Here is a 117,523-nt window from a genome sequence, read left to right on the forward strand (position 1 = left end):
GTATTTGTTCGCCGACCTAACGCTCCAAGTCCGATATTATCTCCACCAGCCCTATCCTCCCGGTCTTCCCGTATCCGCTCCACCCTCTTTTCCGCGGTACGCTCCCGACGCTTTGCCGCGCCAATTCGTCGTAATCGGACACCGATTGCCGGGGCAGGACACGCGATCCAACGCCGTAATGGGTTACAATATTATATTTGCTCGGCAATACGGCGATGCTGTATTATACGTGTATGTGTGTGTATAATAATAATAAAATGTGTACACTCTTTGCTTCTCCCTCCGGACAAATCGCGTCCGTGGTTAAAGAGAGAGAGAGAGAGAGATAAATAAAACAACAACAGAAACAGTTGAGTGGCGAACCGTGTTCCGGATAAGTTGCTGTGGCCATAAACGATTCGCAGTTATACGTATTATTGTGTCGACGACGCCCCGGCCAAATTGAGAGTAGGATTTTGCGCACACAGAAGCCTTATGAAAACATCATTATATTGTGTAATATTATGTAGAGGATATTATTATATTTTATCCAATCGGTTCGATAATGACAACAATAATATCGCTACAATATACTACCGCGGTTCTAAATCTTCCTTATTTATTTATTTTTTTACAACGCTTAAAAGTTAAACGTATATAGATATCATTTTTAAAGTACAAAACGCGACGGCCGTCGTGATAATATTTTATTATTTTGAGAATTTTAAAATATCTATAAGAATTTACAACGACGTTGATAGTAATAGTAATACAGCTATCGAATGATGTGTGTATTGTAAACCAGAGTTAGGCGAGTTTCAAAAAATAAATAATAGATAATTCGACAAACCATAGAAAACATATTATTCGTCGGACAACTTTTTCCGTAGCCCTGCAGGTAAAAGATAATTTAAATATTTATTACTAATAGATAAACAGTTGTCCTATATAATTTCACTATATATTTCTCTGTCGTCCGCGTCCTCTACTACTGCTGTTTTATCAACTCTTTTTAGATCATTCTTTACACGGTCCATCCAGCGCTGTCGCGGTCTTCCTCGTGGTCTCTTTCCACATGGGTTATTGATTAAAACGTTATTGATCAGATCGTGTTTGGCCCTCCAGACATGTCCAGCCAATTCTATTCTTTTGGCTAGTAGGAAAATTTGAATGCTTGGTCTGTTGAATAGGCTTCTAATGTCCGCGTTTTTTCTCCGCTCATATTCCCCATTATCTGGGTTTCTTATAGGTCCGTAGATTTTTTTCTAGAATCTTTCTCTCGAACCTCAACAGCTTTCCTTCGTCACCCTTTGTTGTTGACCATGTTTCACAGCCATACATGGTGATAGGTCGAAGGTAAGTAGTATAGAGTTGTATTTTGGATTTTTTGATATTGATCTTGACTTGAACATCATGGCAAAATAACCTCGATTTGCTGCCGCTATTCTCAGATTTATTTCATTGTGCATATTATTATTAGCGTTTTTGTTCACACCCAGGTATTTAAAGTTATCCACCTGTTCAAAAGTGTATTGACCTATATTGAGATTTTGTTTATTGATTAAACGTCTGGTCATGATCGTATACTTTATTTTATCTTCATTAATTTTCAGTCCTATTCTTTGGCTAGCTTCTATTAACTTAAGTGTACTTGAGATTATCTGGTTTTGAGATTCTCCTAAGATAACAATATCGTCCGCATATGCCAGTAAGGTCCTGTTCCCAACTAGTTCCATGGACCTGTTATCTTTCGTATCTCTCTGTTTTTACTTCAAAACTTTTGGACGTTTCTTCTAAATAACGCACTTGGCACATGGTATTTTCATTACAGCTTTTGATTAATCTCACAAGTTTTGAGGGGATTCCAAAATTTTTAAGTATCGTCCAGAGTTGATCTCTGTTAATGCAGTCATATGATTGATGTATTGATTTCACTTGACTGTATTGATTATTCATCATGTTCGAAATCATTCAGTTTCGAAATTATTTAATCACATTTCATAAAAAATACTATTTTAAGTATTACATATATTTGTATTTCAAATAAAATTAATTATCTGTTACTTACTAAAATAATTGGTATATTTATCACAAAAGCGGGGACGGGCTGGACCACTGTGGTACTGTACTTAAGTACAGTTAGCCTTGGTTAGGAACTTCGTAAATGGTAACTAGCGTTACTTTAAAATTCGGATTTTGCTTAACTCCGTACCTTTCCTGTAGCCCAAGGTTTGAGACGCATGTTGACCTAAAATAGTGAGTTTAAGCGTAGAAGAATTTTTTCAAAAAAAAATTTTTCATCTTACAATATGTTTATTTATAAGACATTTTGCTCTGTATTTATTTATACATTTTTGGAAATTGGTATTGAAGAAAACTAATGAACACTGTTTATAATACACACTGAAAATTCAATTTTAATTTCGCTCCCCTCCAAAATGTTCTAAGGTTTATACTCGCTTTTCGATTCTCATCTCTTCATATGTATCGTTATACATAGAGACCGCCAATCACTATATTATTTACTATGAACAGCTATTAAAATTTAAATAAAAAAACCCATTGACCATTTCAATAGAATACTTGGTACACGCTCATACGCGATAACTAGATGTACCCATGGCTGTTGCCCGGTAGACCATAAAGACTATAATACAGAAGTTTAATTTGCAAAGAGATTGGGGGCATTGAAAATATTTTTACTACCGAAAGAATGTTTTTGACAGTGGTTTAAAGTTAATTATAGTTTGATACCAATCGATTGTGATGTTAATGAGGTTATATTGTTGTTATAGGGTGTCAGTGTCAGTATCCGGCACCCTTTACAATTCAGTATTGCCCCTTCCTGTTATAGCACTTTCACCGGCGCTATCATCATCATCTACACATCACCCCAACACATATTATTATTATTATTATTATTATTTAAGTACTATACTCCAAAGCCATTTTCAGCCTGTCACTTATATATTTTCAATACCGTTGATGATGCTTTACTATGCGTTTTTATTCTTAAATAAAAAATCAAAAATGTACAAAACATTTATTGTAGGTATATTATAAAAAAAATTAGCCCGTTGGTCGAGTTTTTTTCTATTTTTAATTTTACTACTATACTACAAAATTTAAAATCGTTAAAAACTAATTAAGCTTCAACAGTAAAAACGAAAACAAAATTATAACTGAATTGCAAATTTAAAGTATTTGGAGTCAGAATAATTATGACAAAATATACCAGTGTTGGTCATTATGCGAATAAAAATGTAAATTAAAAACTTGAGATATTGTTCAATTATTCATTACTTACAATGTACCTATGTCCTATTTCTAGTATAAAAATAACTATTAAAAGTCAAAAAGTAACTAACATATTTGATTTGCCTACTTATTAAATATATAATGTAAAATATTATAACAAAAAATAATTATTCTAGACCAATAAAATCATTATTTTACTTTTTAATAGTTATTAATATAATAATTGTCTTATTCGAATGAGGAATATAAATAAATACATTTATAGTTCAGCAAACAGTTTGATTGAATAAAAAAAATATTCGTTATTCATGAATAAATGATTGATTTATCCATTATTCAAAACGATTAATTATTTTCACCCGACATCAGAAAAACTCAATTTTAATGTTCTTGTAAGGAACCTGAGATGTCAAACTATACATTTGCGGTCTCATTTCATCGTACCCATTATAAAGGTGCAGCTTCTTTATGTACCGCTATGTACCATTATTTCTTTAATCGCCCACTGTAATTCTATCAAAAGTGTTATAATACAATATTTGCTAACTTGTAATTATTCCGTTAATTTATTCTTTGTTTTTATTAATTTTGTGTATCAAATTATGTAAATTATTGCTCTTGTAAATAGTTCTATAGGGCGTATATTATTTTAAATATGCATATATTTAGCATTTATTGCTAAATAGTAAATATTAAGAATAATTTAGAACAATATTAACGGTTGATTGAATAACACTGTTCGATGAACATTGTTCATTCATCTAGTGTCTAGGTGGATATTTTAATTAAAACTTGTCGATGGAACGTGGTCTAAAATGATTTAGGATAAATAACTGTACGGGGAACAAGTGATAAAAGCCTTAAGGCGGTTAAAGATTGCACGGATTTAGTTTCCTTTTGAATAGAACCCGGAATAACGTTACGCGACAAGCGCAAATCCTTAGCCTCGAGCGATAGGTACGTGAGAGGCTATGGAATAAAAATCCTGTTAGCTGTTTTTCTATTTTAAAAATTATTTTTTATTTTTTATTTATTGCGATTTCATTAATTTAATTGGTTCACTTACGCCTCGTAGTTTATCAACCCCCGTAGCCCGTGAAAATTATCTACCTACCTACCTACCTACGGCCAGTTTTACCTTCGATAATAATAATTGAAGGTGTTACCTACTCGTATTTATGCATTTATAGGCGTTTAAAACACAATGTCGTCCCCTCTCGAAACATCAAAGGCTATATGAAACAACGGTAAAATATATATTTATATACAATACCCTCGCGTTGGGTGGGATGTAGCAATTATTTTTGCGTTGTCGGCTCAAATCATAACGCACAAAGGAGATTGATCAGGCGAAATTTTCAACGGCCCGGAACGTGTCGACTGCGCCTCTGCCTCTGCCCGTATTACCGTCACCGTGTCCCGACCTGATCTCTTCCTTAATTGACGTACAAAAGCCAGAAGACCCTTTAACTTTTCGTCTTTGTCGTTATAATTATTATTGTTATTATTATTGCCGGCTGACGGAATACAATTTTAATAATACCCACCTACTCACGGCAAACGAGGCGTATTCGTTTATTATCTGTCAATAACATTATTTATCAACTTTATTATTATTATTTATTATGTTGCCGTTGCGCGCCTTTCATCTTTCGACAATACAACAACATACGGACACCTTGTAAACAGTAACAATTAGTATTTATGTAATTTTCCAGTTAGTAATAATGTTATAATTTTTTTTTTTCGCAGTCTTTTGTCTCTCCTTATTATTATTATTATATTTTTTTTTTATGCTTTTCGGGCGTTATTATTACGTAAACGTAACGTTACGAATTGTTTAATTAAAATACTATTCGTAAAATTAATGTAATACTATAATATAAATATAATACTATATATATAGAAAAATCTTGCTGTAAGGCGCTAAAGACACTTGGGTTCGTAAAGAGAGTTTCCACGGAATTTAACTTGTTAGCTCCGTTAAAATCTTTGTACTGTGCTCTTGTTCGATCTATTCTAGAGTATGCTGTAGTTATATGGGACCCTAATACCGTAATTGCTAAAAACCAGATAGAGAGGGTCCAACGGAAATTCTTGTATTTTGCTGCCAGGGTACTCCATATTGCTCACCGACCACACGACTAAGAGCCAGTATTAAATAAACCTGGGTTAGCAACACTAGCTGATGGGCGTATTTCTGCTAGTCAAGACTTTTTGAGAAAGCTTATGGATGGATCTATTGATTGTCCTGATTTATTAAGTGAACTCAACTTCAAAGTCCCTAACTTCCATTCTAGATCACCATATCCTTTCTTTGTACCGATTTGCACCACTAATTATTCATATAATAGACCTATTTTCAGGATAATGCGCATTGCAAATGAGAACATCTCCACCTTCACTTTTGTATAACTTGTTAGATTAAATAATTATATAATATGTATTTCTGTGTCTACAAAAATTGTACTTTGGGCCTCGGCCTGTTTTGTAATAAAAATAAATAATGTTGACAAAAGTTAATGTTCCATAAAAAAAAATTACACCTACCTACAAAGGTCGCGCATTGTTTATTACGGTTAATAATAACAATAGTAACGACTAACGGGTAATCCGTAATCATAATATTAACGGATTAATGTAATATCATTCGGCAGTAATCGACAGTGTAATACTGTTGTACGATTACAATAATCGTGTAATCGTGATGACAAATTAGTAATTATTATTTATGTACTTAATTTTCAACTAGCGATAGCTGTAACTATTATTGTGAATTACAGTATTTGCAGAATAAATACTGTAAAAGTTGTGATTGTACTAAACTCGTAAAATGTACAACTGTCTAGTATAATAATATAATCTGCGGATACTGGACTCTACTTTGATAATTTCTTACTGTGCTGGTTCGGGCTGTGCTTGGTTCAAACTGTGCTGGATTCTTACTATTTCCAGATTAGCATCAAAACCTTTGGCTGTGACAAAATAACATTCAGATTTAATAATTGCTTTGACCCAATTTTGCTAACTTCTTCTGTACTGATTTATACTGTACTTGGTTTGAACTGTGCTGAATTATTAATACTTATTTTGGACTGTCATTATTTATTAATTTTTTAATATTTGTATTATTTGCGTATAAGTTATTATATTATATACGGACCTTTTGTCCTACTTTTTATAAATTAGACCTTTTTTCCCCGGATTTTTTTTACCGTTTACCGGTCTATTATATGAACACACATATGAAAGTATATAAGTTCAAAAAAATCAGCACAATCTCAAGGGAGATTTGATAAATTGCGGTTGATGCTGAGCAATGACCAACAGAGAGTATATTTATAATAATATATATTTTAAAATAATTAATTTATGTATTGTCTATTTTTTCAATTTAACATTTTTATAATACAAGAAATGGAAACAATAATATTCAATCTCGATGTGTATGTACACATGACATTTACTATTTATCTATTAGCATTTAGCTATTTAGGAACATAAACTATGCGCATTCATTAGTCATGTCATGTGTTTGATTATAATGATCTCGGCGAACGCTATCGCCGTAGAATAATAATATTAAAGCCGTATTAAATAATTTCGGAATTAAAAAAAAAATGATTTTATTGTTTTCGTTGCAGGGCTTTCTTTGGGCTTTGATAAACACAATTAGGACAGGTATGTTTGACTGATTCACATTTTATTTGAAATCATATTAGGTATTGTATTTAAATCGAAACAGTACAAAATATGTAATAAATTCATCGTATAAAATAATAAAATGATAAAAAATAAAGAAACTTTAACGTTAATATAAATCATGGCAGATCGTTTATGTCGCTTAACCTAGATCGTCAGTAATGTTATGTAACAATATACAAGGGTACAAAAAAAAAAAAAAAACGATATAAAACGTGGTAACTAACTAAAGTGACTCTCTCGCTCTGACCCGAAGTCTGAGCATGTAATACGCCGCTACCCTTGTGACCACCAAACTTATGAGCAACGCTATAACGTCGTTGCCAAACTGGTCCACCGGCATGGCGACTTCGTACAAGAACTTAGCCGAATACTTGTAGTGACAGTAGAGGTCGTCGCACGGCAGAAGAGGACGGTCTTTGTAAATGGCGGCTACCAACGCTTCCAGGCCGTACCTCAGGAACGATATGTACGTGCCCCATTTTAGATAACACGGAATGTCCCGAAGGTTAACGCCGAAACCGCTGAACATCATCAACATGACGACGATAATCGGTCCAACAAAATTGCCGTTCTAACGGAAAAAAAAAATAATACAGTACAGTGGGGTCGGGCCATAGCGTGGAGACGGACCATATTGGGGACGAGTGAGATGGTAGATCTATATAAATTATTAAACAACCGAAAGTGATAAAATCGCTTTCGGATAAACGCTTCGATGCAAAATTGTAATGGTAGAATTACAAAATACATCGATAAAAACATTGTGCCCAATGACAATAATGTACTTAAAAATGTATTTTTGCTATTAGGTCGGATACGATTAGGGTTGATCGTCTAACTTTAAAAATATGTTGCCGTAGTTAACCATGTATGATCGTAATCGACAATATAATATAGTGAAAATATTTTCAAATACCTGTGACCGTTGATTCGCTCACACATAGCAACCTAAAAATGGACTATGATCAAAGTGTAATTTTCCCCGTTCGGGTTTTTTACTTAATAAAACAAAGTTTGTGTACAGATTTTTGAAAACATTGTGTATGTTATAAATCCATTCTAGATTAGACATTTGGTCTGATTTCCCGACCTTAAACCCTAAAACTTCACCTAAAAAAGCGAAATAAATAAAAATTGTCCACCATGTATAGAGGAAACTGATACTTTTTTAGTTTGTCAACGTTTATCGGTAGATAGTGCTACACAAAGAATATTCCTTATAAATTTGGAACTCAATCGACTATTTTCAAAAAAGCCATAGTGCGGCGTAATTTTAAGTGGAAAATTATATAAGTTTGTTTAGGGGTTTTTCTCAATTTTGAAAAGGTAGAGGTGAACTATTAAACTTTTGGTAATATTTAATTTTTTAGGTACAATTTCCTACCGTTAGAGTTTCTACACAAACATATTGGTTCAGCGATTTAAAAGATATCGTAGGTCCAAAAACAAAAAAAACAATTTAAAAAAAAACAAAACACATAATTGTAAAAAACACCTTCTCCGCCCCGCATCGAAGCAAAGAACGTTCATTAGGTTACAATTGTAATTCTTAAACTTATTTCATACCGGTGCCGAAGAAGGCCAAAAAAAAAAAATGTATAAAACTTACAATCACGTTAAACCAGATACCGATAATGAATCCCAAACTCTGAGCTATTAGCACCATGAGCCAGCTTATGAGTGTGAACATGCCGAATCGAGACCAATCCATCGGTTGACCGGTCATCAGATAAATGATTACCGAAAATATCAAGCATCCTATAGTCTTCAAAAAAAAATAATAATAGTAACAACATTTTTTAAACACCTCAAGTTATATTTTTACAACAAAATTACTTACCGAAATAGGAACGTCGAGAATATTCAAAGCGATATAGTACATTTTCAGTGAATACCATCTGTTGAAATGTTCCTTGGTCAGTATCGAAATTTCACTAGGAACTTAAAAAAATAAAAATGTTAAATTGGCGAAATATTTCATTGTAAACTAAAAAAAAAAAATTGGTTACTTACAATTAATAATATTTAACATCAATGTCGACCCGACATGGTGCATGAGAACAGAGAATAAAAGATTGTAGTTGTCAAATATTTTGTTGCCGTCGTCGCCGATTTGTAAAAACAGAGAGCCAAGTAACACACTAACCGCTATATTTACTCCTATTCGCAGGTAAGTCAAATCCTAAAAGCAATAAATTATGAATTATTGGTAATTGGTCGTTTGAAAACTATATTAATCAAGTATTAACTTTCGTCGGAGTGAATATAAAAATTAATAAACATTAAGAATATTATGCATAGGAAGGTTCGTAGAATGAATTATTAATATTAGTAAATAAAAAATCAAAGTGATTACAAAGTCTGTAAACAAATTATATTATGGTAAACAAGAAATGTTTACCTTACAACTAGGGAAGAGCGATAATACAATCTTATAAAATTATGTTAAAATTACCTTGGCTAGTAAAATTAGTATAATAATATTATTATTGATCGAATATTGATAATATTTGTATTAGTCAAAGTACCAAAGAAAAATAATTTTAAAAAAGTTTATCCTAACGATACATAATAATAATAAGCATTTATTTTAATTATTATACCAGTGTTAAACATATAAAACTATTTTCTCTGAAATAGTTAAATGCAAAATAAATTTCAATGTTAGTATTATAAAAATGACCGGCACACGAGTTTCTTTAATACGATGTAATATATAGTTTTAAACTCAATTATGTCTGAAATCACGGACCTGACTTTTAATTACTAATAATAATAGATAACAAAATTGTTAATTTTTGAGAAATTATTAAAAATAATTAATTGATAGTTTTATTAATGACAATAGAATAACAATTGATTGCTAAAGTTAATGTTTGGTGATTGACATTTTTTTTAATGACGACACAACGTTAATCAATTTACAATAAATCGATTATTCAATTATTATAAAACGTTTATTATTAGTACAATCGCCTATCATCTCTAACTGTATCAGTTCCTTAATAATAGATTAAAGTCCGGTAACAAAATATAAAATAATAATAATATGGCATAAATCAGATTTTTTCACTAGAAATTACCTACAGTGCACAATTCACACACAGAAATTCATTCCCGCTGTACAATAACGAAGGAATTTTTGTGTTGTATTTTTCAAACAACTATTTTGATATGGATCACTTCCCTGATCAACGCATCCATCCGAATTATGAAGGCCAGAGAAAAAAAGAAATTTTAGAAACCTCGTAAATGTTTCCCCAGCAAGGTATAACAATGTGTAAAACCACAAAATAAGAAATAGAACTATCTAAAAAACAATACACTATAAACTATATATATATAAACTATCTAATGTAGTTTGTAACACTTCAATTAACTTGACAACTAATTTAGGTACTTAAAATTTCAGCTAATTGTTAGTAAAGTGTTAGTAAACATGAATAAAAACCTTTTCATAATCTCACCGGATCTCTCGCACATTTTATAATTCCACGGTGCAACAAACATTTCAGTTGATTATATGATGAAGTTTCGTGGTAAACATGTTCTTTGTGTTTTTTCGGTTTCGCTCCAGTAGTAATTCTGTTTTGTGGAATTTCTAGTTACAAAAAAAAAAAATTTTAAATTGTTAATTACATTTTAAAACAGTTTTTGAGCTAGAATAATCAATAAATGAATTAGTTGTCATTTATCAGTATCATATAAAACACAGTCTAGTGGGAATGAATCAATATAGGATCGGGGCGGGCACAATTCCATAGGAATTATGAAGACTAAATTAATAATAGCCATTCTACAGACAATGTTAAACTACAATCCCCAGGAATTGCAATACTAAACATCAATGAAAAAACACTAGATCGCACTAGGTCGAGTTCTCAGACTTTATAAGTCCAAATCGCTACTATAGAAAGAAATAAAATAATATATTGTCATGCCTTTTAGATGAAAGGGTTCATGATATTTTTTCAGTATTTAACGTCAAACCGGTAATATTATACCTAAAGCATACTATAGAAAAATTCGGAACTATTTTGACCATGTTTCAATGTAATAAATAGTAATTATATATTTATCCCATTTTTCAACTTTAGCTGGAAAGGGAAGTGGGAAACGACGTTTCCGATTTTTGGTCTTCAATGAATTCCGTTTAGAAAATATCTTTGATGGCTGATTTCTGATCTGTAAACTGTACATACTAAGAAATCGGTTTAAAATTTCATTTTTTTATGTTAATAATACTTAGATTAGTATATCGGATTGATTAAGTAAATTATGATTGTAATAAGTAATTAGATTGATTTACATTTAATTTCTTTTTATTGTTATCTTTATGTATACTTAATCATTATGTATATTTTATGCACTATTTTCAGACTTGCTCTCTATTATTGAATAAAAAAACGTACCTATTTCTTCGTTAACGGGCACATTGGCCACTGGTAAATCATTTTGATCGGTCCAAGCCGAACATTTCCCATTTTGTATTTCATTAATCATCTTGTCAATTTTATCATTACCGTGGTCGCCACAAGCCAATTCAATTACTAAAAAAAGACGTATTGTTTTTAAAGTTAAACGTTATGTTTTTTTTTTTTAATTGGTTAATTTTCTTCGTACCGAAATCGGCCGGGTTATGATAAATTGGGCAAGGCAATTCTAATTTGGATAAATAAGGCACTACGTTGCCGGTAGAACCTTGGTACAAGCATTGGCCTCTGGACAGGATGTAGACTTGATCGAACATTTGAAATAACGTTGCGCTCGGTTGATGGATCGTGCAAATTATTGTTCTACCTTGATGAGCTAGAAGACGCAACAGCGATATGCATTGTGAGCAGGAAGAACTATCCAAACCACTGTGGAAACAAAAAAAAAATCAATAATATTATTACATAATATAGTATAGATATTTGTAATAAAAAAAATATCAAAAAATACACTGTGGGGTGTACAATAAATTAGACGAATTTAACGGTTTATTAACATTTAAATGGATTGATCAGAGATCATTAATTGTTATTGCTGTGTAAATAGGATGCGTTAAGGTATATGTCTTAACGATGCAATTGAACGTTTAAACTACATAAAGTAGCGGTAATATTTTATTTAATAAAGGCTAAATAAAAAAAAACTACATAATGTCATTGATTCGTACGTGGTTGGTTCGTCGAGGAACATAATCATGGGATTGTTAATTAGTTCTAGAGCTATTGACAGTCTTTTCTTTTGCCCTCCTGACAGTCTTGCAGTTCTGGTGAATTTGCACTGTTCAAGGCCCAGAGTCGATAGAATCTCATTTATCTGAATATAATATACAGCTCTGTATTAAATATTTTACACGTTATACGTATGCCTAACATCGATAGAACACGGACAAACAACTGCTTACCACTGCTTCTTTATATTTAGGAGTCTTGTCCGCGGTTAGTTTGAGATTTGCTGCGATTTGCATATTTTCGCCGACGGTCAGCAATGGTTGTAAACGATCATCTTGTTGGATATAACAAGACACCCTTCGAAATTGATCCAATTGTCTTTCAGCTTTGTTCACTGTTATTTTTCCTCGGACACCTTTTAAACTTCATAACATAATAACGCTACGTGTAGTCCATACACTTTTGTTTCATATTATAATATAACGGATTATTAAATTTTCATTTATTTACTTGTAGCCTGAAATTACATCTAGCAGAGACGATTTCCCTGCTCCGGAGGGCCCCATAATTGCCACCAGCTGACTTGGGGCGAAATGGCCGCTGATATTTTTGAGAACATCTTTGGTACCTTTTAGAAAAAAAACAATAATCAATACAACTCGCACAACTTTACTAAGCAAACAAATTATAATTAGCTGTTGGGTGATATTTTATTTAGTACAGTATGTCAATTTAATTTGAGCGTTTGAAGGATGTCATTTGAGGAAAAGAATCTAGAAAAATACCAGTGCGGTTTTCGGAAAGGGAGATCAACGATAGAGCAGTTATCAGTAAATGGCCAAATAATAGAGAAAAAGTACGAATACCGGCAAAATATTTGGCAGTTATCTATTTAATGACTTCAAGAAAGCTGATGACAGTGTGCAGCGAGAGAGTCTGTACAATATATTGAATGAATTTGGGATCCCAAAGAAGTTGATAGGTCTAACCAAAATGTGTATGGAGAATACCCAATATCAATGCCGGAAGCATTTAAAGTAAAGACAGGTCTGAAACAGGGAGATGCGCTGAAAAAGTTAATGAGTTCAGTATTTAGGAGCAATGCCGAGTGCCAAGAATGATTGGTCAAGAGAGATTGGAATAAGAATAACCAAGGCAGAAAGAGCAGCATTCGCACTAAGTAAGTTTCTGAAATCAAAATGCTTTTCAAAAAAAACAAAGGCAAGGTTGTATACGGCGATAATAAGACCCACGTTAACCTATGAACGGGAAACCTGGACGACCACTAGCAATACAAAAAGAAGACTAAGAACGTGTGAGAATAAAATATGGAGGACAAATTGCGGTCCTATTTATGATAACAGAACAGGTGCGTGGAGTAGAAAATCGGGAACTTCAAGAATAGTTGGAGCTGGCACTAATCAGTATCATTATAAGTGGCCAGCGAATACAATGACTTGGCCTAGTGGCGTATTTACGGGGGGAGGGGGGGGTTATACCCCCCGGGCCCGGGAGGTTATTTGAAACATAATTTTAAATATAACAGGCAGCCCTGATGAAGTACTCAATATGTATTCACTGGCCTCAAGAAAATTAGACTTTTTTCTGTAGTTAAGTATCCAAATTGTTGTTTACATGCAACATGTATGTAATAATATGTATATATGTTTATATCGAATAGGTATGGCTATTAAAATCTGTATATCCCCCCCCCCCCGTGGAAAAATCCTAGATACGCTACTGGCTTGGCCACGTAATGCGCAGAAATGAGGAAGAGACAGTTAGAGCGGTGCTGGAATGGAAACCTACGGGGAAGAGACCTCGCGGGTGGCCTAGAAAGAGATGGATCGATACAGTGGAAGGATGTCTCGAGAAAAAAGGAGTACGAGAGTGGAGAACGATAGATCATAACAGGGAAGAGTGGAGGCAGATCGTGATGGCGGTGAAAATTCTTCAAGAGTAATAACTGCAAGCAGAAGAAAGAAAAGATATCAGTTTAATAAAACAAGAACAGTAAATAATAGCTTTATTCTTAGCTGAGGAAGTATGATTTTTTACAATGATGTGTTTTATTATATTTTTTTCGACGTGTGTCTGCTCAAACGATATGTCTAGAATAATATTGGACCGAATACTAGATAAACACATTACAATCTATTAGGATTTTTTGCAACAAAGCGTTTTATATTCAGATTTAATATCCCCTTTGACCCCACTTTATTAAATTCTTACTGGCCTGGTTTAAACTGTGAACTGGTTGGTTTTGTGTTGGCTCGACAGCTTATTGTAGTCCATATTTTTATGTATTAAAATTATTTTTTATTGTTACATATTTTTTAGTATCGAAACATATTGCGTTATGAGAAATTGTCGATAATATATTTTACAGGTATACCTATATCAATATTACGAATTCTATTAAATATATTAGCATTGCTAATAAACTGGTGATCAATATATTTTATTTAAAAAACGTGATTTTTTAAAAATACATTTTTTTTTTAAATGTAGTTTTATTTATAAAATATTTAGCTTGACGATAATAACAGCAATAAACATACAAAACTGGAATAATTCTAAAAACAAAATTAAACCTCAAATAAAGCGTACTTATTTTCATAAATCATATTTCATAATAAATACTAACTTAATATTATACTAATTTTCATATGTTAACGAAACGTATGATTTTTTGCAAGGTAAATGAACTTCTAAATTTTTAATATAATTAAGTAAAATTTCTGTATTGAAAAATTGTACAACCCAAACAAGTTTTAAACTCGCAAAATATAGTGCGTCACACTTTAAACAGGTTTAAGAGTTTTTGAGTAGACAATTTATGCAAAAATAACTGTTATTTTATGCTTTCGTGTAAAAGCAACTAAATTGTATATGGTATTATTAAGTTAAAAAAATTAAGTGTTATTATATGTTGCGTATTGTCACCGAACATCTCACATAGAAATGCCTAGAACTAAAATTTGCAACTCATTTAAACTGTGAAACAATATGCTGTTTATTTGGAAACTATTAGTTATTCTCCCTTAACAAATGCCAAATCAGCCCTAGAAACATATATAATAATAAATGGACCGGTACCACCTGCATCAGCCGGGTTGAAATACTTGTACTTCGATCGAGTTGGGTAGATTTTTTTATCTCTTTTAAACACCCTAGGTCGGGTAGATCAATTTTTTTGATTTTTATATTTTCATTCAAATTGATGTAATGTTATTTATTTGACATTGTGCTTTGAAAATGTTACCAAATGCTAAATTGTAAACTTTTTACTGCTAGCCTTGTTAAATAATTTGTAAAAAAATTCATTTTTGATCATTTAAAATACAGTTTTGACTATGATAACATTTTTTTTATATCATAATATTGTAACTATCAAAATGGAAAGCTCGTCTTTACGTTACAACACATAAAATATAGAAGTTTCAAAATATATGATATTTTATTATAAAAAAAGTACTACTGATTATAATTGGTCATTTGTTTCCCTGTAATAATTATTCGCTTATGACTAGCTTAGATTAAATCTACTAACGCCTTAGAAAAACGTGATAAGGCAACTTGAAGGTTATTTTTATATTATTTTCACTATTGACTTTATACAATATAATTATATTTATACAATGAATTCACTTGTGCCTAATACACAGCTATGGTTTGCTGACACGTTTACATTGGACCATTCTATCCAAGAAATGAATACATATACCTTTATAACCTAACACGTACAATTATGATTCATGTAGAATTTGAAACTCAAATGAATTTTCCTGTTACTTAGCTAAATTTAAATGATAACATTTTATAATGAATTAGTACGTGGTGTATAATTCAATTTGTTATCGACGCTAATTAACAGATGACGTGCAACCTTTATTTTGTGATTAAAAAAATCCACGAAATTATAATATGCTAAATATAACCAGGAAACAACAAACGAGATTATTAAGAATTTTTTTTTTGTGTAACATATAACCAATTGAAGCATAGTGATGAATTTTCCATCCATTCGCGTATTGAGTTTTAACCCGAACATAGCAAAAAAAACAGAACCTTTTAACTTTACATAGTAGCTGCATAGACATAATAGAATATCTATTATGGCCACGAGTAGCTGCTATTAAATAAATAAAACCAAATATTATATAACTAATAAGGTAGCAATTAAATTGATTGTATGTAATGTTATTTTTTTAATAGCTATCATATTTATGATAATTTAATTGAAATGTAAAACGCAACAAATAAAAAATAAATAATAAGCATGATAATAATTGGTTTTTTTATTCGATTTAAGTATAATTTTTAACTTATTTTTTATTAATAAATATTAATAAATTAACTAACCTTTATTGAATCCAAGCGACACAGTATAGTAGAGGTTATCGAATTTTAATTCGACTTGATCTTGGTTTCGGTCTTTAATGAACAGCCCTTTTGGCTGGCCCACGCCGTTTGTATTGTCTTTTGGCTCCATAGACTCGAGGCTATAACACAAACATAACGTTCATCATTGCGCTACACCTATGATCGACTATAATATTTTCTACAAATCGTCTTATAGGATTTTCATTCGTTTTTCTTAAATTATTTATCATTTAAAATAAAAAAATATTTTATATTTTTAAAGTAAAAAATACGTTTATAACTGCATCCCGAAGGTCGTCAAGGTAGAAGCAACTACACACATGTGCAAAAGATATGGTTATAAAGTACACTGAAATTGAACTCCCCTCTTGGATAACAGCACTGACAATAGAGCCAGCTGTTTACATGGTAAAAGGGTGAACGTGAACGTGAGATTCCTTTACCTAATCTACCTAACAAAAAACATTAAGACGTCGTGATTGTACTGATCCGGATTTTAAAACATTAACCTGAACCGAATGAGGACAGATAATCGGTCGTCGGTGTACATCTTTTAAATAACACATACTAAATGGTTATGTTGTTAAGTCACTACTATAGTATAATAATAACATAAATCACTAATCGGTAATTAGTTAACAATAATTCTTTATAAATTTAATTTTCATATTATCTTCTAATGAAGGACGGAATTCCCATTAAAAAAACACAACACAATGATGACAACAATATAATTGTAAAAACTTAACTTGATTAATTAAAACATAATACAATAATAATTGTATTTAGTAAGTAGTACGAATTTTAATTCTAATTCAATATTTAAATACTTTAGTGTTTTGTATAAATATATTACCAAATACTACGAAACAAACATTGACTGAGCGAAATAATTAGTTTTGAGCAATTATTTTGCACTGTATTCAGTATTAGTATAATGAAGTATATGCTGAAAGTGCGGCTGTTTAGTGCTTGCAATAATAGTTTTGCGTCAAAAATAATTGCCAAAAATTGTTCGAAATCAACTAACCACTATATTTTAAACAGAGATTTTTTTTTTCATTAGTTTTTTCAAAATATGTAGTTTGAATTCCAGAAGTTGATAAGGATAGAAAAATACTTTAAAAAAAACAGCACAGTGGAGTTAAGGAATAGTGTGGACTGAGTACATTGGGAACGGGAGGCCACGTCTTCGAAAATTGTTATAACTAAAAGTGATAAAATCGTGATTCAAATTAACGCTTCCCTGGTTAACTGTAAATGATAAAGTATTAAGTATAATACTTTTGATATTATACTTATGGGGTGGTTTTCTCAATAAAAAAAAGTTTTAATTACAGATCTTTGAGAAAATTGTACATGTTATATACCAACTATAGATCCATTTTTGGTATTGTTAAGTGCCAGGAACACTTTCTGATCTATCGACTTACTAAATAAAGCAATCGGTTCAGTGGTTAAGTTATTGTGGGCCCCAACACAATAATATAAACATAAAAAGACAACATTGTTAATACATTACATATATTTGTAAACAATACTTGCTCAGCATCGAAGCTAAAATTAATCAATTTGGAAGTATGAAAAATGTTGTAAAAAATGTAACAAACATTTTAAAACATAAAAAAATATGAAATATTAATTATTTTTAAAGGGATTTAGCGTCTTATTCTTAATGAATCCCCTTGTATACCCGATTGGTCTAAATTGTAATAACGCTATTAATTGATATAAGGTTAGTGGTTACCTAAGTCGTTAAGTTGTTTTATTGTCAAATACATGGCACGAAGCTTTGTATTTTTTTTTATTTATTTAAAAATTCTTTGGGTTAAGTATTTAATTAAAACAATATATCGTTGGAAAAAAAATGAAGCTATTGTCATTAAATATTTTAATTTTTGTTGGCGGCTTTTATTTGAATTTCACACAATAGTTTTGATAAATACTATCACTGCATGAGTCTTATGAGTAGTAGAACGATAAAATATTGTACAATATATGTTATGCATTTTTGCGTACATGGGTCAAGGTCGTGAGAGCATCATGAGAATTTAAGTAATAATAATAATAATAATGGCTACATATTATGTTGATGACGTATAATACACATCATTGTAGACATAATTTGTGTTTACAATATCTGAGTAGTGTTTAACCACAGCTCGAGGCAATCGTCTTATAGACTATCCCACAGTTTGTTGTAAGCTAACAACCGATTGACAATGAAATGAACAAAAGAATTCTATATTTACAGTTAGTGATCTATATAATAAAATCTTATGCAATTTTTTTGTCTCATCGTGACTACGACCAAATTGCCTATTGTCTTATGATGTGATGTTTATCATTAGTTGGACGACCAAAATTTGTATATTTTGTCGAATTGTGCTGTAAGATGTTAAATCGTTATTATGTACACAGAAACCGTATAAAAATTAATCTGTCAGAAACCAATAACTGTATAAAGTCAATTAGGTACTTTTTTATTCTTCCGAATGGATAATGGTTTATGGCTATTGAAGTGTTGTCAAACTGTCAGTAAGTGTGACTCTATGATAATCTTGCTGACTTCATTTATACTTAAAACACATACCTACCCAATGTATTATTTACGTGACTTTTGGCTTCATGTGTCACCTTATGTTACCAGTTTTTTAGCACCCGTTTTTTCTTATCGCGACAAATACTTCGTTTTGTCTAAAGTATTTTTCACGTATCGATAATCAAGAATGATACATTTTACATTTTACATAGCTCAAACAACTCTGTATACTCCGTTGACTATAATATTGTTTACAAATTGATAGATGTATTTATCAATAATCATCATATTATTATACCTGTAGGACGTGGGTACAGCATTATGATTATTCCATTAGGTTATCTCGAAATATAAGATTTAAATTGATAAAAAAATGTTATATTGTACTTAATACTGGTAAAAATACTATATCAAGGATGTTAAAAAAAAAATACCCGAATGATGCATATTATTTTTTTGTTATAATTTATAATTGTAGTACTAGTTTTTTTATATGTATTTTAAGTGGAATCAATGACCATGAATGTTGAACTATACGAATCGCTTAAATTCACAATTAATTAAGTAGGTATATCTGTCTATTTTATATACTCTAATTTAGGTATACTTAATATACATATTATTAAGTAGGTATTCATTAGGTATTTGCAATATTTATCTATACTGTCTGAATAACTATTAGGTCGACTTGAATGCCACTTGTCTATTGGAAAATCGTTACTTATTTCTTAAGTTTATTTAAATTGACCAGAAGAGCTTTAGCAAGAACATTATTACAAAATAATCCCAGAATCCTCCTCCCCATCTTCTTAAGGGGTTCTTGTGCATCAAAGTCTTTTAAGCACCTCCACAAATTCAGTAACTAAATAATCTTACATTAGGTACACTTTGGACCACCCAAAAAATAAAAATTCTAAATTATGAAATAATCTTAGAACAGATTTTAAAAAAATATTAACAGATTATAATTATCGACCGTATTATCTAACCTAATTAGCTACGTAGGTAATGATAATATTATCATACATAAAAGAAACCGTATATAAGTGGTTAAATTATTGACATATTTTTTTTAGTTTTACAAAATCCTTTTTTACCTACCTTACCGGTGGTGTAAATAGAAAACCTTGGTCATTGGAAATAATAAGTTAAAATAAACGTAATTTAAAAAAAATATAAAAATATCCTGACAACTACAAAAAAAAAATAATAAAGGTGCTCCCGTTTGCAATTAAGCTGTTATCTCAAATTTTCATGGAATTAATATCTATTATCTATGCAACTTATGGCATTCGAACATTTGGTTATGCATTTGGTCATTAGAAAAATATAAAAAACGCGTTCCTTTTACTACTTTCCTAGAAATTCACCTTGAAGATTGGAGGTATATATATATATATTTGAATATTAATTAATGGGTAGCATGTTATACTATAGGTATTCTGTAATATTGAAAAATTAAAACCTTCAATTCACATAATAATTTAACCGTATTAATATTATGCTGAATCTGGTGTCAATACGAATTCAAAGAAAATTATATTATCATTTCGTTTTGTGCGCCTGCATTAAATTTTTACACAAAAAAGCTAAACACTAAACATCTTACCAAACGATAATATTAATCGGAAATGGCTTTCAGTTTTAAATTGAGTTTATATATAATGTGTTGCTCAATACAATTTTATAATACTTTTTGGATTGTCTAGTATTAGTTGTAAAGTACTATGTACTCGAATTGGTATGATAAACTGATACCAAAAGTCCATAAGATAGTATAGCGAATACGGAAAAAATAACATTAAAGTGTTGTTAGTATACTATCGTGTATTTTAATAACTATACAAAATTCACTGATGTGTACAAAACATTTTTAAAAAAACAGTCAACAATACCTATGTATAGTAGAAACGTCAATTACTTTATTATTCGAAAAATAATATACATTTAGATTGTTCGAGTAATGCACGCGTAAGCTAAATAAAAACAATTTATTACTTTATTTTTTCATTTTTATTTTTAATAATAATTATTTTTCTCAGTTTACGTAGTATGATAATTAAAAAAGAAAGGTTTGAAAAGTTTTTTTGTTTTTTTTAAACGGGTATTAAATAAGCAATTCACAACGCGCAACGAAAAAAAGGTCACTTGTAAATATGACGTCGTGCAATATCTTAACTTTATGTAGTTGCCAATTAATTATCGGTTATTATTTTTTTTTTTCCACCCTTTTTTAGGAAAAGTTTCGGTTAGTTTTTCGCGAAAAAAAATAATAACAAACTAAATTAAAGTTTTTTAAAACATTTTTTTTTTGTATTTAATGGACCGGTAATAAAAACTTATTTATGTTAATGAGTTTCGAAATATTGTCTACCGGAGCGGCTGGTATGTTACCGTATCGATAAAACGCAGGCTTGGATTCTAAAGGTTTTGATTTGTTTGTAAAATTCACTTTTTTCGTTCTTAATAGACTATGAATTTTACCGCGCTTTTTTCTGAGTAGATGTGTATCTACTAAAATATAATGAGATATTGTTTAAGATTTGAGTGTTTTTTATGAGGACTAAGGTCAATTTACACCAATCAATCATGTCAATGTACATTATTTTGTATGTTAGATTGAAATTAGTACAGTAGAAAAAGTTCTTTGTTGTCTAATATTTTTCTTTTGCAAAAAAGTTTTATCTCTAAAACTATTTGATTTCAAGTTTGATTTTATCAATATTATTTAATTGCCAAGTTCCTAATTTACTGTTGGGATATAACTTCCGATATAATTTTAAAATTGTTGACATATTTTACGTCCAAGTCGAATCAATATAAGCTGAAAAATATTCTAATGCACGTATGAATTAGCTCTCTTGAAAAATTACACCTAAAACTTTTTGGATCCAAGCCCGCGAAAATATAAATTGACAAAAAAAAAAATGAAAACACACTTGGAATAATCATTATAATAATTTGTTTTGGTTGATTTTTTCTTTTGGGAAACGTCAAATTCAAATTGTAAAATATTCGAAACGAGCGGATTTACCTGTTCAGATTTTTTTTTTTTAATATAGTTCCAACACCGACTGCGTCTCTTCAATCTCAGAATCCGAAGCTCACGGTAACGAACTGGCGGACACGACCGACCTAAGCGTACAGCACTCACACACAACTGACCGTATATTATAGTTTGTAAAATAGATTATTACTATTTAATATGGTAACAAAACATTTTAACGTCGAGACTGCGGTTTAATCTAAACGGTTGCATTTTGACCTCTGAGAATGTGTGTGTGTGTGTGTGTTTATTATCGCGCGGACACGTTTCCCACACGCAAACAGAACAAAGCCGCCGATACGAATGTGTATAGTACACTCTTAACAACACACACACACATATACAATACATTTAATAATAATAATAATGGTATGTTCTTTATGTCGAAACAATAAGTAAAACGGTAATTGAATAGCGTACAAGATGTATATTAATAGAAGAAGAAGAAGCAGAAGAAGGAAGAAAAAAAAATCTACAATTAAATGGCATATTTCGTTGGCGAACAATAATGATTTATTTGTCGACCATCATCCGCTGGTAAACCGACCGATACTAATTAGGCATTTTATTGTTATTACCACATTAAACGATAGTATAGAGCAACAGCTACCGAATTGGCACCGTGTTCGTCTGTCGTCACCGTTTAGACGCAATCGCATGTGACCAAGAAAACGCCGATATATATATTTCGTGTAAGGTCAAAAAAGAAGCTAATCGCTATTTAATTTATAAACAAAAAATATGTCATCTATTTTAGCTACTTATAGCTATTGTTAAAATATACCTATTACAGCTCTTGAGTTCTAACAAACACAATTTTCGGTTGTACGACCGTTACATAACAATACAGCCTACGCCGATACTATATGTTTACCTATAAAGACAACTGTTACGAATTTGTATTTTTCAAATTTAGCTTCGATGCGAAGGTGTTGTTTTAACAGGTTTTTTTTTTTAATGTATTGTGTCTGGGCCCATGGTATCTAATTTATTGCTTAACTGATGTAGCAAGTCTATGGATCAGAAATGGTATCCGTTTCCGTTAGGTACCTACTCTGTACGGCCTAGAATGAAAAACAAAATTAAACCCTTCTCTCTCGAAATCGCCCAAAAAAATGTACACATTATTAAATTAAAAGTACGGCACGCTATAACTGTTTTGATAACAGTCAAATTACTTCCAAATTTGTATGAAACATTTTTTAGACAAATTACTATTGACAAACCAAATAAATACCATACAACTTTTTCCTAGATGGGGTGATAAGTCTTCATTTAAGGGGAGCGGAAAGGGGTAAAAGATATTATTGAGCTTTATTTATATATATAGCTATTTATTAAGAGACAAAGGATAAGTAGTATTCGACAAAATTCGATCAAATAGCCATTTAAAATATGCCGACCTCTATTAAGGGGAAAAAAGATTATACATTTTCTAGTTATATAACTTTTAAAGTTTTTTATTCGAGTTACGACGAAAGTTTGATAAAAAATGACTTTCGTAGCAGTCATTATCCGGCGTATATATTGGACGGATTTTAATTTTTTTTTTTTATATGAAGCTTAATATTTCCTCTGTGGGGCTAAAGGCCGGTATTTTATTTAGCTACTAGAAAAAAAAAAATTTTTTTTAACTCTATTTTTGAAAACAAACAATCTGTAATTTAATTTACAATAAGCATGTGTGCAGAAGTAAGCTTTATTTGACATGAAACATGTGAGAGAAGTAGCCACCCAATGGCGACACTTTACATAGGGCTTTGGTTAATTATGATTAGCATTTATTTTGATTTAAGTCACGACACCATCTTCTCTTTAACCTACAAAAAAAAAATTAAAATATAAACACTTATAAAATGTTTAAAACAAAAATAAAAACCGGCTTTTTAGCCCCCACAAAGAGTTAATCTTTATAACAAAATATAAATTATTTTAAATCGGTTCGGTAAACATTTCAGAAAGTGACTTCTCGTTTTAGTCTTTATTTGTATACAATTTGACACTTTCCGTTCCCCTAATTCATTTTTTTAGCGTAATTTCGAAACTTGAGGTCTGAAAATTATACTAATGATAGTAGTTTATCTAGAGTGAGGTCATAACATTTACGATTTTCTCATATATCTGTAGTCAACTGTCAAACTGCTTTTTTATTAAGAAAAAATTCTTGAGTTTTTAAATTATTTACAATTTTTTTTTTTTTATTTGATCAAAGCAATCATGAATACAATATGTACAACAAGCTTATGTGATAAAAGTAAAATTATGGACATAAAATGCTTGAATAAAATCCTAAATACTAAAAGATTAGTTTTAAATCCAAAGCAAGAAACGTACATAGAAGCATGATAATGTAATCAGGCCTTGTTATAAATAAATAAATCGAGATTATTCATTATTGTATTGTTTATTTATATTATTTTTAACATAGTAACACTGTTGAGTATTTAGCGTGTCTTTCAAAAAATCTCACGAATTTTTATTAGTTGACCATCAACCTAAAAACATAATTATGTTGAAATATGTGAAGGAATCAACATCAAGTGTCTGAAAAATAATTTCATAAGTATTTTGAATAGTAACAAATTATTTGGAAAGACAGGCCTCAGACGATCAACCCTAATTGTATCTACCTTATTACCCTGAAAATACATTTTTTTTATGGTGTTAAGTAACTCTCATAAGTACTTCGAATTTCTTAGTATCCAAATGATCAGTAGATTATTCTCAACTCAAAAAATTTAAAAAGAAAAAAAAATGAAACATTTTCTGTATTCGTCCATTATTATCGCGAAACCCTAATAAATCAAATAACATGTTTACAAACACATTTATTGCCGATAAAATTTTTCTTAACAAATTTAACAGTCATGCTGTTCGCTAAAAAACAAACTTTTATACACCTATTATTTCTTTTATTTCAATTTATACGTTGCAATTATTAAAATTTGTTTTTTGTTATTTAATTAATTAAATTTTTCCCAACACTAATTATATTAACTGTATCCTGGTGTTGAATGTCCTTCAACGTTCAAATTTAATCACGTGAATATTGTAAATGTAATAACTGCAGTTCAGCTCTACTGATAAAGTTAGATGCCGGTTTTCTTGTGGTAATATAATATGCACCATACTCAGTTTCAATAATTTTGCAATGAAATAACATACGAGTTAATCATTAGTATAAAATATGTCCTCGGTTCTTAAAAGCGTTGATATTCATTATTATTAAAATATGTAAAATTGATAAAAATAATTATAAATATTATGTTGTAGAAATCGGCCTTCTGTAAACGTCTAAAAATGTATTTTATTTGCAAAATAAGATACCGTTATTGATTTTCCGCAACATCTTATCATTGTCTGATAAACAACAAGAAACTAATATGCAATGCACAGTGTTTACATTGTACAGTGTACATTTACCTTAACTATTTTACAATAGTGTTATTTGTTTTTCAACCTAATGTTAGCATTGAACTACGTTTTAACTTGAGGCCTTAGGATACAAAGTAACATAAAACATTGACTATTGAGTACTTACTAAAAACTGTTTGGTCGTATAATATCTCACCTGTTTGAAATTTGTATTTAAAAATAAAGGTAACATTTTTTAGTACTGATAGAAAAGCCGGTAGACACTGTATTAAAATAAATACATAATCAAAATATTAAGAAATAAAATATAGCGTGTTCCAGACTTAGTTTATCAAATGATGATACTATAGAAGTTGTGGATCAATATTTTGTTTGTTTCTAGTTTAGTTGAGATCCAACATTATTAATATATTCCGCTGGCCGCAGGTCATCTCTGATTTCGTAATGTTATTTTCACATTTGGCTTATCTAGTTAATTTAATTCGTTGAATAATCCAGCGATAGTGATTTTCCTATGATTTTCCACAAAAACATATGCACCGTAGGAAGAACATTTCCACAAAATTCACGGTTTTTCCATGGAGACATAGGGTTAATAATAACATTCACATGTACTCGAATGCGTAATGCTAACTCGTTACAAAACGGATTGCTTGTCGTACAATTTATAAGTTTATTACAACTTATCAGCGTATATCTAATTCTAATACCTTATTAATTATTATTATTCGACAGAGATAGTGAAAACTAAAACGTTAGTTTTACTAATAATATTATACACTTCATATAATTAGGTAGTGTTGAACGATGATTTTTCATAATATTTTATACAATTAAATATTCGTTGTACATTGGATTCCGGTGGATCTATTGATTTTGTTTTGGTGTAAGATTTAATTTAGGCATTTCGCTTTTTCAAAGCTTATTAAGTAACGTACGATACATGCAAGTGGAGTAATATAACTTGAGCCAAAGTGGTGTGCAACGCTGTGCTGTATCACCGTGGGAAACACATTTTGCGGCTAGCCCCACCACTCTGTTGCAATAACACATCATCATCCCCTTCTGTCCATCGTTTAAACGTTACAACAATATTATTGTAGTAATCGCTGTTTGAGAAATGCGCCGTAATGGATGAAACGCAGGTCTTAATGTTACTAAAATGTTTCTCGGGTTTAATCGCACGTGCATGCGGAATCTGATGAGTTATCACAGTACAGCCGCACAGTAGGTACATGCCATTTACAAGTTATTTGTTATTCCAAAGTTCTCTGAAGTCGCCCGCCTGAACGTAATCTAAAAACATTATAATATAAAATATAATATTCAATGTTGCATTGATTGAATATATCTGTCGACGGTGCAACAATAAAGGTCGAATGTCCAAGGCATCGTCTTGATTTTGAAAATGTCTCTAGGTAGTACCTATTCAATTTGATATTCCCACCTAAACATTATACACTATTGTAATGCAAATTGATATACAATATCCGCATTTAAACGCATATTATGACGCTTACGTACACTTAACGGTTAGTCACCGGTTACAAAACATAATTAATAATTATTAACGTCTATTTGTTCAGTGTACACACTTATGGGCTTTAGGCTTATTTCAAAAGGCCTTCGAAAATAGGGAAGATAAGAGAAATGCGTTCTCGACGGTTTAGCTTAAAAAATTAAGCATAGTTTAACAGTACTGCATTTGTAGGTTAAAATGTTTAACTATGTAAAGCCGAAATGTTGATAGATGAAGGTTACGCAGATGTAGCAATTTGAATATATACAGGCTGATTTATTGTGGATAAGACACTCGATATCTCCTAAGATAATTGCAATGTTGTAGTGTTCCTTTTTGAAAACATTTTTGTTTATGCTCTTGCACAGCTCTTTCAAGATTCATCTTAATATTAAGTCTATTACACATCATTTCTACCATCATCATGATACCTTCATTTCATAATCTTAATTGTAATTGTGTCATGATGAAACAAACAAATGTTATTATTTTGTATTATATTTTACAACATATAAAATTACTAAATATTTACTTTTTTTAATACTTTCCAAGGCTCTATCAACTTTTGAAACTTAAATAGTAACGTATATGTTAATAAGCTTTTAAATTAAGAATGTTTTGCTGAAAACGTTCACTGGTCAATAACCAGTTTTGTATAATTATTTTTAATGTTATTAAAGTTTAAAATTTAGGACGGAAGGGTGGATAAAAAGTATTATTATTTTTATCTCCTCTAATTTCTCTACTGCACTACACCTCCCATCCTAAATTTAAACATCAGTAACTTTAAAAGTAATTATCCAAAACTGGTTATCGACCAGTCAACATTTTCAGAAAAATATGCTTTAGTAAAAAAGTTTAATTAAGCTTGTACGGTACCGTTTTAATTTTGAAAGTTGATAGATCACTGGAAGAAAAAAAAGATACAAATTTGAATACTATCTAATACTTAAAGACGATATAAACTAAAGTGTGTCCAAAATAAAAACTACAAAATTGGATTTTTTTAAGAAAAAATGGGTGGTTTTTCCGTAATGAATCAACCTGTCTACCAAAATATACTATTAGTTAAACACCGTTAAGCATTAGTTGACACTTTAAAATTATAAAAATTAGACTCACGCAGAAACACTATATTTTAAAATAATTTTACTGAAAAATAATAAATTATTAACTTTATGATAATTGTTATAATATTTTTTATCATTGTAAACATATGTTTACATAATAATTTGGTAGCAAAAAAAATAATAACATGTATAAAAATAAAATATACATGTATCAATAATATGAGTTGTTGCCAAAATATAATCAACAAAATTAATCTCGAATATTATATTTACATGATGTTTTCTACAGAACATCAACAATACGTTTAGAAAATAATAAATATTTTTTAATTTCTACATTTTTGTGTATTATAATTTTTTTTTAAATCAAGTGTGTAGAATTCTAACAAACCCAGAATCTAAAATCTTTAAGACAGAATATTGGAAATATATATTTATATTTTTTTTTAACCTAAAATTTATATTTTAGCATTTGGGGTTTCAAAATTCAAAAAACATAGCTATTTACAATTTGTGAATTTGGGTGATAGGTAGCACATAAGCCCGGTAAGCTAATCCGTCTCTGCACATAGCAAGTCTAATTTAGAGTAAGTCACAATCATCAGCTGTTGTTGTTATGTTATGTTGTAACGTAAACACTGATAGGATTTAATAGTTAAAAAAATCTTTTAAGGTAGGTTAAGAAACAAAATAATTGTGATATAGAAATAAAATACAAAAACCACATCTCTCTATTTCGTTAGTGCACTTTTTTTACGGTCTGATTAATAAATGTAATCAATGGCTCAAAGATTATTAAATAACCATTGGGAAATTTTAATTTTTTATAATTAGTATTAATAATAATGAACTATAGCACTAAAAACAGCAAAATTTGTGGTTAATGTAGAAAAACACTGTTGAAATATAAGAGCAGATTTCGACATTGATATTACACTGAGACTACCTATATGGTTTAAGAATTAATTATATACATAAATCGAATTTAGTGATGCTATAAATTATCTGAGATCATAAATCAATAAAATATGTTTTTACCGTTAAGTTGTACCTAAAGTGTGATTAAGTTATATAAATAAACAGTATAAAAGTACAATACACAGTACTCTGTATGGATCACTCTGATCCATTTAACGTAAGACACTTATTTTCTCGGAAAATTATTACAATTTTGTAGTTTTTCTTTTGTAAAAAATATGTAATTATGTGATTTTACAATATTATAAAATTATCAATTATTTACCTTTTTGGTCAAGGTAAATGGTGCAGTGTTGTATTACTTTTATCTGGGCGCATTACTCAACCGCAATACACTTCCCCTCCTACATTTTAAACTTGAATAACTTTAAAAGTAATTTTTCAAAACTGTTTTTCGACCAGTCAAAATTTTCAGCAAATCATTCTTAATTTAAAGCTTATTAAGTATATACGTTACTATTTAAGTTTAAAAAGATAATAGAGCTCTGGAAAACACTATATAATAAAGGTAAATATTAAGTAAATTTTATATTATTGTAAAAGAACATAATCAAAAATGTTTATAAAAAAAACTACGAAGTTCAAATTATTTTTAGACATATTAGGTATCTTACGTTAAATGGATCACCCTGTATGTATAATCTTTTATTCCAAAAGTTTAGGTTTTAAGCAATTTATAGAACACACGAATTATACTTATAAAATACAATATACAAATATTTTTAAGTCATGTCTCCTCGTTTCAATAAGCATTTAAAGTATAATATAATATGAGTCACCGATCAAATTTTTGCGAAGTTAAAAAAATGTTATAAAAATAAAAGTTTAGCAATGTATACCGTAGGTAATATAAAGATGAATTATAAAAACAAAAGAATACGTCCTAAATGGAAAAACTCAAATTTATAATTATTTCCAGAGCAACGGATGACGTCTTAAATTTATCATTGTGTTTACTCTACGGGTTGATATAGATCCTTGAAATGTATTTTTTTTTTTTTTTAATACACCACCGGAAGTAAAATATTTTATCGCCCCTTTGCAGCTGACTTAGGTGTAGGTTTAAAACCGTGATTATTCTCACTACCTACCTTCTAATCCCCCGAGATTGGCTGTAGCATTATATAATATATGCTGTGTGCATATATATCGACAAAGCCTATGTTGTCACGAAGCTTTAAAGGGCTGGCCCGATGTAATCTTTAGATGACGTTTCCACCTGAATCTGTAGATACCATATTATAAGTTTGTACAGTGTTCGTCTCTTTAATCAGGCTCCTCTTATCCCATAATATAATATATTTGTACGCCCCGCGGTCACCGGATTATCCTTTGCTCCGGAGTTCACGTATAGCCCGCGGACATTTTCTTTTAATAAAATGACAAAAATAATATTAATAATAGTATAGTAATAATAACTGTTTCTACGGTGTGTACTCGGTATTGTTTCAAACTCGACAAGATTCAGAACGATAATTAAGTAATATTATAAGCAAAAAAAAAAATTCAAACGGTAGAGTGTAAACGTTTAATAACTCTAGGCGATAATAATGGGAGTTGCCCATTAAAATGTTTTGGCGTTTATCTGTAACAATGAGTTATGCGTTAAAAAGCTAATTGAAATAATTAATTATGTGCCTTGTAATAGTTTTTTTTTTTTTTTATTTGAAAATATTACAATCTGTATTAGTATATTCAATAAGAAAAATTTAGGGCTAATTTATTTACAACGCTGGACGACTTGATTGAAGGGGGCGTCCATTGACACTACTCCAGTTGTGTAAGTTAATGTTTTATTAAACTAGAGTGTGATGTGGTTTTTTTTTAATTTTTAAATTTATTTATATATTTACATTTGGGTTAAGAAGATCTCTGGGCCATTTATGCTTAACGCGGCGTGGTGGGTTGTCAGGAAGAGTGAGGGAAGATAATTTAGATTGAAGGTGTTGTTGTGGAAGTTTTTATAGAATTGGATAGCTAGATCAGGTATTGTTGGAATTTTTAAGTCGTTATGTAGGGTTCGGTTGCTAACATACACCATGGGGCATTAGTAATGAGGCGAAGAGATATTGATTGAAAGGACTGTAATAGTTTATAACAGTTTCATAATTATTGTTTTATTAAACAAAAATACTACAAAACGACGTTCGCTACTACACTGGAAGCAAACTGGAAAATAACTAGACAAGCTAGATAAAATCTTAGGTCATAATCGGATTAGACGAATAACATCGAAGTTGGTTGTACAGAATAACGACTACCTATTTAAATGTTTTTTATAATAGGCAACTGCTATAAAGTAGGTACCTACAAATCATAATATAATACAACCATTCGTAACGGTACAACATGTATAACGTCATTCGTGCTTTATTGTATTGGTAATTAAACGCATTACTTGTTGTTAATTTGTCTTGTATGTAATAGTGATAGGGAGATAATATTATATTACAATGGAACGATTAGACGTTTGATATTATACTACTTTCCGTGTATCCGGTCGACAGCGTACCTATTATACAGCTGCTACTACTATGAATGCACCCACGCCGAGTAGTTAAGAAAAAAATACTTATATCTATAATAATATAAACAGGGAGGATACTTACCAGCTAAAAAGTTCGACGAACCTCTTGTCCCGGGCTAGTGTGCCGATTACAGTAAACAAACGAATCGCATATTATATTTCTGTTGTAAAACAAAACGGGTACGCATATTTGTATTAGGTTTAATTCGCAAAATTAAAAATCGAGTATGTGTTTTAAATTATTAGCGATACAAGTTAACATCTCCAGCGCAATTGAATGTATGCATATTATCCGTTTGTTTTGATTTTATTGATGCGACCTACTCACCTACTATTATACCTGTACATACAGACCTGTTTGGCCGCTGGAGAGCGAATAGGACATAGGTGTTAGGTTTTTTTTTTTTTATTATTATTTTTAGTTTACTTTCAAACGCGCAGCATTGATCTTCTACGGCTGTGCAACCGTTTTCAAATACCTACGTAACGATAATAATAATAATTATCATTCTCATTATTGCATTATTGTTACATTCACCGTACACCCAAGTGTTGTGTAGTGACCGTGCAATGCCGTAAGTTATACCTATTCCGTGCGGTTACTACACGTATAACGGCGTGATTAGGTAAAATACCCGTTTAGATCACCGCAATATATAGCCGTTTTTTAACTGTTCATAGAATATGAAAAAATATATAAATTTGTTTACACGTTTCTGAATACAGACTTGTAACATGCATTTTAAAACATCATAATATATTACACCAATTATACAATTTTTGTTATGCCTTCAATGCCCAATTTTTTAAATTTTACGGTGTACAATTTTTTTATATAGATTAAATTATCAGGAATTTCTCTATTAACTGTAGGGCGTCTAAATGTATTTTTTTCCCCACAAAATAAAAATAATTAAATAAACATGTTACATTTCTACTACAATTGACACTGTTAAAACAGTTAAAATGTAAAAACTTAGTAATTTTTATAGCCGGCTAGTGGCATAATCGTATATTAAATAAAATTATTTGTGTATGGTATTTTTCGTGCGACTTGTGAGCATTACATTGAAGTACAATATTACTTTGCTGACGTTTTCAAATTTAAAAGACCTTCGACGATCCGACAACATGTTTTTGTACATTTAAAATGATACCGTTTATAGTTTCAATAATAATTCCCAGAGAATTGATTTTGCCATCTAATATTCTAGAAATTTCAGACAATATTTTATATTATACAGAATTTTTGTTATTTAATGTACACGGGTTTGCCTCGAGAAGCTCATGCTAAAGTTGTTAATTTTTCTATAACGACATTTATAAAAGCAACCGAATTTGATAAAGTTTTGCCCGTTTTTTTCGAGAGATTTTAGAACCGAAGATAAGAACGAAAAATTGAATTTAAACAAAGCATCGTCAGGATTAAATATTTCTATAATTTTTCATATTAGATTTATATGAGTAAAGTAGTATAGTTTGTATTATTATTTTAGGTAAATATGAAATATGCTACTAAATGTACAAATAACCAGTATGACGTGCAAACATATTATGTTCAAAAATAGTTAGTAGTATCTAAATTCGACGAATCGAAATCCTGTCCCATTTGGGAATATAGGTAGTAAAAGAACCAAAATATTTTAGTTTTTTTTTAACTGAATCCGAATCCGACTCAGGTTTTCTTTGGTACGCCAGTTTTAATTATTCTGTTTTCTCTGTTGAATTCGGAACTGACATCAGAATTTGTGTACTATTTTTTAACCTCCAATAAAAATAGTAAAAATTACGATTTTACTTATTTGGCGGGATTTGAAAAAAATATTGACGTACTGAGGAAAATCTGAGTCTAGATTCGGGTACAGCGAAACAAATCCAAAAAAATGTATTTTGGTTCATGTTAAAAAAAACGTTAAGTTTAGTTACGCAGTGTAATACCTATATCATCTCCATTAAAAAAATAATAGATTGTATTAAAATAATGAATTTTGATCGTTTAATTATGCTCAATCACAAATTGCAAGGCACAATAAAACAAAAGAAAAAGAAATTAGATTCTGAAAGGACAATAAAAGATATTGGTCATTGCGAAATCGGCCATTGTCAAAACATCATCGCAGCGAGCAGTAAGTATATTATTATAATGACAGAACAATAGGTAAAGACTAAAAAGTCATAACTTTGTGGATTCATTTTTAATAATCTTTTTTTGTTTTGTGTTTTAGATGTTTTAACTGTGTACCTACGTTGGAAATAACCCATAATCCACATACTTAATTGCAACTACTATTAAAGTTAGGTACTTATTACTTGGAACTCGGAAACCAAAACTCATTCAACCCCCTTCCCTTATAACAGCATGAAATTTTTTTAAATATATACAGTTAATCTATAAGTTATACACAGATTAATTAAATAAAAAAATTGTATAAAACTTAAATTTTAAAAGTAGGTAGGTAGGTACTTAAAACATTATTTTATCAATGCATTTGTTCATGGAACGTTTATTTTAAAACTTATTTAATACTGTTTTGAAATACAGGGTGAAGTATAATTAAAATTATAGTTAAAAACGAATGTAAAGTTAAAACTTAAAAGTATAACTTTTACTTATTTAAAACACAAGTAATCTATAATCAATTCAAGCCCTGGTGATGATAAATTACTTTTACCGAAAACGAATATTGTGATTGTTATTATGTTATTATTTTTTGTAGTTTTAAGATTTAAAATTTATTTAACCAACATTTTTACCCGATATAAAATACAAAAATATCTGAATCTTCTCTAAATAACGTCTGATTTAGTTATTTACTTTGTTTTTAAAAAAAAAAATATTTTTTCAGTAATCAAAAATTGTCTGTGACTTCACTATCAATCCTACTCAAATTTATGCTTTTAAACAATAACTATAGTTGTTCTAGATCTGGATCTGGAAAATGTTAATTACATAAGTGTATAAATTAAATTATACATCACCTCTCTCTGGGGCCAACTTGTTTGGTAGCGTTAGGCCGGCAGCCAGCTATAAGACCAAAAATGCCAAATCTAAACCCGATAGATCCATATTATGTACATTGTATTTATATATTCGTTTCCTGCATTAACTATAAATAAAAGAGTCAAGTTAAAATATATAATTTTATACTTTTATTAAATAAAATAAAAATAGGTGCATTTATATACATGAAGTTTGACTTATTTAAAATCGTTATAAAAACATTATACAAGTGGTAGCATTCACAGATTAGGTACGGATATAATGAGGTAGGTATGATTAATGTATAATTTAAAAAAAATTAAAGAGCGCAACGTATTTCTCTGTTTAAAAAAAAACTACGTTTTCAATTAAAAATAAGGTCAAACAAATATTTAATAGGCGATACATTTTGTTCAACACGAACATAAAATGTTTTCAGAATCTTTTTCAACATTTTGTATACAGCATTTGTAAAACAAATTTTGACCAAAAAATAACTATAAAATATTTTTTTAAAAATATGTAAACAAAACTTCTGTTGACATTTTTAAGATGTTTTATTTTTGTGTCGATAAAAGATACCTACGTCATATAACCTACCGGAGTACTTAGCCTTATGTTATAGCCCCATTTAAGATATATTTTCAGTCTAATTTTCAGATCCTAAGGGATTGAAAGAGGGTGGTTTTAACGAGCTTTATAAAGGCAATATTAAAAAAAAGGGATTTAATAAATATCGACCATGTCAATTTATTTACAGATTAATTTGTACTAGCTTTAAGGGACGAACTGTTTTAATTATTGTCCAGTAAAGTACATTATACTGCTTTAAGGTACGATTTCTGGTTTATAGACTTACTAGGTACTTAAAGGAATCGGATCAGTGGTTAAGGAGATTAAAAAGTTATATTTCTTCTCCTTCATGTAGTTAGGCCATTGAGGCCCATCGCTGCAAAACAAACATTCCTCCAATTCTCTCTGTCCTGTGCTACTTCGCTGAAATGGTCTTAATTCGTTATTACATGGTCTATCTGGTTTTTATGGCTCCGTTTGGCAACATCTATGTTTGTTCGTATATTTAAGATTATCTGCAACAATTATTATTTCTATACCTATACCGAATTCCTATCATTGCTAAACAGTGTACGACGTCATCCGCGTGGTGGTATGAAACATTGTCCTCTTTCCTGATATAGTATTACATTATTATTATTTTCTTATCGAACTAATATTATATTGTATTATAGTTTAGGTCAAAATATGATCTTGACCTTTGATCTTCCGGGTAACACGTTCTCAATATGATTTTCGTCAAACGTTTGTCACATCTGTGGTTACTTGTTGGGTAAAACCAAAAAAAACGAAATATCATCTAGCCCCCCCCCCAAAAAAAAAGTTTTTTTTTTTTATTAATTATTGACTCTTAAAGTACACAGCGAAGTATTTTTACGAGCGTCATATAAAATTTGATGCTTAATAAAATATATATACATAGTATATGACAACAACATTTTTTTTTTATTCATTTGACTCAGTCTAAAATTAAGTATATGACAAAGTTAATGTTTGAAATGTAATAAAATAACAAATCAACAAAATATGCATAGCTAAATAACATAAAAAGTAAGAGTAGGAAGTCATTTCAGAATGTTCAATACATCTTTTTGTTGCAGCTGTTTTGTTGATGTTATTGGATTTCCTAAATCGTCTATCCAGTGCCATATTTTACTAGTCCTACAACATTCCCTGAAAGCATGAGCAAATTTATTAAGTAAAAACGTGTACTAATATAATATTTTATAACAACTACTATGGTTATAATTTGTAATAACATTCAAAATTAAACAATAATTACATTATTGTCTTTTTAATTACAATGTAAATTTGTTTTTGACAAAAATAGATACTATATTTTAGTATCGACTGTTGTATTCCAATTGAAAACTAGTTAAGATACGATTGGTAAAAAAATTAAAATATTAATGAAAATGAAATAAATTTTTATACCTAAAAGAGGCGTATGCAGCAGTGGGATTTTGTTCTTCGTAAATGGGCTGTTGATTTGGATGCCAATAATATATTTTACTATAAGTACGAGAATAAGCTCTGATCCAAGGTTCTGAAAAAGATAGACAATATATACATATATATTACTAATCGTACTTATTAATTTGACAATTCAGTACTGGATGCACTAACTCGCCGTGCCGTTAATAAATAATATTCCGGTGGCAGAGCAATATTTGCGTTCGTCCAACGAATACATTTGTACATCTTTTCGGTGGCATTTTGACCATCTCAAATCTATTTTTTCAAACATCTCCGATATTTCTGTCAAGTAAACGGGTTCTTTTACTCTGATTTTAGTTTGATCAGGATCTTGTTTATTCATGGATTTTGCAAAGTTTCTACAATATTCGACTCTGCGATAACAAAAACAAATTTGCTTTAGCGGAATTCACTAGCTTTTGACTTAATTTTAACTTACCTGGTCAAATAACTATAATTACTGATATCTATGTTGCCGAGCCTGTACGCGTCAATAATATGTAATACTTTTACCCTGAGCTGACCGAGGCTTTCACCTTCGAACTCATATGCCAGTTCTCCGTAAACGAGTGTACCAGGGCTCATAGTGATATTTTTTAAAGAATCGTTACATATCCAACGATGATGATCGCTGAGTTCGTACACTCGACTACCACCTAAGCCTTAAGTGTAGAGTACATTATTAAATTTCGAAATAAAAAGCATAATCAATTTCAGTTACTTAAAAAAAATGTAGGCGCTTTAGTTCCATTAAGCAAAACACAATGCCAGTCGTACTTTGATTTAATATTTTTCGCTAGGTTTTCTTGATTAAGTTTTTCCGGAGAACATTCTAAAAAATCTACACAGAAAAAAAAAACAATGCATAGTAATTTTGCTCTAACTCACAAGACTAAAAAGAATACTTACCTCTTGACCCCGTAATGAACTTATTACAAGCAGCCGGGGCCTCGTCTCTTGGAGGAGCTTTTCTTACATCGTCCTTAACGTCCCAAAGATCTAAACACATTTTTCTAAGGTCTTTCTGTCTGTCGTCAGCTAAACGTTGATCTTTTGTAAATGCAACAATTTTTGATAGACTTAATGCTTGTATCTGCCCCAGTCTAAATAAAAAAAAACAAATCTTAAGTCCGATGATGTACATGACAATAATCTACCAAGTAAAAGGCAATTTTATGTTTTACGTTTAATTTCAAATTTAAACATAAAACTTACTCGTTATTTGATTTCCATAAATATTCAAAAAAAGATTTATCATTTAATATCTCTTCAAGTGGTACAATAGTCAAGATGTCTTCTTTTGAACTCAATTCGTTCCATGTTAAATTCACATTATACAAGTACTTCTTAATGACGTCAACATTCTCGTTTCTCCATTTGCAAATTACATATCTTACATATTTTATATTAATATCAATAATTTATCTAGAAAATTAAATGTACGTACTATCGTTTAGTAAATACCTTTCGGAGTTTGCTGGACGACTCGTCACTGGTTTATAAATACTTATTTGTTTAAAACACTTATACAAAAGAAATAAAAGTCCGGCGCTGAATTCTGTAAATATATCAAAAAGTTTACACATAAAATGACCGTTGTGCCGTAAAATGCTAATTGCAGTTAAAGCTTGACATAAATATAAACGTTTAGATAGTATTTCTTGAAAACTTTCTTGGCCTTCAACAGAAAATCCCTGAAAATACATAATAATAATGCTATGACGAAAGTACTGGATTGATATATTGTACATTTTTATACTCACACCATCAGCCATAACAAAATGTACACCTTCGTTGTCGGTTACTTCCATAACATACTTTTCTAGACTACTGATATTTTTTGGTTTGTAAATATCACCGTCTTCCGCAGAACCTGAATGAAGTTATATAAAAAATACTTTAATGTCTTATTATTATTTAGATATAATACCATTTTATATTAAGGTGGTTTTTGTTAAGTAAAACATAAATCACTTTATACCATTTTTCTCCTTAATAAGACCATACACTTATTGAATATTATTATTACTCGCCATTAGCAACCAGAAAATAACGAAGCTAATAGATGATAGACGATCAAAATATGTTGTATTGCTAAATTGTAACAATTTACTATAGGGACGTTTAACCACCTATTAATATACATCTAAATCATTTAATTTTAAATTTTCCAAGTAGTATATTGGAATCGTGCATCACTCCGGAAATGTTATGGTACAAAAATATGGCTTAATTTATTGAAATATGGATTAATTTATACACCAATTTGGATTACTCTTTGCTTTGTTAATATATATAGGGCCCTGGGCCATAGGGGTGTAAGTAAAATATTAGCTATAAGTGAACATTTTCTAAAATAAAATTAGGTGATGTGACCATCCCTGGAAAATATTTAAATAAATTTAATAATGGATTCAAACGTGTTGACAGATTTCTTATTCCATCAGTAGCGTGATCGATATTGATGTTCAAAAAATACATATAAATTCCAATGTTACACTTGAGACAAACAAAGAAGGAATAATCGGTGTCAAATCGCCCTAATGTTGGCGCATTTTAATAGTTATTTATCATGTTAAAAAAAGGTTTACCATAAAATGTCTGGAAAGACTCGGGAGAGCCAGCATAGAAATCGTTTAGCTTAAAATCATTGTCGTTGCGTAATGTAAATCCTACGCCTTTGGCCCTCCAACCTTTTCGCCAAAGGACATACTCTGAAAAGCCACCAGGTCCCGCACATATATCTGCAAAGTACACTAAATCGCTAGGCCCTGACAGCATACTTGTCTGAAACAAAGAAAATATAAGCAGATAATCGATGGCCAAGTATCATAGAAGACAACGAGCCAATGTCTACCAACTTAGAAATTATTTGGTTATATTCAACTGAAGTAACCAATATTTCAAAATTAATTTCATGTATGGATTTTTAATTGTCTTTCTAACTTTAAGGCTGACACATGATACATATTGTTTAATATTTTACATTTATTTACCTCGTCGCTGTATTTAGGATCGGTGAACATAAAATCACACGCCCAATCGATATTAGCCATTTTCATTGCAGCTCTATTTTGGAATATTCCATTTTTTATCGTTTCAAACGGATTTGCTTTAGTCCTAGCATTGCGAAAATCATGATCGTCAATATTATCCAACACATTCTAAACAAATAAATTTACTTTTACAGTTTTTAATTAAATTCTGTCTGTTATAAAATAAAACTCATTACCTTACTAGAATTAACGACTTTAAAGATTTCAGGATCTGCAAATTCAGTTGTCTGATCATAAGTCAACTTTTTTTCACCCGTTTTAATCCAATACACCATATTGTTGTACGAAAAAACCGAAGGAACATCATTTTCTAACCATTCTGTTACTTTTAATATTTCTGTGGACTATAAATTAAAATCAGTACGAAAAATAGTTACCTGTTACAACAGAAACATTTTCAGTCAGATAAATACTTCTTTCATTTCAGCATTCCAGTCTAAGACAAAAGCTTCTCTCGGCGCTTGCGAACTAAAACCTAAGCCTCTTCGCCCTTTTTGAGTTGGCAGCTGTACAGGATTGACCAAGCCTTGGGCATTTTTTCCTAAACCTTCTCCTTCTTTGTAACCAATTTTTTTCTAAAAATATCAACTAAATAGTAGATAAATTGATTAACAATAAAAATAAAATGAATTTACCATTAACGACATTCCTTTGTTACTACTTTTTTCCGTGTTATCAAAACTATTCGATACTGGATCATCAGAATCAGAGTCACTGCTTTTCTTCGACCACTTTGTAAAGGCATTATCTTCTTTAAATACATTTTTTAGTTTATTTGATTGTTCTCCAAAGAAAGATGGATTACTGGAATCACTGTCTGAACTGCTGTCAGAATCCTTCTCATGAAATTCTATTCAAACAATAAAGAATTAAAATGCACAATACAAACTTGAAACTTAAAAGACCTGGTACCTGGCTTGGCTGTATTTTTCATAAAATTACAAGGATTATCTAAATACGATTTTTCTTGATTGTTTAGATCATTTACACCACTAAAACTGATCTCTGTATCTCTATTTAAAATTCTCTGCAATATTTAAAAAATAAAATAAAGTATAGAATAATTATAATATGTTTATTATTTATTACGTTAGATGATGACTGGTAAGGCGTTTCGTTTTCGGAATGTGGTGATTTCTTAAAATTTCGACTTTTTTTTATTTTTTTATTTTTTTTAACATTATCAGCCATGTATGGAAGATCGCATTGATCATCATCTTGAGTGTAAAACCTGGATGTCACTCTTTCGTCATAAGTGCGTTTCTTGCTTTTCTTTTTTTTTGAATTCTCCATTTTGGGCGCCTCTTCTTCGGATTGTTCACTACTGTCTGACAAATTCGAAGACCTTAACAACATTACTAGAGTTAGTACAAAAAAGTATTGTATTATATCGATTATTAATAAGGTTTTAGCACTTACAACATGATGACCACAATTATATACCTAATACGGTTCACACGATTAAATAACAATATAGAAAAAATCAGATACAAAATGAATGTGTATAGTACAATTGTAAAGTGAAACTAGGTACATATATTTTTGTTATAATTAAACAAACGTTCAAAATAACAAGCAGTCACTATTTATACAATTATTATGACACATTGACACCGACAAAATATATAACAATCAGAACACTTATTGTTTACCGATTCGTGTTATCTAAAAACCAGATAAGAAGAAAACGTATACGGAATTTATATTGGGGTTACTACAACTTTTCCCAAATCGCATTACTCCCAAAGGCCAATATCCACTTCCTATAGAAAAAAAACTGGTTGTTTGCAGTTTGTTAAACAGTAAACTGCATAGCGATAGCGCGCCAAAATTGACCAAAATTTGGAACTAATTCAACTATTTTGCAAATAACTATAGCATGCAGTAAGTTTAAGGAGAAAACAACTTCTCCTTTTTTGACAAAATTTTCTTCGATTTTGAAGAAGAAGGTAGTAACATTTTTTTTTTAATTTTTGGTCATATTAATAATTTTTGAGTACGATTTGTGATCTATAGACTAACTATGTGAAAAAACTGGTTCACCGGATATCGCGGATTAAAATCTAACGACCGATCGGATTTTAGCTATGATCTACTTTAAATTTACTTTTGTGCCGCCAAATTTATCTCGCTTGTACATATTTTCACAGTAAGTCAATAGATTCAAATACCTTACACTTTATATTTTTATGAGTGGTACCCGATGACCAAAGGCCATTGGAGAAGTATAAATTTTTTTTGTTAGGTCAGGATAATTTTTCAAATTCACCTTCGATTATTCAGCAAACCTTTCGGTTTACTCATTTTGCGCCCGTAAGGGCGACTCGAAAATATAAAATATACTACTAGCTGATTGTAAACGTGACGTGATTGCTGTTTAAATTCACACCTTAAAACCATATAGGCGCAACTAGGGGAGTTCTATGGGATTTTAGCCCCCCCAAAAATTCAAACCCCAATCTTTGATTTGTTCATTTTAATAATGTACATCCTCTGTTCAAAATGTTTGTTTTTAAATATTCTTGTTTTCAAATATATTTATATCTAATGGTTTGAAAATAAAAATTATGTGTAGTCAGGTGTACATAATTTTAGCACACTATAAAATGTAGCCCGTTTAAATAAAAAAATAGACCTACTAGGGGTATTATCGTGGAAAAGCAGTCATCCAGCATTTAGAACGGGGCGCTCGTACGAGTTTTTTCACAAAAAAACAAACTTAAATAGTAACGCATACATTTCATTATTTTTTAAATTGAGAATAATGTACAAAAAGTATTGACTGGTCGATAACCAGTTGTGGACAGATTGAAGTTATTGAAGTTTCAATTTTAGGGCAGAAAGAAAGGTGGGGTGTAGTATTAGTTTTGTCTGTGCGCATTTCCCAGCCGCACTTCCACTCCCATCCTAACTTTTAAACTCTTATGATTTTATAAATAGTTATCCAAAATTGGTTATCGACAAGTCAACATTTTTAGTACATTATTCTCAATTTAAATGAAATGTATGCGTTACCAATTAAGTTTCAAAAGTTGCTATCAAAAAAACTAAGTTGGGAGGGGGTAAAACAAAAAAAAATTGTAGGTATATTTTACCGTTAAAAACATTTTATATAGTTAATTTATCATCAAAGAAATTAAAACAATAGAGAAGTAACCGTGCGATAATCGGTACTTTAAAAGGTTTTAGTAAACAATAAAGGCAAGTTCACTCGTATGAATTAATTTGGGTAAGTAGTTTACCTTTCAAACCTTATTTTTCTAATGCTTTATACAGTCAAGTCAATAAAGTTATAATATTATGAAAACTAGAGTCAATCACGGGGTCATTAAGTAATCTATTCATGATTTTCTAAAACAAAAGCCCAATATTAAATGTAAACATGGAAATACGGCGTATTGGATCTTGTTCATATATTTTATTATATTATCCAGATAATACGTTATCGAATGTAATTTTTAACTAATTTTTTTTTTAACTATAGGTAGTTAATTTGTTATCAGTGTTTTTTTCATTAGTGTGGTCCAAAGAAAGAATAACTCTGAAACTGCAACAGGTATATGGTAGTTTAATTTTATATTTTCTACCTGCCAGGTTAACATTAATAACTGGATAGAATTATTTTGCTAGTACCTATTAATTCACATAATCTCATGTGTATCACATGATGTACGTATTAAATTAATATGAAAATTTAATAGTAATCATATATATTTAATCTTTAAATAACAAAATTATACGAATAGGTCAGGTTAGATTAGATTAGGTTTATATACGAATAGGTACTTTTATCATTTTAGTATAATAAACATTAACGAGATATAATATACTCAATTTATTATTATGTTAAACGCTAAATAAATTAGTTTTACCTCGTCCACTTTAAAATACAAACAATTTCCAACTAATTTTCGTATTTTTTAACTTAAAAAATATGGTAAGCTATAACTTTTTTCGTCTTTTTAAATAAAGTTGTCTGTTATGTGTTCGTTTATATATTTCATAATAATAATTAAGGAGATCTTCGAAACGTCTATTACACGATTTTGAACATTCACGTGAAATTTTTAATTGTGGAATTTTGTGTACCTACGTTTTACGTTGTACATGACCAACTTAAAAAAAGTAAGATAAAACGCGAATAATTATTTAAAAAAACTACAAAGTAAATTATAAGAAATGTTAAAAATGTTTTATATATTTTATAGGTAACAAATTGTATGGGTATGATCTCCTTTTCCTCTGGTAGGCGGTCGTGACGGTTGACGTGATTGACTTGACCACAGTAAGCAGTTGATCCTCGTCATTCTCTTTTCCTTCTTTGAGAAAATCTTCTGAATGTTATTCACGTTAAAATCATTGCCACTGTTGTCACCAAATCCAGGGCCGTCCTTCGGGTTAGGTAGCTGTAAATTACATAAAGAGGAATTTAACACTCTCCAGGCCGTTTGTATCGATTACTATTTCATCCGGTAAATTCAGTGGTATCAAATAGGGCGGCGATGTCCTAAAAAACGATAATAAATAAAAACAAAATTTGATTTATAATTGTAATTAACCATCTACAAGCGAATAATATAGCACGGATTTTTAGCTCCGCTAATATACGGTGGTGGTGGTAATGGTGTAATGACAAACTGTAATTAGATATAAAAAAACAATTCTGTTGTTGAAGCCTTTTGTCATTAAAACAAATTAGACAAATTAGAAAAATAATAATGGTATTTTTTTAGATCGGCGTGCGATACAGTTGACATAAATGGGCTACACGACGTTATTGTTTCTCGTTTTGTTCTTGTGTACCGGTTCGATCGAAACTTCGAATATTTTAGTATTTACACCATCGCCATGGAAGAGTCATATCGTGTCGTTCCATCCGTTGTTCTTGGAGTTGGCAAACCGTGGTCACAACGTAACTGTTGTTACAAAATACCCGATGAAAAATCCGCCACCAAACTACAATCAAGTTGTTGTGACGTATGAATTTGATTTCAGTAAAAGTGAGACAAAAAAATGTTTTTTTTTTTTTATAAAAATGTTCAAGTAACATTGTCACGAAAAGAGGGTTATGACAAACCTTTTACCTGATAAAATTAAAAAAAAAAAACAATGTAAAAAACTAGCAAAATAAATATGAACTTAATGTCAACACACTCCTACTAGTAAAGCGTATAATTAATTAATACAATAAAAAAGGAAAGCTTTTCATTGACTTACAAAACTAAATATAAATATATTTACTAGATTTTGTCTACTCAATTTATCTACTCGATTAATTTATCTTTTTAAATTACTTGTTTATATTTATTTATTTCTATTTCTATTTGTTCGCTCATTTTTTCCACGTGTTTACTCGTTCAGTCAGTTGTTTTACTCGTTTACTCAGGTTTAAACTAGATTTGTGTACTTGTTGTTTCATTTTATTTTCTCGCTGTCTCGAATTTTTTGGGTAAAATTAAGATTAGGAGTGTGTGAATTCCATAAAAAGCATTATCCATGATTCATAATATTATATTTGTTCTTGTAGCAGAGGATATTTTTTTATAAATAAAAAATGGAAGTACATAATATTATTTCGAATCAAATACTTACTTTTATTAAAACATATCTCTGTTTAGCTTCGAATATTCTAATGCGTGAACTCCCCGTGACTTACATGTTTCTTAACGAACCATACATGCGTTCGACAATTGCTGTTGAAAACACACGAATGTACTTATCAGCGTCGGCCGTTCAAAAATTCATTAAAGAAGACCAGTCCAAGTTCGATTTGATCATAGTGGAATCGTTTTTCCAAGAGGCTACGGTAGCTATGGGCCATAAGTACGGCGCCCCAGTGGTAAGCATCGTTCCCGTGTCACCTTGGGTACCAACTTCCCGATGGGCTGCCAACCCCTCCGACTTATCCTACATCAAAGACTTTACACTGGACGCCGGCAAAGAGATGGACTTTTGGGCTCGTCTCGCCAACACGGCCATAGGCTTGTATGGTTTCCTGATCGAACCTATCACGTACTTGCCTCAAATGGAAAAAATAATGAACGATTGCTTTCAATACCCCGGATACGAGCACCGACCATCGATGGCAGATATGTTGAAGAACATATCGCTGCACCTGATCGATTCCGACGTGATGATCTTGAGTCCACGTCCTTATGTGCCCAGTTTTGTCGAAGTGCCAGGCATTCATCTCCGATCCTATGAAAAAATGGACAAAGTAATCTTTCTTGATAAATTCAAATCTATTTTAAAGCTTAATAATTAAAAAAAACGTAACCGCGCAAAGTACATACAAGTATACAACATGATTTATTTACATTGATATTTGTTTTTGGCCCGATAGGAATATTTACATTTTTCATTAGGATAATAGAAATCTACTTAAATACTGACATACATGGATTTCGTTTTATGTTTTTAAATTGAAAATATTTTAACATGGTGATGTTTTTGGGATGGTGGTCATTACATATTTTTATATTACTTTGTACAATTTTTTTTTGTCACGAATAGGCTGTGTTAATTTATTTTTACGATTTAGCGTTATAGGCTCTCGGTCATGATTTTGTTAATTAAAATGAATAAGGTGATGAAGATGGTCATAAGGATTGGGACGGGGAAGCAGAAACAGAGTTTTACAATTTCCGATGTTGAACGAGTGCCTGTAGAGATAACTGGGAGTATAAGTTTTAACATGGATATGTTATTAGGCTTACTACTACCAGAATTTTCATGTCACCATTTTCGCGCGACAATATTCAAAAATATTTTTAAACATTTGGATATTTGAGGTAAGTTAAGAGATTAGAGATTACTGATATGAAAAAAAGACAAAAGATAAGATTTAATAGATTAACGATAAGTAATAAGAGATCATATCTATGATTCAATGATTTTCCGTGGAGCAGAGAAAAAGTTACAGCGTATCCGCACTTCATGCAGATACATTAATACGTAGATATGTCCTGCAAGCTAGTATCTCTAATCTATTATCTCTAATTCACCTCCATACCCTTCCTCTATAAAACTCCATAATTCCTTCATAATCCATTATGACGTCAGCACTGTGACACAAAACATAACGGACAAATTTTCAGAATGACCCCCAGTCATAAGATATCTATATAAAAAACTAGGTTTTTTGTCCACCATCTGAATTTTCAGCTTTAACTCTAACGCCAACTCCATCTTTATCTTCACCTCCAACTCTATCTTCAGCTCCATCTTCATATGACGCTCCAACTCTAACTTTAGCTTCAGCTCAAACTCCAGCTCTAGCTCAAACTTCATCCCAGCTCCAACTCTATCTCCAGTTTCGATCAGAACACTATGTGTCTTACAGAGACTTCAAGACTTTATGGATGATGCGACGGCAGGCGTTGTGTATTTCAATTTCGGCACCATTCTAGACGTGTCTTGCATACCTAAAGACTCCTTAGCGACCATTGTGAACGTCTTGGGCCGTTTGGAACAGAAGATTGTTTTCAAATGGATCAGTAATGACAGCCGACAATTCCCGGATAACTTCTACGTCGACTCCTGGTTACCGCAGAGGGATATCCTGAGTAATATTCGAAAACAAAACATCAGGTGTTGAGCATCTTTGTTCAGGTATAAATTTGTTTTGTAGAACATCCAAATTGCAAGGTTTTTATTACTCACGGTGGAGTGCACGGGATAATGGAATCCATAGACGCCGGAGTGCCGTTAATTGGATTTCCCATTTTCGGTGATCAATTTACAAACTTAAAGGCAAGCCAGGACGACGGTTACGGAATTGTTAACAACCTTTTCAGGCTGACCGAGAAAAAGTTGGAAAAAGACATCAATCGTGTGTTGACCGACAAAAAGTGAGTAAAACTAATAACGACTGATTAATTTATTTAATACAGTTATATTGGAGACCTCATACCTCGAATGATTAAATCACAAAAGAAAAGAAAAATAAATAAACGTGTCAAGACTTGTAAAGTTAAACGATAACGTATATATTATGTTAACTAAATTAAGTAATAAACTTAATACATAGTTTAAGAGCCCAAATTCTCTATGAATTGTTTTAAGCCAGATATTAAACACTACAATATTAGCCAGAAACTTGATGTTTTAATATACTAGCTTTTTACTGCTTTTTAATATACTATATAATTCAGAATAATTTGCTGAACATTCCGATTGAGCGGTAACCGTTTTGAGTTATTAATTTTAAAGTTATCAAAGTTCAAAATTTATGACAGAAGGAATGGTGAAGTGAAGTATTTATTTGTATTATTATTCAACCGCACTCCACTCCGTCTTAAATTTTAAACAAATAACTCTAAAAGTAATTATACAAAAATGGTTATCGACCAGTTAAAACAGTTTCATTTTCATGTCAGGTCCCAACATTTTTCTAGGGCCTTGGGCTACACTCCCTTCCTCTCTCTTCTTAATCCGGTTTTGGCAAAGAGTGAACTTTTACCCGCATCGAAGCCAAATTCGATATCGGTTTTAACACTAGATTACGACTTAGAATTTTTTTGTACTTTTTTTTAGGTTTACAGACAACGCCAAAAGAGTGTCGGCTATATTTCTCGATCGGCCATTATCCGCCGTCGATACTGCAGTTTATTGGGTGGAATACGTGATCAGACACAAGGGAGCACATCACTTGAAAACAGCAGCAGTACACTTGACTTGGTACCAATACTATTTGATCGACGTTTTTGCTTTTATTGGTTTTGTGGTGATTTTCTTTACCTATTTTATTTACATTGCCATCAAGAGTATCCGGACGTCACTGTTATGGTTAACCAAGAGCGAAAAACTAAAAAATACCTAAAAGGTAACACTTCAATATGTACGCTTTTTTATATAAGCTACGTAGGTGTCGATGAAATTGTAAGGGTCGTTAAAAGTTATTTGTCGTAAAGGATTTATCACAATATGTGTTGTATTTTATTATTATAATTTGTACCCACTTAAAACCAACATAGTGTAGTAATGTAAGTAATATGTTTATAAACGCAGCTATAAGCATAATAAATGAAATAAAAATCAAATCGTACTCGTATTTAAAAATATACATTTAAAATAGGTTATGTATTATTGTTACAATAATAATTTGTACATTTATAAATAATTTTTATAAAATATATACTTATACATTGTTTTTAAATCTGACGTCCTAAGACGCGTTCAGTGGAGGTTTCCGTGGATTCATGTTCCCCGCCTTATCAGAGACGCCAGACGCCACATCCTCGCCACGGTAACGAGTCGTGGGCTACGTTTACATGGCCACCAAGATTCATGATGAATGGGACAGGTTGTGCGGCTGGTAATAGGTACAATATAATATTAATTGTAATCAAAATAATATACAATCAGATTCTATTTTTAGCAAAAAAAAATAAAAGACAAATCGGTCGGCCACCGGTCACATATTAGTCTGCGTTCACTCTAATACAGATTTTATTTGTAATATAAGATAAAATTAATTTATGAACAATAAAAAACAAAAGCTTTGCCCCAAAACTAAAATAAGCAAAATATACTATGATATAGCCAACGGGGGGGGGGGGGGGCTGAATCCGCGCCTGCCCTAAAGCGGCACTAATTTTGAGAAAATGGCAACTTTCAGATTTTTCCCTTTAGTCACACTATAAGACCTGCCTTTGTGCCAAATTTCACGTTTCTACCTAAACGGAAAGTGTTTTATAATTTTGATGATGAGTGAAGTGAGCGAGTCAGTAACAAAAATGAAAACTTTGAAATTTTCCCTTTTCGAAAAGAGTTATTATTAAGGGCTCAAATTTTTACAGTATCTTAAGCTACTTGAGCTGAATCTATTTTTCAAAATTCAAAAGCTTATCTTTAGAGGAAACAGAGATACGTGGGTTAGAAAAACTGGGTGAATAAGTGAACAGATAAATCATTCAATGCAGAATTGATTGGTATATTGATAGAACTGATGTCATAGGCAGTGGCGGCTCGTGGGTAAAATAGTTGGGTGGTGCATGTTTTAAAATACCTGTATATTAAAACTTTATAGCAGTCAATTATATTTAAAAAATGAATTAAAAATACACCTGTACTTTGAATTACGATGTAATAATATTTTTCACTCATATTTGTGTTGTTCTGTTGTTGTTATACTATGTGTTGTTAAAATAGTATGGGTTGCAATGGCCACGGAAGCGCGAACCGCTGTGAAACGACCACCACCTATACCACCTATACCACAAGGCACCGTTGCAGCCGTTTATAATATAATCTTGAGCACATCATGTCTGTGAACCAAGAGCGACATATATTTTTGGAAGTAGTGGGAACTGGAACTGGGAATGCAACTGTACTTGCATAACCTATTACCTAATCATAACTATGTCCTACTATAACCTAATCATACCTGGTCATAACCTTACTACCTAATTTAGGCAAGATGTTATTGGTCTCTTTCATTGTACCTATCACACTTTAATCACAGACTATACAAAAACAGATAGCTCACTCGGTCTAAAACAAAGGAAATTAAAAAAAAAACTGTTTAGGGACTCGCGAAGATATCGATGTAGCCGCATGAATTAGTATAAATTATTGTGCAGATACCTATTTTATAATATTACTGTACAAACTCCTTATCATTCATTCGATTGATAAGAGATTTAAATGATAACTGACAATATTATCACAGATTAGATCATTTCTTTTTATCTAATCTGTGATATTATTATGAAATTTTATGCTTGAATCTGCGGTTACACTAATTACATTTTGGGTCATGTTACGTCATGGTATTTTTTTATAAGCCGAGTGAACTATCTGTTTTCATAATATAGTCTGCGGTGCAGTCAGAACTCAGAAATAAAATGGCAGCGTAACGGGATATCAATTCATTACTATGAATAAAAAATGTATACTTTACTAATACAATAAGTTTCACTGTGTACTTTTATACTTAATTTTGATAGGCTGCAGTTACGCTGACATATTTGTAGATTATTTGATGAAGAAGGGGTCTATCTAATATGCGCAATATCCTTGTTTAGTTGTATATTTCAATCATGGGTGCAGTCGTCTTCGGTCGTCGCTACGTTAGACATGTAGTCGCGTTTCGAAAACTTGTTAAGTGCTCTTCTTTACTAAAAATCGTTTGTTTCAGCGGTTTTTATCCCGCTTGATATTGTTGTATACGAGCTACAGTGAGTTCATTTTTTTTTCCAACAGTCGTGCACCTACCCAAACCCAAAGATGATTTATGGAATTAACAACAATTAGTTTCGTCGGCGGTGTGAACGTTTGTACAACCTACAAATTAGTATTTAAAAAAGAATAATCGATAAAAGCATTGTTATGTGTCGGCTGGTCTAAAAAATGATTGAAATTTTTTTTTAATACATATTTTTTGTCTTAATTTTTTTTCACAATTTTTTTTTTTAAGTATTAGTATTCAATCCGTAGATTGGTCTACAATAAATGTTGTCTCCGCGATTCTCGGTCTTGCGCTTTATCCTTGAGTTGCTTGTACGAATCGACTCTTGCATCTTTGATTACTTGACACTTATACAACACGTTCTTGGGCTGCCTCTTCCTCGTTTCCCTTCTGTCATACCTTCCTGTATGATGCTATGGAGTTCTTCGTTGTGTCTTAGCGTATGACATATCATAAGCCTGAAGCCATCGCATTGATCTTAAATTACATAGCAAGTATCTTTTCTCGTTGACTAAGTCTAACACTTCTTCGTTTGTCTTCATTTCCGTCCATTTTTCGCCAACACCACATTTCTAAAGCTTCTAGAGTGGTTTCATCTTTTTTGTTCAACGTCCATGTTTCACTACCATATAATGTTGTACTCCATACATACGTTTTAATTAAACGTTTTCTTGTTCTTAGATCTACATTTTTCTATATTAGTAATTTACTCTTAGTAATTTACTCTTGTAATTATAAAAAAAACCTACAGAGTAAATTATAAAAAATGATAAACAATATTAACAAGTCAGGGACGGCGCCAAGGGGGGCGAGGGTGGGCGGTCGCCCCCTCATAACAAATTCTTGCCCTTCTCTCGCCCCCCCAGATATTTTGCTAAATAGTATAATTTTAAATATTTGATTATTATTCCTAAAACCCAGATTTTAAATAACTGTATTTTTATATATACAAATTTAGTTATTACGGAAATTGTGAAAACAATTGTTGTTTTGATTTAAACCTGTTTATCTATACAAATTTAGTTATTAGTTATGACATTGCCACCAAATGTGGCCTATTTTTATCAATATACTTTGAGTGTTTTTGCAATCGGTTATCAATAATCCGTCGCCCATATAATTATGTGTTTTGGTGTATATATATATATATATATATATAATTATAATATTTACGTTTGTGTGTGTGTTTTCCAAAAATTCAGTGTTTATTGACGGATTGTTTTGGTTTAATAGAATGTAGGTATAACACGATAACTATTATCTCCACTGACTGGTTGTTGGGCGTTTTATAAGCCTTCATTTTTACTTCGATTTTCATAGAGTACAATAAGAGCTATATGATGGCCGACAGGTAAAAATAACGCTTATTTAAAAAAGTTGCCTTACTTAAATTGTACACTAGTATATATTGGCCCTTAATCTGTAATAAATTCATATGTTATACTATTTCACTTATAAATATTAAAGTCATTCACTGATAAATCATTATAATTGTTTTTTATTGACAGAAGTAGATAAAATTATTGTGGTTGCCCCTCCAAAAAATTCACTTGACCTTTCCCGCCCACCTAAGAAAAAAATTCTGGCGCCGTGTCTGTAACAAGTAGATAAATATAATACTAAAAAGATAACTTAACAAAAATTACAAAAAAGAATAATACTGAAAAAAGTAATAATAAAATAATACAAAAAAAATGTACAAAAATACGAAGGAAGTGTTTATCGCTGTTTAGTCAACTGTATGTGTGATGTTGATCTCTGGTTGTGAAACTTTCTTGAAGTATGATTATTTAACATAGCTTCCGGCCAACTATTATTTAACAGACAAAGGTAGAACAGTGAACGTAGTAGCCATCAGCAGTGGCTTCATGACACCAGCTGGATTCACGTTGTCATCGCGGCTTATTACTTGTCGTCACGTCTTTGGTCTTGCTAGGATCTAAAAATAACCATGTATGTACTTAGATTAGATTAGAAAATTTTGGCCGAGGATTGATAAAAATGAATTATAGCAGCAGCATAGACGTGTAGACTCTTAGTCGCCGGCCGATCATTTTTTAGAACGTTGCCAAATGTGTAGCTGATCGACTTGGTTTTCAATGATTTGCTCGACACTATTGCTGTTTCTCCCATTGGGACTTATAACACACCCTTGAGTCCGTCTGTGTCGAATTCTACAATGATTTCCTACAAGCGGCTGATCCTCGTGGATCTCTTTTTCTTCTTTGAGAAAATTTTTTGAATCTTGTTCACATTATATTCATTGCTACTGTTGTCATCGAATCCAGGTCCGCCTTTCGCGTTAGGCAGATGTAGTTCCGTAAAATGGAAACACTCTCCAAGCCATCTGTATCATCTAATTACTGTTTCCTCCGATAAATTCACATTCAGTACTATTGAAAGGGGCTATGTAGCTATAGGCGGCAGTGTCTTTAAAAATTATATAATATATAAAAAAAAATATTTGATTTATAATTGTAATCAACCAACTACAAGCGAATCACAGCCCGGATTTTTGGCTCCACTAACTGTAATTATGTACAAAAAAACAATTTATAAAAAACTGTTAGATTTATAATATTTTGACCATCTGGACCAACAATTATATATTAATGACTAGCAACCACTCTGTTGTTGAACCTTTTGTCAAAAAAAACAAATTAGACGAAAATGGTAGAAAAATAATAATGATATTTTTATTTTGTTTTTGTGTTGTGTTTGGTGAATTTAAACATTTTTTTTTTAGATCGGCGTACGATTCAGTTAACATAATAAATGGGTTACACGACGTTATTGTTTCTCGTTTCATTCTTATGTACCGGTTCGATAGAATCTTCGAATATTTTAGTATTTACACCATCGCCATGGAAGAGTCATATCGCGGCGTTCCATCCGTTGTTCTTGGAGTTGGCAAACCGTGGTCACAACTTAACTATTGTTACAAAATACCCGACGAAAAATCCGCCACCAAACTACAATCAAGTTATTGTGACGTGTGAATTTGACTTCAGTAAAGGTGAGACAAAAGAGTGTTTTTTTTTTTTTATAAAAATGTTCAAGTAACATTGTCACGAAAAGAGGGTTATGACAAACCTTTTACCTGATAAAATTAAAAAAAAAAAACAATGTAAAAAACAAGCAAAATAAATATGAACTTAATGTCAACACACTCCTACTAGTAAAGCGTATAATTAATTAATACAATAAAAAAGGAAAGCTTTTCATTGACTTACAAAACTAAACATAAATATATTTACTAGATTTTTGTCTACTCAATTTATTTACTTGTTTACTCGAATCATTTACTTATTTTAGTTACTAGTTTACACAATTCATTTGCTCATTTATTCGACATGTTTACTCGTTTACTCGATTGTTTTATTCGTTGATTCGAATTTGTTGAGTAGGTAAAGTTTAGGTTAGGAGTGTGTGAATAATGAATTCCATAAAATATATTATTCATGATATGTTTGTCTGTGTAGCAGAGGATATTTTTTTATTAATAAAAAATAGAACTACATAACATTATTTTGAATCAAATACTTGTATTTATTAAAACAGAAATGTCTGTTTAGCTTCGCGTTTTCTTATGCGTGAACGCCCCGTGAGTTATACGTTTCTAAGCGAACCGTTCATGCGTTCTACAACTGCTGTCGAAAACACACGAAAGTACTTATCAGCGTCGGCCGTTCAAAAATTCATTAAAGAAGACCAGTCCAAGTTCGATTTGGTCATATTGGAATCGTTTTTCCAAGAGGCTACGGTAGCTATGGGCCATAAGTACGGCGCTCCAGTGGTAAGCATCGTTCCCGTGTCACCTTGGGCGTCGACTTCCCGATGGGCTGCCAACCCCTCTGACTTATCCTACATCAAAGACTTTGCACTGAACGCCGGCAAAGAGATGGACTTTTGGGCTCGTCTCGCCAACACGGCCATAGGCTTGTATGGTTTCCTGATCGAACCTATCACGTACTTGCCTCAAATGGACAAAATAATGAACGATTGCTTTCAATACCCCGGATACGAGCACCGACCATCGATGACAGATATGTTGAAGAACATATCGCTGCACCTGATCGATTCCGACGTGATGATATTGAGTCCACGTCCTTATGTGCCCAGTTTTGTCGAAGTGCCAGGCATTCATCTCCGATCCTATGAAAAAATGGACAAAGTAATCTTTCTTGATAAATTCAAATCTATTTTAAAGCTTAATAATTAAAAAAAACGTAACCGCGCAAAGTACATACAACGTGATTTATAAAAATGATATTTGTTTTTGGCCGGATAGCAATATTTACATTTTTCATTAGGATAATAGAAATCTACTTAAATACTAACATACATGGATTTCGTTTGAATTGAAAATATTTTAACATGGTGATGTTTATGGGATGGGGTCGTTACATATTTTTTAATTTGCACGAAATATATGAACATGTGATAAGAGATTGGAGATACGAAATTATAAATATGTGATAAGACACCCAGAGCGAGAATATGAAGAAAAGTAGGAGTAGGCAAAGAAGGATATTGTATAATTTTTCTTTGTCACGAATAGGCTCTGTTAATTTATTTTCACGATTTAGCGTTATAGGCTCTCGGTCATGATTTTGTTATTTAACATGGATGGATCTGGAGATAAGGATGGGGACGGGGAAGCAGAAATAGAGTTTCATCACGTCCACCATCTCAATCTCCACCTTCAACTCCATCTTTATCTCCACCCCGTAGCTCCAACTCCAACTCTAGCTTCATCTCCATTTCAAGCTCCAGCTCTGGCTCAAACCCCAGCTCAAAGAAGCTCTAGCTCCAACTCTAGTTCAAACTCCAACTCCAGTTCCAACTCTAGCTTCAGCTCCATTTTCATCTCAAGCTCCATCCTAAACTCCAGCTTCATCTCTATCTCCACCTCCGTAACTCCAGTGCTAGCTCTAGCTTAAACTTTGGCTTCAGTTTTAGCTACATCTTCATCTCAAGCTCCAATTTCGATTAAAACACTGTGTGACTTGCAGAGGCTTCAAGACTTTATGGACGATGCGACGGCGGGCGTTGTGTATTTCAATTTCGGCTCCATTCTGGACGTGTCTTGCATACCTAACGACTCCTTCGCGACCATTGTGAACGTCTTGGGCCGTTTGGAACAGAAGATTGTTTTCAAATGGATCAGTAATGACAGCCGACAATTCCCGGATAACTTCTACGTCGACTCCTGGTTACCGCAGAGGGATATCCTGAGTAATATTCGAAAACAAAACATCAGGTGTTGAGCATCTTTGTTCAGGTATAAATTTGTTTTGTAGAACATCCAAATTGCAAGGTTTTTATTACTCACGGTGGAGTGCACGGGATAATGGAATCCATAGACGCCGGAGTGCCGTTAATTGGATTTCCCATTTTCGGTGATCAATTTACAAACTTAAAGGCAAGCCAGGACGACGGTTACGGAATTGTTAACAACCTTTTCAGGCTGACCGAGAAAAAGTTGGAAAAAGACATCAATCGTGTGTTGACCGACAAAAAGTGAGTAAAACTAATAACGACTGATTAATTTATTTAATACAGTTATATTGGAGACCTCATACCTAGAATGATCAAATTACAAAAGAAAATAAAAAAAAAAATGTGTCAATACTCGTAGAGTCTTGTTAGCTCTGGCACACAACCGAAAAAAGTGTTACCAAAAATTAATAACGAAAAAAGCATTAGGACACTGTGATAGGGAATAGGAGATAGGGGTGGGAGATAGGGGGTAGGAGGTAGGGGTAGAAGATTAGGGTAAGATATAGGAGATAAGAGATATGTTGTACGTTCAACTAAATGATAAATGAAACTAAATTGAACTAAATGATAAATTCAAAATAGTTTAAGAGCCCAAATTCTCTATGAATTGTTTTAAGCCAGACATTAAACACTACAATATTAGCTAGAAACTTGTTTCTATTGTGATGTTTTAATATACTAGTTGTACTGCTTCTTAATATACTATATCATAATTCCACCACTACTCTAAATTTATTCGGTACTTCAACGAGACATGAAAATGCTCTTTCGTGGTTGCAGACTCGGCTGTTTGTATTATTTTTTAACCGCACTCCACCCCCCGTCTTAAATTTTAAACAAATAACTCTAAAAGTAATTATACGAAACTCTGGTTATCGACCAGTTAAAATAGTTTCATATTCATGTCAAGTCTAAAAATTTGTCCGGCTTTGGAAAAAACTTTCACCCGCGTCGAATCCAAATTCGGTATCGGTTTTAACACTAGATTACAACTTAGAATTTGTTTGTATTTTTTTTTAGGTTTACAGACAACGCCAAAAGAGTGTCGGCTATATTTCTCGATCGGCCATTATCCGCCGTCGACACTGCAGTTTATTGGGTGGAATACGTGATCAGACACAAGGGAGCACATCACTTGAAAACAGCAGCAGTACACTTGACTTGGTACCAATACTATTTGATCGACGTTTTTGCTTTTATTGGTTTTGTGGTGATTTTCTTTACCTATTTTATTTACATTGCCATCAAGAGTATCCGGACGTCACTGTTATGGTTAACCAAGAGCGAAAAACTAAAAAATACCTAAAAGGTAACACTTCAATATGTACGCTTTTTTATATAAGCTACGTAGGTGTCGATGAAATTGTAAGGGTCGTTAAAAATTATTTGTCGTAAAGGATTTATCACAATATGTGTTGTATTTTATTATTATAATTTGTACCCACTTAAAACCAACATAGTGTAGTAATGTAAGTAATATGTTTATAAACGCAGCTATAAGCATAATAAATGAAATAAAAATCAAATCGTACTCGTATTTAAAAATATACATTTAAAATAGGTTATGTATTATTGTTACATTAATAATTTGTACATTTATAAATAATTTTTATAAAATATATACATTGTTTTTAAATCTGATAACTTTTAATGTACAAATAATTTTTTTTCATATCTTATAGGAAGCTACATAGATTATATATATTTAATATAAATGCACTGTTTTGCTTTATATTTTCGTCGTTAAGGCGTAATCCTTATATAATTTCTCCTCTGTTACCTCTGTTATTCCTTCTAACATCATCCTTCATCGCTACCATTTATTGTTTTATTTTCGTTTTGCTTACATCTAAATCTTCATTTTTAAATACAGTGAATTCAAAGAAAAAAAGGTGACAAAATTCATTGAATAAAATAGTAATATTTTTAATAATAATAATATTTTGCCTTTTTTAAAAGTGTTAAAATAGTACCTAAAAATGGGTTCACACAAACACTATTTTTAAAAAATTTAGGTCTTTAGTTCCACATCAAAATGAAAAGGGTAATGACTTTAAAAATATTTAAGTTTTGGATTTTTTTTCCAGTTAAATTAATATTTATCTTTAAGCATAATTTTTTTTTTCAAACGAAATATTTTTATTAAAAAATTTAATTTTTTGTGGCATATTATCTTGTTAGAAGAGTTTGGTAAAGTTGCCTAATGTAAAAGACACAAAGGGTAGACATATAAATAGATATTATACTTTATTGTTATAATCCCGATATACACGATGCAGTTGTTTTTATTCTAATTATAAGTAATAATCTAATAACTACAAGTTGTAAAATTTTAAACATAAATTTTGTTTAAGTTAAAACACTATAGACGTTAGAAAAAGATAGTCTAAAGTTAAATGTACAAATTAATATTTTAAGTAAACAATAGCATATAAGTTCAAATATTTGATAATATTACTATCATTACTTTTAATTTGTAAAGCAGTTTTTTTTTCATAAAATAAAAATGTACAAAAATAAAAAAACTGGCTTATGAATTACGAATACCTAATTGATGCTCCAGTTCAGCACGTTTTTGTTGGACTTTTGAATAAAAATAACGATTGACAGCCTCTTGCGTCCAAGGTTGATAATAAAATTCAGCCCTTCGTTCTTCTTCCGGGTTTCCAACAACATCTGTCATTGTCTAGTTATTAAAAAATAGTAATATTAGAAATTATTTGTAACAACTTAAAAAACTGTTTTAGAAGTATTGTGAAAAATACCTTCAAATCTCTAGTTTGCGATATTATCCATTTGTATATGAACTGCTGAGGATCTTTAGCAAAGCTTAAAAAGAACTCTCTGTTTGTCTTCAGCTGGTTAATAGTTTCTACAGTTTCATGGATTTTATTATCGAGACTCTATAAAACAATTTAAAAAATTATAATGCTAATCAGTGTAAGAATAAATAATAGAAAATTTATTTTTATTCGTAAATAACATTATTTATACTTATTAAATTAATTATATTAAGTTGTTATTTAAATTTTGTTATAAAAAATGATTAAATAAATGATAATTTTTAATTTATTGCTTTGTCTGGTTAAAAAATTATTTAAATAATGCTTAACTCTGGCGAATATTTCAAACTACTAATTATAATAATATTTAACCTGAATTTCTTGCTGACTAGCTGTTGACAATAAGAAATTATTCATTTGAGCTTTTAAAGTATCGTCTACTTCAACATCAATATCATAACACGCTGTCTGTTTTTGTTCGACTCCCTCAACGCTAAGGAAAAAAAAAGTTTATTCGACATTAGTATGTATTGGGTAAAACAAAAAGATTTTTTTAGTGAAATTACCTGATAATATGATTGATTACAATAGGATCTGGCGGATGAAGTAATGTGTTAAGTCTTTGAGGTACTTCAGCAAATTTCATCCGCGTACAGTTGAATATCTGTTCCAAGTATTTGTCACAATTGATGTACTCTTTTTCATGTGAATCCTAGAACATGAATTAAATGCTTTCACTACCCTTCATAAGGTTATAATACAAAGTTTTATATTTATTAGATCTATAATAGTATGGGGGAAAAAAGATTGTTATGAAAACTAATGTTTCAGCTGAGAAACGAAAAACAACACTTTAGCCTGAATAACTAAAAATAAAAACTAATTAATAAAGTGTTATTTTTTATTGGCAAATTGAAATCTTATTAGTTTTCGTAAGTGGCATTCAATACTTTGGTTAAAATTGTTGACATTTGGTTGAGGACAGAATAATATGTATCTAACAAAGGTAAAATATAGTAAATGACCTACTTGTAGTTTATGAGTTTTTATAAATTGCCACAGTGCACTTATAATTACTGGTCGAGTCTGAGTGTGAACACCTAAAAGTCTTGCTAACCGTTGGTCCAATTTGAATTGAAGAGGTTGATAATCGAGTAATAGCAAAATTGTGCAGCGTACATTCTTGTCTCCAGGACGTTTTACCTATTATAAATAATAGTATGTGAACAAACATTATGTCGTACAAATTTATTATATTTAAAAATTGTACTTGAAATCCATCAGTTTCTTGAGTAGTTGCAGTACGATGCCATTCTACTAAATGATTGTCAGGCCCGTACAAATCTTTATCGAGCTCAATAACAAGCGATTTGAAAAAAGATGAAAATTTTCTTTTAATCTAGATTACAAAACAAGTCGTTATATAATTATTGTTATTATATTATTTTAGAACACAAAAGTTGGTACTTTATTTGGCTCATTTTTAGAATCTTCGAGCAAGCGTCCTTCCACCCGCAACTCCCATGAAGCGACACTGCCTTCTTCGTTTTCACCCGGCTCTTTTGCTGGATAAAAAGTGTTTGATATAAATATACGAAGCTTTCTTTTTTGTTTCATCGGACGTTTTAATGCTTCCTAATAGAAAACAATTGCAATTTAAGTTTTGTTTTAAAAACATTCATTTTTTACTACAACATCTCCAATTTTGTCAAGTTACTTTACCACCAATATGTCATTTACAGTAGTTACTAAAAAAGTTATTTGAATGATTTACTTGTATGTCCAGTCGTTTTCTCATTATAGTCGAGTCAAGTTTCCTTTCAAAAGCCAATAAATCCATATACGCCTGTGACTCTGGCACAAGATCACGTACTTTCTGGGGCAATATCTTGTCTGCTAATTTCTTTTTCTTTTTACTTATCATTCCACTTTGTACTTGCATAGTGTGTGGAAAATCGCTGAAAATAAATTGTTTAAATTAGATTCTTGTGACGAAAATAATTATTTCTAAGGTTAATTTGTCGCTCTTTATACAAAAACAGCACGTTAGAATTTCCAAACAAAAAACAACATTTCAACTTTGGTTATCCATGCTAAAGTGTCCATTGGCAATTTGAAACCAAAGATATCTTGTTTAAATAGTAAGACATTTTTGTTTTATAATTTGGTATTTTTTTCAAATTTAGATAAGATCTCTTGTTTAGTTTAATGTTCCTGCTCGTTCCACAAGTTCCCATTTTCCTTTTCAAATCCATTATTTCTCCATAAACTATCACCTAAATTTTCCATAGTCCATATGATGTGAATAGTCAATTGACCCTTTATTTGTTATGCCATAAATCATTTAGTTTTTTTTTGTATGTTTAGTCTTGTATAATCAAACTAGTTAAAATATGTATTTTCAAATACTATTTGTTGTAAAATTTTTTTTTTTCTTTATGTTACTGTGCAATGTACATACTCATTAAAAATGTACTTTCTAATCTTTTTGGGCTTGTTCCGTACGTCAACAATAAAATAAAATAAATGTATACTTATTATTTTTTATTATGAAATTTATTGGAGTGGTCATCATAATATAATATATTATTATTCAAATTGGCTTTAATTATGACAAATGTAAACCCTCGTCTATACTAGCAAGCCAAACCTAGAACTAAAAATACAGACATTAGGTGAATTGCTAAAATGTTGAAGTATGCACGAACATTTAAAATGTTTGGAGTAGTTTGTTATAATTTGCAGTTCACTATAATGGACAAGGCTTAATATAATACATTTTGAATGGGAGTGCACAGCACAAGTAGCAGTAAGGATAATCATTATATGATTAATATTTATTTTGTAATAAATACTTATATAATTAAAAATATTTTTGAACTCTTTAAGATGTAAATTTCTAGTAAGAAATAATTTAAGTAACTATTAGTAATATCTGTAAAGAAAACTACAGAAATTTAAAATATACAAATTGTTCTTTAGAGTAATTATTTTTATCATTACCCTTTGGCCATAGGAGATTGGTTTCGGGTATCGGCTGGTCGTTTCCCTGGTGTTTGTTGACTTGGCGCCATAGGTCCACTAGCGTGTCTCATAGGACTGAATCCTTGATTAGGTGGTCCACGGGCCCCCATCAGAGCATTAGGTGGCACCCCTTGTGGTATTGGCCCTCCTTGTTGGTACATACTTGGTCTCTGTGCCATCTGTAATATACGAATAGTTACTTATAAATTCATAATCACATGGTATTTTCTGGTTAACTAACTGGATAATTTTGATTAGGATACTGTCCAAATCTGTTCTGCACAATTGGGTTGGTTGGAGTTGGCGGAAAATTTGACATTTTTAATCGATTAAACTAAAATGTTTTGAATATATAACAAACGTTTAAAGTCAACACAAATTGTAGTTATATATAAATATATATTAATCGCAAATGTAAACAATAATATTATGTATTTTCTTATTCAAATTAACAAAAATCGTAACACTAATCAAAAAATCCAAAATCCATGGCCGAGCTTATGAAACAACTATTGACTTATATTTAATTTGTTACTGACTGATTTGTTACTAAACAACAAAACTATCGTTATCAGTTACGGGTTCGGTAAATGCTAAAACATCTAAGCTACCATTGTTATAACCATAGCTGTGTTTAGAGTTTAACCACGACCGTGGTTAGATCTGTGTGCAATGCTCATAGTATTCATCATCCATCATGGCGGGATAATAAAGTAAACAAGTATTTCGGCAACTTGTGTTATCAATGTTGACAATATGGCTGCTGGCGTTTTTGTTAAGAATTACACAGCTGCCCGGGAACGCCGGCAGATAGTTCGTGGTTATCACAAGTTGCTAACATACCTATCTTTTATGTCTTTGATGGCTGTACATTTTAATTTCGATCCAAACATCAGACCTAACTTCAGTGTTCAGTTGCCAATCAAAAACTTCAGCGGCACTCAACAGCTCACTTCGCAGTAGCTATATTAGCTATATTAGATAGCATATCATTCTAATTTCTAAATTGTACTTTTAAATATAAACACAAATCACAATAAGAGGATTTTTAATTTTTAAATGGAAATTTTAGTTTATCTACCTTAAAAGCCAACGAACAATTAAATTTTTCAAATGTTCGACATTGTTGTGATTTTAAAATTGATTTATTGAATAGTGAGCCGAAATCGAATAGTTTTAAAAACAGTTTTTGTCATTTTTACCATGGCATATTCTACGAGTGTTAATATAAGTATTGAAACTCAAGCTGAAAATATAATTCAAGAAATTTCATACGATGGACAAGAATTATATCAACCGTAAGTTTTGACCTTACTATTATATAATTTCTACTTCAAAAAATTCAAAATAAGACAAATTGACTTGAGAAACATGAAAATCTTGCCCAAAAAACGGAATTTAACTTTAGGAAGTAAATAAATAATTTAGGAAGATTATAATAAGTCCTTTAAGTGGGGGAGATGTTTAAGTATAAGGGATACAAATTTTCATTTAAATTTGTCAAAAGCAACAGGGTCCTAATAATTGTCCTAATAACTTTCCTATTTATTTAGGTTTAAAGCAGAGAATATTTTTTCATTCAAATAAACCTAGGGTAGAGAAAAAGACTTAAAAAATGTTGAAAGGTGAATTTAGTTCACATTTGTAGATTAGTACTATGCATGCAATTTGAGTAATGGGGAGAAAAATATAGATAATATGTGGAAAACAAGAAGATTGGATAATGGTTTCGTGTTGACTGTTGTTTTCTAATAATATGTTTGAAAACAGAGAGAGAAGAGATGAAAATTCTAAAGGATTTAAAACTTTCTTTGACATAAATTATAAATTGAAGAACCTAAAATTTCACTATCACAATAAAATCTTTTTTTATATATATGTATAATAATATTGCTTGATGGCGGGATGGCTTTAACATCAGGAATGGGCGATGATTTACATCGTTGCAGGACGGTAAGGGCCTAATAGAATGGCCTGATAAGATTGAAAGATGTGTTCTCATAGAAGTGTTCTATTAATATCTATTTTAATAATTGTAAGTAAAAAATAGATTAGCTATAAAGACGGATTTTCTTAACTAAGTATTTTTTTTTTTTTTTAAGATTTATTTGTGGTTCACAATAATTTTATGATTTTTTTTCCAGGGCACTTTCTATGTCGGATAACTTGTCAAAGCTTGCACAAAGAATCGATTTCAGTAAGGTCGAACAAGAGGATCTTAAACAGCCTGAGGTGGAAATCAAAACTGAAGATGAATCAAAAGATCAAGCATCTAATGCTCCAGTATCTGGATGGATTGATTCTGTTGTTTCTAAACTAAAGTAATAACAATAATAATAATAATAATAATAATTATATCAAATCATTAAAAATGTTGATTTTAGTTTGTAAACGTTGAATATTTTCTCTATAATATATCGGTGATAATCAGAGTGATTTTCTAGTCATTTTTTCATGTAAACCTTTAAGTTTTCGTAACCATATGCAGACATGGGTATAAATTTACTTAATCGGGCTCATTTTTTTTTTTTGCTGTTTAATAATGTATTTTTTACGCTGATTTCAAATTTGTAATTAGAAATCCGCAGACTCTTGTAGTTCAAAAGTTACAGCTACTTGAAAAATATTTTGGGATCTTTTGAAAACAGGGTATTGCGTTGTACAAGTTTATTGTGCTAGTTCTACACTCTCGCCTCTTATCTTGCCTTGTGTCCTTTAACTTGTGCCAAAAATACCGACACAGAATGAAGCGACTGTAAGGTGAGATAAGTCAAGTGTACCTGACTTCATTTTTGTGCTCGTATTGTCTCGGCGATAGTGTAGCGCTAGCAATAAAGAAGACCTTGTACACAATAAAATGGTTCCATTATAAAATTGATTCGAGGGCAAACCCTACAAAATTGTATTATGAATGTCAGTACTATATTGTCTCAGTATAGTCACAGCAACAGAACAATAAATAGTGCTCTGAGAATGGACTCTTCAATGAGTCCGAAGCAACATAAAAAAACAGAAGACATGGATACATCTGAAAATTATTCTCATAATATTTCAATTTCAATTTATGAAAGCTTTAATACATTCATACACAATTGTATCTTGAGGTTTTTGTCAAAAAAAAAAAATTGTGGCATTAAAATTGTTTTATTTGATTTTAGAAAAGCAGCTACAGAGATTTGTGTTATATCAGATGTGCTGGCTATTACAAAAGAAAAGAGGTACATGATTTTAGATCCTATTCAAAATGACTTAACTGAAACCAAACCAATGGCACAAATCTATCTTCGTAAAAAGGTAAGTAAATCTCAACATTATTGTTTAAGTAAAATAGTTATTTTGTCTTTAATCAGATGGTTATTACAAATTTTAGTAATATATCAATTTTGTTTTTGTTTTTAAAGGCATATAAATACCTAGCTACCATCTTTGTAGTTAAATTTGTAGAATGTTCGCTAGAATTTTTAATGTTTTTCTATATCTTATGTGTGTTCAAATTTAATTACCTTGAATTTATAGGTATAACATTTTTAATTTTTTTTCAGGCTTTAGCAAGTGCTTCAAACATTATAATGTCAGCTGTTGATCGTTTGAGAAGTAGTCAAAATGAATTTATGAGGAACAGAACTACTCCTGATTTTCATATTGAATTGTTAAGGCTTCGGCAAAATTGGAGATTGAAAAAAGTTTCTACCGCTATTATTGGAGATTTAAGTTACAAAACTGGTAAATAAAATTATTAATTTTTTGTTAAATACTTTTTTGAATAACAAGGGAGCTGCATGAATGAAAAAGTTGATTAATATTTTTTATCAATAGACAATATATTAAGTTGAATATAGTATAATTTTAAAAGCCAACTGAGTAAACTTAGTTAAGAGTATCCCACTTCATGCAGATACATCAATACACGAATATGTCCTGATAATTATATGATTATTTCTGATCTATAATCTCCTTGCGATATATGATGATAGTATAGTCTTAATTATATGTTCTGGTCAAACGTTTTTTAGTAGTTTTATAATATCTGGCCATAATTGGTTTACTGGCAACATTTATCAATAATTAACATTTCTCATAAATCAATTTCCATGGTTCGCCAGTAATTAAGTGCCTACCTAACAAATTCATTCTTATATATATATATTGTTATATCCTTATATATCCTTTTATTCTTATATCCTTATAATCCTGCAACTTGATTTAACTTTATCCCTCCATAATCCTCCTCTATAATCCCTCCATAATCTTCCTCTATAATCTCTCCATAATGACGTCAGCACTGACACTTGCCATGTCACCCAAAACGTGACGGACAAATTTTCAAAATGACCCCCAGCCATAAGACATATTCATGTAAAAAAAATATATACATTTTTAAGCTAGTTAGAATTTATTTAATATAACAAAATATGACTTAATTTTGAAATTGGTGGTAAACAAACAATAATTTTTTTCTTGTGTAAATATAGCCAATTTGGCAGTTTTCTTTAGAGGCGCCAGTAAGGTAGCCTTTTTTTGTTATACAGTTGCCTGAGAGAGAGACCACACGTAGTTGAGTGTCAAGGTCGCGGCAGTGAGCGCTTCCACACTGCCGCCTTACCCATTTGACCACTCATTCTCTGTTATACATAATAATTTAAAATTTAAGTCTTAATTTATACTTGTCGTAGCTGGTTCAAAATTCGGACAGAGTGGTATGTTTGAAGTGACTAAAGCGGAAGATGATGTACAACCAAATGTAGGAGGAGTAAATGGTAGTCCTTCGTCTTCTCCTGTGCAAAATGTACCAGTTGCCAAATCTCCATCAGCGCTTAGAGTAACGATTCCTGCAGAACTTCAAGGAGTTTCTTATATTATGGTATTATGTCAGAAAGGTGCCTAGAATGAATTAATGTTGATAGAATTTTTTTTTTTTCAATCAATGTAAATATAATTGTAAACTTGTTTTAGATCAAGAGAATATATTTAACACATCAATTAATTTGCTGGGATCGGCTCCAGCTACGCCAAACCCAGATATGCATTGGCAGCAAAAATTAGAAGCCGCTCAGAACGTATTATTTTGTAAAGAACTATTCAACCAATTGGCCAAGGAGGCAGTTCAATTACAAGCAGCAATACCCCATATGGTTGTCGGAAATCAAATAACTGCTACCGTACGTTTGAAATACATTTAGACAATTTTTTTTTTTAAATTATAATATTTTTGTCTTTATAAGATGCTCGTTTTTATAATTATTATTAATATCTAGGTATTTCCTGGTATTCAGTTGATTATTGGTTTGTGCCATAGTTCTACAAATGGCAATTCAAACACAGTTTTACCTTCTAAAACCGATCACGATCATGTACTAGAACATTCTCTTCACCAACTCCTCAGAGAAGTACACCATAGAAATACTCACCAGCCTTTCCCGCATCCTTCTTCTGGTCCTCTGGGACCGAGTAAAAGGCGTGCGGTTGCGGGGCCCAATGCAGCAGATCGATTTGAACTAATAGAAATGTCAAAGAGGTCAGTTAAATTTTAACATTATTAAAAAATTAGTAAAAAGTATAATATGTTAAGCATAAAATGTATAAAAAAAACAATTATCTATATCATAATGATGTGGATAGTTTTTTTTAGAGCATGACTTTTATGTGATAATCGTTTTCTTATATGATTAATATACGTTATAAAAATTGAATTACTTTAAAAAGATTTAAAAAATGTTTTTCCCCAAACTATAGTCAGACATTATTGGAACAAATCATTGAACAAGCCCAGCATTTTTTCATGAGATTACGTACTGAATATGTCTTAGACACATTATCAAAAGAGGTAAAGTTTTTTTCTATCTAGTATTTATAAAACAAAAATTACAAAATTATGTTTTACAATTTAATTATTCTGCAGGTTAAAGACCCAACTATAATTTCCCACTGGAATTCGTTAAACTCGCCAACTCAGTCATGTGTTAAGATCACTATTGTTTCTCATGGATTTGACTGTATTTGTAGAACTTCTCTTGTCATTCACGTAATGAAAAAATCGTTAAAATGTGTTTGTCGAGATGGTAGAGTCATGTATTTATCTTATGAACCTCAAGAACTCAGAGATCTAATCTTTTGTCAAGTAATGCATTTAAAATAACTGTTATTATTTATGTATATTTATCTGGTATTTATAATTTTTTTTTTTTTTAGGTTTATCAACATCAAATTGTTGGAGTTCAGTCTGTAGCTAAAACACAAGGATGGCAATTTTTGGCTAGTTCATCACATCTTGGATTAGGCCCTGTCGAACCTATGGGTAATGCTAGTTCATGTCTACTAGCATCACCCATTGGTGATAGGTTGATATCGGTGAAATGTGAGCCCCAAGGTAATGTTAGCGTAAGTATCGCGCATTCACCGAAAAAAGACTTTTTTGGAGGACAACTAGTGAAAGAGAGAAAATGGGAAAATTTAGGTGGCTCCTTTAAAAAAGTCCGATGGGATAAAATGGAAGGTAAAAATTTTTTGAACAAAATTGAACTTCTGATGGCTAGTTTAACTAACTCCACATGATCAGTTATGACGTTTAAAATTTAAATTTGTGATGTATTTATTAATGTGTATAAATAATTGTAAGTCATTAATTTTATTAATATTGTTGTAAAGATATTGTTTTATTGTAAGTTTTATAATTTGTATTGTAATATTAAGATAAATAGTTTGTATTTTAATATCATTGTTCTGAATACATAAAATATTGTTTTATGTAAATAATCATCTGTCTATCAAATAAATGTGAATATCTTCTTAACTGTTGATATATTACAACAGGAACAATGAAAATATTACCATTTCAGAATAGTTATTTGTTTATAATCATAACAATCATTTATAAATATTTAAAAATGATTGTAGCCAAATTATAAATCCCAAACTAATTATTTGGATTAACAGTAGCGTTTTTTAGGAGCAAATAATTTTCAAATAGCTGAACAACTAAATCGTAAATAAAAAACGCTTTTTCAATCTAAAAATTATAAAAAAAAATAGATAAAGTATTTTGCCCAGTATCGATATTTAGTCTTAAAATATGACAAATGATCAAAAGTTTGTTAACAAACATTTTGATTAAAACAATTAATTTTGATTTTTTAAATAGAAAGAAACAAGGTGAAATGTAGTTTATTAAAATATTATATAAAATGTTTTATGTTATTGGTAAATCGTAAATTTATCTTAATAACTGTTAGAAATGAAAACCTAAATGTAAGAACTATTCAGACAAATCCGAAATTAAAAACTAACAGCATTTTTTAGTTTGGGGACATCGCAGGTTTTTGAGAATTACTTAAAACGCTGCGATGTAGATCTTTAGATGCCAGATGGGAGAAGATAGAAATAATAAATATCGATAGAGCATTGTGAAGGCAAAAATGTGTTTAATATTTTATTAATAGTATTATTATGGATACGATTAAGGTTGATCGTCTGTCATTTCTAATAATTCGTAGCCGTTATTACTAATGGGTAAATCAACTTCATACAAATTGAAAATATTTTTTAGATATCCGTTGACAGTAGGATTCACTCTAATTTGGTAATCTAGAAATGTACTACGGTCAATGTGAAAGTTACCCCTTATTTTTTAGGTTTTACTTAAAAAAAAAAAGTTTGACTACACATTTTTTACATTCAAGGAGCTCTAAAAAAAGAAATGTCGATTTTATTACTTTTATAAAAAAATGTAGGTATATTATTATATTATATCATACAAATAAATATTGTAGTCTGTTGAATTTTTAAATTATGAATATAGTAATAATATGGATTAGATAGGATAGGGTTGATTGCAGGGAAGGTGTGCATGACGACTGACGTGTATTCTCAGCTTTTCCAGGACTGTTTATAAACTATAATTTTCGGTAGGAAGGACCTTCAATTTGTAATTTGTATATGACTTAGTTTAGGGGCCTCTGATAGTGTTTATAAGGTATTGCGCCTCTACCTATAACAACTAATAAGACCATTATAATTGGTAGGTAGGAAGCTTCATAACTAGAATTATCATCTTAGTGTAGCATTTAAATTTTTTTCATTAAAAATCCTATTGTACATTGTACAATATTACCATAATTAATATTATTTTATATTTTTTAATAAATTGTTTTCGTGATTCATCGGTCACGTAACATGTTATTGTACAAGAACTACGACGGAGATTCACTGCAATTACCAATTGGCAATTGCCATAGATCATAGTACCATGGCGTTTCTGGTATCCCACTCGTGTTTAATAGTAGAGGGTTGTCTTAAATGTATATTAGGCTACACTGTGCACACACATCTATAGTAACTATTACCATTTCATACTACAGGTTTTGGCACCCTGCGGGCTTCGTTCGTTCTCTGGCCTCTGCTCGCATAATATTCTCCCTCTTATTTCGTATATTTTGTACTATCTAATCTTAGTTTGTTTTTCTCGCTCATTTTCATGTATATGTATATATAATAATATAATATATCCGATGTTTTATTTTTACACAGTTTATTACTGTGGCTTTGTTACCAATTGTAGTCGGGAGTGCAAGTGCAAATTGTTTGCCGATTAATTTGTCGCCAGTTATAGACGAACTGCCCGTTTTTTATAATATGGTTTAAACGAATGATGCACCTTCACCGCGAATCACAGGTTTGAAAGCACCGTTTACAAACATTTAATCGTTTATACGTAAGCTACCTATGGCTATGATAGTGTTTTTGAGTGCTAATTCTAATAACAGATTTAATTTTTAATTTTTTTAGTAGTTTGCAGCATGTTTTAACAAAAACCGTAGTGTGTGTCTGTTCAAGGAGCTGTCCCTTGACAGCATTACTAATTTGCTATCACTGAAATTTATGAATTCAAATTTTTTGGAATCGTTCAGTTGATTTCCATGTGTGTGTCTGTTTGCTTTTACAATCATTGTTAACTGTGCATCGGCCAATTATGGATCTAAATGATAAACAATCCAATATACCCGATCTTCACCTAAGTGATGTCAGTAAGTACCTGAACAACTTGTGATAACAAAAACAATATGACATTTGAATTAAAAATGCAGTCGTTATACCTTTTTTATATTCTCCGTGCTTTAACTTTGTTAATGTGCAATGTACCAAAACATCTGCCGGGTTGACTAAATGTTCACTAAAAGTTAAATGAACCAATAATGGTTTACTGGTTTCTTTAATTTTAATTTAGAAGCTCGTAATTGGTTCATTAAATTTTAATGAACCGTTAAATTAAATTATTTCTTTATGCAACCCAGCATAAGTATATTATTTTATTTAATTACTATCTATCGTGGATTATATTTGTGAAACGTTACTCATTAAGTACAAAAGTTGTTCGGCGAGTACCAATAGTAACTAACTTATTCTATACATCTTGCTTCAATATTAAAAAACAAAAGTAAATTGAATAATATTAAAAAGGTAAATTAATGTTATTCAATAATAATAATTATACTAATAATGATAATGAAAAAAATTGGCTTATACGGTATACCTAATTTTAAAGAAATCGATGACATTACAATTTTTTTGAATTTGTACCTCTAGGTTTATATTAAAGTTACAAACATTATGCTTATTGTATTTTTGATAATTATCAGCCGAAATAGGCCAAATTATTTCCATTACATGGCTAATTGTTGTGTAGTCTATTTAATTAAATTTAAACATTACTAATGTAATGTTATAAACATTTTTATAATTTGCTATTGTAAGCAAGGTATGCCTAAAAGAATTAAGGAATTTATTTGAAAAAGTTCCTATTAGTAAACTATTACCCAATTATAATAACCTCTTAAATCAATTTAGTTATTAGAAATAATTTTATAAGTTTGTGTTTGTGTTAATAAATTACTTGTTATTAAGATATGTGATGCTCCTTATCAAAACTAGCAAGTTTCAGTCACTGAATGAAAAACTAGACACTAGTCCATTGTTTTTGCAAGCTGAAGTGTAATTTTTGTTGACAAAATGAAACGAGCTAGTTTTTGTTCTGAACATCAATATGAGTCGAGCTTAAAAAACTAGCTTTGACTGAATTATGTATGCATAATAATTATTAATTAATATATCTTTATTACCTTTTGTAGTTGAGGTGATAGAAGAACACGTACGTGCTGATCCTTTACAACAAATGGACGGCCCTTCGTCAAGTAATGGCCGTAGAACAGCTAATGCCCCTTACATAAAAATAGTCGAACAGCCAGCTTCAAAAGCTCTAAGATTTCGATATGAGTGTGAAGGTAGATCTGCCGGCAGTATACCTGGAGTGAACAGTACAACTGAAAATAAAACCTATCCAACAATTCAGGTAGAAATATGTTTTGCTTTTCGGTATAATTATTTAATTTGAATTATCCTTGTCATGAGGTCGGTTTATTACGCTGCATATGTTGAAAAAACCGTAGCTGTATCTTATACTTAAATTGACTTGAATATTATAATTTATTATTGTTATCAAACTGAAATCATTTCCATTAATATGTCTTTAATATTCTTACAGATAGTAGGTTATAAAGGAAGGGCTGTTGTCGTGGTATCCTGTGTTACCAAAGATAGACCTTTTCGTCCTCATCCACATAATCTTGTCGGCCGCGACAATTGCAAACGAGGCATTTGTACTATTGAAATAAATAATGAATCGATGACTGCTAGTTTTCAAAACTTAGGAATACAGTGTGTTAAAAGGAAAGATATAGATGAGCATCTCAAAATACGGGAAGATATTCGAGTAGATCCATTTAGAAGTAAGTTAAAAAAATTATTCAAATTTCTATTACATTTTTGTAAAGTTTTAGTTATTAAGTAAAAAGTTTGTAAATAAATATTTAAATAATTTTACAGTAGTATAAAAAATCTGGCTAATCTTATGACTGGTTGGCTGCAGAATTTGATTGCCACCCGAATATGATGCCCCGAAATATTTACATAATTATATTATGATTTTTTTTATTAATTATAAAAAAAATATATATGATATTTATTGTAGGCTCATTTTAAAGTTTATAACTAAACATAATTTAAGGTTATATCAACAATTTTCAGCTGGGTTCTCACACAAAGATAATCCTAGCTCAATTGATCTAAATGCCGTTCGACTGTGCTTTCAAGCATTTTTGGGAGGCTCACAAAAAGGAAAGTACAGCATTCTCGAACCAGTGGTTTCCGATCCCATCTATGATAAAAGTAAGTTAATCGTGAAATGTAATATCCTGCATTTTTTGTCTCCTTAATAATTTTACTTTGTTTTTTTATCGTAGAAGCAATGTCTGATTTAGTAATATGTAGATTGAGCGATGCTGCAGCGTCAGTTGCTGGAGGCAGAGAAATTATACTTCTATGTGAAAAAGTAACCAAAGGTAATACTAATATTAACTAATTTTAACTAAAAATGAACTTATAAGATAAGATAAACAAGTTTGGTAATTTAATTTATTTTTAATTTAGATGATATTCAAGTAAGATTTTATGAAGAACAAGATGGTTTATGCACTTGGGAAGGATACGCTGATTTTCAACCTTCAGATGTTCATAAACAAGTGGCTATTTCTTTTAGAACACCCAAGTATAAAACATTGCAGGTATTGAGCATTAATATTCTCCCTTTTTATAAAAACTAGTATGTTTTATTTTTTTCACAAAGCCTACACTACAACCTTTTGTTTTTTTTAGCTGAGGGTGGTTTTTTTGTTGACGAAAATTATATTAAATTAGTTACATGTTTAATTATAATGTCAACAACAAATATATTAATTACCCAACTTAACAGTATTAAATATAATATAAAAACCATTTTTCAGCCAAGTCTGCAACCACGAAAGAGCATTATCATGTCTCGTTGAAGTACCAAATAAATTTCGCCCCCTATCTCCTATCCTACCCCCTATCTCTTACTTCTTTTTGTAATGCTTTTGTAACTAACAATTTTTTCGGTTATGTGCCAGAGCTAAGACATAAAATGTCAAATGTTTAGACACTTTCTAGTATTACTTATAAGTTTTCAAATTTCTACAATGTAAAAATAATCTCTGAACTTTTTATTTCCCAAATTTAAAATTGAATGTTTATGTAGTTGGAGTGGAATTGTAGTGTAGTAGATAAAGTGCTGCTTATTAATTAAATTAATACATTTTTTTGGACTTTTTATAATTTATCAAATAATAGTTTGTTAGTCGCACTTATGGGCCTTTAAAGTAAGAACAACCAACACTCAAATTAATTTTCGAATTAAGGTGTTCAACGATTTAAAAAACCCATTATTTTCAACACCCAGAACTCGAAAAAAATATTTTGGTTTAAAGTTCAAAATAAAATTATAATTACATTTTGCAAGTGACATAATCTATTTTTAATAATATTTTTTAAACATTTGTTCAGGTTGATTACCCTGTCAAAGTATGGATTCAACTTAAAAGACCCACCGATGGAATGTGTAGTGATGCTCGTCCGTTTTTGTTAACACCGGTTGATTCAGGTATGTCCCCTCAGAAATATAATAGGCTACCGGAAAAAAATATCAGTGAACACTTAGCGGAAGAACAACCACCTGATACTGTACCAGTCAGTGTTGTTTTTGATGGTAATGAAGATAGCGACAGTGAAGAAATGGAAATAGTAGTTAAATATGAGCCGTTAGAAGACGAGGAAGAAAATTGTTTTGATACTAACAAAGAAAACGAAGATGACTTGATAAGTGAATCGTCTATAGATACAGCAGGCGTGGTTGGAGAGGATTTGCGGGGTACATATTCTAGTTTACAAATGGCGTTTAAAAATCCATGTTCAATGCCAGACAGATGCCAAAGTTATGAGGACGTATCGATGACAGTACCTCCTCGACCTCCTAATAGTACAAAACCTAGATTCGATAATGAGCCAGCGCCGCCTCTTCCGCCTAAACGAATGAAAAAAAATCCAAAACCAAGCAAACGTCTTCCGACAGTACCTGAAAAAGCTACCAAAGTTAAATTGTTACATAAGTTGTTAAATATGAGAAAAAAAAATAAATCCATTTGTTCCTCCAATAGTAGTATTGATGATACGCCATTGACTGAGGCCGAAAATTATGCTTTGTACACATCCGTCGCACCACATGCAGCCATGTCTGAGTTTGATGAAGCATCTATTTATTATAGTTCTGTAGAAGGGGGGACAATTTCGCCCGTTAAATAGTATTAAAAAGTGAAAACAATGAAACAAACAACTTGTGGAAATACGTATCAGGGTTTGAAATGAATTTAATTGACCGGCAATAATAAATAATAATTTTATTTAATTGATTTTTTTGCTTGTACTAACAATATATTTTAGATTAGGATAATCTATTAATACCATTAAATAGTTTAACATATTATACAGTTTTCATATTTAGAAAAACAAATCTAGTCCTACATTTTGATAGGTTAACAGATATTAACACAGTTTTTTTTCTTTATTATACATATGTACTATGATAATAATTAAATGCCATGAATCATGATAAATTCGTGTAAACTAATTTAAATGTTATAATTTTGAAACCGTTTTATATAGTGCTATATTTATGTTAATTGTTTCTTGTTTACTTGATTTAATATCATTTGCGGGTGTATACATTTTTATATTGCCATCAAATATTGTGAGCCAAGTTTTAATGTTCAAAAATATATTTTATTTTCTAAGTTTATACCCATGTTTATTGATTCATTTATTGCGCGTTATAGATCCAGCCATGTTGAAAAGGAAAAGACAGAAATTACCTTGCGAAAGTGATCTTTTGAGGCAATTACAGAGTGACCCTAGTGAGTAGCAATAAAAATATAACAAGACATTTAAGCTTTTAAAAAAATCAATGGGCAATATAAGGTGATTTTTAAAACGTTACCATTTGGTGCCGGTGTCAGTCAAGTTTATGTTAAATTGCTCTTAATTAGCATGTTGTTAGTTTTTATAACAATAATAGTAATGGGAACAATATTCATATATTAATTTCTTTAATCTCGTTTTTTTTTTCTTTATTTTATATGTTCGAGTTTATTTCTACATTGTATTCTTAACATAAAAATACATATATGTATATGTGTATGAATATTATGTGAGTGTGTGTGTGTATGTATATATATATATATATATACATTTGTAGTTTATTTAGTTTTCTGAAATTGCAAGATGAAGAAGCGAAAAAATTAAATCTGGAATTTGAATTAAGTAAGTAAAAGTGTGAGATAGAGTATTTTTTCCTTTTTTTTTTTTTTGGGCAGAATGTGTGTTTCTTAAGTAGATTTCAAGACGCGGGCAGTCTTTTTGTTGTGCTTCACAGCTTAATTAAATTATTCATTCTTATTGTTAACAAATTCATATTTAATGAAATGTAATTGTTATTTTGAGAGTTTATTCAGTTTTTTAGTTAAATGATATCTACACAAAATAATATAGCTTAAAACACTTATTTTTATTTTCAAAAATGTATTGTAATCTTTTTAGAGTTAGCAAATTTGTGTTTCCTAGGTCTTTAAAACATAAAGATAGTTTTAAATACACTATGAAGTATTTTAATTATAATTTATATTGTTTAGATTATTATAGAAAAATTAATTTTGTATTGAGAGAAAATATTTTATTTATAATAAAATAATTTACGCAAATTAGTTTTGTAGGTAGAATTTCTTATTTTTAAAAAGTTCTTGTTCTTTTTGATTTACATTGTTTTTTTTAAAATTATGTTTCAGTAGATTGTAGTTTTTAGAACTCTTATGATGTGAATAATTTGATTTTTAGAACACTGAAAAATTAATACTTCCTGTCACAATATTTCTATGGGGTTTTGCCTGTGATTTTAACTTGCTTTCTTTTTGTTTTTATAACATGCATGTAATTATTTAAATGCTTTTGTCTTTAAGAAAGACATAACCTTTTTTGCTTCTAATTGTTAATTTTATTCTTGTTCTAAAATTTTAGGACTTTTGACTTCGTCATCAAATTTTATCGAAGGTATGGTCATTGATCCAATATCTATTGCAGTGCCCATAAAGGAAGAACCAGGTTAGAAAAATACATTAACATGGATGTTATATTGTGGTGTAGTATTATTAATTTTTAAATATTATGTTTTTGTGTTTAGAAACTAGCCCCAATCCATATAGTAGTTTGTATCCGTTATCTAATACCAACGTTCTAGGGCAACCTTCACCTTTATACAATTCTAGAACGCCATCCCCATTGGAATATCAATTTCCAAATACTGTTACTAGCTCTAATAACTTTTACGGGCAGATAACTTTATCAAAAGTTACAGTCAGACCACCTCAAGGTACATTTATATTGCTAAGTAAAAATATAATAGTTAAGTGTTTATAAAATATTAAAAATATAAATTCTTATTCCATATTATAAGCTTTTAAAACAATAGCTTTAACTATGCTTTTATTTTGTTCGTTACTAATTACAATTAATTCTAACGTTCAGGAATTCAAACAAATTGTGGTACAATTAGTGGCTGTACCGTTACCGAAGTGTGTCCAACATTAAACAATCAAACTACTAACTGTACACCATCTCAATCTAGCTGTAGCCTACCAACGGCCATCACTATTACGCCTCTACCATGTCCAACTGAGGGTAATAACGATTCCACTTTAATGGAAACTACCTTTTCGAGCTTAGATCGTTTGGATTCTAACGATTTGAGAGCATTCACTATGATCGAGGACAGTGAACAAGTATTATCAGCCAATTTGTCTGCAAGCTTGCAATTAGCAGACGGTAATTTGTCTACCAAGGCTGATGAAGTTGTTCATGAAACCATGAATATGTCTGACAGTTTCGATAGGATTGCAAATAGTACCCTCAACGAGTTCTGCGAGATTTACACCAAACATAATTGATATTATTAGTTTAACAATATTATTCTATTTATAATTGTTAGGCATGTTGAAATGTCAAAAGATCTAAAGTATATAATATAAATATATAATATTGACATGTATCATATTTATATAATATTGTAATGTTACTCTATTTACAGTTTGTATTTGGTTTCTATACAAAATGAATCCATTTTACTTCCTTCTTTGTAAATAAACTATCAAATGTTTGAGTTTGAAGAACAGCCATCTATTAATTTGTAAAATAAAAAAAAAAAGATTTTTTTTAGTGTTTTTAAGAATAAGTTATGTAAGAATATCATCTTGCCTGTTTTCTAATATATTTTACTACAGCTTCAATTTTTTGTGGGTCGTTGCATTCTTGGTTGAATATTCTTCTCCAAACCATGCCGGCTAATACCATGTCATTGGTTAGCCAACCTTCGTCGTAACCAATTAATGCTCCGCGGATTTGATCACATAACACATTAACTTGTTGTGAACGAATATCGATATTCACCTAATAAATGTTTTATTGACATCTATTATTTATTAACGTTCCTAAACCTAACAAGTCTACAATTCTGTTAGGTCGGTTGGACAACTGTTGCTCTACTAGAGACGAGTTGCCATCCTGGGGAAGTGGTTACATGGTGTGGTGGTTTCTTTTTGCCTTCCACACCAGTCGGATGGCCATTTCTCTCTCCGGACGGTTGTCCGCCGAGCTAGAGAAAAGGCCAGTGACCTAGATTCGAACCTCGGCTAGTGCGTAGAAACACTGCCGCGGTAACTCTCTCGGCCACGACGCCCGACATTATGGAGTCAATTTTAATGTGTAAAATTTTAAATATTACAGTATAACATTACTAAAAAAAACAATATTAAGTACTCTGATGAAATGTTAAAATTTACTTTGCTATTATACTTACACCTCCTAGTTTTTTAGTACGAAATTCAACGTCGTTCCATAGCGCTTCCATCATGTAATTTCTGATCATAGAACCTTTAGTGCCTTCATGCATTAATCGAGCAAATACCATCCACAAATGAAGTTCCGTTATTATAAACCATGTGTTAAATGTATCGGGTAAGTTTAGTTCTAAAAAAACAAAAAATGATCATGATTTAAAATATAAATTATTAAAAATAACCAAGTATAAAATGTTATTATTTGACTTAAATTAAATTATAAAAATTCAAATTGACAAAGGTAAACGAATGAATACATTTTTTTGTATAAATTATAAACGTGTTCAATAACTATTGTTATAGTAGACTCTTGCTTTTGTACTTTGTCAGCAGGTATACAAATTTGTAATTATGAAAATGTTAAATACATAAGTCAATAATTGATAGAATCAAAGATACACTAGATTTAGAACTATCATTAAAATAATTAAAAAATATATTTTTTACTTTTCATAATATCGGTAAATGGAATTTGGTCGACCAAGGTTTCGTATAAAATCCAGCTGTTTGCTTGGAATCTCTAAAACATAATGATTTCATACTAAATAATACAAATTAATCTGAAAAACTGAAAATTAAGGTACAAGGTTTTAGATACATAACTTTGTTCTTTACACAATGGCAACCCAACGTGAATTTATCAGAATTAAAGACATCTATAATTATACTTAAAAATATGTTTTAAGTGAAGATATTTATTATTTTTTTTATTCAACTTACAATAAATTAATATAGATTTAGTTTATTTTTTTGTGATAATAATGTAGAAACAATACCTACATAAATCATGTAAAAATATATATATACGAAAATTATAAAACTAAAATATTATTACATCATCATGTAGTAGCTTAACAGGCCTTTAAGGCCTAATATTGCCATGTTTTCACTGGACGATTGCTTACCCGACAAACAGTGTTCGTGACTAAGTGTCTAACTGGCTACGGTGAGCGCTAACATACTGCCCTGCCGCCTTCCCCACTCGGCTACTACTCCTCGAAAATATTAGTTACATACAATTTTTCAAAGAAGATAATGTTTTGGTTTAATGCGTCTCAACTTATTTGTATAAATTAATTACAATATATTATATACATATAGTTTTAAAATAACTGTATTTTTAAGAACTTTCAAAATTCTGTTTAAACAGAGTTTTTATAATTGAACACTTGGGAATCTTAGTCAAGTACAATTTTTCTAGGATAGAAAAATAGGATATTTTCCTATTTGATCATTATACTGTTAGGGAATATTTTTTCCCTCTAAAGGATCAGTTCTGCTCAATAAAAATTTGTATCCTTAAAAGAAATATTGTAATACATTTACAAATAAATTTAAATCAAAAGTATATACTAACTGTTTTGTTTAATGGATTTATTATTTTAAATCTATCAACCAAGTCAAAAACTTTATTTTTTATGTTTATACTGATGTAGTCTGTAACAGCGTGGCGCTTTTGAATATTTAAGTTGTAAGTGGTGTTTTGTAAAAACCGGTCGTGTTTCAAAGCCAAGCTGCTCATTGCTTTGACATTATTAATTGCCAGTGTCCTCGTCACTGGTACGAATAACTGAAAAATAAATTATACAATGTTTAAATAGCATTAGAAATAAATACAAAGAACCCAGTTGTGCATAGTCATTTTATACCAGGCGTCAAACACTATTTTTTAAATCCAAGAGGTATGTACTATTACAATATGTAATATGAAAGAGTTTTCGACTCATCAAACTTGTGTATTCTACTAACTAGGTCTCATACAATACCATGTTTTTGTTATTAAATACTTATGGTTAGCTCAGTGTTACAGATTTTGCAGGTCGATAGTTTCTCTATTGTCATTTGTAGGGTGAAGTGATAACCAATCATGACATATTCTTAAACAGATTTGATTTTCACGATTGTTATAAACAAAGTAATTGTTGACCATAATTAAAACGGGCTATATAAAAAGTTAATGGATAAAAATTTAAAGAACAAATTCATATGAACTCATTTATATGATGAAGAACAAAATCACAAACATGTACACAACTTCAATAAACGTAAGGAAGTCGCTAAAAATATTGTTTCATCAACATTGTTTTCGAATTTGAATAAGTTTCCTGTTCAAACTTGGCTCCTAGCATAGCATTTGTTTTTAAGTAAGTTCTATATTTATTTGTCAAGTCTACCACTATATTATTATAATACTTTATAATTTGAATTTTATTTATATTTTCTTAGGTGTAATAAACCTATATTATTAATAATAATCGCATTAACAACCACAAAAGTACTACTAAAATTAAGTAAAACAACTATCATTAAATAATTGTTGAAACTAAATTTAACAATGGCCAAGTTTTAAAAAAAATTAACTTGTTAGTTTAATTAAACGTACGAGTTGAACGGTTATTAAATAAAATATGTGTACGTGAACATGAACAGTTATTATGTTGTAAATCCAAAAAGAAATGAATTCGTTTTTAAAAAGCTTTTTCTAAACACTTCAAAAAATCATAAAAATTACGGGAATAATTAGACAATTAAGTATCTATACTTGCCATTATTTTTGACATTTTTTCTATAAATCGTATACGGTATATTATTATGTTTTTTTAATTCATACCGAAAAACCTAAAATCTGAGAATTCAGAATAATAATTGTGAAATATGTCGCAACTCGTAAGCGCAAAGCGGTAAGTCACATTTAATAATTTGGTATTATAGTTTTTCAAATTAAAATTGATAGCCCTTATCGGTGGTTTACAATAATAAACCAGGGTTAAACAAAAACGGTGTATCCGGTTAATTTCTTCCACTATGCCTGCTGATAAGTGATAAGCGAGAAACTGGAGAAGAAAATTACAGACACTTCACCGTATATATAATTACATACATTATACCTCATTAAATTTTTTCTAATTATTATTTACTTTGATTACAATGTTATTTTTATGAATTTGTTGTTAAGTTTAACTGATGGCCGTATTGTTGTCTTCCTTGTATGCGCTATGTATGTACGCGTAGCGGTTTGCAAACACAGCCTGTCCCATCTTGGAGGTCTTCCCCTATGTTTGTCTGCTGGATTTGTGAATTCAACTCGGTTGTAGGGTGATGGTCTTAAGTCATGGGTGCCCAGCAGACGAAAGACCGTGCTCTGTCTTCAGGCTCATTGACTGTACGAAGTACTCGATCAAAACCACGGTTTGTCACAGCTAAAGAAGGCAAAAACCAAGGACTAAATATCTTCACTGAACACAGTGGTAAGTCAATTATTGTTTGGTTTATTTCTGTGTTCAAACTTGAGATCTTACACTTAACAACGTATACGTCTTATCTGAGATACTATATACATTTGTATATCATTACCAATATTTACTGAAGATTTTTTGTTCCCGTTGAAATATGTTTTTGGCTTGTTTGATAAAATAAAATTATTTATCAAGATTTTGCCTGCAAATTGTCGAGACGAGTAGTTACAATGCAGTAACATTGTCAATGAGTTTTCTCCTCATAGTTAGGTGTACTAATTAGTAATAAGTTGTTTTAAAGCATAGTTTAATTAAAGTAAAATATTGTAAACATTTAGCCGTGGTATTATTAGAGATCTATTTTAATTAATAAAATAAATATTATAAATGGCATGTTCGGGTTTTTGTACAGGGTGATCATTTTATCGTGAACCACTTAATATCTCATACGGTTAATAAGAAGTACATTTTTTTTTTCATATTGTTTTTATACACTGATCTCAATTTTTCATAGTTTTCTATGTGTTTTCCCCTCTCCAAAATTAGTTTTTTTGATAGCAATTTTTGAATCTTAAATGGTATATAATGGTGATACTTAAGAATATCTAATATATTGAAACAATTAAACATTTATTTTTTATAAAAAGTTGTTTTTATTTAATAGTTTTTTGCAACCTAGTAAATATTTTTTTGTTGATTCAGTCATTTTCTAAAAAAATATTTCAAATCATACAAAAAACCAATTCACAATTCACATTTGCCTAATACCCTCGATTATTTATTACTTGTTTTTAATAACGAATTAAATACCAAATTATCTTTCACATAAAAATAATTACTATCTTATTAGCCATAATCTAAATTAATAAATTACTGTGCCAATATTAAATTTTAATGTTATTATTTACTATTAATTAATTTTATTCTGACGACCCATCCTAGATAGCGAATTCGTCTAGAAACCATGTCATGATGGAAGTGATGGGTCTTCAAGGCATGTTAAGCTACACGATGAATGAAATTATTTTATTATATTATTTTGATTTTTATGGTTTATCAATATTAATAATTTACATTTAAATTTAGTCGACTTGAATCTAAGTCGTAAAAACCAATAGGACATAAGTGATTTTTACATATTTTACAGGCAATTGAAGATATTTTCAATGAGTTCTAATTTTCTTTCAATATTACTTACAATAATTAATGACAAATTTCAAACAAATACTGATAGTAAAAATTTAAATTGACTAATACTACAAGATCCGTATAGGTTTGTGAAAAATTTCAATTGTACCCTTTTGATTCTCATCACTTTATTTAATCATATTATTATTTATAAAATCAGAAAATGAGTTTGTAATTAATATTAAAAAAAATAGCTTACTGGGAAAAATTGTTTATATGCTGAATCCCAGTTTTCCAGTATACACCGAAAACTATTTTATGACACAAAGTAATAAATATATTGATATAATTTCTCATTATAAAATATTTTTCAAATTCAGAGATATTAAAATCTCCTGTTATAAATTGTATAGATGTGATTGAGAAAAAGTAAATATTTAGTTTTGTAAATGTGTAAATTATGGATTTTGAAAATTACTTTTAATGACATCATATGTTTTATTTTATATTTATCTTGGAAAATCAAATGTTATGTGGGTCAAACGGAATACCAGTTAAAATTTAAAGGCTCAAGAGAAATTTGGAATTGTTGACAATTGATGCAGCATAGTACTGCTGATGAGGTGGCTAAGATACCATTGTTTGCTTTAAATATATATTTTTACTGTCATTAATCGACACATGTACAATATTATGTACTATTGGCGACAGAGAATGGTTATTTTTATTTTACTATCTCGTTAAACAACCACAAGCAGCACTTTATAAAAAAACAATTTATTTAAATTACTCTGATCATTGATAAATAAAGTAACTAGTTATGACAAGTTATTGATTATTTTATAAGAGGTAGCTTAGGAGATGCCCCCAATAATAGAAAAAACAGTAGGTATCTATTTTGCAGGGACAGGGTTAAGAAAAAGTAAAGAATGGTAATGGTACTGATATTTTAGTTGTGTGGACTAATATTATTATAATATTTTAGGAATAAAGAAAAATTTTAATATTAGTACATTATTTGTTTGTTTTTGTAGAAGCACTGTTGCAAAGTCGACCTCTACCTCATATACCTGACCTACCCGACGGTGATCCCCCAGGGTCTATTCCTTCTGGCGGGGGAAGCTCCGGGGGCTCAGGCGGTGGAGCAACATCCAGTAACTTAGAGTCCTCAATCAGATGGACGTCTAAAGAAAACTTACTACAATCACAAGAAGATGACGATCCACAATTGTTTGTGGCTTTATATGATTTTCAAGCAGGTGGTGATAATCAACTTAGCTTAAAAAAAGGTGATTAAAGGTTTTTTAAATTTATGTGTCTAATTTAATTTGGATAAGTCGAAAGTTGTTGGTGATTGTTTGTATTTTAGACTTAATTCTGTATATTTTATTTACTTCGTAATATAATTTACTATGTTTTGCTATTTATTGTAAAAGAAGGTTACAAATAAAACGTTTATGTATTTTAGGTGAACAAGTTCGAATTTTATCTTACAACAAAAGTGGAGAATGGTGTGAAGCGCACGCTTCACCTGGTCATGTTGGCTGGGTACCATCCAATTATGTTACTCCTGTCAACTCCTTGGAAAAACATTCGTGGTATCACGGGCCAATTTCACGAAACGCCGCTGAATACTTGTTGAGTTCAGGTATTAATGGTAGTTTTTTAGTACGAGAAAGTGAAAGTTCCCCAGGCCAGCGATCTATCTCATTGCGATACGAAGGGCGAGTTTACCATTATCGCATAAATGAAGACACTTCTGATGGAAAGGTTAACATTTAAATTTTAATAATGAAAACACATTGTATTTAATAATTTTATTTATAATATATAGGTTTATGTAACTACTGAAAGCCGTTTTAATACCCTTGCTGAATTAGTTCACCATCATTCAATACACTCAGATGGTCTCATAACTCAACTTTTATACCCAGCGCCCAAACACAATAAGCCGACTGTGTTTGCACTTAGTCCAGAACCGGATGAATGGGAAATCAATCGAACAGATATAGTCATGAGACATAAATTAGGTGGCGGCCAATACGGTGATGTTTATGAAGCTGTTTGGAAACGTTATAATATGACTGTTGCGGTAAAAACATTAAAGGTTAGATTAAATTTAATTTTTATTCGTAATCTAAATTGTTATTTTATGTCTACAAAATTATCACTTATATGTTTATGTCATTATGTTTAGCTGGGTATAATTATTATAAGTGACACTATTATGTGGCTACTTGTTAATAGTTAGTAACTAGTTAACTAAATTGGAGATTTTTATAAATCACGCTGTAAATTGTAGCTTAAATCTAGAAGGGATCAGATAAATTTAAACCATTTATCTCTTCGATACATCAGTTACTGGTTATTTCAAGTGTTTAATTTTTTTTTGATAATTTAAAATTGTATTAGTATTATTCAGGACATTCATTAAAAATGACTAGAAGTGTACAACCTAATTGTAAATCATCGATAATTCAAATTATTAACTCAAATACTAACCATTTTATTATCATAAAAAAAAAAACAATTGTATATTAGGTCCAAATTACAAATTGACTATTTTTTCAATTTTCCTTTTTTTTTTGTGGAATATGATGCTATTAACCAATTGAAACCTATTTTAAGAATCGTAACGTTTCCCATAATTTTCTTATCGTAAATTTAAGCATGGAACACTATCAAACTCATTGATAAATATTTTGTTTTTCTTTGATACTGTAATATGTATAGTATGGGGGGTACGGACTAAACCTTCAGTTATAAAAAATAAAATGTTTTTAAAAAAAAACTCAAATAATGAATACTATTTTTTTATTTTTATTTGACCATAAATCCAAAAAAATTGTTTAATAAAATTGTATTTGAATAAATTAAAAATGATTTAAAACACTATTTTAATAACTGAAATAACTCAATTTAATGGGTATGATGCAAATTTGATTTTTATATTAGTTAATAAGCATAAGTGGTCAAGGGAATTTAAAACAGCCAGAACGCTTAGTAGGAGGGACAATGAATAAATTATAAGATCGGGTATGGTTTATTTTCCAGGTATTTCAAGGGGGTTAACAAAATTTTTCAAAATTATGGTATAACTCTAACTGCATAAACAAGTAATAACTTAAAATCTCTATTAGGTAGTACCAAAGATAAAAAATCCTGGATTTATAAAATACAACGTAAAGAATGTGATAAATGCTACGTAGATTAGTCAAAACGAAATATTGCGGTTAGGTTTAAAGAACACATATGGAATATTAAAAACCAAGAAGTACAAAAATCTCCTGTTGCGGAACATTTATTAGATACTAATCATAGCATCAAATCTGTAAAATTACTAAAAAATGTAAATAACTCAAAATAACTTATCATTAGGGAGGCAATAGAAATGTTAAAAAATAGAAACAATTTGTTAAACTTGGACTTGAGTCCATTAAAAAACATTTTATTAATATTGATAAAATGTGTTGACCATGAGTCATCATTTCCAGCATGACATCATACTTGGTATGACTGTGCTGTGTATATATATAAGGAAGTATTTACCTGTAATCGGTCTCAGTTTGCCCTTAGCGCTGATGATGACAACGTTGTTGTGGAAATACGTATACATAGAATGTGTATTATTTGTATGGTTAAGGGTTTTAAATTTTAATTTCTTTATTATATAATACCATAAGTTGCTAAGTTTTTTCTAGATAGTTTGTTATTTAAATAAAACGGATTGCCCAAGCTTGAATTATAGAATTAAATATTTAAAAAAAATGTATACAAGTCTTTTGTACATAATTTTTAAAACAATATTATGTCTTTTTATAATTTTACATTAATTATTGATAACTTATATATTTTTAATATTTAATAGCATGTTTAAAAAATTCAAATAGTATCATCGACACTCCTAACAAAAAAAGTTGTATCTCACTTTCTTGAATTTTTTAAGGTGAATAAAATGAATGCCTAATCAAATTTATATTTTTACTCAGTTTTTTTATATATGTGTGTAAACACCATTACCAGACACTTAATTATAAAGTTTTAATTTTTCAAGACAAATAATTATTTCTAGTTTATAAACATCGTAACACAGTAAAAAACTTTTTACTGGAATTAAAAGTTTTAGTTTTTATATAGCCCTTTGTTCATGGGTACAAATATGGTCGTTACATTTTTTTGTTGGCATAGTTTATTTTTACTTAACATACTCTTTATTGTCGGTAATTTGTTTTCGTTGTTGGAGTGCTTAAGATACTAAAGTTTTCATAAGAAGGTAGAGGAAAAAATAAATAATCCTGTATTATAATGCCATGACAGATGGTAGTAACTTAAAATCGCACAAAAATGGAGTACAGCTGTTCTTGTTGTGGGCATAAAATTATAATACCTTAAATTTGTATTCTTAAAAGTAGTAAAAAGGTTAATAAAAAAAAAATTATACCTGATATATTATTAGTTTTTATTATTTAAAATATAATGTTAAGATTAAAATTTGTATTTATTTATTTTTTTATATTTTTCAATAATTTTACAGGAGGACACAATGGCCCTTAAGGATTTTTTAGAAGAAGCTTCCATCATGAAAGAGATGAAACATCCAAATTTAGTTCAACTTTTAGGTATTATTAACTATTGTATTTTTTTTTAGGTATAAAAATTAATATATTCATAATTTAAAATGTACTATTTAGGTGTTTGTACGAGAGAACCTCCATTTTACATAATCACCGAGTTTATGAGCAAAGGTAATCTGTTGGACTACTTGAGATCGGATAGCCGCGAAAACATAAATGCAGTTGTTCTAATGTATATGGCCACACAGATAGCCAGTGCAATGAGTTACTTGGAAAGCAGAATGTTTATCCATAGGTAATTGGATAAAAACAATTTCTATTGTTCTTTTTTATTTCAGACACTAAATATAATATTAAATTTTTTTGCAGAGATTTAGCCGCACGAAATTGTCTTGTTGGAGAAAATCATCTTGTCAAAGTTGCAGATTTCGGTTTAGCACGGTTAATGAGGGATGATACTTATACAGCACATGCGGGTGCTAAATTTCCAATTAAATGGACAGCTCCAGAAGGCTTAGCTTATAATAAATTTTCAACTAAAGTATGTTTTTCTCAATCTTATTTACTACATACACCATTTATTGTTGTATTTAATTTGATAGCTTTTTTAAAAACTAGTTTATCTTTATAACTTTTCTAACAATATTATTTTCTGCTCACAGTCAGACGTATGGGCATTTGGTGTCTTATTATGGGAAATAGCTACTTATGGGATGTCACCGTACCCAGGTGTTGATTTAACCGATGTTTATCATATGCTAGAAAAAGGATACAGGTATATTTTATAACAATACAAATTTAAATGAAATGTACTAACTTTATTAACTATTTTATTTAATTAATTAATTAAATTAATATTATAATATTTTAGAATGGATTGTCCACCTGGTTGTCCGCCAAATATTTATCACTTGATGAAACAATGTTGGCAATGGTCTCCAAACGAGAGACCATCGTTTAAAGAAATTCATCACGCTTTAGAAAATATGTTTCAAGAATCAAATATAATTGAGGGTAAATTTGATTTAAACATTAAAGACAAAGGTTATTAAAAATACATATTTATTAAATCGGTTATTGGTGTTTTTAGAAGTAGAAAAACAGTTGCAAGGAAGTTTAACGCCTCAGTTGTCTCATAAAAGGTCTCATGGAATCAGTTCCAATACTTTGGGAGTATCTTCGGAATCAAATGGTAATTTTAGTTGTATTTTTAAATAAAATATAAGTATGCCTTTAAATAATAATACATATTTTTAGAAACAATTTCACAAGTTGAGCGTAATTTATCGACATTTGGGGCGCCGCTAGTCAAAGGTAGTCTTGTGCAGTTACGGCGGCCAACCAATAAACGTGGCAAAACAGCCCCAGCTCCTCCCAAGCGTACTAGGTACTAATAATAAATAGCCATTTTAAGAAAGTTGTATAAGAAAAAAGTATATTTTTATTGATAAAAATTAAACAAAAAAACATGTTCTATGCAAACCGCATATAAAAATATGTACGAGTTTTTAACACAACTCTCATACAGAGATGGGCGAAATTAAATGTGTACAGAAATTAATAAGGCAGCAAAACAAAAACTTTCTTAAACAAATCAAAACTCAAACTGCCAAAAACTAATATATTGTAACGGAGTTAAAGCAAAGTTTATTTTTACTTAATGCTATATTGTTAAAATATATAAATTCAATTTTATACAACTTCCCTAACTAGTTTTTTTAAAAATTAAGCGGACTATTGTTATTATATAATACTTATAATTTGTTTTTAGTTTACTATCATCGTGTAGTTCATTTAGAGATTCTCACTATGGTGGTCCGGTGTTGGCAGATCAAAATGAAGCGGCTATGTCACTTCCTCCTCAACCTTTTTCTGAGGATAATATCGCCCCAAACGGTTTGTAAAAATTAATTAATATTCAGCATAGTTTGTTAGAATTTCTTAAATTTTTATTTTGTTGTAGGAATAAATAAAGATCTTCATAATGTAGTCGGTGGCCTGGTTGATAGCGATGGAGCTAGCGAAGAAAGTGCTGAGCCCACTGAAGTTGAAAATGAATGTTCTCACATACCGCCGTTAAATCGCGTTCATCGCGGATCCTTGACCAAAAAGACATCCAAACATCAAGCTGCTCATCCGTTATACCAAAGAGACACAGGAAATTCAGACACTCCTAAAGTGGCTGCTTTAGAGGTACAAAATGTTAAACGTGCTATCAATCGGTATGGTACTTTACCAAAAGGAGCGCGGATCGGAGCTTACTTAGAGTCTTTAAGGCACGGCAATGGCGAAAACATTGAAGTAAATACAAAACCTCTTCCGAATCAACGTGTCAATGCTCCTCTGCGTCGACCATTTCAACAGCCAGGTAACATGACTAGAAGTAATTCATCGACTAACTTCCAACCTTCTTCTCCGCGGACTCTCCGTGCTCAGCCTCCGCCTCCGAATTTAGCAGATTTAGAGTTCCCTCCCCCGCCTCCACCTGAAGATTTAGATCAAGAAGAACAATCTACGTTTAGATTCGGGGTAAGTCTTAGGCATAGAGAACCATCCACTGATTCTTGTAACAGTGCTAAATCAGAACCCGCTAGACTGAAAACTGCTGTCCGTAAAGACAACAGACCATTGACTGAAAAAGAAACTTCGGTAGAACCGTCCCCTATATTACCAAAGAAAAATATCGATCTGACTCCGAGTTCGGATGAAGACTCAAGAGATGTAAAAAGTCTCGTACCGGATATAATGAAAGAAATGATGGAACTGAAATACGCTGGTGATAAAAAAAGCAAAGACGAAAAGCCCGGGTCACCTGTTGATTTCAAAACTAACCTCAGGAAAATCAACATTGAACGTAAAGATGACCGAATCGACAACAACATAGCAGAAATCAAATCGCAGTTAAAAAAAGTGAAAATTGAAGGAAAAAAAGAAAACGAGACTGTTGAGTGTGACAATAATTATCCAGAGGAAGGCGATGATAAAAGACGAAGCACGGGCAGTATTAGTAGCTTGAAAAAATTGTGGGAAGGCGAGAGTCCTCCAGAAACAAATAAAGAAAGGCGTATCTGGCCACCTCACGAAGATAAGCCTATTGTGCCACTTAAACCGGCCAAGCCAACCAAATCGAATGCGATATATGCTACGCCTGGTGCGCCATCCAATTTAGTAGATCAGTGGCAAGCTGTAGAGAACAGTTTGAAAACTTTACGTACAGCGCCAACAGTCACTTCGGCTGGCTGGTTAGCACTCTCCGACAAGGTTGGTGGTTTTCATTCGTCTTGTCTGAATTATGCCGATTCAGCAGCACCACCAAATCTCAGGTTTCATCTTCGGGAACTACTCAACAAACTAGAATCTCAGTCTAGACAAATGCGGTCTGCCGGCGGAGGACGACAACAAACTGATCCCTCCACCATATTCCAGACACTAGATAACACTTTAAAAGATATTTTGAATATAATTCAAAGATAAAACTGAACATCAACAACAACGGGTACATTGTGTGTCACATTCCTTTTAAGATTTATATAATACACATATATTATATCTATATTTATTACTATAATTTTGACTGTACAGAGAAATCTTTTTAAATTATTATTATTATTATTATTATACATATATTATTTATATATTGTGCATATAAGCGAGATGTTGGTAATATCGATTGGCAATTTGTTTTTAGACTAAAAATGTTATGAAAAAAAGAATTAGGAAATTTGACAATTCATTAATTACATAAATGATTATACTTGTGTGTACAATAGAAAATAGGGTTTATCGAGAAGGTATTTAGATTTTTAAAATGCACATACATTCTCTGGCTTTAAGTATATGTTTTATTGACGTCCACTTTATAGTAAAATTAATTTTTAAGTTAATAATTTTATCTAGTAGGCGAACAATGATGCACAAGATTTGTCGTCCTACATTTAAATCATAATATATTTTCAAAGCCAATATTCAACAAGAACAGCTTATTATATTGTTAAAAAAAAAAAAAATGTTCTCCAATAATATCTTTCTTGAATTCTCAAAACGGTACCAAAATATTGTTATACAACGTCTACTTAATGTCGTTTTGACAAACATTAATTTGTGCAATTATTGTGTATGATACGTACATTTTATTTTTAATACGGTTCCATTCTACTTATTTACATGTGTGTGTGTTTTTTACTTTTTTTTTTTTTTAAATTAAATACCTACTCTTAACAGTAAATACTACTGCCCCTATTGTTTTGCTCAATATTTTGTTATTATGTGTATTTATCAAACATTATACCCTTGAGTGAACCAAAATAAATATTTTAACAAGCAATTTAAAACTCCTGTGTTTCTCTAATGTATAATTTTTTTTTTTTTCATAAAAAAAGTTGTTTTTATATAATTAATTATTGTTTTATGGTATTTTTTCTCACTTTTTTTCCATTAGCAACATAAAGTGTGTGTCGATACAATTTAGAATTTTTTTGAACATTAACGACCGTAACATATTATCGTATTCATTACTTAACCACAGCAAAAACGAAAGTAGAATGTTATTTAAATTAAACAAAAATATATATAATGTAAAGACTGATATTATTTTGTCCACTGGTATAAGTTTATTGAATTGTATAGCGTTGCAGCGCATGATATTAAATCGCAACAATGTACAATATTTAAATAATAATAACTTGTCTATGTTCTTTTATTTATATAGTTATAATAAATACATTTATTATATTATAATATATATATACATATATGAAAAAAAACAAATCATAATAGAATACTGATCTAGTCTTTATATGTAGTAAAATAGTAGTATATAGAAGTAGCTATTTTATACAAGTCCCTTAATGCACATTATAACTACTAAATTATTATTATAATATTATAATCTATTATGTTTTACTATTCTTGCGGTATTATATTGTTCTCCGATGACTTTTGACACCATTGTCTCATTTTTTATGTTTATTGTAATAATATTAATGTGAAAAATAAAAATAAATAAATATTATATAACATTATTTTTATTATAAAAACCAATAATTTATTATTTAATAGAAAAAAAAATATATAAGTATAGTAGCTCTAAACACTATTGATAATGTTACGATTAGAAATAAATGTAATTTTTATAAATATCAAAATCATTAATAGAACTTTTAATTGTTTGTTTTTTATTTGAGGTTTTATAGGAATTTATTAATTGGGTACTAAAAAAAATTATTCGATTAATATACCAATTTGATTTGGAGTAGTCCTAACGAAATTCCTAATTTATCTATACTGATTTTCTTTGCTAGGCCTGTAATAATTTTTTAAGACCGAACTTTTTAAAATTTTATTCTTTTTGTATTATTTTATATTAATCCATAAAAATAAGAAATTAAAAAAATGGTTTTTGGAATTATTCACTTAATTTTTATACTACTTAAACTGAAATGCTAATTAATTGGAAACTCAGTATATCTAGCTGAAATTTCGGTAAAAAAAATAACGCAATTTTTGTAAATTTAAAATATCAATCTCGTAGTTGAGTTAAATCGATGATAATAATTTTACATTTTTATTACAATCGGTTTTAGAATACCAGACAATGAGATTATAAAATCGATTTTATAGTATCCCATTCTTTCGATTTCAAACTTTTTTTACACAGACAAAATTCAAACAATTAGGATGGAATGCGAGATTGTCAAAATCAAATTTCATATTTCACCCAAAATACAAGAACCACCCTAATGAATATGTATAATCCGACCATCTATACAAATGTGTTTTTTGTTTACCTTACACACAATACACATTTTCATAATCGTTCATTTTACAACCGTTCAATAAATATTAATTATTTTGATATAAAACACGTTTTTACGTGCTATTTCAAAGATAATAAATAAATTGTTTTTTTTAGCTGAAATACAATTTTGACGGTTGCTAAGTAAATTATTATGTGATATTTTAGTAACACAATCGGTGACAAATCAACATTTTGTTTTAGTTTTGAAAAGTTGTTAGTTTTTATCGTGTAAAGACGCGATTGGAAAATTGTTGAACGTTTTTTTTTTAAATTACTTAATTGAAACCAGAAACTAGACCAGAAAGAATAGAAGAGACTAAAAGAAGTTATTACCTAAACATCTGTGCGGCGTATATGTAGCGGTACATTATTATTGTTATTACAATTGACATTTTTAAAACATTATTACTATTGTTATTTAATATTTATTAGGATTGTCTCTATTACCGGCGCTGGAACGTCATAGAAGACAATGCGACGATGTTACCTAGTTTTATTTAATTTAATTAACTAATTTTTTTCTACAAATAAACACAATTATAACATATCTTTTTAATCGTTTCCTCGACAGACGATTTTTCGCAAAATCTTAGTTTTTAAACTAAAACAAAGGATATATTTTAGTTAGGGTAGTACAAAAATAAGGATTCTTTTTTGGTAGCTAGTTTTTTTTTTAATCAAATATTACAGCTGCCACAGCAACGTTTATAAATATTATTCTTACCTGAATATACCTGCTACACAGAATCTGTTTTTCTTTGACCATTGTGGAAATTTAAATGTATACGATATTAAAACAGTGAATGTTATCACTTATCATCATCACTTTCAGCTTACTGTCTATTATTAAAATATCTAAAAAAAGTTTGGATAGGGAAATTGGAATAGCAAGCTAGACTAAAATAGTAACGTAGCGCAATAGCACTACAACAAACAGGTAATAATAAATAATTTGCCGATAATTATAATTTTAGTTGAGGACTGAGAGTACTTTAACGGATCGGCGGATGATGAAGAATGATAAGTACAATAATTAGAGTAATGATCAATCTCAGTGGTTGTAACAATAATTACTATAATAACCAGAAGGTTGGAAAGAAAGCTACGGAGGTATGAAATCATCAAATGACAAATTACAAGCCATAGTCTTCAGAAGAAACAAGATGGAAAGGCAACTTGGAAATATTATTATAATTTAGTAACGGGACTCGAATTACACCAGTCCAGATTTTAATTTTACTTCATATTTCAAAAGGTATTAAAAAATATATGGCTAAATCTGATTTTAAACGGATTCAATTTTCTATTAAGATATATACAATTGACAAAAATATTATGGTGTATTTATCTAAAATTTGGTCTATTTACCAAGGTAAACATTTATTTAAAATGTTTTGTGATTTTTTTGTACTAAATTATTTTCTGTGATTTTTAGTTTACTAATTTTTAGACTGAAAAACTGACTCTTGCACAGGAGCCGGATGTCTTGAACGACTGACGCTCAAGTTCGGCTGGCTTTCGATGTTATAGACCGGACTATGCTGGAATCAAATATGGGCTTTTTAATTTTTTCCCCAATGTATATTTTTAAATATTCATAGAAGCGTGTACGATGAACCTGTGAGACGTGCTTAATAGGACTGTATCTGGTCCGAAAAGCTTACCTCCAGACTAGTCAAAAGCCGTTTCCGTGAACAACAAATTAATTAATACCTAAATGGCTAAATGCAGTCTGAGTGTTAAACCAAATTATACCGGGATCCATAAAATTTATAAATTGCATTGCACTTTTCAATTGTATTTATTATTCCAATATTTTACTCAGTTTCCTCAACTACGTTGTTCAAAAATTCAACATTATAAAACTCGCTAAAATATAGTTTGTATTGTCTCATTTGTGTTTTCATCTTTTATATCTCTTTTTTTGATGTCAATGTTCTATTTTATAAGTCTTATTTTCATCAAGTTTCTGGTTTTTTCTTCAATTGATTTCCTCTATGTGTTCCATTATTTTATTTTTAAAAATTTCTATAAGTCTTCATACTTCTTTGTTGTTTACTTAAACATCACTAATGACTTTCCAGCCCTTTATTTGACTAACGTTTCTTAAATTGTTCTTTCTTTTTTTGAAAATACCTCATCATACTTCCTATACTACTATAACCCTAAAAATCTTGCACCAAATACTTTATTACTCGGTTTGCATAATTTCGCACAATATTTTTTTGTTATCAACACACAGAGTTAAACTTGTTCACCAATTCTTTCACATACACTACTTCCATATATTTGTTATGTATAATAGTGGACTTAGGTGTCTATGTCTTGACTGTTTGTAGAAACGTGTATGATGAATGTGCGAGATGTGCTTTACAAGACCAGCGAGTACCTCTGGTACGTATGCGGTCCGAAAAGCTTACCCCACAGACAATTCATATGCTGTTTGCCTTGAAAGTCATGAAAGATATTATACCTAAGTTCATTTTTCTACTAAAGCAAACAAACCTCCACCATGCGTTTTATGCACTACACAAACATCATCATACATAGTGATACCACTTAAAAAAAAACTAGCTAAATTTTGTAGGGAAAGGGGTAAACTTTTTTTTATACTTTTAAATATTGCATTTTTGTACAAATTTTTGCTAATCATTACTTTTGGCCATTTATGTACCATATGATTTTTGTGGGATTAAAGTCTCATTTTGCCAACTTACCCGCTATAGTTTGGCCACTGTAAGCAGAAGGTGTGAAGACCGCGAAGACCAACGGTGAGCGAAAAATTAAAACGAGAACGTGCCGCCGTGACAGCGACAAAATTGTTTTTGTTTGTACTCTTTTTTAATTAAAATTTAAAGGTGTATAAGTTTATTTTTTTTTTGTGCACCTATAAAAAAAAAGTGAGTTGCACAAAGAAAATATTAACAGCTGCGTTGGACGTTGGTTGTTCCACTTTGGCAGATCCGGTGAAATTTTAATACTGGATATACATTTGCAACCGTTAACACAACAGCTAATGACCGTTCTCGCCGGTTTGGCTTTTTACATTTGAGTATAGTTTAACCAACAATTTTGATGTTGTTAAACTGTACTCAATGTTCAAGCTTAATTTCATAGTTAATTTACACAGTTAATATCATATATACCATCTCAAGGTTATTAATAGCCAAATAAGGCAGGAATTTATCCATCCGTATGTTCTTATTCATCCAAAAATAGCTGAGCAAGCTTCAAACTTGAATTACACTCATAAACATATGAATTTCAAAAATGGTAATATTTTTTTGCATATTATGAATTTTTAAAACATTCTATTCTTATTTATTGCACACAAATTTGAATTGTGCACCCGACCGGCGCCCGTTTTTTAAGATTGCCTATCACAAACGTTTACAAATAGTATTCGGGTCCCAATTAAAATGTACTTGTTTTAAAAGGTACTGAAGACCCATAGGTCATATCTCAACCCACAAATCCATTATTTCAAGAACGTTTTTTTAAATGTAAATTACAAAACAAATTAAGTCATGCAATTTGTTTTAGGGTATGGTCTGACATATTACATATTATATAATAAAACGATAACTCTATGGAATTTAATTGAATAATAATATTATGTAACGGCGTATGCTCGATGGTACATAATTTATTATGTTTACAAAGTAGATATTTATATATGACGTGTTTTTTAACAAATTTTGACTGTATTTTGTAGACCATCGAAGTATAAAGATATTTAATATACTTTTATGATTGCTATTGCATCGAAATGGAAAGTTTTTTAATTTTATCGAATTGGACCGAAGACAAGAACAACGCATTCGTAACTATGGTTACTGTATAGCATCACTATAGTTTGTGGCGATAACATCGAGTGGTTGGTTCTTTATAGTACGGTCATTATACGGATGTTAGGCGAGTTCGAAAATCCCGTTCTCGTCTGACTTATCGGCGAATCTCAATACATAACGGCATAGTTGAGAAGTTGTTGAATTTATATTACCCAGAACGGTTTCAATGATTATCTTAATCGAATAACTAATACGTTTGCTAGTTAGTCGGTCAGCGTTGTACAAGATGTTCCATTATCTGCCACGGTCATATGCCATGTATGTATAGCAAGCCCTCCCCCTCCTCAAAAAAAAAAAAAAATCTATCAATATTATTCAGCCTTTAGAAATCTAAAAATTTAATTTAATACATATCCTTATAGTGTCACTCTAACTCGTAGCAAACAAATAGTTTGCACTATTTTAAACGTTTAATTTTGGTACGTAGGTATTACACTGGGAAATGTATGAAAAAATGAATTGAACTAAACGATAAAATTAATAATTGATAATCATTGACAACCACAAATGAATCGCTTTTTATTAAAAGGGCATATGTTTTACATTTTTTGTTAAATTTTCTTGCAACTTTCAACTTGTATAAACTTGAATTAAATATGTTTAAAGTATCGAAATTTGGTATAAATGTCGAGTACCATGCACGTCATAATGCACATAAAAAAAATTATTTACAAAGTTACCACATTTTGAAAGTTATGCAGTTTTTTATCATTTCCCAAAAGTTACCCCGTTGAAACATGTGCCCTTTTAACAAAGAGCGATTCAAATATATATAATAATAGTTTTTGTGTAATAATTTTATTAAAATTACATTTACGGCAGCTAAGAAGTTTTAAAATCAATACTTATTTAGCTGTGCAAAAAAAAAAATGTGAGGCGAATGCTAATCGAGTAAGAAGTAAATATTAAGTCACTGTTGGAACAAATAAAATAAATTTAGTTGTAGAAATGTTTACCTATTATTGCAGTAGCACGATAATGATCAGAGTACAATAATATATATAATATATAGCACTCGATGCTTCGAGCATTTTGAAAAAAACATTTTTTTTTTTTGTGTTAATCTAATGTTATTATTATTGTTATTAAAATCGAATTATTGTTATTATTTTTTAATGAAAAACTACACTATTCGTGGAAACAATAAATTACAGAATTAATATTATTAATTTAAAGAAAAATAACACGATCAACAGTTGAATCATTATACAGTAGATACATAGATGTTGCTGGTTTGAAATAGCGTTGACTCTAAGATGTACTTGAAAGTAGCAAGAAGGAACTCATTGAGGTTCGGTCTCCGTTTATCGTATGTCTTCACATCGTTTAACGTCCACACAAGAAAACAACGGCTGCTACGACCGTTCTATAGTATATTGGCTTCCATAAAGTCTCTTCGGGATCGACGTTCTATGGTCTGAACGCGAGATTTGCATACGATGAAAAAACTATTGGTTATGATTTGTTTCTGAAAATAATATACTCCTATACTATTGGTATGACTTACTGTAGGATGACATTGTTCGCATCTATGGGTTAGAACGGTTCTCTGTCTTGATCCTTTGCATTTTAAAACGAACCACAGTTCGTCTAACAAATCTCTCCACATGGATCTGTGCGGGCCAATTCTCTGCAAAATGTATCAATAAATCGTGTAAGTCCTGCACATATTTGGTTTTGACTACGTAAAATAATTAGTCTATAATTTAGTACAATAATTATTACAAAACCAAAACAACACTTTAATGAAACGCAAATATACTGTTGTTTTAAACCGTTTGAGTGTAATTAAAAACTAAACGTTGCATGGGAGAAAAAAACGAACGCGTTAATGTTTTTTTTTCTTTAATAAGCGGTTTTCAGTCATTAACAATATTATTACTAGTTGTTGCGAGCTAAAAGTTTTGTTTACTTAGTTATAGTATCATACGTTTGGTTGTTTAATATACAATTAGCGGCTATATTATAAATTATACTCATAATACACGCTGAGCTATATGTTACAATATAAAATCAAACATTGTCATGTCATTATTTTACTTATTATCACTATTGATGTATTACGATCATTCATTAGTAGGCATGTTTGGAAAATATAGGTATACGTTTTTTTGAACTATACACTATAACAAAATTGTTATTGAACTAACAAATTTTCTAAAAAGTAAAAATTAGAGTGAAATTTTGATTTATCGTTTTAATTTTATAAGGTATAAGTATATTTTTTACGCGGCGCTGTGTATAGGCAATTTTGCTACGTTGATGTATACAAGACCCCGTTAATGGTATAAGTCCGACATCTCACTATTTGTCAAATAATAGGTACCTTACAAGTTATATTCGACTATTAATCGTTTCCAAATTAAAATTAACCATACACTTATAAAATCGTTAGCCTATGAAACTGTATTCAAAGCCAAGCACTGGAAATGTTAGCTACCTGTTCGGTATATTTCATTTTTTTCCGGTAGTAATAGAACTCGTAGAATGCGACGAAGATGGAAATAAAAAGACCGACCAAGAGCACAACAAACACACCGCCTGGAACACATTATAAGGCTTAAGTTGACTAAGTCAAGAAGTGATACTCTCAACACTCACAAATATTTTTAAAATCAAGAGTGTTTGTTTTCGAGCCACCGTTAGATTCTTCGGGCACGCACATATTATCGTTTGGCGGTTTCCACCATTTGTTGTACAACATTTGTATCTCGCCCTTTTCCTGTAAATCTAAAATGGTCAACGATATCTGATCTTTCCACGGCGAACCTGATGACATTATACGCGTGTGTTTGTCTTTATTCTTCAATATTTAATGTAATTTTTTTTTTTTTTACTGAAACTCACCCATCGGCGTGGCTATCCCGTAACCTTTCGAGTCCAGCAGTCCGTTGATTTGTGTCAAATTACAATTTCTTTGCACGGCATAGTCGAGCATGGTGGACTCCATTAGAAAAGCGTAATTACCTTGCAAAACACGTTCGATACCTTCATTGTAAGACGTCACGAACACAGATGGTTTTTTCTTTCGCATGTACGCCCACATTTTTTTATACGTTTCTATCATGGAATCCTTTAATAAGCAACGCGTTGCTCGATAAATAAACAGGATTTAATTTATCGACAATTGGTGTTGTGGCGAAAAACTATATTTAACAACTCCACAATCCATACTTGTTTAGCTTAACATTGTCTATCAAATTTTTAATTTTTTTTAACGTAAATATGTTTTTGGACTGGATACAAACAAAAGGTTTGCGTGGATAAAAAATAAGGTAATTCAATGGCCGAGTCTGGTTCGATTTCTGGCTGTAAATCTAAACTTTTGCCTTTTTTCGACCATTGAATCTGAGGTTATTATCTTGTTATTACAGGATCATTATCGGGTCACTATAAAAAAAAAATTACGATAAATGGAGTCGAGGATAGGCTATTGTAGATATAATAAAGAAAGTGGAAGGAGAGGATATTTTTGAAATCCAATGAAGTATGATTTGATTATGTCGTCATCTAAGCCCAAAACATATCCATGATTCTATGTTTTCTCGTGTAGTGGAGAAAATTAATTTGTTGGTATTTGTTTTTTCTAATAACAAAGGATTACAATTTAAATCGACCTCGGTTAATACCGACCATTTTAATCTAGTCTCTCCATATTTCTCGCCGTTCTCTACTATCTCTCTACACACCCCAAGCACGTCCACGTGTACATTATAACAACATCTGCAAAAATACTCTATCAGTATATTTCTAATCATGTTTCCTTGAATTCTTCGACGCGTGTTAATTTTCTTTCCTCGTTACTTAACAAAACGCTCAAGCTATCCTTTGGGTTTTCTCTCTTATCATAAAGTAGTCTACTCGTGACACATTCGCAACAACCACCACTAGAGAGATTTAATTGAAACGTCTATTAGTAGTTATTACCCTGAAGAACGTCATGGTGGTACCGCTGTCCAACGTACCGTACGCAATGTTTGTCTGTGCTGCCAAGTCTTCGGCATTTTCGATGGGACTCACCATCCGTTCGACGGTCAAGAATGCGGCAAGGTTTGCGGTGTAAGAAGACACGATGATTAACGTGAACGACCACCAAACACATCCGACAATTTTCGTGGATATTGCCTGAAAAGGTCGTTTATTTATTACACATACCTCCCACGCGCAATATTCGCAACTGATTGTCATTACAATATCGACAAATTACACCATAACCGTTTTAGACACACCTAGCGCCGAATGGTTAATTTGTAAAGTACATACTAAATAAAATACAACCCATTACCAACCTTTGGGTAAATGTCGGAGCCTTGTTGCATGAGTGAGCCGATTGTGAACCAAAAACTATTGGAAAGCGAAAATCTGTTTGAATTCGAGGGACTGAAATCCGAGTTTGAGTTGTTCCACACGCCTCCAGAGTTAGGATCGTCCCATTCGTAAGGTGAAAATCTGGCTACGATGTACAATGTAAATGAAACGACAATATAGGCGACCAGCCAGTATATCCATACTTCCATGGCTAACGGGTTCATGAACGAGAAGAACTGTGCCGGTTGATTGCTAGGTACCTGCACAATGTTCGATAATTTAGTTTTAAGTTGAACGACACGAAGAGTATCGTTTTCACAGCTGATACAGTTGGAAAAAATGAGACAAATAACGTTTAATGGGCTCTCAATTGAATTATAATATGGCAGTTTTAAATGTACAGTGCGCAATAATATTATACTTGTTCGTGTTAAGGGTCAAGTATTGTGATCACCGTTTTCGGATTTGTTTATAAATTACTTTGCTCGCGGTTGCATAAATTAAATTAATTTCACCAAATTAACGTTTTAGCTTTTGCACCAGAAAAACGTGCTACGAATTTAATTTAAATTGAACGCCTTTAAAATAAACTGGCACGCTTTCACGAGAAAGGTATTCGCGAGACAAATATAAAATAAAAATAGTAATAAAGATAAGATACATGGGTCGATTATCTGGGTCGTGAGATGTATATTTGGCAACGGCGAGTATTTAAAACGTTTCGACTTTGTTTTTGCCATTTAAAAAGTTTACAATGTCTAGTGTCTTCTACCACATAACCGTTACACTATAGTACATATGTGTCTCATTTCGATTGGTATGTCAAAGTTTCCGAAATTATTTATCGTAGTACCTACCTACTTTAACGTCTATGGGCCAATTCAATTTAGTTGGAAATTCAAAATTCACAACAGAGATGGGTAAATTACGTAGGCAATTAGAAGTTAACCCGAATATTTTGCATACAAATCGAGTCGTTAAAACCAAAAATGCGCAAGTACCTTGTACAATATACTGATTCCCAAGTTCATAAACGGTTTTGTGAAATCAATGACGCTCTCCCTGGCATAGTTAATGGTCATAGATCCGACTGCCAAATCCGCTTTCTACACGATAAAACAATATTGTTAATCGCGATCAAATCGATATTTACTAGGGTTGGGGTTTTGACCGGCCAAAATCTTTCATGAACAATTGACTAGATTTTGTCTGGTAAAAATTGTCAAATTCGGTCAAAATCTGTTTTCTTTGTCCATTAAATGTTTGATTGACCAAATTGTAACCTGTCAATTGACATTGTACCAACCCTAATATTTACATAATTGTTGACAAATATAGTATTATAGGTGTGTACGTGTTTTATCAGCTGTTCCACAATACCGTTCCATTCCAGCGTTACAGGGTCTTGGGCACCGTACTTGTTGTCGGGCACCAAGTCCAATATATAGTCGAAACCCACTTGTTTGGCAATCATTTCCAGTAGATCGACACAAAATCCGTAGAACCTCGCGTTGCCCGTATAGTTTTTAGTACGATGCATCATAACATAAGGGAATTGCTAAAAAAAAAAACATTGATACAAGTCATAATAAAATACATTTTTAAAAAGTTTAAAAGCCTTAGAGCAACAATCAGATAAATTCACTTTTTTTTATATGTTCAAGTAGATAAAAAAAATCTGTCCCATTTACTATACAGGGTGTCCCATTTTAAAATACTAATCGATTTTTCTCCAAAAATACTAATCCAATCAAAAAGTTGCTTATTAGAGACTTTTAAAGTACAAAAGGGGACGTTAAAAAAAATATGGTCTAAAATTCAAAATGGCCGACTTACGGTCAAAAACATGTTTTTTTTTTAAATGGAAACCATGTATTTTTTGTTAACCAAACAAATGTTCTTATAAAAACTAACAACTTTTGTAGGAAAAAATGTTCGGTAAAATCCATAATTTAAATGGAAAAACCAATAATTTGTAAATAAAGTCTCTTTAGCTATTTTTAGTTTTGTTATTTTATTTTGATATTTATAGTAACCTTGGTATGTGTGGTAACTATGGTTTTTGTCTTTGTGATACACAGAAAAGAGGATAATGTTAACGATAAAGATAATGGTAATGTAATGGTAAGGTTACCACACATGACACGGTTACCATATGCATCAAAATAAAATAACAAAACTAAAAAGAGCTAGAGTCTTAATTTACAAATTATGGGTTTTACCCAAAAAAAATTTCCACAAAAGTTGTTAGTTTTGATAAGAATATTTGGTTGATTAACAAAAACTACATGGTTTCCACTAAAAAAAACATGTTTTTGACCGTAAGTCAGCCTTTTTGAATTTTGGGACATATTTTTTTTTAACGTCCCCCTTTGTACTCTAATAAACAACTTTTTGATATAATTAGTATTTTTGGAGAAAAATCGATTAGTATTTCAAAATGGGACACCCTAAATAATATAGGAGGAAAAATATAAAAGCTTTGATAAACATTTATGGTCTTGACAAAAAAGTAATTTAAATTTTGTGTATTGCAATTTAACTGTTTAAGGTTGACGTTTAAAAAATGTTATACAAAATAAAAACTATTCTATTAGAGCGACGTGACTTAAGTTAAAAGAATATGTAATCGTGTTAAATATGTATTTCAATAAAATCATTATTAATAATTATTAACGTTTGTAAGTCAAAATTAATTTGGGAGTTTATCATAAGCACTCGGTGTAGATTGAAAATAGTAATGAATTGACATAACAATATGATAGCTTCGGATAGTAAACATCCTTGTAATAATTGAAAAACCTATTTATTTACTTTATAGTTAATTAACGGATGACAAACTCTCTACTGCGAAATCGAGAAAGTAAAAAATTGAGGGTCAACCCAATATCTTATAGGACATTGCCTATCTGTTGTTACTGCAGTTCAATGTGTAGTTTAAATATAATTTTATGAATTAAAGATTAAAATCCGACACAAGTACACAAGTACAAGCTTACTTCTATTGTAACAACAACGAGTGTGATGTTGTAAGGTGCAGTATCGTGAAACGCTGACATGTCGGTTATATTGATACCTATTCCAGGAGTCCATTCGCCTACTTTAGACAACGAGTGCTGTTTTAATTTCATCAAATCCAACTTAAAATCGGTTCTTCTACCTTCCTTGAACTGTATAGGTCCCGTAAGCCCTTTGACTTCAACCTGTAAGAGATGCTTTTAAATTATACAACGCCAACTATCGAATGCGGACACTTTTTTTTGTTCCAACGAAATTGTGTAGAAATTAATTATCGGCCATTAAATAAACGATCGATAAATCAGCTACCAATTTCTACCATTATACCTAGGCATAAGGTTTTTGGGTTGTTTATAGAAAATAATTATGATCAAGAGCGCAAACCGAATTGATGTAGTTTATTAAGCTCGAGCCACTTTTCCATGGTATTTCCTCTTTGCACGATATGTTGGCGTATTCCAGTTTGTTATTGTGTTGGAGAGCACTTAAACCGACGGCCATTACTTGAACCGAATCATATACGAGTGCGGGTTCACACTAAACATTCGAAATACCACGTTTAAAATCAATATACCACAAGTGTTAGATTAATATGTACAAAACAGACCTGTGTCAACATGAATTTGTCCACAGTATGATTGTTTTCGACGGCATACGTTTTCATTTGCTTCAAAATTTCTCGAACCCCAACGTCGTCTACGTCTACCATCCTGAACGCTGTCAAGTTGACAAAGTTGTATTTGAAGTCTTCTAAGTCGAACATTCCCATGTCCTATTCAATTCAGGAAAATGTAAAAATTATCGTTGCGTACATGTATAGCTCAAGGTAAAAAAAAAAAAAAATATCTTTAAGGGACCTTGTTTTTAAATATATAATATACACTGTGATTCGCTTCACGGTTTTATACATATTATAATTTATTAAAAATAGTTTTTATCTTAAACAGAATATTTTATTTGCAATTGTGCATTTAGGAAGTATGGTATCACTCAGAGATACGCGAATTAAAATGTTAATTATAATTGAAATTTCCAATTATAACACAAATGTTTAAATGTGATATATTTAGCAGTAATACTAGTAATAAAAGCTGAATATTTAAAAAAATGTTGCTTATGAGTTATAAAAAGGCATAGTAGACTTAAGGCGAAAATAATTGTACATTTTTAAAAACTTAAGGTGTAGCAAATAGTAATTTTAATAACTATTTTTTTTTTGTTAACAGCCCTTTTTGTTAAAGGCTGGTTGGCAGCAATTCTCCACTCCTGATGCATCTCCGCTTTCTTTTTTAATTCGCAATAAGATCTGCAGTCCATATCTCTTACTATTTGACTAATGTAGTCCAGTGGCGGTCACTCTCTACTGTTATTCCCCTCAATGGCCCCTTCTATTATCCTGCTAAGTAAACTGTTATGACTATACGCGGGAAAAAATGTAAATCTTTAACAGAAATAAATAATATATTTTTTTTAAACCTAGTTTAATCACATTTAACAAAAAATAGTATGATAAACATACATATTTTATCCTTTCTTTTTCCTAATTAAACGTTTTAGCCATTTGTTTGATTTAAGTTAGACATGAAATGCAATACAATATCAGCATATACTATACATGGACAATGGTCATATATTGATTTGGGGCATATATTTTGGGGGAGGGGATTTCGTAATAGGTGTAACGTTATAAAGTCCAGAAAAGCGACTATAAAACGTAAGAAAATATATTGTCTGTTTTTTAAAGTCTGTACTACAGCCTGGCTCATACCAAAGTGTTGACTTGATAGGTTGGAATTATAGTTAGTTGCCACTTATTAACGGCGACCCTAAGAAGTTAAGGAAGTACATGTTTTTAACTCTAATCAGTCGCCTGACATGATAAAGTATCAACTGCTCGTAACAGCGAGTCTATCCGGTGACTGTGTACAAAAGAAACACTACCCCGCGTGGCAACGCCGGTTAAAATATAATGAAGACATTGTAATATTACTATTGTGTATACTTACAAAAGACGTAAAGAGATAATGAAATTTGTAGTCGTTCATTTGGAGCTGCAAAATCTGTAAAACGTAAAGTATGCGTATCTATAATATAGGATTTTGTTTTATTTTATAAACGAAAAAATAATAATTTGACTTACTCCTCTTAAAAAATGGTTCACGTGTTCCGATTTTGTATCAACCAACATGTTATAAATTTCCATATTTTTTATTTCACTCAAAACTGACCTGTACGTCTCGGGCGTTGCGTATCTCAGATAAACGTCTACGGGTTTTTTGTTCGGCACACTTTTCATGAAGTCTTTCATTCTAAATAAATCTAAAATCAAATTGACAATCAAGTCGTGTACTTATGCAATTCAGTACATTTTCTAAAAATCTAGACCACATCCAACACATAAAAAGTATATTGGTATAAAATACAAAATATGTATATATCGAACAAGTGGACGTTTGCATTTTACTGATATTTAATGTGTATCGCCATTTTGGTACTTGACATTAAACACGAGCTATTTAAATTCTTTAACGCTAAAAAATACTATTGTATTCGTCACGGTTTTTCGGATGGCGTCTGATCTCACTTCGTCTTCGATTAATTTAATTTAACAACATATACATTTAATCTAGACACGATCGAGCAAAATATAATCGTTACCATAGTCGTGTTCGTAGATGATCGCCATCTTGGTCCAGTTCAAAAACGAAATGACATCATTGTACGCTTGGTTCAGGAGATTTTGCGCTGGATATAAATTTACTGACAACCGTTTAGGTTCATTGTCCAAGTCTAATCTGGCTTCCATGTGCGGTAGGTCAAGTGCATCACACATGGAATGGACGTGAGACGCCAAGTAACCGTTGCTAGGTCCGAACAATGTGGTGATCCCCAGATTCAACTGGTTGCACGCTAAATAATTTCACATGATAAAATAAGTTCGGGTTTTTAATAGTTAAATGAGCTAAACCTTTTTTAGTAGCGTAGAAACTATTATCGTTCGGTACATATTGGATGTCGTACGATACTTGAGTGTGAGGTAGAAGGTTAACATCGTGGTTGATTTGGTTTACTGAAAATTTAAACGCTACCTCGGCACTGCCGTTGATCTGATCATAAGTAAATAGTGCTCCTGGTTGGTCAATGACCATAAAAAAAACCATTAAAATCCATCAAATAAAATCCAATCAAAAACATTACAAATTTCTAATATAATTTAAATTTTAATATCGAGTTCACTAAATATTTTCAATGTTTTTATAATACTAGTATAATAGAGGCCTGTCATTAATATTCGTTAAATAACAAAACTAACTATTGTATCTCGGTGTTTGGTAGTTTATTTTTCTGACTAAAGCATTAGTAAGGGCACGAAATTAACATTAACCACTTTTTTTATTGAGAAATAAACGTTTTTAACATCTTATGCCTATTAGCCATACAATTATACAATTGAGCAATTAAAAAATAATAATATTGGTTTGTAAGATTGATTACAAAGATTTTTTTTTTTAAGTAAGTTGATCAAATTAATGTTGTCAAGGTACTTGTCCAAGGCTTACCATTTTACTGATATGTTTTTTTTCAGTTGCTCGACTGCATTAATTTTTCTGTAACTTGGCTTATGTGTTCGATAGTGATTATTTTGTTGCAGTATTCGCATATAGGTGCTTCTTGTTTGTTAAGTATGTAAGAATGTGTGCATTTTGTATGGCCTAAATTTAGTCTCCAGAGGTTAGTATCGAGTCTTCTGTTTGTGTTTACTGTTCTTGTTTGGTATACCATTTTTTTTTTTTTTTGTAAATTTTAATTTATTATTCGTGACGTTTTTGCTGCCATTTGGCTAGACATACCTTATTGATTATTGCGATGTTATCGTTAAGTAGAGCATGTTGGATTTTAATAGTGAGATAGATAGAACATTTAATGGAATCCACAAAATATTCATGTTATTATTTGTACTTAGACGCTTTGAATGTATTGGACAAGGGGAATTTCAGTATATGGTTTGTTAATAACATTGACGGAACTGATAGAATCACTGATTATGATGTGTTTTGCTTGTTGATTTAGGGTTGGATACCGTTTGGGGAGATTTCAGTGGCTTTTAGTTAATGTGATCGGTATACAAGGTTTCTGATTATTTTGTTGAGATCATTGGTGATAATATTATTATTTGTGTACATTTTGTCGCGTTGTGTCAATTGTGTATCGAATTTGAAGTTATAGAGCCATGTTGGTGAGAAGGAGATTTTTTTACACGGTGTATTTATTAGTCCAATATAAATTTCTGTGCAGTATTCTTGGGAAGCTTTTTTTAAAAAAAATTTTCAAGTAGTTTCCAAGAAAGTTTGTTATCTAGTATCATGCCTATAGTATTTGAATGTTTGTTTCCAGATTTATGTTAAGTTCGTTTAGTGTGAGAGAGGGATTTTAGATATATTACCTGGCACGCTTAAAAATAATGGCTTTAGATTTCAAGGCTGAAAATTTAAAACACGAGCTGTCTGACCATGATTGTACCTTGTTTAATGTTTCTTGCGTAAGATAATTTGAAGCCATCAACCCTTATTCTCACCATAAACACGATTACCTCGTGTTTGTTTAAGTTGGCTGTCGGCCAAAATCGTAACTTGTCAAAAAAGTTTTCTAAGCTAATTTGGTGGGGAAATACAGATTTGAAAATGCCAATTATAATTATTATACTAAAATATTTATCAAAAAAACAATAGTGTTGATTTTTGTTAAATTTCGAAGTGTAATTTTATATCGTATAATATTTATAAATACAATACAAAAATTATAGTATTATTTTTTATGCCTTGTAAATATTTTGACTAGCTGTCCTGATTAGATTTACTTCAATTATTTTTAGTTACAAAATAAAAAAAAAGAATAGTTTTCCTTAATCTAAAAACGAAATGAAAATTAAATGTTGAGACAAATTAAAAGCTTTGCCATGCGCGTGTAGTATATATATTTACATATAATATATATATATATATTTACAAATTTGAATATTGTCTAATAATGTACTATAACATAAATGAAAATGTTTTCAAAAAGAAACACTACAAAATTGTAATTATTTTAAGAGTAAACTAGTGTAGCGCGTTAAAAGAACCACCCAGTATATATTTCTTCACTAAGTGTCATTTATTTTTATTAAACTCAATTACCAATTGAGTTGTTCGTAGTTTATTACTTTATAAAAGCATTAAAAAGTTGTTAAGAGGTCTTTAAATGATTAGAAATCACTTAAGACCAGTCGACTGCACTTACGGAAGTCCGGAAAAATGTGTTGATATGACATCGGCGGATTTTATGGGTTTATATTCTACATTTTTATAAGAATTGGTTAAAAGAAGCATATATAGAGGCAACGAAAGAAGCAAAACGGTGTAAATTTACTATTTCAAAGTGCCGCCAGAAATCGGATATGAAGCATTTAAGTAGTAATTTCCCGGTCGATTTTCCAGTCCCATAGAGTATATATAGTCGATTTCCTGTAGTAAATTGAAATGTCCATTACCGGCGTCTGAGTAGTATTTTTTAATGGATATTTGACACGATATTATGCAATCGGTCGGATTTTGTATAATAATATATATATATATATATATATTACTTCGATATAATACAAATTTGAAGGCTTAAGACCTCAACGTGGTCTTCTTAATGGTAATATTATTAGTGGTGTGTTTAATGAAATGTGTCGAGATTTGTTTAAAAAATAATTTCATTTATTCACTTCTAACTCTTTGGATATGTACTGAATCATTAAATAAATAACCTAAATTGGTACCAATAACCAAACATAAGTTCACTATAATCATAATTTATTTTCGCTTATTTTTACTAGACATGAAAGTGTAATTTTTTAAACGATAAAAATGGGATTTAATATACACAACATACCTATTTTATAAATTCATTTGTATGTAAAAAAAAAAATAGATTGTTAATAGATATTTGCCATCCTCAAAATTATTCAATTAAAATTTAAGAAAATCATTTTTTTTTTTAAATTATTTTTATTTGAATACGGTTTAACGACATTATTGAATCTTGATTTTATGTACAGTTTTTATTTCAAGCAATAAAGCTAAGGGTATAGGAAAATATATTTTTTATTTCAACTCGGCTGTTAAAAACTAACCAAAACCCATCGAAAAACAACAGCTTCAAAAATAAAACGCATCGACATTGGCATTCATAAAAGAAAAAAAACAATGTTATACGATCGTTTTCAATGTCAACGGTTTTTGTTTTAGCATTAATTATTATTTTAAGTGAATCCATTAATTGTACAAATATTGCTTAGGCAAATTCTTTTTCGTTTTTAGAGAATAAAAATATATACAAATACATACAACGTATTTTTTTAAATAATTATTTTAGGAATTTTTTTACAATAGAACTATAGAACCCTTTAAAATCGTGTCTTAAATTTGCTTTTGTACATAAGTAACATTTGTTAGTTGTTATTACAACTTATGTTAAAAATATGTAATATGTTTGCACCACACACATTATACTAGTTTATTTTTGTTGATATTTTGTTTTGATTGTCAATAAAAATTAAAAAAAAATGTTTTTTCTAATCATTTTTTGAAATGAAACACGGTGTGTTGCTTTAGATCTTACCTATTTTGATTTTGTCCATTGCATGTACCCAGTCTTGCAATACAACCATGAATATTAGTTTAGTTGTAATTCCACGGTGCCACTGGATCATGATGAAAATCCTTGATTTTTTAATCCGATAGTTTGTATATAGTTTGGATTGTTTGTATATATATCTATCTAAAAAAAAAAAAAGCATAGCTGTTGTATAAGACTTTAATTATAATGCTCGATTAAAAATTATCATCAAATCTGTAAAAATTATTTTAGATTTTAACCATTTTATAAAAGTGTTGAACATAAATAAATAATGTTTATAATAAAAAAAGGAAGGTAGAAAGTAGAAAGACAGGAGGGGGGGGGGGTTACAGCTGGGTACATATTGGAAATTCTACGGTTTTTAATAGTAAAATTAGCACAGCATATATGTACATGTATATATGTTTATATACATGTATGACCAATCGACGAGTGACTATTAAGAGTTTATTGTTGTTAAATGACAACAGCTATATTGTTATAATTACTTACCGACATGGAGTACGACCACAAAGAACATTAACCCTTTGGGGCACGCGGCAGTATGGTATTTTACGTAGTCAACTTTTCCGGCTTCAAGCGCTCGTTCCGACACACTAACACACGGCCAAGGGACAATAAGTCAATCGGACCGCCAGAGTGCTCTTCGTGAACGGACAAGGACAAGTGCGAATTGAAAATACCACATTCGTTTAAACGCCGAGTCAATCAAAAAAAAAAACCCCGGCATAATGAGTCGTTGCATAATTGGGCGTGGGAGGATAGGTCAGAGGTCTACAGGAATTATTACAACTGAAGGTGATAAAATTACTTTAAAAAAAAAAAACCGACGTTTCGATGCGAATCTACGGACAGTAAAATTAGAGAAAAAAAATCGTATTGCAAAACCCGCGATGACCTTAACGCGTGTAATTTTAGTATTAAGGAGGATACGTTTAGGATTGATCGTCTATCTATAATAATTTGTTGCCCGTAAATCGCAATTATCAATAAAATCAAAATGTCTTTCGAATACCCGTTGTCTTTTGATTCACTCACACATAGCAATAAAAAAATGTACTTCTTTTTTTTTGGGTTTTCCTTAGTACAAAAAAAATATGTAAAAAATTTGACTATAGACCACTTATTTGACTATATCTAATTTTCAGACCTAAAGCCTTAAAACTACACCTCATAAACAACTTGGAATTGTACAATGGTTAAAATGCAATTCTTCCTTTTTTTATTTGTTAGTTATTCCTATATATATAAAAATGACTATAGATTTGGAGAAAATCCTCACTCTTGATCTACCTTTAGACTAATTCTCAGACCTTAAGTCTCGAAATTATACCTCAAAAAAACGTAATAACGAAAAATTGTCCACCCTTTCTGGGGGAAAAGGTCTATGGTATTTGTTTAGTTAACACTCTATCTGAAGAATATTGCATATGCCAATTTGGAAATAGTTCTACTATTTTTAAAACAAGTTTTAGAGCGACGTTTTTTGAAGGTGCAAAATATGTACATTTTTTGGATGTTTTTCTCAGGTGATTCTAAAGGGGAAGGTAAAGGGGACTTTCCATATTTTTAGCCCAGCATTGTACCTTTCAGGTACGATATTTAATCTGTAGAATTAATGGTTTAAAATACATCGCAGGTAAAACACTCACAACAAAGTAATACCCGATTCGGTTTCATTTCCACACACAAAATTGAAAACCGTTAATATTTCTATAATGTTAAAATTGTCACTGGAGAAAAACAATTTTACTTTCGTTCACGCGACACTATCGCGTCTTTTTAAAAATACTTCTCTCCGTTAAGAAGAATGAAGATGTAATATTATGTTGTATTAATAATAATGATAAAGCCGTGACGACTTTAAAAAAAAAAAAAAAGACTCAAATCCGGTGACTCGATAGTGACATTAAAACCTAGATCCGGTTGCCGGTCACGTATATGCGGGTGTGCTTTTGCGAAACGCCGTTTATCAAAGTCGAAATGTACGAAATATAACTTTATAACTCTCAAAACGGTACAATAGTATAATATAGCATAAGGGTTTTTTTTCTGTAAAGCTTCGGGTACAACATTATAATAATAATAATAATGTACAACGCGTGATGAAGGGTATAGGATAGCGGAAACGTTGGGGAGAGAACATGATGTATTTTTTTTCCATAGTAATTTAACACCCGACTGTATAATACATATATTTTTCGAAATTCGATGCATATAGGTTTAGGCCTGAGAGAAAGCCGTGAATGTATAGCATTATTCTTATAGCGATTGTCCTATTATCTACTGATGTATTTTTGATTTGGCAACTTTTTCGTTTACCGTTTTCAAAATGAACTTTTCCAAAATAACTTCATGCACATTTTTAATGGAAATAAACTCGACCAATCTTTTGATCCTATATTGAATTTCGCTGTTGTTCACACAACGATATGCCAGCATTACTATAATGTACATATTATTAGCGTCTGTCGTTTTTTTGACGCGTCACATTCGTATTTGACATTTAGTTTTGATCTTTCTACAATTATCAACATAATAATATTGTTGGTACGATAAATATGTTCAGATAAGCCGTAAACAGAGTAGTAAGCCTTGTTTTTTAACGAAAAATTGGCATGTGTGGTGTTCTCTTAACATGATATTATACAAAAAATAAAAATGTTAACTTAAGTATAAATTGAACAATATTTAATTATCGAGTTCCAGCTTTTAACCAGTAGTTATAGTATAATATATTATACTTAGTTTTGACTCCAAACAGACTAGGTGTTGATTTTATACGGATATAAAATATCCGATAGAAAATAATAAATATGATAACTCTTAGCCACATGTATTTTGATCAGTATCTATAATCATTACGTTACGGTTTAATTACGCCTTAATGAAAGCTTTTAATGTCAAATTATGTTATATGAAAAAAATAGATAATACATTTGGTGTCCTCATAAATATGTGCAGGTGGTGATGACAAGAGGAATTATTAGCCAATGGAAACAGCCAATTTATTATAATTTCGATGAACCCATGATACTGGAGATATAATATCAAATAATTCAGTCGTTGGAAAGCATTGAATACGGTTAAATAAATAAGTTTTATAAAATGTTTAGAGTAAATTATTTGTAAAACTAGGTTGTGGCAATAGTGAATGATAAAACCTAATTTATTTTAGAAATTGGTCTATACATTTCCCTATCTACAATTTTTCAGATAATACCTAACATGCATACTGCCCATAACTTTAGTTTTAAGGAGAATATGTACGATAACACAGGTAATACAAACGGGTAAAGTATACGTTTATATATATTTTTTAGTACAATGATAGTAATAATTATACTTGTATTAATAATTGTAATAATTTACTTGTGTTTTTTTAAGTTAAAATGAAAAAAATTCATACTGTGATAAACTTGATAAGGAAACGTTAAATTGTGTTCCGATAATGTTATTCAACTATTAATAAAAATATAATATATTAAATGTTTAGTTTTGACTGTTATTTTTTAGCATTATTAAAAAATAAGAACACTTTGTTAAACTGGGAATTAGTTCATTACAAAACGTTTTACTAATGTAATATATTAAAAGTTTATTTCTGACTGTGTTTTCTTAAGCATTGTTAAAAAATAAGAACACTTTGTTAAACTGGGTCTTAGTCCATTACAAAACGTTTTACTGAAGTTCATAAAAACATGTGACGATGAGTCATCACTTCCGGTATAACGCTGCTGTATAAAAGAAGGTTATTCACTTGTAATCGGTCTCAGTCAGTTGTAAACGCTGATGATGATAGCATTGTTATCAGAATACGAGTATACAAGTGTATTATTTTTTGTGTTTAAGGTTTTTTTTAAATATTTTATTCTTTAATTATACATATATATATATATAACCATAAATGTTGCTTTTGTCTTTTCTACATTTTTGTTTTACATTCAAATTTTGAATGGTAATTAAACTAACTAGTTTTATTAGTAGAAAAATACATTGTGTTACAAAAGTAACCTAATGTAATTCTTAATTAGTGTGAAGTGTAAATGTTTGTTATTGACGGATGATGTAGTTTAGAAAATTATATCTCTAGTATCTGTATGGTTAAAAATACATATTTCATCTTAAGTTGTATCATGGATAAAATTCTCGTGCTGATGTCGCAGACCTTGTATTTTTAGGTAAAATTTACCATATAACATAAACATATTATTATATATTTGATGATTTAACGTTTTTATTGGATTCTTTTGGAATGGTCTCTTAAATTTCTATTTTTTATACTATGTTAGTTGTTAATAATTTCTATCTACTGTGTTCATAGAAATTAACAAGAAGACCGTTCTTTTGTATTAAATAAGCGTTCTTCTCTTAGAAACGGAGACTTGTATATTGTCTTCTTATAATTTTTTTTTAAAATCCAATATTTATGAAGTTTAAAGTTTGAATCTAAAGATTTTAAAGTACCATAGAAAGAAAAAAAAATATCATGTTATTTATTATGTATATTATAAAGATATATTGATCGCCATATTTATAGCTTGAGGTACCGTCTAGCGTAATCGATGCTCGACCAATTTGGACCCTGCAAAAGCTGCGTTAAGTATATTTTTCGCTGCATGGACAATTTCCATGTAGAAATATGTCCACGCGAAAAATAGTTAACACCACATTGTTATTTGTCGATAACGTTATCCTAGCACGTATTTTTTGTATGTGTATATATTTCTCAGCAAAAGTTCTAAATTTGATTTTTATCTTTGGTGTTCGCACGTGCTAAAAAATATGTCTGGATATTACCGTTAAAAACTAAGAAGCATTTGTTTTATTGGTCCTCGCAAAATTATGCAATTTTTTAAGTCATAAATCATAATCGTTGAATATTTTACTATGATCAACATAAGGTTTCGAAAATTAATTAAACATTTATTTCTCAAACAATTTGGGCTAATTTATACTTCTATTAACAAAAAAAAATTATATTTACACCAATAACAAAAAACTATTAATAATTTCTCACATTGGTCGTAAAAAAATAAGTAATAACATTATTGGTTATTTTATTAAAGGTCGATTTTTTTTCCAACTAGTTCTTAAAATATTATTATGCAAATTGGAAATATTTTTGTTGCAAACAAATACTTAGAGATTTCAAGCTTTCAGTATACGTGGGAATGTAGAGGTATATGTTTTAAAATAATATGAACATTTCTAAAAGCTCACTTTTGATGGATCCTCGAGGTTTATTTTGGATGTAAAGTCGTAGTACGGATATATGCCGAAAAGCCATACTTAGTTGTTACGTTAATGCTTTGAACCTAAAACATTTATTTTAATTGGAGTTGTTTGCTTTGAGTTGGTAGTTTGCTTTACACATTTTTCATTGTTATTATTTTATTTTAATCATCGAATTGTAATGCGGTTTTATTAGGTTTTAGTGCGTAGGGAAAGCAAAGTTTTTGGGATATTTTATCCTTATAATATCTAAAAAAAAAAATAGGTTAAAGTAAGAAAATTGTTAAAAAAAATGTAATCATTTTTTCAAAAACAATATTTACACAATTGATGTGTTAACTAATTGTTTATTTAACAGCTGATATTAAAATGCCTAATAATGATAGTTTTAGGATTTTTAACAATGTTTTACTCGTTTATTGTTCGTTAATCGTTTTTTGGATGTATGAAACGTGAAACATACAGTTAAAAATTTACAATATTATCTCTTGGAGAAGTATTTTAACTTTACCAAGTGGAAGTTATCGTGTGAAAAAACACTTTCTTGGACGTGGGTCGCGTACTCGAGACATTTTCGTAACAATTCGTTTCTCATTAAATAAAATCTGTTTGGTAAGAATAATATACAAGGTCGTTACCGGTGGGAGGGGGGGGATGTAATAGTAGAGAATTTGTGATGTTGATAATTTGATAAATGTTGTCGTTAGTAGCTGATGGCACGCGATGACGGTGTTATTATCATTATTATTATTATTGTCGATAAAAGGCTCGACCACCATAGTGTTACTGTCACTTTAGGCTATAATTTTCGTGCAACTGTAACGGGTGGCCACCGCCGCCGCCGCGCCCCCGAAAAAAAGTCATAAATATTATAGAGTCGCAAAGGTTACACTCTGTTTGGCCGAAATAAGCTGTAAAAAAACCTAAACACGTGCGATGCTTTCTGACTAAAATACCAT

The 117,523-nt window shown here is 30.5% G+C and overlaps 10 protein-coding genes across 25 annotated transcripts; 5 read left to right on the forward strand and 5 right to left on the reverse strand.

The window, feature by feature from the left end:
- Positions 1-6,921: 6,921 nt before the first annotated feature.
- LOC126845745 (ATP-binding cassette subfamily G member 4) lies at positions 6,922-31,808 on the reverse strand. Of its 2 annotated transcripts, none has more exons than XM_050584619.1 (12): positions 31,630-31,808; positions 16,470-16,609; positions 12,615-12,732; positions 12,338-12,527; positions 12,104-12,249; positions 11,566-11,804; positions 11,355-11,492; positions 10,410-10,543; positions 8,956-9,124; positions 8,783-8,883; positions 8,552-8,707; positions 6,922-7,513 (listed from the first exon to the last, which is right to left on the reverse strand). In XM_050584619.1, the coding sequence occupies exons 2-12, from the start codon at positions 16,597-16,599 to the stop codon at positions 7,166-7,168; spliced, it is 1,869 nt and encodes a 622-aa protein (XP_050440576.1). In that variant the 5' UTR covers positions 16,600-16,609; positions 31,630-31,808; the 3' UTR covers positions 6,922-7,165. The 2 variants fall into 2 exon arrangements, with proteins under 2 accessions (XP_050440576.1, XP_050440575.1); XM_050584618.1 differs by lacking the exon at positions 31,630-31,808 and adding an exon at positions 22,067-22,238.
- A 4,236-nt stretch (positions 31,809-36,044) lies between these two features.
- Positions 36,045-41,272, reverse strand: LOC126845611 (cap-specific mRNA (nucleoside-2'-O-)-methyltransferase 1). Of its 2 annotated transcripts, XM_050584368.1 has the most exons (17): positions 41,052-41,272; positions 40,722-40,977; positions 40,545-40,659; positions 40,268-40,482; positions 40,046-40,207; positions 39,809-39,976; positions 39,573-39,740; positions 39,168-39,363; positions 38,340-38,449; positions 38,041-38,270; positions 37,792-37,968; positions 37,486-37,679; positions 37,298-37,417; positions 37,016-37,238; positions 36,727-36,950; positions 36,535-36,646; positions 36,045-36,273 (listed from the first exon to the last, which is right to left on the reverse strand). In XM_050584368.1, exons 1-17 carry the CDS (start codon positions 41,054-41,056, stop codon positions 36,165-36,167), a joined length of 2,784 nt encoding a protein of 927 aa, XP_050440325.1. In that variant the 5' UTR covers positions 41,057-41,272; the 3' UTR covers positions 36,045-36,164. The 2 variants fall into 2 exon arrangements, with proteins under 2 accessions (XP_050440325.1, XP_050440326.1); XM_050584369.1 differs by lacking the exon at positions 36,045-36,273 and having other exon boundaries at positions 36,534-36,646; positions 36,714-36,950.
- A 2,309-nt stretch (positions 41,273-43,581) lies between these two features.
- On the forward strand, positions 43,582-57,742 carry LOC126845963 (UDP-glycosyltransferase UGT4-like). 3 transcript variants are annotated; one of them, XM_050585045.1, is made up of 7 exons: positions 43,582-43,757; positions 43,841-43,917; positions 44,366-44,632; positions 45,251-45,849; positions 46,975-47,197; positions 47,263-47,482; positions 48,168-48,713. In XM_050585045.1, the coding sequence occupies exons 3-7, from the start codon at positions 44,392-44,394 to the stop codon at positions 48,451-48,453; spliced, it is 1,569 nt and encodes a 522-aa protein (XP_050441002.1). In that variant the 5' UTR covers positions 43,582-43,757; positions 43,841-43,917; positions 44,366-44,391; the 3' UTR covers positions 48,454-48,713. The 3 variants fall into 3 exon arrangements, with proteins under 3 accessions (XP_050441002.1, XP_050441003.1, XP_050441001.1); XM_050585046.1 differs by lacking the exons at positions 43,582-43,757; positions 43,841-43,917 and adding exons at positions 43,945-44,104; positions 57,356-57,742 and having other exon boundaries at positions 44,366-44,544; positions 48,168-48,311; XM_050585044.1 differs by lacking the exons at positions 43,582-43,757; positions 43,841-43,917 and adding an exon at positions 43,946-44,104 and having other exon boundaries at positions 44,366-44,544; positions 48,168-48,718.
- On the forward strand, positions 48,937-57,742 carry LOC126845964 (UDP-glycosyltransferase UGT5-like). 5 transcript variants are annotated; one of them, XM_050585051.1, is made up of 6 exons: positions 48,937-48,955; positions 53,570-53,839; positions 54,399-54,997; positions 55,839-56,061; positions 56,127-56,346; positions 57,127-57,742. In XM_050585051.1, the coding sequence occupies exons 2-6, from the start codon at positions 53,599-53,601 to the stop codon at positions 57,410-57,412; spliced, it is 1,569 nt and encodes a 522-aa protein (XP_050441008.1). In that variant the 5' UTR covers positions 48,937-48,955; positions 53,570-53,598; the 3' UTR covers positions 57,413-57,742. The 5 variants fall into 5 exon arrangements, with proteins under 5 accessions (XP_050441008.1, XP_050441004.1, XP_050441006.1 ...); XM_050585047.1 differs by lacking the exon at positions 48,937-48,955 and adding an exon at positions 50,690-50,907; XM_050585049.1 differs by lacking the exon at positions 48,937-48,955 and adding an exon at positions 50,690-50,899.
- Positions 57,743-58,353: 611 nt separating this feature from the next.
- Positions 58,354-62,451, reverse strand: LOC126845965 (brahma-associated protein of 60 kDa). Its single transcript, XM_050585052.1, has 10 exons — positions 62,155-62,451; positions 61,893-62,092; positions 60,664-60,847; positions 60,357-60,524; positions 60,160-60,288; positions 59,919-60,092; positions 59,456-59,601; positions 59,262-59,382; positions 58,872-59,009; positions 58,354-58,792 (listed from the first exon to the last, which is right to left on the reverse strand). Exons 1-10 carry the CDS (start codon positions 62,230-62,232, stop codon positions 58,637-58,639), a joined length of 1,494 nt encoding a protein of 497 aa, XP_050441009.1. The 5' UTR covers positions 62,233-62,451; the 3' UTR covers positions 58,354-58,636.
- A 374-nt stretch (positions 62,452-62,825) lies between these two features.
- Positions 62,826-68,666, forward strand: LOC126845612 (mediator of RNA polymerase II transcription subunit 17). Its single transcript, XM_050584370.1, has 10 exons — positions 62,826-63,211; positions 64,058-64,234; positions 65,072-65,207; positions 65,456-65,636; positions 66,587-66,790; positions 66,867-67,072; positions 67,169-67,428; positions 67,647-67,737; positions 67,813-68,031; positions 68,103-68,666. Exons 1-10 carry the CDS (start codon positions 63,117-63,119, stop codon positions 68,463-68,465), a joined length of 1,932 nt encoding a protein of 643 aa, XP_050440327.1. The 5' UTR covers positions 62,826-63,116; the 3' UTR covers positions 68,466-68,666.
- Positions 68,667-70,359: 1,693 nt separating this feature from the next.
- Positions 70,360-78,017, forward strand: LOC126845914 (embryonic polarity protein dorsal-like). 7 transcript variants are annotated; one of them, XM_050584943.1, is made up of 12 exons: positions 70,360-70,620; positions 70,695-70,933; positions 72,035-72,255; positions 72,448-72,691; positions 72,990-73,130; positions 73,205-73,303; positions 73,392-73,525; positions 74,322-74,418; positions 75,647-75,724; positions 76,881-76,964; positions 77,044-77,232; positions 77,388-78,015. In XM_050584943.1, the coding sequence occupies exons 2-12, from the start codon at positions 70,879-70,881 to the stop codon at positions 77,804-77,806; spliced, it is 1,761 nt and encodes a 586-aa protein (XP_050440900.1). In that variant the 5' UTR covers positions 70,360-70,620; positions 70,695-70,878; the 3' UTR covers positions 77,807-78,015. The 7 variants fall into 7 exon arrangements, with proteins under 7 accessions (XP_050440900.1, XP_050440902.1, XP_050440899.1 ...); XM_050584945.1 differs by having other exon boundaries at positions 70,698-70,933; XM_050584942.1 differs by having other exon boundaries at positions 70,360-70,581.
- On the reverse strand, positions 77,809-81,460 carry LOC126845916 (ubiquinol-cytochrome-c reductase complex assembly factor 1). Its single transcript, XM_050584949.1, has 6 exons — positions 81,301-81,460; positions 80,112-80,324; positions 79,202-79,274; positions 78,715-78,884; positions 78,114-78,305; positions 77,809-78,035 (listed from the first exon to the last, which is right to left on the reverse strand). The coding sequence occupies exons 1-6, from the start codon at positions 81,313-81,315 to the stop codon at positions 77,961-77,963; spliced, it is 738 nt and encodes a 245-aa protein (XP_050440906.1). The 5' UTR covers positions 81,316-81,460; the 3' UTR covers positions 77,809-77,960.
- A 101-nt stretch (positions 81,461-81,561) lies between these two features.
- Positions 81,562-91,866, forward strand: LOC126845913 (tyrosine-protein kinase Abl). The gene is made up of 13 exons (XM_050584941.1): positions 81,562-82,002; positions 84,153-84,407; positions 84,587-84,888; positions 84,953-85,225; positions 87,653-87,737; positions 87,810-87,987; positions 88,062-88,233; positions 88,355-88,467; positions 88,564-88,706; positions 88,783-88,884; positions 88,950-89,079; positions 89,464-89,588; positions 89,656-91,866. Exons 1-13 carry the CDS (start codon positions 81,867-81,869, stop codon positions 91,164-91,166), a joined length of 3,525 nt encoding a protein of 1,174 aa, XP_050440898.1. The 5' UTR covers positions 81,562-81,866; the 3' UTR covers positions 91,167-91,866.
- A 6,664-nt stretch (positions 91,867-98,530) lies between these two features.
- On the reverse strand, positions 98,531-111,930 carry LOC126845954 (glutamate receptor ionotropic, kainate 2-like). 2 transcript variants are annotated; one of them, XM_050585030.1, is made up of 18 exons: positions 111,822-111,930; positions 111,312-111,470; positions 107,635-107,796; positions 107,325-107,576; positions 106,807-106,985; positions 106,673-106,726; positions 105,274-105,438; positions 105,051-105,203; positions 104,648-104,851; positions 103,003-103,206; positions 102,650-102,754; positions 101,630-101,908; positions 101,268-101,465; positions 100,188-100,413; positions 99,942-100,109; positions 99,781-99,881; positions 98,848-98,970; positions 98,531-98,757 (listed from the first exon to the last, which is right to left on the reverse strand). In XM_050585030.1, the coding sequence occupies exons 1-18, from the start codon at positions 111,847-111,849 to the stop codon at positions 98,707-98,709; spliced, it is 2,811 nt and encodes a 936-aa protein (XP_050440987.1). In that variant the 5' UTR covers positions 111,850-111,930; the 3' UTR covers positions 98,531-98,706. The 2 variants fall into 2 exon arrangements, with proteins under 2 accessions (XP_050440987.1, XP_050440988.1); XM_050585031.1 differs by having other exon boundaries at positions 111,312-111,466; positions 111,818-111,903.
- Between the last annotated feature and the right edge of the window lie 5,593 nt (positions 111,931-117,523).

Source organism: Adelges cooleyi, unplaced genomic scaffold (assembly GCF_023614345.1).
Source record: "Adelges cooleyi isolate 19-005CV unplaced genomic scaffold, UGA_ACOO_1.1 ACOO_flye_CR_arks_rails_tigmint_CR_PRNA_8, whole genome shotgun sequence".
NCBI classification, from domain to species: domain Eukaryota; kingdom Metazoa; phylum Arthropoda; class Insecta; order Hemiptera; family Adelgidae; genus Adelges; species Adelges cooleyi.

What these genes read in the sequence shown, in the direction of transcription:
- LOC126845914 (XM_050584943.1), top strand. Translation starts at nt 70,879, where the DNA reads ATGGATCTAAATGATAAACAATCCAATATACCCGATCTTCACCTAAGT. An exon ending in CGATCCCATCTATGATAAAA is followed by an intron (nt 73,131 to 73,204) that starts GTAAGTTAATCG and finishes TTTTTATCGTAG; the next exon opens with AAGCAATGTCTGATTTAGTA. An exon ending in GCAATTACAGAGTGACCCTA is followed by an intron (nt 75,725 to 76,880) that starts GTGAGTAGCAAT and finishes CTAAAATTTTAG; the next exon opens with GACTTTTGACTTCGTCATCA.
- LOC126845954 (XM_050585030.1), bottom strand. Translation starts at nt 111,849, where the DNA reads ATGTTCTTTGTGGTCGTACTCCATGTCG. An exon ending in TCGTTGTTGTTACAATAGAA is followed by an intron (nt 103,207 to 104,647) that starts GTAAGCTTGTAC and finishes TTTTTTTTTTAG; the next exon opens with CAATTCCCTTATGTTATGAT. An exon ending in GCTCCGACATTTACCCAAAG is followed by an intron (nt 101,466 to 101,629) that starts GTTGGTAATGGG and finishes CGACCTTTTCAG; the next exon opens with GCAATATCCACGAAAATTGT.
- LOC126845965 (XM_050585052.1), bottom strand. Translation starts at nt 62,232, where the DNA reads ATGTCAAATTTTCCGCCAACTCCAACCAACCCAATTGTGCAGAACAGA. An exon ending in AAGAAACTGATGGATTTCAA is followed by an intron (nt 60,093 to 60,159) that starts GTACAATTTTTA and finishes TATTTATAATAG; the next exon opens with GTAAAACGTCCTGGAGACAA. An exon ending in CGCAAACTAGAGATTTGAAG is followed by an intron (nt 58,793 to 58,871) that starts GTATTTTTCACA and finishes TTTAATAACTAG; the next exon opens with ACAATGACAGATGTTGTTGG.
- LOC126845913 (XM_050584941.1), top strand. Translation starts at nt 81,867, where the DNA reads ATGGGTGCCCAGCAGACGAAAGACCGTGCTCTGTCTTCAGGCTCATTG. An exon ending in AGCAGAATGTTTATCCATAG is followed by an intron (nt 87,988 to 88,061) that starts GTAATTGGATAA and finishes ATTTTTTTGCAG; the next exon opens with AGATTTAGCCGCACGAAATT. An exon ending in AGAATCAAATATAATTGAGG is followed by an intron (nt 88,707 to 88,782) that starts GTAAATTTGATT and finishes TGGTGTTTTTAG; the next exon opens with AAGTAGAAAAACAGTTGCAA.
- LOC126845963 (XM_050585044.1), top strand. Translation starts at nt 43,971, where the DNA reads ATGTTATTCACGTTAAAATCATTGCCACTGTTGTCACCAAATCCAGGG. An exon ending in ATCGATTACTATTTCATCCG is followed by an intron (nt 44,105 to 44,365) that starts GTAAATTCAGTG and finishes GTATTTTTTTAG; the next exon opens with ATCGGCGTGCGATACAGTTG. An exon ending in CGTGTGTTGACCGACAAAAA is followed by an intron (nt 47,483 to 48,167) that starts GTGAGTAAAACT and finishes ACTTTTTTTTAG; the next exon opens with GTTTACAGACAACGCCAAAA.
- LOC126845745 (XM_050584619.1), bottom strand. Translation starts at nt 16,599, where the DNA reads ATGGAGCCAAAAGACAATACAAACGGCGTGGGCCAGCCAAAAGGGCTG. An exon ending in TAAAATGTGCGAGAGATCCG is followed by an intron (nt 9,125 to 10,409) that starts GTGAGATTATGA and finishes TATTGCTTTTAG; the next exon opens with GATTTGACTTACCTGCGAAT. An exon ending in GTATCTGGTTTAACGTGATT is followed by an intron (nt 7,514 to 8,551) that starts GTAAGTTTTATA and finishes TTTTTCCGTTAG; the next exon opens with AACGGCAATTTTGTTGGACC.
- LOC126845611 (XM_050584368.1), bottom strand. An exon ending in ATCCTAAATACAGCGACGAG is followed by an intron (nt 39,364 to 39,572) that starts GTAAATAAATGT and finishes TCTTTGTTTCAG; the next exon opens with ACAAGTATGCTGTCAGGGCC. An exon ending in CGTCCAGCAAACTCCGAAAG is followed by an intron (nt 37,969 to 38,040) that starts GTATTTACTAAA and finishes AAAATATGTAAG; the next exon opens with ATATGTAATTTGCAAATGGA.
- LOC126845964 (XM_050585051.1), top strand. Translation starts at nt 53,599, where the DNA reads ATGGGTTACACGACGTTATTGTTTCTCGTTTCATTCTTATGTACCGGT. An exon ending in ACCGCAGAGGGATATCCTGA is followed by an intron (nt 56,062 to 56,126) that starts GTAATATTCGAA and finishes TTTGTTTTGTAG; the next exon opens with AACATCCAAATTGCAAGGTT. An exon ending in CGTGTGTTGACCGACAAAAA is followed by an intron (nt 56,347 to 57,126) that starts GTGAGTAAAACT and finishes ATTTTTTTTTAG; the next exon opens with GTTTACAGACAACGCCAAAA.
- LOC126845612 (XM_050584370.1), top strand. Translation starts at nt 63,117, where the DNA reads ATGGCATATTCTACGAGTGTTAATATAAGTATTGAAACTCAAGCTGAA. An exon ending in TCTGTTGTTTCTAAACTAAA is followed by an intron (nt 64,235 to 65,071) that starts GTAATAACAATA and finishes ATTTGATTTTAG; the next exon opens with AAAAGCAGCTACAGAGATTT. An exon ending in AGATTTAAGTTACAAAACTG is followed by an intron (nt 65,637 to 66,586) that starts GTAAATAAAATT and finishes TACTTGTCGTAG; the next exon opens with CTGGTTCAAAATTCGGACAG.
- LOC126845916 (XM_050584949.1), bottom strand. An exon ending in TAAATCCATTAAACAAAACA is followed by an intron (nt 79,275 to 80,111) that starts GTTAGTATATAC and finishes ATTATGTTTTAG; the next exon opens with AGATTCCAAGCAAACAGCTG. An exon ending in ATTTACCGATATTATGAAAA is followed by an intron (nt 78,885 to 79,201) that starts GTAAAAAATATA and finishes TTGTTTTTTTAG; the next exon opens with AACTAAACTTACCCGATACA.